General features: G+C 42.8%; 2 protein-coding genes and 1 long non-coding RNA gene across 6 annotated transcripts; 2 read left to right on the top strand and 1 right to left on the bottom strand.

Annotated features, from left to right (window-relative positions):
- Window positions 1-7,390: 7,390 nt before the first annotated feature.
- LOC310709293 lies at window positions 7,391-8,738 on the bottom strand. Its single transcript, XR_014527448.1, has 2 exons — window positions 8,651-8,738; window positions 7,391-7,589 (listed from the first exon to the last, which is right to left on the bottom strand). It is a non-coding gene; the product is annotated as an uncharacterized lncRNA (long non-coding RNA).
- Window positions 8,739-8,805: 67 nt separating this feature from the next.
- Window positions 8,806-27,101, top strand: FAM83D (family with sequence similarity 83 member D). Its single transcript, XM_083508671.1, has 5 exons — window positions 8,806-9,451; window positions 23,538-23,705; window positions 24,072-24,196; window positions 25,352-26,840; window positions 26,915-27,101. The coding sequence occupies exons 1-4, from the start codon at window positions 8,987-8,989 to the stop codon at window positions 26,385-26,387; spliced, it is 1,794 nt and encodes a 597-aa protein (XP_083364797.1). The 5' UTR covers window positions 8,806-8,986; the 3' UTR covers window positions 26,388-26,840; window positions 26,915-27,101.
- Window positions 27,102-32,123: 5,022 nt separating this feature from the next.
- On the top strand, window positions 32,124-73,648 carry DHX35 (DEAH-box helicase 35). 4 transcript variants are annotated; one of them, XM_083508668.1, is made up of 23 exons: window positions 32,124-32,257; window positions 39,429-39,562; window positions 39,932-40,024; window positions 40,748-40,825; window positions 45,477-45,581; window positions 46,109-46,170; window positions 47,535-47,604; window positions 48,229-48,288; window positions 50,104-50,216; window positions 50,438-50,665; window positions 51,948-52,044; window positions 53,907-54,065; window positions 54,918-55,128; window positions 55,649-55,773; window positions 57,971-58,025; window positions 60,256-60,351; window positions 61,409-61,503; window positions 62,339-62,416; window positions 63,729-63,858; window positions 65,843-65,924; window positions 66,479-66,550; window positions 68,278-68,389; window positions 71,218-73,648. In XM_083508668.1, the coding sequence occupies exons 1-23, from the start codon at window positions 32,218-32,220 to the stop codon at window positions 71,260-71,262; spliced, it is 2,340 nt and encodes a 779-aa protein (XP_083364794.1). In that variant the 5' UTR covers window positions 32,124-32,217; the 3' UTR covers window positions 71,263-73,648. The 4 variants fall into 4 exon arrangements, with proteins under 4 accessions (XP_083364794.1, XP_083364793.1, XP_083364795.1 ...); XM_083508667.1 differs by having other exon boundaries at window positions 68,278-68,416; XM_083508669.1 differs by lacking the exon at window positions 50,438-50,665 and having other exon boundaries at window positions 32,125-32,257; window positions 68,278-68,416.
- Window positions 73,649-121,896: the final 48,248 nt, after the last annotated feature.

Here is a 121,896-nt window from a genome sequence, read left to right as displayed (position 1 = left end):
TGCAAGAAGCCAAGTTGCAGGGAACCAGGCAGAGGGCCTTCTCGGTAGTGGCACCCACCCTATGGAACGCCCTCCCACCAGATGTCAAAGAGAAGAACAATTACCAGACTTTTAGAAGACATCTGAAGGCAGCCCTATTTGGGAAAGCTTTTAATGTTTGACAGACTATTGTATTTTAATATTTTGTTGGAAGCCACCCAGAGTGGCTGGGGAAACCCAGCCAGATGGGCAGGGTATAAATAAATTATTATTATTATTATTATTATTATTATTATTATTATTATTATTATTTATTTCCAGGGCTTGTCCCACCATACCAGTGTGACAGAGAGCTGAAGGAAGAGGCAAGATCACCGTCATATATGTGTTTTGTATTACAGCTTACATTTCCAACCTTTTTCCCCAAAAAATTTAAAATGATTCATTTTTTTAAAAAGTTGTACATAGGCTTTGACCAGTAGGCTACTTCTTCTGTCAGCCCCCACTTCTTGTACCTTTTCCTGACACTTGAGGATTTCCTACATGTTGTCTGAAGTGCAGCATGGAATGTATTCCTCTCAGGTGCCCAACCTGTGTACTTTGTTGTTGTTTTAAAGAAAGCAACCCTCACACCCGTTCCCTCCTTAGAGATCACACCTTCCTATGCTGCAGCGAAAATGTGTGTTACCACTAGGTAGCTCTGAGAACCACTAGGGGAAACCAAATCCCATAGCTTATCACCCTTCCAGGGTATTCATTCCAAATCCAGACTTTGCAAGCATCTGCTGAAAACTCACCCTGGTGGTCATTTGTTTATTAATCACAACTGCATAATTACATGCAACAGGAAACTTTATTATTTGCCGTAAGCTGAAAGCACATATGAAGTTCACAACCCTGAGAGGTTGTGGTCGACTATGCAACATCCTCCCAGACATCTTCCAATGTATGAAAGCTGTTGTGATGTTGCACAATTTTCACAGGAGCAAATCACTTGCAGGCACTGTGACCTGTAAGATGTAAATCCTAGTTGTATATGGAGATGTGAAGGATACGTAAACTTATTCATTGAGAAGGAAGGGAACTTGTCAATAGGAGAGTACTAGTATGAGGCCTTCCTAATGGGCATCAAAGAACTTTATGGCTCTGCTCCATCTCTAGTCATAGCTCTGGATGTGGATTCCTACACAGTCATCATAGTGGGTCTCACATTAAGAATCCACATCAGGTCACCCAAGGAATTCATTTGCTTCATTGGGGTGTGTGTCTGAAGAGTGTTATGGTTATGCTCTTCTTGTTTAAGGTTTTCAGTAGATGGAAATGTTGAAGCTGTAAGCGGCTTCCAGTCTTACGAAGAACCGCTCTGCTTAGTGTTTGGCAACAGTTCCATGAAACTTAAAGTTGCTTTTGAACTCCTGACAAGACAAACGTTCCCATGAGTTATTCTTGTAATGCAGCTTCTAGTCATCTTATGCTTCTCTCCCCCTTTCTCAGGGTTTTTCAGATTTGCACCTAACATTTCCAAAATCCTGGTCTTGGGTAAAACAACAGATAAAGTCTATAACAGTATCCTTACTTTAGAGCAGTGTTGCTTCATAATGGAGAGTTAAGAAAATCAGTCCATTATGTTACATAGCTGTGGGATTTTCTTGATGGTTTTCCTACAGAGTATTAACAAGATATGCTTTTGGTGCATCTGGAAAGTATAGATCTCTTTTCATTCATTTGAGTTTATTTGCATAATGGTGGCTTGCACAGGTTGAGTCTTGGGTTACAACCCTTAAATTCTTCTCTAGAGCAATCCAGTGAATGTTAATTGAGGCTATTCTGGAAGAAGTAGGTATGAGGATTACAGTCTTGATTTCTACACACATTTTTTTGTGCTCACCTGAAGATGATACTGTCCTTCAAGGCCTACACTCAAGGGCAATATACAAAATGTTTCTACTGGAGAATTGCACTCCTTCAAGATAGTGACAGAGTTAGATGTTAACACATCTCACGTCTAAAAATTCAACTTTTCCAGGTTTTGACTGGAAAGGAAGGAAGGAAGCTGATTACAGAGTAAGTCCTGTAAATGTTATCCAGGGAAGATAAGCTACTGCACATTCAGGAAATAACAGTTTGATCAGCCCTTTGCAATAACTTGACTCTGTGGATCTCCATAAATGATGTACAAACAAAGAATGAGATTGTTTATGTGGTGGGGCCACGGGGCGTGGGCGGTCTTGGCAGGGGAAAGACACCTGTATATTACATTAGCAGCATTGTGTACAAAAATGTCATTTTGGCACACAGAATCTAATATAACTTTTAAAATAAGGATGATTTGATATTTTATGGAATCAACTTCATATTGCTGTAATGTATGTATGAAAAGATGGTGGTTCCTTAACTGTTGAAACAAGTATATAAAATCTAAAACTGTCTGCGAGTATGATGACAAAACAGTATATGTGTGACAGTATTAGTTTCTGACTTTGGTGTCTTAACAGAACAATTTTTAATTTAAAAACTATTAAATTACTTTTAAGAACAAGATAGAAGTTGAGTGTTGAGTCCTTGTGCCGAGTTAAAACACTATATAAGAAAGACTTGCCCTCTCAGATTGGCTTTTCATTATGCTGAAAGATGCCTACATATATACAGCTGTTCCTGAAGGTTGGGGAGCATCTGGCAACAGGTGTAGGCCAAAACTGGTCCAGAGCCTAAAGATGCTTTCCGAGACAGCAGTCACTTGCAGTGCAGGGGTTTCTCATGATGGACAACTGCACGTCACAGCTCTTGACAGTGGGTTACATCAGGTAGTGATTATTGGCATTGGAACAAGTATATCCCTGCTCTCCTCTGTGAAATTTTGGAGCTTGTGGTTTAAGGCCAAGCTGGACATGGGATTAAGTGCATCTTTGCATTTAACATGCATGTTATTTTAAAATGTAAATTGATAGTTAACAGATATGCAGGGGGCAAGGAGGAAGACTTTAACCCTCTTGCTCTTCTGCCAAGATCCTAATTAAAATTGGGGCCTGCTCCAGTCTGACTTGCCCCCACCCCAAGCCAATGGACACACAGTTTGTGCTGTGGGGAGGAAGAAGCAGTATTAGAAACAAATATATAAAATGCATAGTGCTGCTCTGCATGACAAGGAACAGCTAGTGCGTACTAATGTTGGAATGGTGCTTGTGCTGAATATTGGATATCCACAGGGGACAGGGCGAATATGTGTGGAAGCGGGGAGGACAGTAATGCAGGTTGCCAATGCCCATCCTGGCTTCAAAATAGTCAGGAAGTGGTCCTCTGATAGCATAGAGGCTTGTGGAAGGAGGAGCAGGGCAGAGTTCTCCCGTGAACTATTTGCAAGGCTGGTTTCTGCAACGGAGCAATCCAAATGAGTGAGCTAATTCCACGGGCGAAGCTGACGCACCCTGCAAAAGAATGTTCGCAGCATCCATTGCAAAATGCACTTCCTATTATTCATTGCCATCTGAACTTTCCCATCCGAATCACAAAACCTGTGTTCACAGCTTGCTGCATAACAGCCCCATCTCTGAGAAGGATCGCTCAGATTTGCTCATGCTAGCAAAGAGGTGCAGCCTAGTTCTGCAAAAAGACCATGTCTGACCAGGGACCTAGGTGAGCAAAAGCATGTTATACTACATAACTGGATGGGGAACTGCACATAGAAATAATGCTGGTTGTGTGTGGTTCCTCATTTTCCAGTGGCTGAGGCTGCATGCGTTGAGAACCTTCAGAAAGCTGCAGTTACACCTACATGTGTTCATGAAAGAAACTGCCCTACCAGTCACAGCACAAAGCATGCTTTGGCGCTAGCCACATCAATGCCCAGAGAATGAAAGCACATGCCCCACTTCTACTGCAGAAGCTAAGGAGGTTTGTTGATAGGAGACCACCCGGGAACCATTTGGAAGCTGCTGTGAGCTCCTTGGTGATAGGACAGGGTATAACAAGAATGTTGTTGCTTAGTCGTGTCCGACTCTTTGTGACCCCATGGACCAGAGCACGCCAGGCACTCCTGTCTTCTACTGCCTCCCACAGTACATGGTCAAACTCATGTAGGTAGCTTCGAGAACACTGTCCAACCATGCCTCTCTTCCCATCGGAGCTGCCCCAATCCCATTCCTACTTGCGTGCAAGCAGGAGGGGGTGAGGATCCCTCAGCTAGGAAGGGAGGCTTCCCAATGCCTAACTGAGAGATCCCTTGCCCCCTCCTGCTTGCATGCAAGCTCTGATAGGCAGCGTGAAGCCTCCCTTCACAGCTGAGAGATCCCCGCCCCACTCCTGCTTTCATGTAAGTAGGAGTTGGGAGGCTGCTCCAATAGGCAACATGAAGCCTCCCTTCACAGTTTAGTTGCCGGGGTCAGGGAAGGTGGAGGCAGCCCAGAAGTTGCATCTTAGAGTCTCTGCACCACCATCATATGGGGACTTCCCAGCAGCTCCTGGGAGCCAACTGCTCCAGGCTGCTGAGACTGCCGCTGCTGCATTTCCCAGGGACATTAGGTGAAATCCGGGGACATTCCGAGGATGGAATTTGTCCGGGGACTTATTTTCAAATCCAGGGACTGTCCCTGGGAAACGGGACATCTGTTAACCCTAAACTATACAGCATTTGCTTTTGTGTGACTTTGCTTGTCATTTACCTCTACCCGGTGGTAAATTTGGTGTATTGCATTTATTTGAAGCAACTGAATATCATGCTGAAGCATATCCAACACCTTGGCAGATCTGCTTGCCTTCACTTCCTGCCCTGCTGGTATGTGAACAGCAGTGTTAAATCTATTGCTGGGGGGCAGTGTGCTGTCATGCATAGTTCACATACAAGTCACTGAGGCACATGTTCCCGCTTCCCCTGCGTAGCAGCTTTTTGCGAACCTGGTCAGGGATGTAGATTAGCATTTAATCTGGCTTCTACTCCTATTTAAATAGCCGTGCTTGGATTGAGATCCAAGCAATCTTAAAGACTGCTGCATGGTTTACTTATTAAACACCCTACAATGAAATATTATACTGGAAGAGAATGTAATTGGGGAGGTCCATAGCTCAGGGGTCAAGGTTTGCACGCAAGGGTCTCTAGGTAGGACTGGCCTGAAAGCGTCCCAACCATTTAGTGTCAACAATACTGAAGTAGGTGGACCAGTGGTGTGGCTTGAAGCAGCTTCCTATGTAATTTTTTTTTTTAAAGTCATTTTTGTCTTCCTTGTGTTAGACAGATCCATTTTGGGGGAAATGCACCTGAAGAACAAAGTTACATGGAGATGACAAGAGATGATATTCTAGAGTGGGGTTGGATATTTTAGTGTCCCCGTCCCCCCAAGTAATTGCTGGACTAAAGCTGCCATCATTCCTGACCATTGGCTATGTTGGCTGATGGGAGGTTGGAGTTCAGCTACATCTCAAGACCAGCTCATTGGTTATCTATGGGGTACATCTAAGAATTCTTAAATGGCTCAAAGGTGAACTCTTTAAAAAATATGTAGCTGGTCATCACCCATTAGTGAAAGTAGGCAATATAATGCCTTATTTTATTTTTAAAAAGAAACGCAGAGGGGAGCTGGGAAATAAGCCTTGGCTATGCTGGTGAAAAGCGTAATATAGAGAAACAAGTCTGGCTGAGCAAGAACCAGCTTCTCCTCTGAAAAGGGAAGTCCTTTTAAACTTCTTTCAGAGTGTCATTCAAACACATGGAAAGGGCTTTGTGGTAAGTATTAGATATCAGGACTTTTCCCACAACAGAGGGAAGTAAGCAACATGGGCCTCAAGGCTCTCTGTTTGGATGGGTGCTGTTTATCTTGCTCATAAAATTATTTGCAGTCAGGGATGACAGAATATGACCATGTTTTCAGGCAACACTAGATGATTCAGGATGGTGAAAAGCAAGGTGGAATGCAAGTGCCCCAAAGGCAATCTTGCCACACTGGGGAAATGAGAAACGAAGTGGCACATGTGGTATAAGTACCGTATTTTTCGCTCTATAAGACGCACCAGACCACAAGACGCACCTAGTTTTTGGAGGAGGAAAACAAGAAAAAAAATATTCTGAATCCCAGAAGCCAGAACAGCAAGAGGGATCGCTGAGCAGTGAAAGCAGCAATCCCTCTTGCTGTTCTGGCTTCTGGGATAGCTGCGCAGCCTGCATTCACTCCATAAGACGCACACACATTTCCCCTTACTTTTTAGGAGGGAAAAAGTGAGTCTTATAGAGCAAAAATATGGTAACTGCCCAACAGCCTTTGTTCCTGGTGCCCTCCAGATGTTTTGGACCAAAACTCCCATCAGCCCCAGCGAGGATGGACTAAGACTTGGGTTCAAACCCTTTGGCTGATCACCATTCCTAGGTCCAACCTACCTCACAGGGTTGTTGTGAAGATAAAATAGAATGGGGGAGAGAGAGCCTTGAACTCCTTACAGGAAAGGTGGGGTACAACTGTATAGATAAATATGAGAGGTACACAAGAATTTGGGCCTCTTACAGCCCACAAGCTCTCTAATTCCTATCCAACTGTACCACCCATGCTCTGTCCAAGGCCACCCCAGTCCTAAAAGAAGATCTTCCACATCTGTGATCTCTCCTTCCAGATCAATCATGTAGCAAGGCATTATGCATGCTAATCAGTGTGCGCTACAAGCAAAGACCAGAAAAAACAAGTTGTGCCATGCCAAAGATGCCCACAGAACAGCTGTGGATGACTGTAGCAAGCATACCATGGAGAGCAAAGAAAGCATTCTTTCATCGCCCGCTATTTTTCTTCGTGCTCTCTGAGCATTCCTGTACACACACATGCTGAAACGCATAACCTTCCATGGCTTTGGGAAAGACAGGAAAAACTCAGAGCCTTAGCCCTTCTCTTGATTAGAATTTGCTTTCTGCCTAGTGCATAAGTACTCAGAAGTGGCTTGTGCAAGTGTGCATCCATCCTGTGCTTCCAGATTGCCATCAGTAGGCTGGAGCTGAAGAGGCTGCTTCGTTTGCCAGCAATCACTGCTCTGTGGGATGGCTAAAAATAACCAGATGGGCCTGTGTGTGCAATGCAGACTCTATGGTTGCAGGGCAAAGGTCTCAGGGTCCTGCAAAGGGCAGTGATACTGTCAGATCATGCTTGCCCAAGCTGTCCAATAATGGTATTGGAAGTGCTTCACCACCAGCTTCTTTTCTGTCCACCATGGACAGCTTTTTTAGATCTCCACAAACACAAGATAATCCCCAAGCGTCCTGCTGGAGCTGCCCCGAGACCTCCGGGTATAGGGTGGTATTTCAAGAAACAATAAAAAATAATGTGTATAGCAATGAAAACTGACCCACCCACCCATCATCAGCATCCTGGTACACAAGGAGAAGCTCAAGCCAATTCCTAGTTCCTTCTCAGGGGTTCCTACCATATTCATTCACAGAGGCAGTTTTTAAAGAGATTTATTCCATCAATGAATAAATGAATGTAACTGGGGTTTGAATGGTGGATCACCATAAAGCAGAGGCCCAGAGCACCAGTAATTGTAGCCTGTCAGCTGCTATAGATTGATGCCCCATCCAGAAGTCAACTTGTGTGCAACATACATCCATGTGATGTGCCGGTCCCTATCAGCCAGACTGGAAACTAGAACAGACAATATACTTCAGAAATAAAAAGAAAAATTTGACAATCTTGCATGCAAAAAGAATTAAGGCAGAGCAAAGTTGTAGAGCATTTGCTTTGCATGCAAAAGCCCGCCAGGATCAATCCCTGTTTTCTCCTGGTATTGCTGGAAGAGAACCCTGGAGAACCCAGCTGTCAGTCAGTGTAGGCCAGGTGTGGGGGAACCTTTGCCCCTCCAAAGGACTATGCTTGCTAGGACTGATAGGAGTTGTAGTTCAGCAAAGGTTCTCCTCTGCTGGACTGAGCTAGATGGACAAATGGCCTGACTACTGTATGAAGTAGCCTCCTGTTTCTAAAGCTGGGGGAAGTAAATCAGAACCTCCAGATTAAAACACATAAATACATAATAACCATCACATCTTGAAAGGGATAGGGGGTAGGGTTGTGGCACCTTAAAGATATATTGTGGCATAATGCCACAAAAGTAAGTCCTGCTACCTTCAGAGGTCTTTAAAAGGTAAAGGTACCCCAGACCATTAGGTCCAGACGTGGCCAACTCTGGGGTTGCAGTGCTCATCTCACTTTATTGGCCGGGGGAACCGGAGTACAGCTTCCGGGTCATGTGGCCAGCATGACCAAGCCGCTTCTGGCAAACCAGAGCAGCGTACGGAAACGCCGTTTACCTTCCCGTTGGAGCGGTACCTATTTATCTACTTGCACTTTGATGTGCTTTCGAACTGCTAGGTTGCCAGGAGCAGGGACGGAGCAACGGGAGCTCTTTAGTCCCTGGTAAATTCATTGCCGGCCAAGGTAGAAATCCTACACATACTTACCAGGCGGTAAACCACACCGAAAGCAGGGGGGCTTACTTGTGAGAAAACATATACAGGATTGCGCTGTAATATGTTTGTCTCCAAGTTGTCCAAAACCTCTTTCAGCTGCAACTCGGCTGGCGGTCTACTTGCTTTGCCGATAGAGAAAAGCGCTAAAGCAAAGGACGCAGCCTCAAAGGTTGAGATTATTATTATCAGCTTCCATCTCCGGCGGGATCCAGGTGACGCCGCAGTTTGCCTTATACCTACCTGATCGCAGCGCAGGAGCGGTTACCCGTCTAAGCTCAGTTCCCACCGCGCCCAAGCTCCGGGCGAAATGAATGGATACATGTTGCGCCTAAGAACTTACGAGAGGCAGAAACTGCTACAGCCGCCGAAATCCTCCCCCTCTTCGCCATGCGATTGGCGAAAGGTCTTCAAACGCAGCCAACCAGAGACTCGCTTTCGCACCTGCAGCCAATAGCAGAGGCGCGGGGACGAATTTAGTTTCAAACTCCCTATAAAAGGCGTCGTCGTGTTTGGTATCCTCTTAGTCCCCCGGGAGCGCGTCGTGTTTTTTTTTTTAAAGAGGCACCGGCTGCCCGCATGGCGAACCAGTCGCAGTGCCTGGACGATGCGCCCTTTCGGGGCTTCCGCACCCTGTGGGACCCCAGCCCGCCGCAGGTCTACAGCGAGGCGCAGCGCCTAGCGCTGGAGGAGCTCATCGCCGCTGGCCGGCCGGCCTTCCACGCCTTCCTGCGCCGGGAAAAGCTGCGCGCGTTCCTCTCCGAGCCCGAGATCCGAGCGGTGCTGCGCGCCGCCGTGCCTCCGCCGGGCGCGGACGAGAGTTCGGATCAGTCCCCCAACTCCTCTCTGGATTGCTCGTCTCTCACTTACTTCCCGGTGCAGTCCGACGTGGAGCCGCCTGTGCTGGAGCTGGGCTGGCCGGCCTTCGTCGGCGGCTCTTTCCGGGGGCTCACCCGGGTCGAGGCGCACTTCCAGCCCAGCTTTGGCGAGACCATTTACCCCTGCAAGGAGGCGGTGCGCAAGCAGATCCGGTCGGCCAGGGAGGTGAGTCAGAGCCGTCCAGGGGAAGCAGCGGCAGCTCCGTTTCGGGGCTTGACTGGATTAGCCGCGGCTGCATGGGAATCCAGTTTTTTATCTGATTCCTATTGCCCCCGATCCTATTCCCTCGGAGATTCTCCAACATTTCCCAGGTGTTCCTTAGACCATGTCAGGGCGCCGGAATGTGGATATGAAGCCTTCGCGCGGTATCTGGAAGCTTTAATCAGCCTTTCATCCAAGGAGCTCGGGCCTGACAAACCTGAGTTTCTTCCTCCCCATTCAGTTCTCACAAAAGCCTTTTGAAGTAGGATAGACTGAGACACAAGGCCTGCCTGAGTGGGGATTTGAACTTGGATCTTCCGAACGACAGAGCAGCGCTTTTAACCATTATACCACAGTGAGGCTCTCTATAACAGGGGACCCTTGCTTATGGTCCATCCAATGGGTTTCTCCCATTCAGGCTAGGGGCTGCCACATAAATTTCTCCCTCTGGAACTGTTTGTTCCCCCACAGTGGCATCTATTTTGAGTATTTAACGTTTTGTTACATTGGATTGCATATCTGCTGCTCCAAACACCCTTTGGAGGGGAGGTTGGGGCAAAATGTAGCTAATACAAATATTTTTTATATAGGCACCACACCTCTTTCATTGAGCAAAGTAAGTTTGTTTGATTTCTGTTTGGTTGCTTGATCTTTTGGGCTGAGGGGGTCTGTGATAACACAAAGACCCCTGCCCCAATGGATGGACCAAATACCCTAGAATGGTGGTTCTCAGTCTTCATTTGCTCTTGTCTATATATATGTGCTGTGTAGCCTGCATAAGAGATGGTCAGCAGCCTAGTTTGAATAGAACAGGTGTCTTGGAATGGTCCTTTTATGCAGCATGGGCAGAGGTAGTAGCTGAAAGGATTATATGTCACCTTTTTAATTGAGACTGCCATAGATGAATGAGTACCATAGAACTGCTGCAGAACTGACAGTTGAAGGCGCCTGTGCTGGCTGTTGAAACAGAATGGCTCTGATGCACTTGGATTTTTTTTCCACACTTTGTTCTAGTTTTAGTAATGCACATTAAAAAAAAATTACCAGCATGAGATGCACCGCCAGATAAAAGCTATGACAGAATGATGTTGCACCTTAATACCACCTCAGACTAGGTGTAACCATTATGCAGTGTTCTCTTTCATTCCTCATCCATGTGAATTTCAGTACTGTAGCTGAATTTAGGAGGAATAAGTTAGAAATCCAACAAAATTATTTGTAAAATACATGCTTTGGGACATATCTGATCAAGTCAATCATTATATGTCTCACATCCATTTTGTGAAATGGAATGAGGTGGAGTATTTGGCCAATACCAATTAGTGTACTGTGCTAGATGGAAGGCAAAGATGGAAGAGAGAAGTTATTTTGAATTGATGTATGATGTCCAGTCTTCCTTGGAGTTTTTCTGTCCATGCATGCACAACACTTCAGATGCATTGATATTTATTACCTTGACTACAACCCAGTAAGCTAGTCCGGTTATGAGTTGAGGTTGCTTGCCTTAAGGTGAGAGCTTATGCTTGAGCTGAGGCTTTAAGCTGGAAATTGGGAAGGCCAGCTTCAACTCCTTTATAACAGAGGTGTGGAACCTCTGACCTGCAGGCCATTCTTGGGGCACAATGCCATCAGCTGAAATCACTAGGTGATGGGTGCAACTCAGTCCTGCTGGGATCTGCTTTGCTTCCACATTTCCTATGGGGACCATGTTGTTGATGCAGACCCCTGCAACCAGCAGAATTCAACCCTCCACTCACCAGCTGATTCAGTCCTGCTCAGTTTGCTCTGCACACTTATTCCGCTCTTGAGAACAAACACAGGCAGCCAAAGCACAGTGTGGGGCTATTTGAAAGCCCTTTTGCAAAGAACCCTGTGCTGTTCTCTAAACTTTTTTTTAGAAAAAGGTTTGAAGAGCAGTGTGGAGTTTGTTTGCAAAGGGGCTTTCAAGCAGCCCTACCTTGTGCTTTAAAGCCCTTACCGTTGGAACTACAAAGCTCAGCATCACATGATTGACAGTAGTTGGCTCTGCCCACCAGTCAAATTTGGCCCTACAGGGTGAGGAAACAAGGATCTTGCCTGCTGGTTTCCCATCCCTCCCTCTTGTGATTCCCAGCAACTGGTATTACTACCTCCAACAGTGGAAATAAGAGCATAGACATTTGGTTAGTTGTCATTGAGATTCTTATCTTCCATAATAATAATTTCTCTGATCTTTTTACAGTCATCCAAGCTGGTGGCCATCAGTGCATCTTGTGGGAGCAAACTACATAGTTTGACTATGGAAGAAGTGCTTTATTTTTTCTGTTCTGAATCATCCAATATTCAGCTTCATTTAATGTCCTTGAGATCTAGTACTATGAGAAAGCGAGAAAACCTTCTCTCTATCAATTCTCTCCACCTTGTGCATAATTATATACACTTCTATCAGGTCCCCTCTTGACTTTAAACTAAAAAATCTGTTGCTGTAATCTTTCCTGAAGAGAGGAGTTGCTCCAACTCCTCATAGCAACTACTCTGGCTCCCCCCCTTCATCTTTCCATGATTTCCCTTTCAGCAACAATACATCACAATAGCTTTGCGATTTGAATGGGAGTCTTTTGTTGTTGTTTAGTCGTTTAGTTGTGTCCGACTCTTCGTGACCCCATGGACCAGAGCACGCCAGGCTCTTCCACTGCCTCCCGCAGTTTGGTCAAACTCATGTTGGTAGCTTCGAGAACACTGTCCAACCATCTCATCCTCTGTCGTCCCCTTCTCCTTGTGCCCTCAACCTTTCCCAACAGCAGGGAGTCTTTTAACCTATATTAACACAGGGTTCTGGATCAAGACTCTTTGCAAATAAGCGACACCTGGCAATGTTGTCCTGCATCATACAGCAAGGCTATATTTGACATGGGAGAGGTCTAGTGATCTAATTTTGAAGTACTGGGTGGCAATCCGAGCTAAGAATACTGAAGCAGAGGTACCTGTAGTATTGTGTAGAGCCAATAATTAGCAGTGAATTTTCTCGTGTTGGGTATGTTCCCATGATTTATGACTGCAGTGTGATGCAAACCAGCGAGCTGTTAGGTGGATGATTGCTTCTTTTCCTGCGCTCTGCTGACATACCTACTCTGAGAAAGAGCCGTATAGTAGGTGAGCAGAAATGGGGAAAGAGAGGTGGGACAAGCAGATGTTTTGAATATGTACTTACACTCTTAGAGACTAAGTCTGTATAAAAGGAGGATAAGCAAAAGTGAAGGGGTCTGAAGTCACTATGGAAGATGCCATCACTAGCTCCATCTTTGTACATGACCATTTTTATAAAGGGTAGTTATAGTGTAATTCAAATGCCATGGATATTTGCATGATTATAATTGTGGCAATTTGTAGCGGCAATAACTCACAACATTCTTGTAAGCAGATTGGCTAGATTTTCATTCCCCATGACACATTATGTCATCTTCCTTCTTGATTCTACCTGGTGGCATGTGCCATGGAAACCTGCCTGGCCACACTGCGTTTCCATCTAGCTACCATTGCTCAGTCTTGGGGCACTGCTAGACTGTCAGTATTTTGCAGGTGAGATTCAGTCGCATACTGGCCAGCTCCAGTTGAGCAATTAAAGTTGGGGTTGTTTTTTGAGCTCTTGTGCAAAGAAGCGACTTCCCACCCTACAAAAAAGGCACTGGGAAGTGTGGAATAACATTTGCTTGACCCAGCATGGGACGACCTCCCTGCAAAGAAATAGGAAAGAATGTTCAGTAAATAACAGATGTACAGTAGTCTAACCTCCCTGTTAGGGGTGGGCAATGTTAAGTTTTCAACATTGCGATAGATCGCCAGCAAAACATTGTGGTTTGGCAATAAACTGCTATGTTGAAACAAGCTACATTGGCCCCAGCTGGCGAGGCGTTGGGAGAAACTGCCTCAGCTCTCACGGTGGGAGCTGAGGTGCTGCTCAGCTGTGGGGAGGAAAGACTCCTGCAACCAACTGAGCGAGCCCTGATTCCCCGCTTCTTAGCTGAGAGATGTCGGAACCATGGGATGGAAAGCCAGCTGGCTTGGCCCAGCCGGAGCGGCTCCCTTCTCACCCTTGCTGCTGCAGAGATCCATCAGCCATCCTCCTCCGACGTACGTCTGCAACTCAAGCTGCTGTGCATGCAAGAGCACACATTACTCAGCAGAGTAAACACACAACAGATCAGGCTTGAGGCATGGATACTATACTAAACTACGCATTTATTATACATAAATCAGGACAAAGGAAAACATGGATTCTCTCCTTGTCATTCTTCTCAGAGAGAGAGAACAAAAGCAATACAGAGTGGATGTTCCGCTCATGGGACTCCAGCAATCTGTGCTGGACATGTGACATGTAACAATCCCACATATCTGCAGCAAGGGTGGAATGGAATTCCCAACATCAGATCCCTGACCCTGCTCTTGCTTGCGTACAAGTCTGAGCGGGATGGCTGCTTAGCTCGGGAGTGCAAGCCCCTCCTCTCCAGCTGGGAGAGCCAGGACCTCAGCTCCTGTTTGCATGGAGCTGGATTGGGGCTGCTCAGCTGGGGATGTGTAGGCTCCATCACACTTTTTCACTGAGGGGTTCGGGGCTGCACTCACCTCAAGGGAGAAGTTCAAAGGAGCCTCCTGCACCACCTGAAGGCAGCCAGGTGGAAACAGGGGACAGGGAAGGTGGAGGCAGCCTGGCAGCTGCATCTGAGACCCCTGCACTGCCTCTGAAGCTTCTGGTGGGCTGTCTCTGCCTTGCCAGGTGGTGCTCTGGCCTGGCTATCAGTTGTCTGCCAGTTAAGTTTGCTAACTTGTGTAGCGTGTTCTTCCCATCACTGTGGCCTTCTGCAGCACTGATGGCGGCTCCACCTAGAAATGGGTGGATTGAAATTGGTACATACCAGGATGTGCACACTTCACTAGTATTTCCAGCTGCTGGGCTCTGTGACATCATTGCCTTAAAGCTGACGGCCTGCCACTTTGAGAGGTACGCTAGCATTACAGATTTCAAGGCTCTAGTTGCTTTGCTAATTCTGTTCAGAATGAATCATTCAGAGAGGGTGACTGCTGAATTGCTTCTCACCAGGGTGTTCAGCTGAGATTGTTCCTTGTATAAGAAGCCTGAATAGGTGCTTGATGACATTTATAAGTTGTCCAATACTAGGTTTAGAAGAAATTAATTTTCTTGCTCAAGTCCAGCCATTGGAGATATCTTTGGCATTGTAAGATAAGGCTTCTAAGCTTCTCTTGAAACTTCTTTGGCTGTGATAGGTGTGATTCTACATCAATTACAGGTGATTTCTAACAGGTTTCTGCTTTTTGTGTGCAATTAAATATCCATAATACACAACTTGGTTTGTGGAAATGTATCCATTGTAACTGATAGTTATAGTATCTTGTGCAAGGCTATTTGGCCCTTAGGGGTTCTGAGAAAAAATTGGTTTAACCTCTGCTCTGCTAGCCTCTTAAATATGGTGGACTACACAGAATATGACCCAGGTTTCTAGAATCTCTGCCCATAAAGAGGGTGCTGTGGCAATGGCAACTTGTGAAGGCACGTGACATGGTTTAGCCATGAGAGAAACAACACCCACTAATTTGCCATGTAATGCACACTGTACTTTGGGAACTTTGTCCTAAATTGATCAGAAGTAGCACCCCGCTGTTTAAAAGTAGAAATAGTCTCTGTACTGCTTGATCGTTTGATCTCCTGTGTTCCTCTTGGTAAAGCCACGAAGTAGCATCACTTCTCCCTCTCTTGTAACTAGAACAGGCCTTCCCAGTCTTGGGTCTCCAGCTGTTTTCTTTAGACTACAATTCTCATCATCCCTGCCCACTGATCCTGCTAACTAGGGATGATGGGAGTTGTAGTCCAAAACCAGCTGGAGACCTAAGTTTGGGAAACCCTGCTGTAGAACATTTCGGAACCTACGACCCTCCAGATGTGGCTGACCTATAAATCCCATCAGCCCTAACAAGCGTGACCAACGACAACTTTTGGAGGGCCAGAAGTTCCTCACACCTGCTCTAGAACTTGGGCTCATCCAAAGAAACTGAATGGCAAGGAATTGGGAATTGACCAAAGGAAGTACAACTAGTGCATAGTTTAACTACAGAATTCGCTACCACAAGATGGTGATGGCTGCCAACTTGGGTGTCTTTAAAGAGGGACTTGACTAGTCAATGAAGGATAAGGCTGTTGATCACAATAGTGATATGCTGCCTCTGCAATTGGAGGCAGCGTGCCCCTGAATTCAGCCGCTAGAGAACAATGGTGACAGGGTGGTTCTTGCACTTGTCTCCTGCTTGTGGACTTCCTGTAGGTGTTTCACTTGTCACTGTGGGAAACAGGGTACTGGGCTAGAGAGGTCTCCGGTAAGAACAAGTGGGGTTGTTCTGTTAATTTCGCTGCTTGCAGTTGCATGGCTTGGAGGGTGGCCAGAGAATCAGGTGTTTAACACGTTTTCCCTGGAAAACCTCTGCTTTGTTCAAAACCCGATATACCTACAGCTAGGCAGAATGGCACCCCCATGCATGTACAAGAAGGTGGTATCAGCAGACTTTTGGGAATATTGGCAGAATCACGAAAACCTTAAGGAGACCCCCACCCACCCACCCAATAAGGACTAAACATGCTTAGCGGTCTTGCAGTGCTAAGTGATTTTTTTTTGGGGGGAGGGGTTGGAGGTGGGGTGGAGAACCTGGCCCTGTCTAACTGGAATTCTGAATAGCAGCATTCCATGCTGCAACTTTTAGTTGCATTCTACATTTGTGCACTGTTAAATATGAAATACAGTGGTGCCCCGCAGGACGAATGCCTTGCAAGACTGAAAACTCGCTAGACGAAAGAGTTTTCCGTTTTGGAGGTGCTTCGCAAAACGAATCTCCTATGGGCTTGCTTCGCAAGACGAAAATGTCTTGCGAGTTCCTGCGGGTTCCCCCCCCCTTTTTCTAAGCCGCTTATCAGCTGATCCGATAAGGTGATAAGCCGCTAATCCGCTAATCCATCAATGGGCTTGCTTTGCAAGACGAAAAAAACGCTAGACGAAGAGAATCACAGAACAGATTCTTTTCATCTTGCGAGGCACCACTGTATGTGGCTGCAGCTATCATACACTGAAGAGGCACAGTATAAACTGCTCTAGGGTTTTTTAATTCTTTTAAAATGTAAAATAAATGTCTAGTTCAGATGCTGGCTCCATGCCTGTTCTGCAGTGCCTCCAGGTGACCTTTTTAATCCAGCTGTCTTTAAACAGGATCAGATGCTGATCTTGTTTTCCTTTTTTCCTTTGCCATGAGAAGAGTGCAATGATTTTTCAAAAGGGTGATGCACCCTCAGATAAAGAGAAATAAACAAGTGATTAAAGTTCCTGAAATGCCAGGCAAGAAAGAGCTATTAAGTGACACTCTTGTGATGCATACACAGGAGATGGGAGGAAACTATAATTGCCATTTGATTTCTGCGTGTGTGCTCTCTCAGCCTTTTTGGGGGGGATGGGACATGTTGTCTACACAGAGTGGATGTGTGTTGAAGGATGGGATTATGCCTTTGAAATGCAGTAAATAAAGTACTTACCAAAATGCTATATAAATGAGTCAGAGAAATTGATTATCCATGTAATTCATTTATACTTGATCCCTATGGTTAATACATAGAGTGGTACTTCGGGTTAAGACCTTAATTCGTTCTGGAGGTCAGTTCTTAACTTGAAACTGTTCTTAACCTGAAGTACCACTTTAGCTAATGGGGCCTCCCCCTGCCGCCGTGTGATTTCTGTTCTCGTCCTGAAGCAAAGTTCTTAACCAGAAGTACTATTTCTGGGTTAGTGGAGTCTGTAACCTGAAGCATCTGTAACCCAAGGTACCACTGTAATTGGCTTTGGGGTATTGCCAGATCAAAGATCACAAGACTAAATCCCTTTTTAAGAATGTGGATCTGGCAATGACTGTTAGGTAAATAGAACCGCCATATTTGCAGGCAATATTAGTACATCCATGTTCTAATACCAAGTGAAGTCGTCTTCTGCTTGTTCTTACATACCCCAAAACCATACCATGCATGAGAGAGAGGTAGCAGTAGACTCTGCGTAGCTAGAAAAGTATGCATAACTAGAAAAAAAGATCTGCACGGAAAAATCTCTGAGGAGGAAACCCAAATCCAGTCCTACATTATTAACTCAGTGCAGAGTGACTGAAACCTTTGAGTGGAGGGAGATCAGAATGGATTAGCTGGAAGAGGAAGACAGAGAAACAGATATGTTAGGAGAACTGTAAGTTGAACGGATGATGTGCACAGCCATTGACCATTGTGCACATTCACCAGGCATCATGGAGAATGTGCACATCATCCATCCATGAAGAAGGAAGTATGCACATTCTCTGGCCATGATGCACAATTGCCAAACAGGCCTTGCAGAATGAATGCATATCTCAACGGCATTTTGTACATACTCCAGGCAATATACACATTATCTGATCAGTATGCATAGCCTCCCAGAAACGTGTATTCCCCCCCTGCGGTTCAGACATGTGCAATCTGCATCCCTGCGAGCTGCTTCTAGCACATTGCCTAATGTTATGTGGCCCACAACATTTCCCCCTATTGATTAGCAGAGCAATGGGAAGAAGGGACGGGGCTCCAGAAAAAAAAAAAGGTATCTTAGTCAGCTGAGCAACATAATGGGTATCACTGGATGAGGAAATATTTAAATCTTCCCCCCTTCTCTCACCATCCTAATGGAAATTCCACACACACTCTTTCTGCTATTAAGCTTAAAAAAAGCTCAATAGCAGCATGAGGCTTATCATAATTGAAATTACAGGGTTGGGAAGAGTTAACCAGCTGAGGAAGAGAAAACAGGAGAAAGAGCCCTGAGACTGAGGAGAGAGTGTTCGTGAAGGTCATATTTTTTCTGGACCTCCTCTGCTTCCCATTGTTCAGGTGATCAGTGAAGCTCCACCCCAAATTTGGCCTGGCACGTGTCTCAATGACACCAGGTGATTGACAGGTGAGTTGCCCCACCTGCTTGCCAAAATTGGCCCGTAGGGTGAGGACAGAGGATGATCTGGTCCACTGGGCCCAAACGATTCTCCACCCCTGCTGTAGAATGTTGGTATTTGATGCTTTGATTAGAACCTGACATGTAGTGGAGTGAAACTTGAGGTATTGAGAGTAGATTGAGCCACCTATTTTGTGTATCTTATAAACACCCCATTAACACGTGTCCTCATGGTGGGTCTTACAAAAATTCAAAGAAAGTAAAAAATTAGAATTATCTTGTTCCAAGTACTAAAACATGGTTCTAAAATGCGCGAGAAATGAAAAAGTTATTCCCCTCGTTCTGAAAATATCTTATGTACAGTAAGTACCACGTGAGCCTCTTGGGGAAGGGCATTCCATAATAGGGGTGCCACCACCAAGAAGGCATCTCTTTAGGCAGGGACACCTCAAGAAGAGCTTTTGACAAAGACCTTATGGTCCAGTCAGATGTAAGTGGGAGGAGGTGAACTTTCAAGTAGCTTGGTCACAAGTGTTTCAGATAGTAGGTGGGAGATAGCATTCCTGAATGTTTCCGGCACTTAAAACTAAACACAAATGAATCGATTTATTTCAGTCACTGACTAGAGTGGAAAACTAAACAACATTTCCCTGCAAGTAGAACACTTGCAGAACAGAAGATCCCTTCCCCTTTCAGCAGGGAGTTCTGTTTTTATTGTGGGATTTTTTTTAAAAAAAGGTTCTTCTGCTTGCAGTCTGCTTGTCTACCACCTCTGGACTTCATTCTGCTGTCTGTGCAGATCAGACATTTTTCTTTCTAGTACCTAACAGTGGAAAGTGGGCAGCCTTTCTCCTTTTAGAGCTCTGAATCTGGAATAACTCATTCCCATAAACAGAGACTTGGTATCCTTTCCTCAAGAAATGGGACAGCTTGTGGGTTTCCCCCCATAGTCCTGAAGTTGAGTTTTGTGGAAAATGACATGGCGAGGAGCAGTTTGGGGAGGATGAAACTGTGTAGTTTCGGTGACTGGAGGAGGGTGTGAGGTCTTTGCTGATCAAGAACACATTACAGGTCAGGCAACTAGTATGGCGGAAACTCTATAGAAGCTTCTGTTTGATGACATTAATTGAAAGGAGTGAGGTGTGTGGAATAGAGGACCATGCAATCTTAACTCATGTAGAGAGGCTTTTATCTTGAGGTCATTCACGGTCCAACCAGAGGGAAGGGTTTAAAGTAATCAAATGAAATATAATTAAAGAGTGAGGGAGATGACACTAATTAAATAGAAACAGTTTTATATTGCTTGGTGACAGGTGAGTCAACATTTGCGCTTTTGATTTAGCCTTGGGACTTCCATTCAGTGACTGCGCTGTCAGAAACACCCCAAAGCCACAAATTTCCTCCTGTCTTGGCAATGGACTTAGCTGCCACTAGTTCTTGAGTCAATGTGAACAGGAGATGGCTGTACAGAATGTACATTCCTGAGTAAGGCAAGAAGACAAGACTCCTGTGTCTTTTAATAGCTGCATAGATCTTGCCGCCCAAATAAAGTTTTCTGGTGTTGGGCATTTAAGGAAACGGAGGCAATAGTCAGACAGAATATTGTGCCATCCTTGCAACTGCAATTGTTGAACCTGTGGTCAGATGGCAACAAAGTTTTGAAAAATAAAGAATTAATCAGTCTTTTGCTGACAGCTGCAAGGCTCTGGAAAGACTTGTGTGAGGCTAACACAGAATATCAACATCATGTGGTCTGAGAAATAGCACTCCTAGGAAATACAAAACCAGAGTCACAAGAGGTCACAGTAAAAGAAATGTTAGTTGCAGTGTGGTTTGGTTCCATAGATTAAACCAACAAGACGGAACATGGGCAAGCGCCACCAGTAGCATTCAAGAGGATTTGGTTATGATACTAGGTTTTCTCATATGTTGTAATAGCTTTCTTTAGGAAGAGACAGATCCTTTCTCAACTCTGCAAGCACATAGGTTATTAAATGCTTTGTCCCTTGGCTTTTTTTTACTTGGTAACATCTTAAAGGTGTGGCATTGTATTAAGTTTCCCCTCACTGATAGTTTTGTTATAACCTGCATATTTTGTTTTTATATTGGGTTCATTTGTTTAGTTATTTTCTTTGTGTTGTGACTTGTACATGTTTTGGTATGTATGAGTTTAAACTTATGTGAAAATAAAAAAGTCAACTAACCAAAAATATGGCACATAAGTCTTGTTTCATGCCCAAAGGCTAACACTGAAAAACTGTCCTCTGATCATTCACCTGTGTTTGACCCTGAAGAGGCAGAACATCTAGAATTCATTAACTAATTTTGCCTATTTTTGTCTAGTAACCCAAAGAGTAAGGTCTTGTCTCACTGGCAAATTTGTCATATGGTTCCATAGATAAAGAAGCTTAATGAAGATGATCTTATTACAGTTTTTAGACTGAATGTGTGATTACTCAAAATCACACATGATTGTTATCTAACAGCCAGTCATATTTCAAAGCTAAACCCACACATTCATAGGAATCCTAGTTATCTCCATGTGTCATCAAATACTGTTTCTTTGTGAAAAAACAAGCAATGTGAAAATATATATATATACATTAGTTTGTGAGATGTATATACATTAGTTTGTGAGATGTATATACATTAGTTTGTGAGATGTATACGTATTTCAAAATTCATATCCATTACCCTTGAGCCATTTGGTGCCAGTGTTCAAAAATTGCCAGGTGTCAGGCACATTTTGCTCCCGGGTTATTAGGCACTTGTAACCAATGAAGATGCCTGGGCGACAGGGCATTCTTTGTGGTGGCCCCTAAGCTACTCCCTCCCTACAGAGGTATGTCTGGCACCATCACTGTACAGCTTCTGATGAATGCTGAATATGCACCTCTTACCCTGGCTTTTGACACAGGTGTACATTTTTTACTTTCCTTATTTCTGTGACTGTAGATTGTTTTAAACTGTGCTTAACATTGTGCTTTGATATTGTAACCCAGGCATGGGCAAACTTGGCCCTCCAGATGTTTTGGGACTACAACTCCCATCATCCCTGACCACTGGTCCTGTTAGCTAGGGATGTTGGGAGCTGTAGTCCCGAGTTTGCCTATTCCTGTTGTAACCCACCCTGAGACTTTGGGGTGAAGGGCGGGTTAATACAAAATAATGACAATAATTATTTTGGTAGGGTAGGGCTAGCATTGCGGGCTACAATTTAATAGGTTTCAATTAGAACTTTGAAAGTGTTGCCTCTTTGTCCTTGCAACACCCCTATAGGCAAGTCCTGATTTCTGTTTTACAAGTGGGCTCTCCAGTTCAAGAGGAAGAATGTTATTTTTCTTCCTTCCTAACGCAGTGCTTGAAAAATCTCTGGCACACTTCACTGTTTCCTCCCAGCACCTGACAATACCTGAGATTCCTATGCAATGCTAACACAAGGTTTTGCCTGTTTTTGGCCCTTCCTCAACGCTTATGAAGCGTTTAGAGAGAGAAAAAACATGGTAGAAGTCACGTGTACCTTGTAGACTTGGCTTTGCTATCTGAAACGCCAAATCCTTTTAATAAGCTGTGTTGGCCTTCCTAACAAACACCTGCAGCAAGCCAGTACATGGCCCAGCCTCTGCCTGGGAGGAAGGGAGGGGAGGAAAATGTTGACTGATAGTTGACTCTGCCACAGTTTCTCTTCAGGCCATGGCATGAGATTAACAGCAGAACCCCTTGATTCAGGGGAAACCACAGAAATGCAGGCTGCTCAGTAGACGTGCTGGTGGTGCTGGTGGTAGAGGGATCGTTGTATACCCCCTGGGTTATGAGAACAGATACCTATGCCAGGAGTGGTGCCCCTCCAGATGTTGCTTATTTCATCCCCCCAATTTGTTATAGTATTTCCATGCAGATTTTCACTCACACAAGTCACAAAGCAGCTTAAGTATCTCTAAAACCCTGATCCCGCCCCACCCCGCCGTGACATATACCGTATTTTTTGCTCTATAAGACTCACTTTTTCCCTCCTAAAAAGTAAGGGGAAATGTGTGTGCGTCTTATGGAGCGAATGCAGGCTGTGCAGCTATCCCAGAAGCCAGAACAGCAAGAGGGATTGCTGCGTTCACTGTGCTGCGATCCCTCCTGCTGTTCTGGCTTCTGAGATTCAGTTTTTTTGTTTTCCTCCTCCAAAAACTAGGTGCGTCTTGTGGTCTGGTGCGTCTTATAGAGCGAAAAATATGGTAATTCTTATTATTCAAAAAGTGAACTCCTATTCACGTGGAGGAAGCCTAAAAGGCCATTCACTGCTAATAACTCATTCTCAAATTGCCCACCTTAAAAATCAAATTGCCCCACATTGGGAACCACAGATATAAAATAATTAACAAATCCTCAGTAAAAGAATTACAAATCACCAGTAAAACAACCACCTTCTATAAAACACTATTAACAAAAAACTAAAAGGAAAAAGCTAAACAACAGAACCACAACGGAAGCCCTATTCTAAGATTCACAAAGCGTTATAGCACCCGTGATGCACAAAATAACATTAACAAACCAAAAACCAACTAAGCATGGTTGAATTCGCAGAAACACTCCCCCCCACCCCCATGACTCATAGTCTTCCACTCAGTTGATCAAAAGACACATGAACATAAGGCCCGTGGCAGCAACTCCATTCTGAAGGCTCCTAAGGCTGGATGGTGGGGCAAGGCAGGTGGAAAAAAACCATTGCATGATGAGTCCCTATAGCTCCTATGATGTCTGACATTGGCTAGAGCCAATGGGAGTTGGAATAGGAAAACACTGGGGGTGGGGTCACAGGTTTCCCACCCTTGTTTAATGCTATGCAAGAAAATTTAAATGTAACAAGTTGCTAGGTCTGTCTGGCATCCACTGGGGTGCCCTCCAGATGCTGTTAGACGACAATGCCCATCGACAGACCACACACTAGTTGGAGCTGATGGGAGTTGGAGTCCAACAACATCCCCTCCCTTGACCAAAAGCGTGTTACAAGATAAGTTTCTGCACATAACTTCTTATAATTCATTTTTTCTTACTTTAAATTCTTCCAGGTTATCGCTATAGTTATGGACTCCTTCACAGACATGGACATCTTCAGTGATCTCCGGGAAGCCTGTAGAAAGAGGCTGGTTCCTGTCTACATCCTCCTGGATCAGGCCTGCCTTTGTCATTTTATGGAGATGTGCAAAAACCTGGATTTTTCTCCTGAACAGGAGCCTGTAAGTTGTGGGGCGCTTCTGATTTTACAAGTGGAAAACAGATTGATCTTGGATTTACCTCAGCCCATTATTCAAAAGAGGGGGAAAGTCTCATGCTCAAAGCTGCTTTTCCCTTTCCTTGTCTAATACATTTGGATGCTAAACCCTTTACCCAGAAGTGAGGTTCCCTTGATACATCCCAGTTAAGAGACCAATCCAAACTGTGGCTGGAAACCTTGTGCCAGCCAGGATGGGAACTATGCATGGGGTGGTGGTAAATCTCAACTAGTTTGCTGCAGCAGCTCTTTCAGGCCCATCACTGGGATACAGTTCTGGCTTGAAGAGAGCTTGGCTTTTTGGCCTAAACTGTGTGCCATTTTTTAACAGCTGATGAGAGTCCGAACTATTACTGGAAACACTTATTATGCAAGATCAGGAGCCAAGATAATTGGGAGTGTCCATGAGAAGTTCATGTTGGTTGATGGTGTAAGAGTGACTACAGGCTCTTACAGGTAAGCTACCTGATACCTTTTGTATTTCTTTAACAAACCCGAGAGTCTTCTGTAGAGTGTAGTCTGATGGGAAGTCTGCGATAGCCTCAGCAGACAAATACCCATCGCCTGTGCTTGAAGCATCATTTCCCTGGTACAAACATGCCCCCTTGACTAGCAGACCCTTTAAGAAACTGACAAAGGCTTTATCTCATTTGAAGCGGGGCAGAAGGAAGGGCCAGGGGGAGATTGATTAGTCTTCTTGAGCTGCTTTCAGTTCCTTTCACTCCTGATTTGTATTTATATGCAGACACGGCAGTATAGAATGTAGTGTATGTATATTCATTATGCAGAAGTGACATATGGCCTTTCAGACTGTCCAAGCAGCAGCTGTTGAATTTCTGCTAGACAAGCTGTAAAAAGGCACTGAAGTTCTACTGAGGGGATGGGGGTTGTGGAGAAAAAGAAGAAGTAGCAAATGTGTATTTAAATGGGAATGAATTCTTGTTCTGTCTCACAAGGGGGAGCAGTTCAGTCTTACCTACTTCATACCAACAAGAAGAGGTCATGAAAAAATGTTTTAAATAATATCTCCAGTGCTTTTTTCCTGGGGGGGATGCAGGGGTATGCATACCCCTAAACATTTTGTGAATCTAGGTCTGGCCTAGTTGAGTATTTCTATATGAGTAGGAAAATGAGAGTACTGCTGAACATTTTTTTTAAGAAAAAAGCACTGAATATTTTTATTGGGATTTTATCAGAGAAAACCCAGAAACATGTAAATGCTACAGAATGTAAGTAAATAAAAAGGTTGAAACAAACAAACATAGAACATGTGTCCCATGTTGAAAGAACAAGCCCTCCCATAGGCAAAAGCACATGTACATTGCAAAAGGCTGGACTCAGAAGTAATCGCTAAGTAGGGACTGAGTACCAGAACAGATACCACAACCAGATTGATGCTGTGAGAGAATGTGAGGAGTAGGTGGTCTAGTTTCCCCTGGAGTTAATGAAGAAAAGGTAACCAGTCATCAGAGAACTTCACATTGGATTCCAACTCCCCAGCCAGTTTGCATTGCTATGTCCATTTGTCAGCCATAAAACATTTTTTTTAAAGGAATGGTTATGCATAGCATAATACTCTTCTTCTCTTCCTCCTCCCCCAACCCCTGGCAGCTTCACGTGGACTGATGGGAAACTAAACAGCAGCAATGTATTGCTACTCTCTGGCCAAGTGGTTGAACACTTTGATCTGGAGTTCCGCATCTTGTACGCACGATCAAAACCTCTTGACCCGAAGCAGCCATCCAGCTACAGGAACAGCGATGCCTTTGAGCACATGAGCAGTAAAGCAACACCGTGCAAAGACTTCACTGTGCATAACCTCCTGAGAGCGGAGTTCGCCAGGCTCTCAAGCAGCCCAAAGAAGCTTGAGAGAGAACTGGAGCTGGCGAGAGAACTCCAAAGTGGAAGGGTGACCGCGAAGCGCCCTCACCTGAGTGGTGGTGAGGAGTGGCACAATGGCCCTGAGGTCCTAGCGAACCCTAAGGGGACAAGTAGCCAGTCAACTCAGACCGAGCCATTGGAAGAGAAGCCCGCCACCGCCCTCTTTAACTGCGCCACACAAACCAGCATTTCAGTGGCAACAGCCACCACCCAGACCACTACTCGATCCAGGATGGTGGGCACTCAGACGACCGTTTTGTACAAGACCGCCACAACGCAGACTGAGCAGAGGGAGGCTGCAGAAGTGGTCCAGAATCAAAGGGTGCCTGATCAAAGGCTGCCCGAACAGAGAGTGGTCTTCAAAGAAGCATCTCCTGATCAGAGGGTGCCATCTAAAGAAGTATCTCCCATTACTAGGAAGGCCACTTCAACTTCATCCAGCGCTCGGTCGCTTTCTTCGCTTTCTTCCCAGTGCTCTCGGGCAAGCTCTACGGGCTCGCTGACATCCCTGAGGTCCATAGACTATGCCGCCAACCACAGGGCCGACTATTTCCGCAAGCTGAACAAGGAGAGGGAATTCCACTACTCCGTCATCCGGTCCAAGCTGAATCACATGGTTTCCATGCTGTCTAGGAGGGGCAACGTGGCAGAAAACTACATAGGCTGCCGCCCAATGAGGTGCAACTTAAAGCCTAGGCAGCGGATCAGCACGAGCCTCATAAACCTCAGAGACTTTGCACTGTACTCATCAAATGACTGCTTCTGAGAAATGGGATCGTGAGAGCTGGCACACATAATTGCTGTACGGGACATACTGCTGGGTTGGTTGTTTTTGTTTTAACTTGGCTGCCCAGCCATCTTTGTGATACTGCAAGCCTTTCTCAGGCTTTGCCGTGCCATGGAGAAAAACGGTTTGGAATGCCAAGCCAATATACACATTATACCTAGCGGCACGATGGTAGCTATCACGTGGAAACTACTTCACGTTGCTCTTTGTGGCTTACTTCTAAGTGCTCCTGCCTTCACACTTGGTCAATTCTATACTGCCCTTAGAAATGTCGCTTTTTACTGCTTTTTTGGTCTAAGAAATCATGGGGTAACTTGGTTTTATCAAGGGACAAAAATATTAGCTGTTTTGATTGTTTAAAAAAACCACAGTAGTGCCTTTTTTTTTGTCCCAATATAGGAGCATGTAAAAATATTTTAAGTGTATGACCCTGTATCATAGAATCATAGAATCATAGAGTTGGAAGAGACCACAAGGACCATCGAGTCCAACCCCCTGCCAAGCAGGAGTTGATGGCCTGATAACCGATGGCTAACAAAAGACAATGTTCAGTGACTCATAACTTTTCCAACAACTGTGGCCATATCTTAGGGCAAATTTCCCAGTTGTTGTTCGCTATTTTCATTGTCTTCTACTTTTCTGTATATAACTCTTATTTGACTCTGAAAAATAAAACATTTCCAAAAAAGAAAACACATCTTTCCCAAGTTAGAGGATTTTTTAAAGGTAATATAGTGTCAAACCAAACATCAGTTTATATTCTACTTGAACGCAAGTGTGCTTAAGGATTGCAACTTTGACTTCAAAATGTCTTCATGTTTCATTTTTCCCCTAACAGCCATTTGAGGTGGGTCAGTTCAGGACCAAGTGACTTGAACAACTTAAATGCAGATCCAAGCTTATTATTCAGTCTACAAGGGTAATTAATTCAGAATAAAGAAGAAAGCAAAGTCTGATGTGGCTCAGTTTAATATTACTTTGTGCAGATTTTACTTTGTTCAAAAATGCACTGAACAAGGCCATCCAGATAATGCAAAGAGACAACTTTGAAATCTATATGTCCTTTGTTTCTAAGGGGATCTGCTCACATCTGTATTCTCTCCAGTACACCCAGCTTCTTTGATGAGTAAGTATAACATCTGTTCTGCACTTGTCAGAAATCGATCTTTTTGTGTGGCAGCACCTGCACTTTGGGAGAGAACAGCTACGGGCAGTAGAGGCTTGAAAGCTATCTCTGGTGAACGAGGCTTTTGGGTCTCTTGACAGTTTTGCCTTCCTTACAATATAGGTCACAATGGGGACTGTTTACACTCTATATTTCCAAAAGAATAAGGCTGCAATCCTAAACTTGCTTACCTGGTGGTAAGTTCCACTGCATTCAGTGAGATTTCCTTCTGTGTAAACATGATTGGGATTGCAGACTCAGTCACCAAAATAACCCCCAACATAATTTCTGCCAAGAGACTACAAATTCTCAGCTCAGAATTTAGTGTTCCTTTTATTTAAAGTATGCCAATTGACACATTTTCTTACTGTGTTTTCTCACATGCTGGCCTGGGCTTCTTTGGAGAAAGGGTGGGATATATGTTTTATTAATAATAACAATAAATTGGGCACTGCTTGTTAAGGAGAAGACCTTAAACTCTTATGGGACACTGATCCCCTGGAAATCTTATTCTTCTATATAACAACAACAACAATTTATTATTATTATTATTTATTACTTATACTCTGCCCATCTGGCCAGGCCTTCCCAGCCACCTTGGGCGGCTTCCAACAGGATATTAAAAACACAATAAAACATCGAACCTTAAAAACTTCCCTAAACGGGGCTGCCTTCAGATGTCTTCTGAAAGTCAGATAGTTGTTTATTTCCTTGACATCTGATGGGAGGGTGTTCCACAGGGCAGGTGCCACTACCGAAAAGGCCCTCTTGCCTGGTTCTTTAAGCCTTTAGTTTTGAGATCTCAGCAGGCAATTTACGTATGATGCAAACATATTTCTGCATGCACAAGGGCTAGAAGCTTGCAATTCTCAACAAGCTGAATTATTCAGTGCCCCCAACACATTCTACAGGATTCTGTACTGCTGTGGAATTGCAGCACACAGAATGCAGTTTCTCTCTCAAAAGTGGTGCCTATTCTACTGCAATAGTATTCCTCCACTAGATCTAGGGCCATCTTTCCCAGCTCTTACAAGCAACACATAACAAACAGAAAATTAAGACTGCTGGATAGTACTGTGGTAACTAGTTCTGAGAGACATGATACATCTTGTTTGCCTTTCAAATGCCAATAACTTAGAACATTCTTTTCCATTAGCCTTCAGCTGTAATCCTATTGATGCCTGCAATCCTATGCATACATAAACGCTTGAGACGAAGTCTCATTGACCTAGTATGACTTCTGAGTCACGAGCATAGGATTGCACTGTTTTATTTCTTGTCTATAAGTGAACACCATTGATTGATGACAGTGCATTTCCTAAATGGAGCCCAATGCAATTGACTGAATGAACAACCAGCTGAACATTGCAACACATTTATTTGACTGGAATGGAATGCAGAGGGTTTGGCAGCAAAATTCTAGCTTTTAGATAATAAATAAGGAAAAGTGAATTGCATTTTTAGCAACAGGAGTTGTTGCAAACTAAGCACATTCTGGTTTATTATTAGTGTGAAGTGTTGCTTGGGAATTCTAAGAAAGCAAAAAAACTAGTTCAGGTTTGAAAGGTTGTCTGCTATCTTGATTCAAAATGGCATTCAACTGTAGCTAAACATAGATAAATCTCCTTGATCTCAGGAAGCATTATGCAAAATTTGGCTATGATATCTTCATGGCACCAAATTCTTAGAGAACAGGCAACCCCAAAATATGGAAAGTTGTTATTAAAGATGAATGGAGGCTAGATTTATGCTGGTTCCAAATCTGCATGTCATATTCTGGTTGCTCTTTCTATCTGCTCTTCTCAAATGAAATTTCAGTGTTGAAAGCTGCAGAGCTGAGTGGACGTTGGTCAATGCCCTTTTTAACTACCCTCTCATTTGCAGTGAGTTTATGCCTGATTCACAGCGGAAGTAACCAGAGGTGTGGTTGCTTGCAATGTAAGAACCTGGGAAACTGTTTGAAACCACGCCCCCATATACATAGTTGGAGCAATCCTGTTGCACTTTATTTTTTTATGAAGCCCTACTTTAGTTTGGTGAGAACAGAATGCTGAATTTAATGGCCCTTTGACCTGATGCAGTAAGGCTGTTATGTTATTAAGCCTAGATATTACGGTGAACAATTCTAGAGTGGCCTCTGCTATGTTTGCTTGCTTTACACATGCTGGGAGATGTTCTCTTATGAGAAAAGTACAGTTATCCCCTTTGTGTTGTGTAAATTGCTGCATCCAGGAACAAGTTGCACCCAGTGGGGTTTTTTCCTAGAAAAAGAGGTGCTGGAGCTGAGTTCCAGCTGAAAAAAAGAAGCCCTGATTGAACCTCACCTTGTGAGAACTTGGCCACACAGGCCCAGTTGTAGCAGCACCATTTCGGATTCCAACAACCGCAAGAAGGACCTCTTATTGAGCACATCTGCCTGGGGAAAGGGCCATACTGCAGTAGCATCCACCATTCTGGCAGAAAGCCCCAGGTTCGAATCTTGGCATCTTCTGGTAGGGCAAGACATGTCCCTGGCTGAAACCCCAGAGTAAGGTTACCAGACGTCCCCAGATTTACACACTGGTCCCCATACAAAATCCATTGAAGTTGAAAAGTGTCCGCAGATTCACTGAAAAAAATCTGGTAACCTTACCCTAGAGGGCTGCTGCCAGCCAGGGTCGGTGATACTAATCTCGATGGATCAATGGACTTGACTGCAGATAAAGCACTTTCCCCGAACAATGAGCTTGTGTTGCCCACCCCTCTGTCTTGCCCAGTGCCATATTTACATATAAGCTAAACAAGCTGTAGCTTAGGGCCCTACTCTCTTGCCCCCCCCAAAAAAAAATTAAAGGAAAAAAAATACAGTGGTGCCCCGCAAGACGAATGCCTCGCAAGACAAAAAACTCGCTAGACGAAAGGTTTTTCCGTTCGCGATTTGCCTCGCAAGACGAATTTCCCCTATGGGCTTGCTTCGCAAGACGAAAACGTCTCGCGACTTTTTTTCTTTGACTAAAAACAAAGACATGTTTTGTTTATAAAGTTAATTTATTTTCCCTTAAATTTTTGAACTGCTCTTTACAGTATGTGTGACTTTAAAGAGCAGTTAATAAACTGTTGTTGTACCAAATTTGGCTTTGTTTGGACTTTTTTTGACCATAGGAACGCATTAATTGATTTTCAATGCATTCCTATGGGATTTCGTGCTTCGCAAGACGAAAAATTCGTTAGACAACAAAAATTGCGGAACGAATTAATTTCGTCTTGCGGGGCACCACTGTACTGGATGTACATTTCCAAAATGTAAGATAAAAAGCTAACTTTGATAAAATACATATTTTGTTACAATAAAAAAAATCCTTCCAGTAGCACCTTAAAGACCAACTAAGTTAGTTCTTGGTATGAGCTTTCGTGTGCATGCACACTCCTTCAGATACACTGAAACAGAAGTTGCCAGATCCTTCTATATAGTGAGAAGGTGGGGAGGGGTATTACTCAGAAGGGTGGTGGGAATGGGTGATTGGCAGATATTTTGTTACGTGCAAATGGCTTTAGACACCTATTAGGTCCATAAATTACCATATAGCATATATTCAACACAAAAAAAACAGCAACAATTTGTTGTTGACAAAGGACAGATGGACATATAAAGCGCCCCATTACCTTCAGTAGCTTAGGGCCTCATCAAACCTAAATCCCGCCCTGGTCTTGTCTGAAGCTGGTGGCGTCGCTCGGCCAGCACAGCCTGACTCAGTTCCTCTCCACCTCCGGGTGCCAGCGAGGGAAGGCGCCTCGGGCTGCGACCCAAGGGACCTGTCAAACGGGACGCAGCTTCCAGTTCAGACGTGCCGGGTGAGGAGCGCGTGGGTTGCAGGTAGGATGAGGAGCAGCGACTTGAACTCAGCGCTCCCAGATTGATGCAGAGGACGCCCGTCCACCCCTCCATCCTTAGCCAACGTGGGAAACTTGGAAGAAGCCTCCAGCGAGGGAAGCGGGTTCAGGGCTCTAAAAATCCCGTTTAGGGCAGTTTTTAATGTTTGATCGCGCTTTGAATATTCTGTTGGGAGCCGCCCAAGGTGGCTGGGCAAACCCAGCCAGATGGGCGGGGTACAAATAATAAAATTATTATTAAAATTATAAATAAGAAGGGCAAGCTTCTTGGGTGCCTCGCTCATGGCGTGCCAGTCTCACTGCCTGCCACGGGACTCCTGCGCCGCAAATGGTGGTGAAAAGGACAAAATAAAGCGACTCCTGCTCCTTATGGGATGCAGAGAGCCCGTTTGGAATTCGCCAGGTTTCCCAACGGAGTAAAAGACAAAATGCAACCAAGTCCAAGTGAAGCAAAGCGGCAGAGACGCTTGAGCCATTATTTTGGATACAGAACTGCACAACAGGACAGGGCTTTTATTAGGGCCGACTGCAAATACCACGCAAAGCTTTGCATTTGTTTATGAGGCACCACCGTACAAAAAAGCAAAGCTCCCGCTCTCCCTCGCAGCCAGCCTGACTGGGAAGGAGGCGGCGGTGGCTCGAGCCTGAGAGTTAAAGCAACCATGGCAACCCCGCACCCAATAGCAACGCCCTCCCCGGGCACGTGACGCGCACTCCGGGGCCGCGCTGTTGCGGAGCGGGCTCCTTCGCTTCCTTTTGACCTTTCACCCCAAGATGGCGGCGCCCGTCGGTCCGCTGAAGTTTTGGAAGCCGGGTAAGGGCTGAACCTCTTGGGGAAAGGGGGGTGGGAGTGCAAGAAGCTGAGGGGGGTGGGGCGCCGGGGGAAGTTTTGGAGGAAGCGCCTTTTCGCGCGGCTGAAGGGCTCGAGGGCTCGGTGGGCGGGGTCCGGGATGTTGCGAAGCGCTTTCCTTGCGGAGGACGGAGAGGAGGAGAAGCCTATTTCTCTTTCCCCCGGCGCTGCAGCAAACGTCTGGGGGGTGGATAACCATCTCCCCACCGCCACCCCAGGCCGTGTATTCGTGGGACAAACCAAAATAAAAACACTGCAGGCGTGTGAGGCTCCTTGGACTTAGCGGTCCTTCCTTGGGAACGTGGCGGCGTGAGAGGGGGTACTCTGCACGTGCTCGAGAGCACCTTCACCCGCGCCATCCTTACGCTGTTGCTGCTGGTTTGAAAAAACGGGTGCTCGAGTGAGCTGTGCTGTAAACGGAGCTTATAGCGCTACTCCCAGCTTCCTGGTGGGATAGAGATAGATAGATACAATGCTTTTTTCTAGGGGGACGCATACCCCTAAACATTTTGTGAATCTAAGTTTGGCCTCATTGAGGGGCATTATTTCAATATGAGTAAGAAAATGAGAGTACCCCATTTATTTATTTTAGAAGAAAAAAAGCACTGGATAGATAACTAGATAGGTATAGTATATTGCAGTGAGGGGGAGGGTCTGTGTTGGAGTCCTCTTTCAGTTTCACTGCTACCTGTTAATAGGTACTCAAAACCGCTTTGAACCCCTGCCCCCCATCGTATGTTATAATAAGGCAAAAACATTCCTCTTCTCCCTAGCTAATTAAACAATCTGGCCTTTTAAACTCGGGGGGGGGGGTAGATATCGTGTTTATTACTATGTAGCATATTTTTGTGATCCTCAGATGAAGCATGGTATAGAAATTTAATATGAATGAATGAAGCATAATGAGCCTACACTCAGCTTCATAGGCAAATAACCTTATTCTGGGTTCCCATTCCGAACCAGGCTCATTAGGAACTCTGTTCTGCTCAGTGGAATTTACCTTGGGGTAAATGTACATATGGCAAGACTGCAATCCTTATATTTAATTGTCATTCTTCTACCCTGCCACTTGGAATAAAGCTGTATTATAAACCATGGGAGTTTTTCAGTTTAAACCTAGCAGTGATTGGATTTGCATCTTTTCTGCCTGCAGTTTATCAAACGAAAGAATGCTTGTTTCAACAGATGTTATCTAGTGCTAACGCAGTGGTTCAAACAAATGGGAGAAGTTTAAACCATATATGTAATTTGTTGCACAGAGCTGTAATAATATGGAATGTTTCCATATTGATCTCTGTACATTACTAAAAGGGCAAAATTTGAAAATAAGGGACATCTGTGAAATATTAGGAAAAGCTTGTGTGTGACTGAAAAAGCAACAAGGTCAACATTTTCATCTGGTGAAATTAGATCCCGTCCTCATTGGCTCATGGCTTATAAAACAATACAAACTTAGCAGTAAAGGGTTTCTGCAGTGCTAAGCAATCTGCATGCTACCTCTTTGATATATGCATGATGCTCTTGAGATGATTGTCCTAGCGTGAAGGATAATTAGCAGACAGTGTTTCACTGCGTGGATGAAATTTTATAGGCCTATTAATATTTATTTAAATTAGAGTATTGCTCACTTTGGGGTCTGGAGCTAACCTGCCCAAAAATTCAAGAACAGTGTTTGTAGTAATAGTTTCTTTTAGTGTATATTTCTTTGTGCCTAGTCAGAAGTTAGTACATGTTTTTGTTTGGACTGTTTCTATCATAAAGAAAGGGCTGCACAGGAGTGTAAGTAACTGGGAGTGTTATGCTTCCACTTTGGTAGAACAAATATAAATAATAGCCTTTAGGCTGCAATCCTATACACACTTACATGGGAGTAAGGCCAACTGAACACATTTAAATTTACTGCTGAGTAAAAATGCATATGATTGCACTGTTATGTAAATGTTTGTTTTGGGTATATGTGAAATTGTTGAAGTCAAGTCATTGCAATCTTATTTATACTCACCTGAGAGGGAGCTCAATTGAACTTAGTAAAGGTATCCCTGCCCGTATGGGCCAGTCGTGCCCGACTCTAGGGTTGTGCGCCCATCTCACTTAAGAGGCTGGGGGCTAGCGCTGTCCGGAGACACTTCCGGGTCACGTGGCTAGTGTGACGAAGCTGCTCTGGTGAGCCAGCACCAGCGCAGCACATGGAAACACCGTTTACCTTCCCGCTATAAAGCGGTACCTATTTATCTACTTGCATTTAGGGGTGCTTTCGAACTACTAGGTGGGCAGGAGCTGGGACCGAAAGACGGGAGCTCACCACGCCGCGGGGATTCGAACCGCCGACCATACGATCGGCAAGTCCTAGGCACTGAGGTTTTACCCACAGCGCCACCCGCGTCCCTACTTTCTGAATCAACATGCAGAGGATCAGTGGGCTCTCAAATTTCAGCGGTGCCCTCTGTGATGGTGAAATTTGGTGCCCTCACTTGCGCTCCGTTCTGCAGCATTGTTGTGACGACGACGCACCCTAAAACTGCCTCTGATAGGATTGATCTTCGAGCTAGGCTAGGAAACTTAATGAGGCAACTACTGTCCTATGACTGTCCTAAATCAACATTCAGCTTCATTGGATGTCCCCAAATTCTAGTATTATGGAAGAGGGAGAAAACCTTCACCAGACCTTGCCTAATTTTATCGTGACCTATACTCACCTTCTGTCTAACCTTTTTGGGCATAGCAACCGGAACTGTAAATACAGTGGTACCTCGGGTTACAGACACTTCAGGTTACCGACGCTTCAGGTTACAGACTCCGCTAACCCAGAAATAGTACCTGGGGTTAAGAACTTTGCTTCAGGATAAGAACAGAAATTGTGTGTCGGCGGCGCGGCTGCAGTGGGAGGCCCCATTAGCTAAAGTGGTGCTTCAGGTTAAGAACAGTTTCAGGTTAAGAACAGACCTCCAGAACAAATTAAGTTCTTAACCCGAGGTACCACTGTAATATTTCTAGGGTAGTCAGCCATATATCTATATGAAGGCAGTGTGATACTAACAGATTTATTTTCAGTTCCTTTCCTAAAGATCCCTAGCATAAGAATTGGATGTTTCTTCCTATTCTTGTTTTCTGTTCTCTAACCTGTTGCTGATTCATAAAGCGGATTTCTTGCCTCATATTACGTGATTGCAAATTTATTCAGGAGTCATTGGTGAGGGACTTCACCAAAAACTTTTTGAAAGTTCAAGTACACAATATTTTTCCAGATTTCCCCTATCTACATGCTCACTGACACACTCAAAAAGGTTAGTCAGATGCTAGTCAGTCTTGCTCCAGCAAGACCTGCTCTTCTATATGCTTGGTAATTTTATCTACATATATTGATTGGCATTGAGGAAATTACTGCTGCTTTTTGAAACTGGTTCTTTTGAGCATACTGGATGGTAAATTTAATCTGAAACTATTTTTTGTTAAGTATTATACTGCCGTTTATTTACCACAGGCAATGTTGCAAATTAAACCTTATAACTCTTATGACCTTGACTGCCATAGAAACTATAATTTGATTGGATTTTAGGTTCTACCAATTCTTTTGTTAGCTACTGACAAGAACATTGCATTTGCAGAAGTGACGTACATGATTCATGCCATATATATTTATGATACATCTTTGGACATTGTGTTGCTTCTATTGATCACCAGCATGAGCCAAGTTTTAACAAAGATTGTGCTTGAACTCTCAGATATTTTTAATTGGAACTGACTAGAAACAGGCCGGGATGTAATGGCTCTTATTGCCTCTGCAGGAATAATTTGGAAGTGACCAATTACTTCGTTATTGCCTGAATTCATTTTTTGTGTACCTGTAGAATATGGTGGCAGATGTATAATGAATGTGAAACATTAGCCATCAATTATGAGTTGTATACAATTAAGCCCTCCTCAGCGACCCATTGAAATTGATAAAACCAAAGGTAGTCACGTTTATTAACTTCAGTGGGTCTATTAGCAGGACAAGTATTGAATTCTGCATTATGCCTGTATTGTCCCCATGTTGATACCTTTCTCAAGTTTGTTTGAGGAGTGCTGGTTTCTTTGGGACCATTTAGTGCTGCACAGTTGAGTCAAAAACAAGCCATGGCAATGATTTGTCCTTGAATAAGAAATCACCCGGAGATGATCTTCAGTTTGTCCAAAACATCACAAAGAACAGCCAATTGAAGCATATTGGCTACCAAATGTGTTGGGATGCTGATGCATAGTGAGGAAAGTTTCATGCTAGTCATTATGGCTATGCAGTTCTGAACTACTTTTGACAAATGGACGAAATCTTTGAAGTTTCCTAGAACTAAAAGTCACCATCACATCTGAGCTTAATGAAGTAGAAGGTTGGGCTGTAAACTAACCAACTACTGAGAAGCCCGTGAATGATAAACAGTGCTACTCTACAAAATAACAACTTGACCATCATGACATATATAACCACACATATGTATGCAACCAGACATACATGTTTATACTAACAGAAAACACTTTTACTCAGAGAAGACCCACTGAAATTAATTGACCTAATTTAGTCACGTTATGCGGGAGGCAATGGAAGACAGGAGTGCCTGGCGTGTTCTGGTCCATGGGGTCACGAAGAGTCGGACACAACTAAACAACAAGAAGTCATGTTCATTAACTCAGTAGGAGTACTGTGAATAAACCTAGTCAAATACCACCCCATGCATATGGACAAATATGTCAGGAAAACCATGTAATGGAAAAACTTGGTGCATGGGGATCTTCAAAATTGTGATTGCAAATATATATACACACACATGCTACTTGAGTGCTGCTCATACCATCCTGGAAATGTATCCTGACTGGGCCTAAGTCAGCCTGGCATAATTAGAGGTTTTCATTTATTGTGTTCTGCAACCATATGGCATAGCTCCTACAAACTGAAGGGCATCTCAATGAACTTGCGTAGGGAAAACTGCAAATTATGCATAACCATAATGATGGGGGTGTTGTTTTCTCCTTGGAACATCAGTTGCATGATTCAGCACTTAAAGCTGTCAGTAGCTCTTTAGTAATCTGCAGCAAATCCACAAGGATTAATGATATGGTTTTGAAAGGTAAATTTATTTCTGACTAAATGTTTGTTTGTAGTTTGTAGTTGTTGCGGGCATTATTAAGGGAGCCTTCGAAAAGATAAAACATCTTGAAACATGCATCCTATATGCGTAATAAGTCCTTCTGAGTTGAGCAGGCTCTGTCATCCTCGGCACACTTCTTAAGGAGCTAAGCCATACAGGATTCAGTGAACTTATTTCTTAATAAACGTACATAGAATTGCTGTCTTCAGGTCCCTATTCAATGAATGCATTTAGGATTGGGCCTTGCAGTTGGCTTCTGTGCATGCCTACTCAAAAGTAATCATTAGTGATATCAGTAGGGCTTACTCATAAATAAATGCACAATTTGTTAGAGTGTGGTGAACTGCATTCCATCATTAATAAAGAGAAATGAGGGAGTGGGGAAGTTTTGCTTGCCAACTTACCTAGAAAACCCCAGTCACTCCTGCTTCTGAGATTTTAACAGCCATAGAAATTAGCTGGGGTGATTGTACGCTATGAGAACCAGCATGACCCCCTGCTAATGTCACTGAATACACTAGTTGTTACAGACAAACAGTGGCAGCCCCATTAAAGACACAGGAGCATGATTAGGAAAATGTTGGAACACGTTTTTCTAACCTTATTTCAATTATTAAATTGGTCCCAATAGGCAATCCTGCTGTTCTAAATGGTGTCTCGCTTCTTTTTAATGTGGGTATTTCTTCCCTTTTTTTCACCAGTTTCTCATTTTCAATTTTAAGTTTGCCTGATGAGAGAGTTGTAGGAAAAGCCTTCACAGAATGCACCCAAATTCAAATAACTAAAACCTTTTGGTTTAACATGTCATCTTTAAGAGCTCTCCATGTTCACTCAGTCTCCAAAATGTCAGGAAATTACAGCTGTTAAGGGCCTTAACTGACACGTTACTTGGCAATATTAAATGGTGTGATATCCTTTCCTGTGGATTGTTCCAGCTTCATAACTACCTTGAAGCTGGATGGCTGCCAGCGGCAGACTCCCAGACCTAAGTTCTAGATTTTTCTGTTCAATGGAGTAGACACCTGGATCCTTTGCAACAGAAGTTATGATTCTACATTCTTCTTCTTTGGCGATCACTCGTAGCCGAGTAAGATTGTCTTCCATAAACACGGTTTTAACACTGAGTCCGTAAGTGACTGTGGAGGCCAATTCTGGATCCACACGTCCTTCCACAGTGGGGACATTGGTTTCCGGACAGGAGTTGATCACACTGTGGGTTTGCCAAGTGTGCCTTCCTCCTAGCACGTTTCTCCCTTGCGTCCTGAGTTTGAGTGTCTTCAAAGCCCATGACACCTTTGGTAAAGGCTGTTCTCCAACTGGAGCGCTCACAGGCCAGTGTTTCCTAGTTGTCAGTGTTTATACTACATTTTTTTAGATTTGCCTTGAGACAGTCTTTCAACCTTTTTTGTTGACCAACAGCATTACGCTTTCCATTTTTAAGTTCAGAATAGAGTAGTTGCTTTGGAAGACGATCATCAGGCATCCTCACAACATGACCAGTCCAGTGAAGTTTTCGACAGAAAAATAAATTTAAAACTTCATGGAGGATTCTATATCACAAGTACCCAGCTGACAGCCAATACCATCCACATAGAGTGACAGTTTTGGAAGGCTCTATTTAACTCGGTAAAACCTGTTTACATAAAAATGGGGACAAGGTTTTATAGACCTTGCATTGCCCACACAGACACACACTGGTTATGTATAGATAATCAATCCTCCCCATGGAAGATCAGCTGGACAGTGGGGAAAGGTGGGTGGGACTTCCTGGGGCTTGGTGTGCTGTACTGAGACTGGCTAAGGGCCACATGCAAGCTATGTCTAGTGGTTTAAACAAATTTTGAATATCTTAGAATTCACACTGGTTTGTAATTCTCCCTTGCATGATAGCCTTGGATGTTACAAAAGCTACAGAGGTTAATTCTGATAAACTTAATTTTCCACTTTCTTTGCATTTGTCTAAAAGTCTTGTCATCCTATTAGTAGTGACATTTATTTATTTGGTCATACAGGGACAGAAGGGCCTGGTGTCAGCCTTTCAGAGGAGAGACAGAGCGCTGGTGAAAGCTCTAGTGTTTCAGTGATCTATAATCCGTATGTTTCCCTTTCTATTGAACAACAGAGGCAAAAACTACCAGTTTTTAAGGTATCAATTTCTTTGAAGTACTTTGCATTGAATTATTGTGCACATTATCTTCTGGGCATTTTACCATTTCTTCTACATTTGTTTTGCAGTATGAAAACTGATAGTGCATTTGCAACATAGAATGTGCATTTCCTCTGACAAAATAATTTTTTAGAACATTCAGTTATTTTGTACAGTAACTCTGAGTGGATGAAAATGCACACGTCCCATTATCAGTTTAGGCACATGTTGGATTCAGTGGGTTTTAAGGAGTTTGTGCTAGGTTGTAATCTATGCTGTTTTTGCGCAAACACTTCTCTCAGTTGATGTTTTGAACTTGTTTTCTTCAGCCATTCTAAATCATATTTGAATATCTTATGTTTCTTTCAGCTTAGAAATCACATCCTTTATCTGGTAGAAAATTATCAGACATTGGTGATTGTTGGAGAAACAGGATGTGGGAAAAGCACTCAGATTCCTCAAGTGAGTATGAAATGATTCATTTTTCTTCATCTGTAGGAATTTATACTCTTACCCTTCAGCCCAGTACAGAGGGTAGTTTGCAAGTACAATAAAAGCAGAAGAATATAAAAAAGCAGCATAAATGCAAAGAACAGAGTCCAACATTGTATAAATGGACTTCTGCTCTAACAATGGGACTTCACCTTTCTTTCTCCTGCATGCAGTCCATATTTTCTCTGGAGGGTTCCCTAGTGCTACAGCAGATTTTGAGGGCACCTAGAAGGCTGCAGAGGAGAGATGAAGAAGTTGGAAGTCCTGTTGCATGAGCATCTTAGCATGGACAGCGTTGGGTGCAATACAGCATCTGCAAAATGGATCAAATTAAATAAAAAAGTTATGAGATAATATGATGTCTTCATTATGTGCCTGAAAAGTCTCTCTGAGGAAGGCATTCCAAAACTGGGGCACCACCACTGACCGCCCCCCCCCTTAAAACCCCTCACAATGCCCTAGATAGTAGGAGAACTTGTGAAACTCTTATGAGGATCATAGTGAACAACAGGAACATGTGGAGACAGGTGATCCTTCAGGTACCCTGGCCCCAGGCTGTGAACTTAGATAGAAAGGAGAGGCAGGAAGGTTCCTTGTGCTAACAGGAATTGTTGCACCGGCTTCCGCTAGTGCAACTATTTAACTTAGAATTTTTATACCATCTATGTTAATAACTTTGTTTCCTCATTACAGTATCTAACAGAAGCTGGCTGGACTGCCGAAGGGAGAGTGGTGGGAGTAACACAACCCCGGAGAGTTGCTTGTGTTTCAGTAAGTGCCTCCAGTTCAGACAATTTGTCTACATATTATTCTTCTGGGGAATGATAATATAAAGGTAAAGGTAAAGGGACCCTTGACCATTAGGTCCAGTCATGACTGACTCTGGGGTTGCGGCGCTCATCTTGCTTTATTGGCCGAGGGAGCCATTGTACAGCTTCCGGGTCATGTGGCCAGCATGACTGAGTCACTTCTGGCGAACCAGAGCAGTGCACGGAAACGCCGTTTACCTTCCCGCCAGAGCGGTACCTATTTATCTACTTGCACTTTGACGTGCTTTCGAACTGCTAGGTTGGCAGGAGCTGGGGCCAAGCAACGGGAGCTCACCCCGTCACAGGGAACTGCCGACCTTCTGATCGGCAAGTCCTAGGCTCTGTGGTTTAACCCACAGCGCCACCTGCGTCCCAACCTTTTGTATAGCACCGTTTATATCAACTTTTGACACAACCCAGTGCATAGCTAAGCATTCCTGAATCTCATTAAAATCCATGTGGTAATGGGACCTTAACTGGGCTCCATAACTGTCTTCTGACACAGAGTCTGACAGATGCTGACTTGCTTAAGGCCCTATGTTTTCAGTGAAAATCTTTGCAATAGGGTGTTAGCCCTGTTTCCCCTCCTTCCTAATGATGTGTGTAGTAAGAACAAAGTAATTTCTTTCTTTCCCCATCACAATTGAGCATGAATTCTGGTGAAGAATTCTTTCTTGTTTTGACTGAAACACTGAGCAAGTATTGGTGAAAGCTTCTTTCTCAGGGTTTGCTGTCCTGCTTCCAGTTTTTTGTCAATGGGTTTAAACTGCCACATCCTGTGGTTCTCTCAATGGAAGCCATTTGCTGGAATAACATCATGGTCAAGCAAAAGATTTTACTTCGAGGAGATGCAGTGCATAGCAGTTTAAAGCTCATCAGCTTGATAGTAGGAACAAAATAAAAAATATTCCTTCCAGTAGCACCTTAGAGACCAGCTAAGTTTGTTATTGGTATGATCTGAGTATCTGAAGAAGTGTGCATGCACTCAGAAGCTCATACCAATTACAATCTTAGTTGGTCTCTAAGGTGCTACCGGAAGGAATTTTTAAATTTTGTTTCGACTATGGCAGACCAACACGGCTATCTACCTGTAATTAAAAGTAGGAAGTTAGGGTGGTGAGAACAGCTTTGTACAGGATCCAAAGAAGCATGTAACCATTAAAACATGGTTCATATATTTTTTTATTACAAGGGCTTGAAGTAGGGTGCAGAAAATATTTAACATATTTGCAGCCGTTGTTCATTTATTGTGTGATTGTTCTTTCCCAGAAGGGTAGTTGTCATTGTTATTTTACAAAATATTGAACTAGCAGTTATGATGTGCAGGGATTTTATAAATATATATATATAGATAGAAAGAGAGAGAGAGAATGCTATATTACAGGCATTCTGTTTAGAGAGAATTTTTGCCTCTTCTAAAATGTGCTCCAGGCTGTGTATTTACACACAATTTGGATTTGCATTTTTATGCTTATTTTTAGTTTGTTTCAAGGCTGCAAATCTAAATAATACACCAATCCCGGTCCTTTTGTACGCAGATGATGCGGCACTTATTTCCTTCTCTTGTGTGGGTCTAAGAAAACTTTTACGAGCTCTTACAGAGTATTGCGAAGCTGAACACCTAATAATAAATTACATTAAATCAAAAATTATGGTGTTCTCCAAGAGAAAACTCCGACATAAATGGAAAATTAATAACCAACCTATTGAGCAAGTAACATCTTTTAGATATCTTGGAATAATTTTTGATGAGAAGGGATCTTGGTGCCATCAGATTAAGAATTCCATTGTAAATGCGCAAAGATCTTTCAGAGCTATCATAAGATTCTTTTACAGAAAAGGAGGTCAATATGTTCCTGCTGCCTCCCAGGTCTTTGTTGCAAAAATACTTCCACAATTGATATATGGCACCCAGATATTTAATTGTCAAAAACTCAAGTCCCTGGAATCTGTACAAACTAAATTTTATCGTTCCCTACTAGGGTTACCTACCTGTGTCTCTAACACTGCCATTAGGCTGGAGGTAGGCCAACTCCCTATTAATGCCAGGATATGGATCCTGAAGATTCACTTCTGGCTAAAACTCATATTTTTCCCAGTGGGAGTGGCTCCATTGACTCTACTAGACCCGTTCCAGTCTAAATGGAGATTGTCGCTTTATGAAAAATTGAGGGGCCTGGGGCTTTCCCCACAAGAACTCATAGCCTCAGGCTTTGAAAAGGCTAAAATGATGGTGAGCCAGCGAATAGGAGATGTAGAGCTTCAGGACCATATGAGCAAGATAGATAAATATCCAGCTATCCAAGATTATGGAAAAGGGTTTAATCTAACCCCATATTTGCTGGACCTACAAATCGCAAAATATAGGCGGGCGTTTACCCTTACCAGATTTGATGTATTGCCATCTGCCTTACTAAAGGGCAGATACGAGGGCACACCCTATGCTGAACGAGTTTGCCCATGTGGTCTGAAGGAGGTGGAAACGGCTTCACATGTGCTGTTACACTGCGACCTTTACGGGGATATCAGGTTACTGTTTATCTCCCCTATTGTTCAGAAATTTCCAGGTCGATCTGAATCTCAGCGGCTGAAAATCCTACTAGGAGATAAAAACCCAGAAGTAACACTGAAAGTGGCCAAGTTTTCTGCGGCCGCGATCAAGCGGAGGGCATTAGCTGTAAAAAAGTAAAAGATCTGACCCCTGGATAAGCCCCCCCCCTTTTTTTTAAGCCCATACATATACTGTAGTGCATATATGAGTATGTATATGTGTGTGTGTGTGGGTGTGTGTGTATATGTGTATTGTTTTTATGTATAATTTTACAACTTTTAATTGACACCATCATTCCCTTGTAAATTATTGCTGCCTTTTATGTTTTTCTCTTTTCTTCTGGTCTATGACCGTAATAAATTTATTCATTCATTCATATGGCCCATTTTGATGAACAAATGTGAAACGTGCCTGGATATTTCAGCCTTTGGCACAAGAGCCTTTCATGGATCCAGTTTGTGCTTTCATTTGTAGCACTATAACTAATTGAAATTGATTTTTAGAGTGGGCTGCTTATTGCTGATAAGAACATTGTTAGAGAAAGCAGTCTTGAAGAAACATAAGTATGACATGGGGAGGAAGCCTAGTTCAGTTTTTGAGTGGCTGCAGAGAATTCAATTTTCAGTTTCGAGTGGCTACTTCAGATTCAATTTTCAGCCTGCCATCTCCAGTTAAGGGAGTTCAGGTAGCTGAGCTAGGAATTTCCTCTGTAGGAAAGCTGTTGCCAAACAGAGCAGACAGCACTGGGCTAGTGGACAAGTGGTTTGGCTTTGTACAATGCAGTTTTTCTATTCATATGAAGTGTGAGGGGTTTTAAGCTTGTTAGTCTCTCTCTCTCTTCAATAAGCTGGAAATATTGGGGTGCAGGAGATGAAAATATATTGCCTGAAAACATGGAGTCAAGAAGAAAGGGACAATGGGAAGATAGTGTACACAGAAAAGGCTTCAGTGCTTTTGTGCAACTTATGCTTTGGAAATAGCCAAGCATTCTAAAGATAGGTCTGTAGAAGTAGTTATATTAGTCTCCCGTTCCAAAACAGGAAAGTTCTGCAACACTAAAAAAATGGCAGGAATGTATTGTGGCATAAAATTTGGTGGGTAGACCCCACTCTTTTGGGTGCTAGAAACTGGTGGTGTGTTTTAGACCCTTATCCTTGAGCAGTGGCCTTCTGGGTTGAAAACCCTAGTTGTATATGTTCAGGCATTTTAATGTTGAGACTTCTGCCATTCAAAATTTTCTCTTTTGAATTAGGAAAGTATGAAAATTGAGAGGGCGGAAAGCTAGCTGTTAATCCATATATCCAGGAATTAAGCTGACTGTGTGATTCCACCTTCCTATTTCTAACCATTCATCAATCCTATTTTTTAATTCACATAGGCTGACAGTAAGCCAACACTGTATAGGTGGTTCCTGAGAGGAGATGTTTTTATCTGTGACCATTTGAGAAATATTGCAATGCATGCAAGGCACTGAGGGATACTAGGGAAAGTGTTAATACATCATGAAGTGCCAGCCTAACTGCTAATACAATTGTAGGCCGTTATATCCTGGGGCTACATCTGGCACAACTAGAATTCATCCAGAGTCAAGTGGTTGATTGTAATTGAGGGAATACATGCATTATAAATAGCCTGCCTGCTGTATAAATGGATTCTAGCTACATTGATGTTCCAGTGTCAGCTTTCTGAGTTTGATGGTGTTTATAAATAATAAAAAATATTATTTATTTGTTACTATTACTGTTTGGGCAATCAAAACCTTGTGTTGAGTCACTAATATGAGTAGAGTTTTCAAATATAGGTTGTGCTAAACCTGTAGGTTGTGCAGTCCCTGTAGAAGCACAGTAATTGCAACTCCACTGATCCTAAAAGATCCCTGTCATACGAGGGATGCTTGTGCAGAAGTTATATAATTGTCCAACAGGATTAGCTCAGTTTAGCCAAATTAGCTGAATTCAGTTTCTAACTACAGACACATGTCAATTATTATTAATGAGGCCTAGTTCAAGAATTAAGTTTTGTTTGATGTCTACAGTTTTAAACCTCCTCCTCCTTCTATTAGATCGCAGGCCGGGTAGCTGAGGAAAGGGGTGCCTTGCTGGGTCATGAAGTTGGGTACTGCATACGATTTGATGATTGTACTGATCCACAAGCTACAAGGATTAAGGTAACATCTTTGAACAAATGCCTGTGACCCATAGGTGCAGAAATTTGTGTCCCTTGCTTTATCTTCCTAATCCAGTGAAATGTATACCCATTTCTTTATTCCATACATAGCACTAAAACACTATTCCATACTCAGCACTATACATAGCACCACACATAGCCAGTAGAGATTCATAGGCTGAGAAAACGCAGTAGACGCAAGAGAAACCTGCAAAAATGTACATGTTGCAGCACCTGTTCAGTATTCCAGACAGCTAGCCGTGCCCTTCTCCAGGAGACTCCATTTCCCCTCACCCCCACCTAGCTTTCTGTTGTTAGATAAAGTTGCTTGGCACTTCTACACAATTTGGAGTTCCCACAATCAGGCTGGTACCTTCTTGTATGTGGATACTGCTTTCCTGGCTTCATAAAGTTGCATTCTTGGCTCTGAACTTCGGAAAGGCAGGATATTGTGTATCTGTTGCCTAGAGTTTTGTGCTGCTGAAGTTGCTGAACAAGTCGTCGATTGTTCTTGTATCTGTGTTTTAGTTCCTGACTGATGGGATGCTGGTGAGAGAAATGATGGCTGATCCATTGCTAACAAGATACAGGTTAGGCTAACAACCCTTTTAACTGCTGTATACATTAATGATGTAAGGCTTCCCCCACCTTTTCCTTTTCCTCCCATTTATCTTTCGTTTGGCAGCAGTGATTAACTTTTTTCATTTTGCTTATTGTTCTGTAATTTGCCATGGATACTTATGGAACTTAATAAAGCAATAAATTCTGAGCAATTACACCTTCTGTAATTGTGCATTGAATTAGGAGCAGCACCAATGAAGTACAGTGCCCTTGATCCCAGAGAAATACCACAATTTGTCAGGGTTGAAGAACCTCTGCCCCAGGGGCTGAATGCAACTGTCTAGGCTTCTGCATCCAGCTCTTGAGCCTCTTCTCAGGCCACACACCCTTGCCCCAGCTGTACCCTTCACCAGTCCTGTGCTGTCCTTGACTACATTTGCCAGGCGCAGATGTTATCATTGAACTGTGTTAATGCCTTCTTCTTGTCCGGGTGGAAGATGGAGGGGTGTCTGTGTAGAAACCCCTGACTTTTGTGTGGTTGGAATGTACAGTGGTACCTTGGGCTAAGAACTTAATTTGTTCTGGAGGTCCGTTCTTAACCTGAAACTGTTCTTAACCTGAGGTACCACTTTAGCTAATGGGTCACGATTTCTGTTCTGTTCTCAGTAATGCGCTGAACTGAGGAAAGAGTCACATTTGTTGCTCCACCCACTGTTATTACCCAGTACTGTAGTGACACCCAGTTTTACCTCTGTCCCCACATGTACTGACTGTTGGGCTATTGCCGGAAAGATGGGGGCATCAGGCAGGCATGTCTGCTTCCCTTCGTCTCCAGCAAAACAGCAGTAATGCAAAAGCTATATACAAACGGAAGTTCCCAGCAAGTGCTGGAAGTAAACAGGCATGCGACATAAAATAGTCATGCCTGCTCCCTTTTAAGGAGGAACGGAACTATATCCTAACACTGACGTGCGGCCTCCCAAAGGTTTCTCATAAGGAAATGTGGCCCTTAAGCTGAAACTGGTTCCCTGTCCCTGGTATAAATGAACTTGCACGCACAATCTTCAGGCCTCACATTTTGTACTTTTACCGTAAGGAGTCATTGGCTTAAGAAAAACTATCCCTAGTGTTTCATTACCCATTCCATTCCCCCCCCCCTCCCCACAGTCGTGTTTAATTTATGGTTATTGCAGCTCTGCTGGAGTTTTAAATTCAGCTGAGTCATAAATGTGTGACTTTCAAGATCAGCTTGCATACTACTTCCATAATTATTTGAATTGTGCGTATTATATAATGTGTTACACTTGGTAAATTGGAATTTTTCAGGTGGACTTAATTTCAGCTTTCATTGATCTCTCATAATTGGAACTCTGCTCTTTTCTCTTTGATTCAGTGTCATCATGTTGGATGAAGCCCACGAGAGGACCTTATATACAGATATTGCCATTGGCTTATTAAAAAAGGTCAGAGCTCTCTTTGTGCATCCTACCTCCATTCCCCCACAGTTATTTAATTTCTGAATTGAACAAAAAGTTATAATGTTTCTGGAATTATCACCTGCTCAGGGCGTCTATTCAGTTCCCTGTGTTTGTGAGCTGATTACCTTGGTCCTACTGTCGAAGAGTTTGCTGCTCTGTTAAGCTTGCAATGGTGCTAATTCTGAGTTGATTTTCATAATGGCTTCTATTCTAGAAGGAACAGTTCTGATGGAAACAGCAACATGAATCCCACCATACTTGTTAATAGTTTACAGGGCTTTAAGACAAACAGTGCTACATCATTTCATAAAACATTTCCCTAAGGTTTGTAAGCATGATACACTGGTGGTGAGGATTATTTTAGTGGTAGCATATTACTTAAGCTCATACACCTACATGATTTTCAAACGTGGGAATATCTGGCTTGGTTTGCAATGCATGGACTCTGAATAGGATAAGTCATTTCCTGAAAAATAGAGATACTTGATTTTGCTATTGTTTTTGTATGCATATCAGACCAATGTCTTTCATAAATTAGACAAACAATTCTGGGATTCTGTGGTTATTAACCATAATTGAGCATTAAAAAACCCCTGCTGTGTCTCACAGGTTCAAAAGAAACGAGGAGACCTTCGCCTGATTGTTGCATCAGCTACATTGGATGCAGAGGTAGAACTAACATATTAGATTTGAATAATTTTCCTGTTTAATTTCTGATAGAAAATGAAACAATTATCATCTTGTATTTCATTCTATAGAAGAACATTGGGGAGCCTGTGCCCCCCCCCCAGATGTTGGCATCTCCCATCATCTTTTATCACTGGCTATACTGACTGGGGCTGATGAGAGTTAGAGGCTAACAACATCTGGAGGTTCTCTTCAGTAGAGTATGGGACATGGTAGCCTAATCAACACATTCATGCAGAGGCAGACCAAACCCCATCAGAATAGTTGGCAGTTGAACAAAATCACTGTTAAGTTTTTATGTTAACTCACATTAACTTACTGGGTCTCTCCCCCTACCCCCTATCAGTTTGGGCAGGGAACTAATTTCTTAACAATGAAAATTTTGGAGGTGGTGGAAGGGGGAAAGGGTTTTCAGCTTTCATTTTAATCTCACCCAGATAACTTTCACAGCTGAAATGCTTGCCTTCCATTGAGTTGAACATTTATGAAGCCACTAAGATTTGTATTTCCAATCCAAGTAAAAGAAAATTTGGATTGTATTGCCTACACTTAATCTGCTGGTACTAATAAGCATAAAGTTTAAGCTTAATTGCTGTTAGTTTTGGGTTACACTACATGCTATTTCCCTGAACTCTGTGAAATGAATCCTTTTTAGAAGGTTCTAGAGCAGATAATACCTAATTTGTGAAATTGTGTGATCAGTTTATTTTAAAAGTCATTAGATTTGTTCATATATATGAAATAGTTATTGCAGAAATTGCAACTTTTGCATTCTTTCAGTTTGATCTGTTTTTTTCTGTTTTTGATTAAAAATCAAAAGGCTGCACCATTTACATTGGTAACACAACTTAAAACTTCTGATGTCAGCCATATTTTCTCCAAAACATCTGATAATTACTAGATTAAGCAAATTAGGAAGAAATTACAAAACCAAGGATACCTAGGCTGGTTGCTACTTTGAAAAATATTTCAGCACTAGTTATGGGGAAATGTACTTGTTAATGTTATTAGGTATTATATATTATATATTGAAGTGTAGCAGCATAAAATATCAGAAGTTCACAGAGATGGGTTAAATTATTGCTGGACCTCCATATGTTCTGAGCTGGGGTGGCAAATCTGAGCCTGCAAGCTGGGTCAGACCTGCCCAATTCATTCTAAGTGGCCTAGCAGGAACTAACTTTAAATTACCACCACCAGCAAAATCTATGTCAGAAGTCTTCTCCCTCTTTGCGCATCCTGTCACCAGCTGTTTGCAGTGATACATGAGGGATTATAGGTGTCTTTGCCAGGTTACCTGGGATGTTTTTTCCTCCCAATCACAACACAGCACTAGGAGGAAAAGTTCTTCTTAAATCCCAGGACCTATGTATGCTCTTCCATACATATGTAGATAAGTAAATGAAGTCACCTGGAACATAAGTTGCTCACTGTAATGTCTTGCTTTCCAGAAAATAACAGGTGATATCCAACTAATCTGCTCTGTCAGTGCAAGGATTTCCACTTGCGCAGTAGAACTCGCCATGTGTCTCTTAAATTTGATCTGGGGGTTTCCCCAGTCCTCCAGAGCAGATGTGAGGAGGGAAAGGAACACCCTCAGGGAGATGAATGGGGGAAGGTCCTTTGCTCAAGTAGAAATCCTTGCTAGTGACAGAACGAGTTAGTTAGCTCCCTCCCTATGCTTATATTTTGAAAGAGGATAGTAGCAACACCCTACCTTTGGCTCCTGAGTTAGGAACTGGACTCTCTTAAATAACGCACTGATTTTCAAAAAATTGTTTGCTATCTTTGCCCTAGAAATTTAGGGATTTCTTTAACCAAAATGAGACCAGTGACCCAAGCAAAGATACCAGCATGATCCTTACAGTGGAAGGGCGAACATTTCCCGTGGATGTCTTCTACATTCAGAGGTCTGTTCCTGTTTAATACTCGTAAGTGGTGACTAGAGGAGCGTGCATCTTGTGACACCCGCTTGTCGACCAAAAGTCTGGGCGGGAAAGGGAAGCATTAAACGGACCTTAGGTATTATTTTAAAGAGTTGTCTTTACATGGGTGCCGGCACGTTGAGGATGTAAACCTGAAATCTTGCTTTCCAATTGAATGTGTCTTTCTCCTATTTTGTGAGCAACAGGCGCAGACTTCAGTGGAGGAGGGCTTCGGGAACCTTCCCCCGTCCCCTTCTGCACCGGCCAGCTGGAGCAGACTTCAGACGAGTGCTACGGGGACTCGGTGGAATCTTCATGCTTTTCCTCCCCTGGAATCTTAGTCCTTCCCTTCCCCCTCCACAGAAGGGATATGGGCAAACCTGGCAGCACCTTCATGCCCTCTCTCCTCCTCCTCCACAGAAGGAGATGGACAGGTCCGGTGGCAGAAGTGGGCTCGTTTTTTTACCCCTGCACACACAGTGCTTGCTTTTGTGCTTGCGCTGGGCAAGGAAATGTGGGTGTCATAGGCGGATAATCGTGTGCTTTGTGAATCGTGTCCCTTTTATGTTCTTGCGACCTTACTATGTTTGTGTCAGGCATCTTTGAGGAATGCTCACGTAACAGTGGCAAAGCATTCTGGGAGAGTAGCCATGTTAGTCTAGGGTAGCTGAACCAGCAGACAGTCTTCAGGGCTTATTATATCATTAGATGCATGAAGCAGTGCGTATATATGGGTGTAGTAATTTAGTCCTTTGTTTTTCATTCCTTAAACACTGTATGAGGTGATGGCGTATTATGCAAATATTAGAGGCTTGAGTTTCCAATCTCTCCAATTTTTATTTTAATATTTTTAAATATACAAATTTCCATTCTTTTCTGAGGAAAACTAGGACAGCTATTTGATTTAAAACAACAACAACACGTGGCTACTTACTAGTGCATATAGGGCTGCCTCATATGTGCATGTACATAACTTGATTCCTATATGCTTGGTCCTACCAGCTGAATGGGTGCACTGATTTCAATGGAAAGCTTTTGTATGATGTGGTATGGAAATTCTGTGGATGGCGTTGTATCTGTGATGACCCTCTTGCATATGTAAGATCACATGATGCAGGCATTGAGTATTAAGCTTCCATGTGTGATCCAGTCCATAGTTAGATGTAAATTTTCATATAGGGCAATGAACTCCTTCTCTGCATGTTGGAGGCTCTTGCAAAATTTGCTTGTTGTGTTAAATTGGATATTGCAAGCCCTTATAATAGATACATAGAATTTATTCAGGTAATAAGCAATTTTGTGTCTTTGTACAATGCTGAGTGCTTTGTAGGCAAATATTAGTACAGCTGAACTGTTTAAAAAAGTAACTTGTTTAGATGTCAAAGCAACATATTGATTGAACTGTTTTTCTGCAATTGTGAAATAAATTCTTGTGCGTGTATGTGATATAGAGATGGAGGACTCTCTAGATACAGACATTCAGGATTTCTGATAATGTCAAAGAAACTAGTGAAGTTATTTTAAGTGACTTGTGAAGAATTCAGAAAGGTCCAGCTAGCGCCAGGATTAATTTTTAGGTCATGTATCAAGTATACTTCAAGTATGTGAGCTGTCTGTATTACTTATGAAAATCTAACTATACCCTTTTTTATCCTGTTGATAAGAGCAAGTTTTGCCTTCCTTACTTGAAACTCATGTCTGTGCTTTTTCCAACAGTCCTGTTCCAGATTATGTGAAATCAACTGTGGAAACTGTTATGAAAATTCATCAGACAGAAGGTGATGGGGATATACTGGCATTTTTAACTGGCCAGGTAGACACAAAAGAAATGTTTGTCCTGTTGAAATTGTTACTTTGGTATAAGATATGTTCACTTTGTGCTGTGCAATAATTCTGAAAACATTTTTTTTATGCAGAATGTGTGTGAGAGGGAGCAAGGATGTAAAATGATAGTTTCAATAATTCTAGAATTTAGGGTTGCTGCATACACCTGTTTGGGGTTATACTAAACTGTGAAATACCACTGTGGTTCTAATCTGATTTGGGAATCTTCTAAGTCGCCTGCTTCCACCTGCTTACTATGGTTTTGCTTCATCAGCCATATTTCAGTACAGCTTGAGCTTCCCACTTACTCCGCCGGGACCATACAACACCGGTCCTGAGAGATCTGCATTGGCTCCCAGTACGTTTCCGAACACAATTCAAAGTGTTGGTGCTGACCTTTAAAGCCCTAAATGGCCTTGGTCCTGTATACCTGAAGGAACGTCTCCACCCCCATCGTTCTACCTGGACATTGAGATCCAGCGCCAAGGGCCTTCTGGCAGTTCCCTCATTGCGAGAAGTTAAGTTACAGGGAACCAGACAGAGGGCCTTCTCGGTAGTGGCGCCCGCCCTGTGGAACGCCCTCCCATCAAATGTCAAGGAAATAAGCAGCTATCCTATTTTTAAACGACATCTGAAGGCAGCCTTGTTTAGGGAAGTTTTTACTATTTAATGCTGTATTGTTTTTAACACTTGATTGGGAGCTGCCCAGAGTGGCTGGGGAAACTCAGCCAGATTGGGGGGGGGGGGTATAAATAATAAATTATTATTATTACTCCGCAAGCTACTCCTATTGTACAACAATATAGAGGGAATTTGGCCTGTGTGTTTCAGATGTTTGGAAGCTGAAATCTCAAATGGAGATGTCATTAAACCATGTAGATTCTGAAGACTGTCACTTGTACTGCTAGTATGAACTGTTCTACTACCCAGGGAGAAAGAAAATTTATTACAGTACCTCTAAATTAATCAAAACAACTGTATTACCTGTATGGAATAATTATGTGCAAATACCTTTTTGGAGTTCCAGAAATGGAGATAGCATAGCTATTTGGGTCAATTGAAAGGCTGAGCTTTTTCTTACAGCACTTAAACGAAAGTATTTGCAGCTCAGAAGTTTTCTTTCCCTACTACAGCTTGTAATGTGGAACCGGGGTTTCCTGGAACTATCCCACTGTGTGGTCCAGCTAGCTGCTGAAGCTTGCAGTTCTCATCACAAGAAAATCTTAGTTCAGTCAAGAGAGAGAGAAAAAGCAGAAATCTCTTGTGCATCCTCTTGTCATTGTTTGTTGTATACAAAGCAGACCTCTTGATAGCTTATGATTCGGAAGTTGGATGTTATGCAGTCCTTAAGCATGAACTGCAAAGTCGGATTCTCATTGTTGTGTGTCTGCTGGAATGGAATGATAAGACACAGTAATTGCAGGGGTCAGCAGACTTTTCCAGCAGGGGGCCGGTCCACTGTCCCTCAGACCTTGTGGGGGGTCGGTCTAGATTTTGAAAAAAAATAATGAATGAATTCCTATGCCCCACAAATAACCCAGGGAAGCATTTTAAATAAAAGGACACATTCTACTCATGTAAAACCACGCTGATTCCCAGACCGTCCACGGACCGGATTTAGAAAGTGATTGGGCCGGATCCGGCCCCCTGGGCCTTAGTTTGCCTATCCATGGAGTCTTGGATAAAGATTGCCGGTCATCTGGCAACTTTTAAATAACACGTGAGAAGAAATTCTAGCAAGACACTACAGTATTTTGTTTTTTAAGTTCTCTAAATCTGTTTCAGTCTCCATGATATGATATTGGAGCTTAAATGCATTTTGATCTGTCGCTTATATTGATGCTTTTCTAGGAGGAAGTGGAAACAGTTTCTTCTATGCTGATAGAACAGGCCCGTGTCCTTGCTCGCACAGGGATGAAAAGACACCTGCGAGTTCTTCCAATGTATGCAGGATTACCTGCTACTGAGCAGATGAAAGTGTTTGAGAGGGTATCTCCCAACGTTAGAAAGGTAAAGTTGCTTCCGTTGTCATAAATGAATAGGGCACTGTGCTTACGAATTGGTGGCATTGCCCACCATCGATTAATGTTTCGCCACATTGCGTTTGGTAACCGCATGGTAACAATATGTTTCCCCATGTTGCATTTGGTAACAGATGCTGTAGGGTTTTCTGTAAGTCTCCCTCTTGGGATCAACTCCATGTACCCTTCTTGTTAAACAAGAATTTTTACTCATTTTTATATTGCTTAGAGTAGCCTTTCTCAACCTTGGGCTCCCTGATCTTGTTGGACAACTCTCTCATCATCTCTGACTGCTGCCCCTGCTAGTTATGGATGATGGGGGTTGTAGTCCAATAGCATACGGTGGTCCAAGGTTGAGAAGGGCTGGCTTAGAGGTTAATCATCTCTATGCTTTGCCACTGCAGTTCATAGTAGGTTGTTTACTTCCCTCAAAATGCTGAATGCAAGACTACAACCCCTGCCCTGCAACAATGCCCACCCAGGTTGTTTGTAGTGAATATGTTGCTTTATTTTATCTTATTTAATTCTTTGAAGACTTTGTGTTTTTCTTCTCAGCTGCAGGGTACATATCTGCCCTTATACAAATCAATGGCTCTCTTTTTTGCAGCACCATCAGAGTTTTTTGTGTGTGTGCTTAGTTCTTTTATTTAATGCAGCTTTTCAGGCAAGCATTATTGCTGCTAGCCTAACCACTCCTAGAAAACTTTTTGAATTAGAGTCCCATTATTGTGATTCCCCCTTTATATCAAACATTTTCTGCTTTTATTTTCTTAAACTTAGCTAGTCAGGAATCAGCAAGCACAATAAATCCCAAACAAACTGGCTTTCTTTATTCTTTCAGGTGATAGTGGCCACTAATATTGCAGAAACGTCCATCACAATCAATGGAATTTCATTTGTGATTGACTGTGGCTTTGTGAAACTCCGTGCGTATAATCCAAAAACAGCTATTGAATGCCTTGTGGTTGTCCCAGTATCAAAGGCCTCTGCCAATCAGAGAGCAGGTCGTGCAGGCCGGAACCGCTCAGGAAAATGCTACAGACTTTACACAGGTGAAGTGTGTGTAACACTAAAACTTTGCTCTTTTGTTTGTGGCTTGGGTGGCACTGTACTTTAAAATCTTTCCTCTCCTCTTCAGTGGGGTCCCCTGACCCACCAGCTTGCTGTATTTGGGGTGGGGGGGGCACCAGGGATTGCCCAGGTGAGAAGGGATGGGAAAATCCCTTTCCATCAGTTTCCCTCTGTTTACATTTCTCAGAAACATTCACTTTGCAGGCCTGTTTCACCTGATTCAAACCCTTCCACCTCTGATTCTACATGCTTGACATGTTCAATACTCACTTTTGCATTTAAATAAAAATTCTCAGGCACCAGATACTGCAAAATTACCTTCTTCAAACACCTTTTGCCAACATCGTCTTGTTTAGTTAAGTTGTTGTGTTTATCTCAATTCCTTACTAAGCATAATTGTTAATATTAGGAATGTCTTGTGTGTTTTTGTTTTTTCGTGAATGTTGTAGAGGTTTTTTGACTTAAAAGATTTACATTTTAAAATGTGTGCTCTCTTCACAGAGGAAGACTTTGAGAAGTTGCCACAGTCCACCATTCCCGAGATGCAGCGCAGTAACCTGGCACCAGTCATCTTGCAGCTCAAGGCTTTAGGAATTGACAATGTGCTTAGATTTCCTTTCCTCTCCGTAAGTATGGGATTCTTGCTTAATTTTTCCATGCTCCATGGTTTGTCAACTTTGTCTACATGGTGTAAGCCATTTTACAAGGACTGCAAGGTCTGTTGTCCTGTTGTGTTCACGTGGACCATATGCATATCTTCCTGTTAAATGCCAGATTAAGAAGTGTTCCTTCGCTTTTATGTTCCCTTTTGTCTTCATGTCTCATGGCTCTTTTGAAATAAAAGTTCTAAATGCCTGCAGGCTATAAGGAGAGAAGTTAAAAAGAGCTTGTAAGTCTTGAATGTTCTCTGAACATTACTAGTAGGTAGCAGACCATCAGAGGTCAATGGTTCATAGCCTAGTAACAGCTCTGACACCCAGGAAGTAGGATAGGGTGGACCTAACACCAAGGTCGAGTGTTTGCCCAACTGCTTCTGAAGAGCCCTGTGTTTTTAGTAAAGAAAGCAAGAAGCTCAGGAACCTCCACAGAAAAAAAATAAAATAAAGCATCCATTTTCAGATGGCTTTCCAATCCAATGCTGCTGTTTTGTTAATTTACCCAGTGGAACTAACCTACCTTTCCTCATCCCTGCAGCCCCTCTGGTGAAGACACTGTTGGTGTTATTGGCAATAGACTGCTTGGTGGTTGTGGTTTTAATTGTAAACTACTTTGAGATGTTGAATAGCCGAGAAAGTGGTATATAACGATAAATATATAGATCTGTTAACTAGAATTCGCAATCTCTTCCCATGTTTAGCTTGTGATTGAACGTTATTTGCTGAGTGGGGACATCTAGGGGTCTTCATGGCTACCAACATGCTACAGCATGCAGAATATAGAGTAACCTGGGACTGAATAGCTTTTGGTCACAGCAGCTCTGTTCAGGTTCCACATGCCCAGAGCACTCTGTCTTGGAGCAGCACAGCACCCTGGACTTGTTCTGACCAGGAGCCATTGAAATTGCACTGAACAAATATAGTCAGTTCCAACAGAGTGGTTTTTTTTTGTGTGATGTTGCATGGAAAGATGTTGCATCCGTCTAGCACAGTTGAGTTGTGCATTGTGCCCTTGCGGGCAGCTTTGGCAGATGATTCACTAAAATTTAATTTTGCTCTGATTCCGTCTCATACAAGTCCAGTGTCTATTTGTTTCCTGATTCTTTTCATCCCAGCCTTCAATACCAGTCTCTGTTCAAAGTATTGGAGCACATGGTTCTAGGTTTTGCAGTGTTCCCCCTGTCATCCCTTCAACACACTCCAGCTGCCATGAGCAATTTAACAAAACATATATATTAAATGTAAGCATACTTGTACTGTTCAAATAATTTCCCCCACTAGCAGATGTTTTAGTTGCAGCTTTCTAAATCTTTGGATTTATTAGATCCTATATATAACTTCCTTTTTCCAGTGCCACCTTACCCTTTGCAGTTCTGGAATATTTAAAGTTTCTGGTTTTGTACTTAATATTTGGACTTCAGTGCTTTATGTGCCTCCGCAAGGCAGTTCTGAAACTCTGTTCATGTTAATCAGGGGTCACCAGCTTTTTTTTTAATGTAGTGGGCAACGGTCACAAAATGTGGGCATGGCATAATGCAAAACGGCTGCCACATCTAAAAGAGCAAAAAAGAAAGAAAAAGGACCACAAAATGGTGCAGCCATTCTTCCTCCTATCAGCTGCCCCATCAATAGTGGGAAAAGGAACCCACATCAGAGAGAAGCTGTTTGTTTCTTGCATTGAATAAAATGTAGACATGTTTAAGAGGCTCAGGCACTGTGGATAAGAACTAAGCAGGAACGCCAAACAGTCTATTGTGGATTTTTACTGAGATCGTTTATGGGTGCCATGAAAGGTACTGGCACCTGCAGGCACCAAGTTGAAGACACCTGAGCTAACCATTTGAGTGCAAGGCTCTAGTTTGCTGAGATGTTATCCAGCATGACTGCTAGAGAAATTTTCTCAAGTAGCTAGCAAAACCAGAGGATTTTGAAGTCTTGATGTTCACAGCCTGTACAAGGCTATGAAGCAGTGTTCACCTGCATGGCTCACGGCGTTTTTCAGGAAATATCTAGAAAAGTTTTCGACCGTGAAATACCTGCAGGCGTAAGCGGGACCTGGGTGAGCGATCACATGGGAGCCCTTATCTGTGTCCCTTGAGTTCATTGTAATGTAATAAATGTCTCTACAGTAGGCAGAACAAATGGTATGTATGTGTTTTTTCCCCAGCCTCCACCTGCTCAGTCAATGGTGCAAGCTTTGGAGCTCCTCTATGCATTAGGAGGTAAGGTTCCTCTGCTGATTGCCGTCATATTTTTCAGCTGAATTGTGCACCGTTGCCAGCAATGCTGTTAAGTTCATTAAGGCCCTGCACCTTTAGACGTAACTCCAAAATGTTAAAAGCAAAACTGAACTGTAATAGTAGACTTTTATTAGCATCTCATGAAGAGCATGTCAGGCTTTTGAGATGCTGGGAGATAATTTTGTTTTCTTTAAACAAGGTATTGTGGTTTCAAGATAAAATAAAAAAATTCCTTCCTGTAGCACCTTAAAGACCAACTAAGTTAGTTCTTGGTATAAGCTTTCGTGTGCATGCACTTTCTCAAGCTCTGGGAGGAAGACCTTTCATTGCCTACAGACAGCCACCCAATCTTAAACAACTCCTAACCCACAATAATACTACAACCAGACTTAACACGGACACTGGCACCAGAGCCTGCAATAAACCCAGATGCCAACTTTGCTGCCACATACACCCGGACAACACCATTACTGGCCCCAACAACATCACACATACCATCTCGGGACTATTTAATTGCTCATCGTCTAACATTGTGTATGCCATCAAATGCCAACAGTGTCTTTCAGCTCTCTATATTGGACAAACAGGCCAAACCTTACGCCAAAGAATAAACGGACATAAATCTGACATCAAGAATCACAAAACAGAGAAACTAGTAGGAGAACACTTCAATCTCCCAGGACATTCTATACAAGATCTCAAAGTAGCTGTTTTACTACAAAGGAATTTCAGAAATAGACTGGAAAGAGAAGCTGCTGAATTGCAACTCATTACCAAACTTAAAACAATGGAGAGACCTGGTCTGAACAGAGACATTGGATTCTTATCTCATTATACATGACTAAGCCATTTCTCACCTTCTCACCCCTTGCCTTTTCCTGTAAGACCTATTACAGTCGTTAAGAGTCGTCAACAGGCTCATCTCAGCTATCTGCCAATCTCCGATTCCCACCACCCTTCTGAGTAATACCCCTCCCCACCTTCTCACTATATAGAAGGATCTGGCAACTTCTGTTTCAGTGTATCTGAAGAAGTGTGCATGCACACGAAAGCTCATACCAAGAACTAACTTAGTTGGTCTTTAAGGTGCTACAGGAAGGAATTTTTTTATTTTGACTATGGCAGACCAACACGGCTACCTATCTGTAACTGGTTTCAAGATAGTCATTTATCTCTACAATCACTGTCTGAGTCGGGTTTCCATGCTTAGATTTTCTGCAGTTGCTTTCACATTGTGTTCCCATAATAATAATTCTGTTTGGTTCGTATGGAGACACATGTGCAAGGCAAGCCGCTGATGGATTTTCATGGGTGGTTTGCAAGTACAGACATGTGAACAAGCCTTTCTCATTATATAGTCCGTTGGAGTAATTGAGAATTATAATAAGTAAAGCAGTCCTTCAAGGTGTGGGGTTTTCATTAGAACCCTCTCTCTTTCCTATTCTCAGCCTGTATGGACATTGACTATGTAGTTTTTATATAAAAGAAGGCTCTAACTTATATAGCCAAGCTGGGAGTGACAGCTAGGCCCCAGTCTGCTAATAGCAGCTTTGGCTAGATGCTCCAGGAGCCCTCTTTGTCCTCTGTGATAATACCTATAATCTGAGTTTGCTATCAAATCTATTTGCAAAGCATGCATAATTAAATCCTACAGTAAAAGAAGTAAGGGTGTGTTATATATGTGCCGCTACAAGATCAGAGACCATGTGAGGCAGCTACCTTGCGGCAGCTGGGAAGATACGGGTCTGGTCAGTAGCTGAATGGGAGCCATCATGGGAATACCGTGTTTACCACCTTTAGCTCCAAGGTAGAAGAAGGGTGGGCTTAAATGTAGTAAAATAAAAATGCTTCTGCTTTGCCTCATGGATGAAGTCAGTACTGCAGTGGTATTCAGGCTGCTGCTTTTGGCTTACTGGTGGAGCTGATAAACAGCAGCTTGTCTATCATCCGATGGAGTGCCCAAGAAACCCATCTTGCATGCTGCAGAACGGCTCGTCTCTGATTCTCCCAGTAGTTCACAGTTTCTGCTTTTTAGGCTCAGGAATAAATTTTAGCTAGAATTTTAGTTCCGCAGAATAGTACATGCAGTATCGCAATACCTCTCTGTGGAGAGAGTCATGCCTATAATTAATTTGTTTTGAAATACTTTATAACCCTGTGTTGAGTCATCAGTATGTATTTGCATTTTATATTGCTGCTGTTTTTCCTGCAGGGCTTGATAAATATTGCCGCCTCACGGAACCTCTTGGAATCAGGATAGCTGAGTTTCCTTTGAACCCCATGTTTGCAAAGATGCTCCTAGAATCAGGTAATGCCAGTGTCATGCAACTGTAAATCAGCTTGTGTATCGTTAGTCCAGCTTAATTAATTTGCTGTAAGTCTCTCAGTGACTTCTATGTTGTATTATGGCATACAAGTGCCATAAATAAATCCACCTCTATTGTGTTTGTTTTTGTTGCTGTAAACTTATTATTTGTTGTTCGAGCTGGATACCATAATGTGAACAAATGAGTCTTTGAATGCCGGATGCAACAGAGAATAGTGAAGAAAGTAGTTTGCATACCTAGGTTTTACATTGAGCTGGAAGCCTTTAATCCACTGCATGGCTCTGGAGCAACAACAGGCAACGCCACAGTAGATGGTATTAGATTGCTGCCAGAATCTCAAGCAATATGGGATTTTAGTTGGATTATCTTCTGTGTGGTTGCTAGTGATGAGCAGACGTCCTGCGCTCCCTGCCTCAACTTGATTGAGAACTGAACATGTGTGTTAAATAAATGTAGTCCATCAACAGCTGCTGTTCTGGTATTTGGCCTGCTATCACTATGTTATTGTTATTATTATTTAATTAAATTTATATACTGCCAGGGCTGTTTACCGCATGTTCTAACCTAGAAAATAGCTGCTTCAACAAGCATTTTGAAATGACATTTAGAGTTTCTGTTCTCCACTACATAGCAGAAGCAAAATATTAGGATTGTATCCAAGGATAGCATCTGGCTAGCAAAAGTTTTCCCACTTGCACAAAGTGAGGCACCCCGTTTCCACCAATCTCTCGAACCCATTGCGGCCCTCTATGCTATATCCCATACAGTTCCAGGGGGTCACCTAGGCTTTAGAGAAGCCTTTTTGTTGTTGTTGGGAAGAGGGATTGGTGAAAACTGGGTGCCCTGCCCTGCAGAAGCACTTCTCTTAGATGGAACCACCACTTTATATAACCCATAGTGTTTCCTCTCATATAGTTCTGTGAGAGCTGTTACAGCTATTTTTTATCCAGCATGTGTGAGGAAGACAATTTTTTCTCAATGTGCTTTGTGTTGTCAGTGTAAAAGTAAAGTTCCTTCTCCCCTAAACTCATTTTGCAGGGAATTTTGGCTGCTCCCAGGAGATCCTGAGCATTGCAGCCATGATGCAGATCCAGAATATCTTTATGATTCCTCCAAACCAAAAGACACAAGCTGTAAGTGCCCTTTCTGAACTCAGCTGTCTTACATTGGTGCTCAGCCACTGGAACTCACTGCCCAGGAAATCTGTTTGCCCTCGCTGCTTAACTGGTGTTGCAATGCAAACTGAAAAAATGTTGTTCCAGCAGTTCTGTTGCCTTGGCTCTCATTATTTCTGGCTTTTTCTGTTCTGTTCTGTTTTGTTGTTTTCCTATGATGCTTCTTGCTTTGCATTTTAATTGTGATTGATATTTAATCTTTGTTGCTGTTAACCACCTTGGGCATATTTTGCAAGAAGTGGAAAGCTGCAATATAATATTTTTTTGAGTGAGCTGCTTACTTTCAGGGTGTGGGGAAAGGAATGAAATACTCATTTCAACTTTTTCTGAGAGGTTGGAAAATGAATGATTGAATAGCTAAAGAGATTATTCCACTGAAAAAAATGTTGGACAGACATACAAATTATGTCGAAGTTGAAAACATTGCATTACATTTATTTGTGCGTACCTTCTAGTGGCAAGTGGTGAGCATGAGAATCTTACAGTATGTTTAACTTTTCTCCAAAGATTTATTAGAAATACATAGTAGTTTTAAATACTGGGTATGTGTGCTATTTCCCTTAAAAATGCTTTTAACAAAATAATGTTATTCATAGAAGAAATTGTAAGTACTAAATGCGGAAAGGAATAAGCAGTGACGGTAGATGCACTGAAAATGGTAAAGGTTGAGGCTTCTGTTCTCAAATTTGTTCACAAATGGAGTCCTATTGATATTGCTGAATGTGGTTTTTGTCTAAAGGATGTCTGTGGGGTTTTGATGTTGCCACTTTTCCAAAATGTTCCTCCTTTTCAGATCAGAGAACACAGAAAATTTGCTGTGGAGGAAGGCGACCATCTCACTATGCTTAATGCATATGAAGCCTTTATAAAAGTAAGTAAGCTCAAAAGGAGGTACGAGATTTTTGCCGGCCTTGAATCCAGTTGTTGTGGATGTTAGAAGTTTGGGGACGTCCAACATAGTAATTAACAGGATCAGATGTGTGTTGTGAGCTAAGCAAAGTCAGTTCTGGTTTTGATGTAGGCAGGGAGTTGTACAGAGCCCTAAAGCTCCACTTAGTTTGATCGGAGAATATATTCATCTAAATCGAGCTAGGTTTGTCCTGGGGTGTAAAATCACAGCCCCACTGGTATTAGATATATTTAAAGCATTGGAGTACATTACCAAAAGCTCCATTCATCCATTCTTTGAATTCAGAGATCCACAGCATGCCCTGCATATTATGACAATACATTCTGAAGTTTATTTTGCAGTGAAGACTAGGAACTTGTGTGTATGTTGTGATATTTAAAACAAATGCTGAGGCTCTCAAGTTTCACACAGACCATGTCCTCTGCCAACCCATGACCTTGTAGAATATTTGTTTACCATCATGTTTGCTTACACTTGGAGTGTAAAAAAAATTATGAAAATGCTTTGACTGCAGAATTCCCTCATCTATAATGGCTTTGTCAACTAAAATTTAGATTCAGAATGCAAAGAAATTTGATAGTGGCACACATAATTCCTCACAACATTGGAACACGGGGTCATCCAATGAAACTGAATATTAGTTAACTTTTGTCTGTCCTGAATCTTCTATGCCCACACAGAACATATTTAAACTCTGGGATTTGCTACCACCAGATGTGGTAATGGCCACTAAATTGGACGACTTTAAATGCTGTTAAGACAAATTCACAGAGGACAAGGCTATCAATGGCTACTAGCCATTATGATGGTGCTGCCTCTGATATTTGAGGCAGTTTCCTCCTGAATACCAGTTGTTGCAGATCATAAGTGGAAGAGTTCTGTTCAGCTCATGTCCTATTTCTGGCCTTCCTGTAGGCATCTTGTTGGTCACAGTGAGAATAACCTACTGGCCTAGATGTGTCTTTTATCTGATTCAGCCAGGCTCTTCTTAACATTCCTAACATGAGATTTTCCTGGGATTAACTGATGTGTTTGAACTGCAGGAGTAGCTAAGTACCAGAGTCTCCTTTCCAGATTCCGGCCTTCAGCATGACCTGTTCTTGCCAGGAGAGTTGTAGGATTTTAGACTGATCTGTTGCAAACTGATTTTTGACTGGTGCATGCATCCCCACTCCCATAATATTAGGAAAAGAAACCTGGAGATAAAGTCAGAGCTAACACCTTTATAAAGCAAGCTTTTTAAGGCGGTTCAGCTGTTCCTTTTTCTTTGCAGCACAACAAGAGTTCCCAGTGGTGTCAAGATCACTTTCTGAATTATAAAGGCCTTGTCCGAGCCACAACTGTGAGAGAGCAGCTGAAAAAACTTCTTGTCAAGTTCAAAGTACCAAAAAAGTCCAGTGAAGGTACGACCAAGAGAGAAGAGATCTTAGCAATTTCTTATTTATTGCCTATACTCTGTTTAGTACAAAAAAACACCAGAATTGCCAACTGTGAGCTGCATGGGAGCTTCACAACATTTGTAGCATTGGTTTCTTTCCATTGTGCGTTAATCCAGTGGTGGCTGTCTGCTGATGGAAGAGAATCCATTAACAGAATGTGGCAATTTGTGGTGGTCTCCCAATCTTCCTTTAGCCCATGCCCACTCTAAATCTGCTCCAGACAGTTGAGGGACCTTCCAGAGCAGATTTAGTGTGGCATAAGGGACTGCAGTAATAGGTGGGGGTGCCACCAAAAATTACCGCCTCCCGTTTTGCTGAATGAAAGCCTTCCATCAGTGGACAGTCACCATTGGATTCCACTCTTGCTTTTTTTAGCATGATCTTCTATTATCCGTTTGCTTTACACTGCTTCAGTGATGTATATTGTGTTTTTACTACTGTAAAAGCTTTCTAATGTACTAAGTGTAGAGGACCTCTTCCTCACTTTTACATTCATTTCAGTCTTAGTATAACAAGCTAGAATATTTATTTAAACCCATGGGTTCTGGAAACTGGAATAGACTTTATTAGCTTTGCAGACAGCCCTTTTGGCATCTGAGACTTCCTTCTTTCCTGCAAAGTCTATTTATGTTTGACTAGATTATATTTTGCATTGGGGGCGGGGGGAGCCAGGCAACAGCATAGTGTATTGTGGAAACAGAAGTGAACACACCTAACCAGAAAAATTGCTTAAGTACCTTAAGCAGGAAGGTGCTTATTAAAGAGAACACAATAATCAGAAGCATGCTCGGCATAAGTTAAATGCGTACATACCTTGGTTCCAGGTGTGTGTGATTGTAAACATAAAGGGCATACATGATAAATGTAATCACAGGGAAATTGTTATTAACATTTATTCTTCACCCTTCAATTAAGTTCTGTAGTACAATACAATAAAATGTAACCCGCCATAGTACTTGAAGTTCAGTGTATGTTAAAACTACTGAAATTGTAGGTGATATTCAACTGAGTTTTACTCAGAGGAAACTCATTGAAATTAATTAACACGACTTAGGGTGCTCTGAGTAAAACTTGCATACCGCCCTATGTATGTAAAAACAAAAAACCCTGAAACAGGTCTGGAGGAATGCTTCCCTCCTCTTTTTGTTAAACAGTTTCCACAGTAAGGAAAAGCTTAGGGCAGATGCATGTAGTGATTTTTGTTGTTTTAATGGAAAGCAGATGTCGATTTCAGCAGATGAATTGTGTGTGTGTGTGTGCGCACGCACGCTCATAAGAAGGGATGGGAGCTTAGCCACTTTTCAATTGGCTCTCCCCCCCCCTTCACTCCCTCAGCTCCTTTTTCACCTAGGTAGAAAAGGATATGTGCCTATATTATTTCCTTTTGCAAGTGGAAGAGCAGCTGGGGGGAGGGAGTGGTGTTGAACAGAAAACCAGCAGTAGAGAAAGGTTAAGCATCCCCTCCCATTCTATTTGCAGAATGTCAGCCTCCTATAGCTGGTTTTTGTTTAACCTTTTTTAAAAAAACCCAGACAACGTGTTACATGTGTTTGCCATGTAAAATTTAGTTTGGTCCTTCCAGAAGACGCGCGAGATCTGTCACATCTCAGAAAGTGATTTCCACAGATAAATGATCAGCTCCACCTATTTTATCTGTATGTGATAACAATTCAAACATCTATTGAGCTTGAAAGGAGATAAAACAGCTATGTTATGCTTAACATCCCAAATAATGAGCACTAAACTAAGTGAAATTTTAAAAATTCCTTCAGAGTTCCACTTTCCCCCCTGCTCGTTTGCGATCATTTGACTAGGCAGTTAATTTGCTCTTTACCATTGGCCACACAAGTTGATGTGAGTTGTAGTTCAAAATATTTGAAGCACACAATGTCGGAGAAAGCTGGTCTGATGAACTTTGTGGAATGACTGGTCCATTTCCTCCTTTTAGGAGATCCAGACCCCGTTCTAAGGTGTATAGTTTCTGGATTCTTTGCTAATGCAGCCAGATTTCACTCTACCGGAGCATACAGGTAAATGTGAGGTTTGTTGTGATAAACATCCCAAAATGAACAAAAACACTGTCCTGGCTTTACTAGTGATAATTACTGTAGTTCAGGCCTCTGAGAGTAAGGGGAAGATGAAAGGGAACATAGTGGGGCCATATAGATCAGAATTGTCTTTAAATCCTTAACAAAGGGCTCATTGGAAAGCCAGTAGCCATAAAAAAATAATGATGCTTCCTTGTCAGTACCATCAGCTGGTAATACGTCAGGTTGAAACAAATTGGCATTCTGTCTCCTGGCTTAGTTGAGCTTCAACAGCTTAGAAGAGGCTGGAAAAAACATGAAGCAGTCCACTAAGTGGACTGAGCAATATTTCAGGCGTATAAGAGGTAAAGAAAGGTATTTCAAAGGCACCAATAAATAAACAAGCTTCCAGGTCAGTTTTCAGCATCCTTTGATAGTTTTGCATATCTATGATCAGGCTTATAATTGAGGGGGAAAGGGTGTATTTTTGAGGCACAGCCCCGTTGCTGCGTAATGAATATATATTGTAAGTCTAAAATAATTGTTGTTCTTTCAAGGACTATTCGCGATGACCATGAACTTTATATACACCCCACCTCAGTGCTGTATGCAGAGAAGCCTCCTCGTTGGTACGTTGAAAAGGTTTTCATTAGTGTGCTGGTTAAGCTTGACATTCTACATGGTTGAGAGTTGCTTCTTTCACAGAACACAGCCTATCTGGTAGATTGTGGCTTCAGAATGCATGCTGTACTCTTCATTCCACACTACACTTACATCAAGAAAAAGCGATAAAGGTAGATGGAGCACTACCAGCAACAAGTTGTAGAAGTTTTATGACTGGGAAGCCAAGTAGCTGTTTTCTCCCTCCCAAACTGCAGGATCAAGAAGCTTGTGATCTGAGAGGATGTAAACATTTGCTTCCATGAGAGTGGGGAGGTTTGTAATGCCTTTACGAAGGCATGCATGTGAAATTCAGCATATATTATGCATATCCTCCACTTTTGAAGGATGATGCAATGAGCAATAACCGGTAGTGCTGCTTTTGTGTTTTGATTGTGGTACAAAAACGTACACTTGCATTAGATGGTTTTCCAACCATTGGGAATGACATTCCAGGCTGGCTAGTAACCCAGTCCACATCAAGTCATAAGGAGAAGGTAGGCAACATAGAGAGGGATCTTTTATATAGGGAATTCAGGTGGGAACATGCATAAAGATAGTGGGTGGTATTCATATTTTATACAGTGGTGCCTCGCAAGACGAAATTAATTCGTTCCGCAAGTTTTTTCTTCTTGCGGGTTTTTCGTCTTGCGAAGCACGGTTTCCCATAGGAATGCATTGAAAATCAATTAATGCGTTCCTAGGGAAACCGCTTGCCAGGCTGGCGGTGCGGAGAAGGGCTTTTCTCCCCACCGCAAGCCTTCAGGACAGGTACGGGAACAGAGGGGAAGGGGCGCAGCGCTTTCCCTCTGTTCCCGGGGCTTGCGTGGGAGGAGGGTTTTTCCTCCCCACCGCCAACATTCAGAACAGCATTCTGAATGTTGGCGGTGGGAAGGAAAACCCTCCTCCCACCCCAAGTCTTCAGGAAAGCCATCCGATGCCGGGAGGCGGGAGAAGGCTTTCCCCCTCCCCCTCCCTGCATCGGAGCTTCGTCCCGATGCCGCGCGGCGGGGGGAGACGTTCCCCCTCCGCCGCCCGGCACCGGGGCTTCGTCCCGATGCCGCGCGGCGGCGGGAGGCTTTCCCCCTCCGCCGCCCGGCACCGGGGCTTCGTCCCGATGCCGCGTGGCGGCGGGAGGCTTTCCCCCTCCGCCGCCCGGCACCGGGGCTTCGTCCCGATGCCGCGCGGCGGCGGGAGACGTTCCCCCTCCGCCGCCCGGCACCGGGGCTTCGTCCCGATGCCGCGCGGCGGCGGGAGGCTTTCCCCCTCCGCCGCCCGGCATCGGGGCTTCGTTCCGAAGCCGGCGGCGGGAGGAGGTCCGAGGACAGTGGGGAAGACGCGCTGCGCTTCCCCGCTGTCCCTGAGATTTCCCTATGGGCTGTCGTCTTGCGAAGCAAGCCCATAGGGAAATTCGTTTTGCGAAGCGCCTCCAAAACAGAAAACCCTTTCGTCTAGCGGGTTTTCCGTCTTGCGAGGCGTTCGTCTTGCGGGGTACCACTGTACATAGTAAACCCATTGAAATTAATGGAAATGGCTAAGTCAGGTCTGTTCTCGGTGAAACTTAGTTGAATACCACCCAGTGACTTTTGAATTAAGGCTTGGTGTCTAGATGTTGAAACCTTTCCGATGCAATATTAAGTGGGAATGTATCCAAATGTTCTCTTAGTGGATGTGCCTTTTCTTGCTATATTTTTAGGGTTGTCTACAATGAAGTCATGCAGACCTCCAAGTATTACATGCGAGACGTTACAGCAATTGAATCTGCTTGGCTATTGGAACTGGCCCCTCACTTTTACCAGCAAGGAACGGTACGGACTCGGCATAGCCTCCAAACGGTACCATTGCCGTATTGGCAGCTCTTGTTATTCTATGCTTTTACCTGTGCTTGCAAAATGGGTTTGCATAAGTATATCCCCTCTCCCCACCACCCCAGCTTTTGCTTGTCTTTATTTGTTTGACAGTTACCAATAATTAATAAAACTCTGTTCCAGATAAAGATTATTTTATATCACAATATTATGCAGATAAATTAACTTAAGAAGCACAATATTTCTTCTAGCAGTGCCTCATGGGGTAAGTAGTCCAAGTTGTAGTGTAGCTTGTTGCCCAAAGCTCCGACCAGTTTGTGCACCACAACTATCGCAATACAGTGCCTCCAACTGGTCTGGAAGAGTTTGATGATCAATTGTATCAAAGGCTTTGAGAGGTCTAGCAGTATGAAAAGGATTGTGCTCCCTCAATTGAGTTCTTGGTACAAATAAGCCACCAGAGCAGTTTCTGTTCAGAACAGTTGTCTGAAAGCTAAGTGATAATGGATCTAGAAAAATCAGTTTCACATGAATATCTACTCCTTGCATTTTCAATGTTATACAGCACTACGGTAACCATATGCAACCCGGTACACAAAATCTGTATGCTTGGGCAGTGTGTGAACCCATCCTGAAATTATTGATATTGTCTGCTTTGTTTCCTGTAATGCATTCAAATCGATTGTGCTGCAGAACATAAAAAAGTTCTGGAAGTGGTTTTGGCCACTTAGCAAAAGTGTTTCAGGTATGGTTTGAGAAGGAAATGAGCCAACACCACAATTATATTAAATCCTCTAGGAATCCGGTATCTGTAATTAAGTGAGTTGATAGCACTAAAATATTCCAATATTGTGCCTCCCTGTGTCACATATAAAGTGGTGCCTTTAACTACACAGCAGTTATGCAAATCATTATTCCATTACTTAATCAAAAGTAACTGGCAATTGCTATAGTAATTGCTCATAATTATCATAGCTTCATATTATATGACTCCATAGGCATGTTGTACCTCCTTGTATGACTAGAAATTCTGGCAGAGACTTCTCAGTGAAAAGGCTGGCACAATTAAAAAATAATATCAGTTATGTGTGATTGGTCAGAATTACACAAATATACGGAAATTTGTTAAATTGAGAATTTGTTCAATGTTAGTTACTGTATTTTTTGCACCATAACACTCACTTTTTTCCTCCTAGAAAGTAAGGGGAAATGTCTGTGCGTGTTATGGAGGAAATGCCTACGGGTGGCATGCCTATGGATTTTCCTCCTCTAAAAACTATGTGCGTATTATGGTCGGGTGCGTGTTATAGAGCGAAAAATACGGTATATACAGAGTAGATTCATTTAAGTTAATGGAAATTGTTAACTTAAGTCCGTTGTTTTCACTGTGTCTACTCTAAATATCACTTGATGGATGCAACCCAGTGTTTTGGGAGATGGGGGCTATTTTTGACTGTTTTTGTCCAGAATGGAAAATAATAGTCGTATCAGCAGGACAACTTCTTCTTCTTCTTTTTTTTAAAGAAAAACTTACGTCTTTGAACATAACGCAGTCAACAGCAGAAACTAGGAGGCTGTTCTACAATGCAGGAACTAAGGATACCTGGCTCTGTGAACCATTTGATGCAAAGTCTTTAAATTGTGAGACTTAGTGGCATCTCCAGATACGAGAGCTTAGGTAGAAATTGTTGCGTGGAGGTGTTCCCTAAGGTATCCTGAGTTCCTGCCATATTGGGATGCAACTTCCTATTTTGAAGCTTGAAAAGTAGAAATGTGAGTAACTCACATACCTACTTTTTACCACTTCTAAGAATGCGCAAAGTGACTTTAAAGCTGTCTCTACCTGTTACCTGTAGCAGTGTGATTGGTGCCACAATGTTGTTGTATCCCACGCTACTCTACTAGTATCAGGGGTTTTTTTGCAGAAGTGATTTGGGCACAATATCAAGGCAGTTACTGCTGCCATGTTGTGTAAATGCACTCAGATCTGTGTAACAGGCCTGATCCAGCATTTTATACCTTATGGAATAGTGTTGGAGCAGCCATAAGATGGCAGAAGTCACATTTCTCCATGTAAAATTCAAAGTAGCCCTAAGGCGTACCTGCTAGTGCTAAATGCTGGAGGTTGGGTAATAGTATGCTTCTGGAGACAAAGAGAGAAGAGAAGAAATAAGACAGGCATAGGCAAACTCAGCCCTCCAGATGTTTTGGGACTACACTTCCCATCATCTTTGACCACTGGTCCTGTTAACTAGGGATGATGGGAGTTGTAGTCCCAAAACATCTGGAGGGCCGAGTTTGCCTATGCCATGAATAAGAGAACTCCCATAAATAGCTTGATCCCACACCACAAGCATGCACTGGAAGGCAGAAACCTTTTTCTTGGAAAGACTGGTTGGGTGCCTCTGTAATGCTAGAGTTGCTGTTGGTGTGATAACCTATTGTCTTTGCAATAAATAAAGGCATTATCCTGACAGCATTAATACTGTTATGGTAGATAACAATATAGCAGATGTTTTCCTTAAGACAAGTTATTACAAAACTCAGCAATGTTGCAGGTGAGCAGGGGTGTTTTTGTTTAAGCACCAGGCAGCGAAGTCGTCTATGGCTTTTTAAATAGCACTGATTCCTATACTGGCAATGCTGGCAGGCTTGATACGTTTTCTCGGCTATTGCAAAATGACATTTTAGTTGGCGTAGAGTTCCTAATGCAGGACGGAATTTGTTGCTAACATGGAGACTGATGTAATTTGGAATAGAAAAGTATGTCGCTTGGAGCATTTATGAATTTTACAAAAAACAAAAATGATGCTTTCATTTCGTTGCAGCACCTTTCCCTGAAAGCCAAAAGAACTAAAGTGGACGATCACTGACTTGCCGCGGCTGTCGAACTTTTCAGCGCGAGACGCAGAACCTGCCGCCAATTTGAAACTGTGCTACTGTCCATCCAACAATTAGTTGATTAGCAACCTGACCCCACATCAACTATAACTGTTGAAATGCCTGCCTGCCAGGATCCTGTAGGGATTTTTGCATGACCAATACATTGTAACACTTAAGTAGAGCTTGCATTGTGGATATTTTTTTATCCTACAGTCTTAAATGTGATGACCGCTCCTGTTCCCCAGGGCAATTTTGCTCCTTTTAAACTAGGTAGTTTGAAACTAACAGTACAAAAGAAGACATAACAAAATTGTAGGGAATTTTGCAATATGTGGATAGCAACACTTGAACCCCTTGGGGAGGAAGGGGGAGGGTGGGGGGGGACGACACCCTCAGAATGAGGAGGTGGCGCTCAGGATCCTTTAGACCACTGTGAAAGCTGTTGGTCATCCTAGACCTGCCTGCAAATTGTAGGCAGATTTGGGACCACAAGCAAAGCCTTGAAATACCTTAATGGGTTGCAATGAAAACCTTGAAACTGTGATTGTGCCTAACTGCTGTGATTTTCCTTTTTTTGCTGTCAAGCAATAGGTTTCTAATACTTTATTGACTTTCCCTTCTTTTCTCCTTCACATTTTTTTTCATGACTTGCTTTCAAGCCGAACCTGTTTCCATAAACATGATATGTTAACGTGCACCAAAGTTTCCCACCCACCTCAAAGTTTAAGCACTTTTAGAGAGGAGTTTAATTGGGCAGGATGTACATTACGTTCGCAAGCAAGGTTGGATGCAAGTTGCTTGCCTTTTTGTTTCAGAATGAGAAATAACTTGAGGGGCCGCCTCTTGCAGAAATAATCTGGTTGCATTACTAACTTTTTTTGATCCTGTGGATGTTGAAAAACTGCCGTGCTGGATCCGTGGTCTTGCAAATCTTGCTTCAGAGTGAGAGTCATGATTGCCACCACCAATCAGACAGTTGGCAGTTATATCTTTTGCAAAAGTATAAACCTCTTTGCAGCCTGGAAGCCATCTAAGTAACATATAACAAGATAAATGGGGTGGTGGGTGGGGGAGCCTGCAGGAAAAAAGTGTTGACTGTACACAAGTGAGGAGTTCCATCATTAGATAGACACAGGAGGACCATCTTGAGAGGAAGTTCTCTTTTGTTCTCCAGACTGCGGAGGAGGAAGTTGAAGAGGTGCCTTTCACCAGGAAGTGGGACAGAGGCAGGGCCACTTAGACCTCCGCTGAGTGTCCTGAAGATACTTCCTGTTATTTCCAGACAAAAAACCCACACCATTCCTTATTCTGCTTCTGATGTCACTACAGTATAAGATTGAAAGATGATCTATGAGGAGAAGTTGGGTCTTCTCATCTCCTTATGCTTCTTAATCCCATTCCTTGCGTGCAAATTTTCCTTGCTTCCATCCTGAATAGAGGTAATATCTGATTAGAATGAGTGCAATAAGTTTTAAGTTCCCAGCTTGCAATTTGTAGAACTGACCCGTTTTCAGGAAAAGTTCCTGTTGCTGAGTGAGCTAGTGAAATCTATCTGGTGGTGCTGCCTTTAGGTCAGTGAACGCCATTGTGCTTCCATGAACCCTGGGGAAAAAAGCGTATGGGATACATGGTGAACTTAGCAGCTGTTATGACTACCTTCCTCAAGGGTGAAGCGTGGTCTTTGTAGCATGCACTGGTTAAACTGCAGTTGCTGCCTTTCCACACAAAAACCTTTTGTTGCATCAGCAATATAGTTTCAGATAAGTAAATATTTATTTTCACAAAACATTTAATTTACAGTGATGTGGTTTCAATGTGTGGGTTTGGTTTTAGAACATTGGATTGTTATTGTTGTTTTTTGAATACCTTGTTCCTTCGCCTCTTTTTAAAACATATGTAAATGACAGCATTTTATTTTTTTTACACAGAATAAGGGTCTTCCTTGCCCTGGATGTGCATTAAGAGCCACTTTTTTCAGATCTTCCCTCCTATTCTGCTCCCCACAAACCTGCAAAGAAGCTTGTTCTGTCAGAATGTGGTCCACTCAGTGTCTTTGTGCTGTATATATTAGCTTAACAAAATTTCATTCCCACCCCTGGAATTCTGATGCAACTGGGTTTGTCCCTCTCTTTCTCTCTCTCTGTATGTGAACTCTGTAGAGCCGGGGTTGTCTTTTTATTTTTATGTACTGTGTGGTATCCAGAATATTGTTGACGCTCCGTTACGGGCATCTGAACTTGTATCTAAAAGCTGTTTTCCCTTTCAAGGAGCTTACAAAGACCCGGATACAAAGTGTGTAAATTTCCATGTTGCTTTGTCCTCTGGTATCATACTTTATAGAGAAAAAAATAAATAAAGCTGTGGAATTAAGAAATATTGGATTGTTGTGCCTATTAATGCTTGCTAAGTTGTGGAACCTCTTAAGTTAATTATCTGCATCACTTATTAAGACTTTGTTTTATTATGGACCGGTGGGAAGCTGTTTTGGAGAATGAATTTGTTGTAAATACATCCACTGGCATCGTCATGTATACTCTGCAACTTAATCAAAATCATCTGTCAAGAAAAGCTGTGAAGTAAATACATTTATTTATTAGACTTACTTATTAAACTACTTTAACTTTGCCATTGTGTTGCCCCCCCCCCCCACATGCAGCTGTAATTTCTTTAAAAACAAATTAAAAAACCACACACACACGAACACACAGGCTCCACAAGCAAAAATAAACATATAATTACCAACAGTTCAACAGCCACAAAGTCACTGAGTCACCAAGAGATGAGGCCCAAAGTTTTGTCGAAAGAAGCCAAATACAGTCATACCTCGGGTTACAGCTGCTTCAGATTGCCTTTTTTTGGGTTACGGACTGCTGAAACCCAGAAGTACCGGAACGGGTTACTTCCGGGTTTCGGCGGTCGCACATGCACAGATGCGCCAAATTGCAACCCGTGCATGCACAGACACACCGCTGCGGGTTGCGAACGTACATCCCGCACGGATCACATTCACAACCTGAGCGTCCACTGTACTCGTTGGAAAATGGGTTGGTGAAGTTGCAAAGCAGGATACTTTGTGAACCACCTTTCTTGGTACAAGCCAAGCCTTATAAGATTTGGGGAGATATTGCTGGTCATTCCACGACTAGCAAGTTTGTCACTTAGTGGACCTTGACATAAGGTTACCAGACGTCCCTGTTTCCTGGGGACAGTCCCCGGATTTACACATCAGTCCCCATACAAAATCCATTGAAGTTGAAAAGTGTCCCCAGATTCATTGAAAAAAATCTGGTAGCTTTACCTTAACAGCATGTACTCTCTGGAATGCCTTCCCTCAGGTCGTTCATGAGGTGGAGACAGTTATTCTCTGTAAATGCCTTTTAAAAGCTCTTTCACTTAACTTTCTTTATTTTTATACATTGCTCAGTTTCATTTTTATTTGAGATATGCACTTCTGTTTTCTTTTTATCCAGTTGTTAGATAATTTTTTGAATGTTGGGATTTTTTTATTATAAAATACTTGAGAGGTTTTATTGTTTTAATAATATGTTTATATTTTTTTTACATTTAAAAAAAAGAATTAATGAAGCAGGCCTCCCAAAGGAGACTGTTCCAAATTATGTACTTCAAGATTTGTACATTTTTCTTTCCTTTGTGCAATTCTTTCATTGGTAATACAAAGGGGAGAAATCGTATAAATCAAATAAATAATAATACACCCCATCAAGCTTATCACTTCCCTCTTTTAATAAGAGGTGAGAGATTATTTTTCTAAAGGCTACGTACTCAGAAAGCTGGGTGCTGTGCCCATTAGCCTCATTATGTGCTTTTTTTGTACTTAATGTTGAATCATGGGAAGACAATCAATAGTTCTGAATATTGTCTGCTTTGAACTTCTGAAAGATCCAGGCACTCAAGCAGAATTATACAGATAAGCAGAAAGACAAAAGGGTAACAAGCGTGGGGCACATTCTGAAGTTGGATATATTATTTAACATTGTCACCTTGTTCTCTACTCATTGATTAAATTTAAGCTTGCAGAGGGATGAATGGGTTCCTGAATTGGATTACAAGACTGAATACTTTACTGGGAGAATCTTCAGAAGTTGCTAGTTTTGGTTGACATGTCAGTGGAAATACCTGTGGTTATCTTCTAAAAAACCCTCACTATCTGAAAGGGCCTCTTGTACACTATAACTTCCAAAATCCCTTCACAAGCTCCAGCTCTCTGCAGTTCAGACCCAAGCAACAACATTTTACTCAAGAGTAGACCCATTGAAATTAATGAACCTAAGTCATGTTCAGTAATAGAAATGGCTCTACTCTGAGCAGGACTAGTGTTTCAGTCTTCAAGGTTTATCTCGCCTGGGCCGGTTCACTCCCGTGGAGATCGCTCTGTGGGCCGGATTGCGTCTGCACAGACGCGATTTCAGGTGCCGTGGAAGCGAGTCCCCGCTCCGTGCTGTGCTGGTTTAGAACAGCGTGCAGGGATTCACTGAGCGGGTGGCTCGGTTCAGGGGCGGCCTGTGGACCGTTTAAACGACCCCCGTGGGCTGCTTGTGGCTTATGGGCTGCAGGTTGCTGACCCCTGGTTTAAAGCAACTTGTGGTCCTGTTCTATTGCAGCTTAGGTGACAGGTCCATCACTACAGAAAGCACAAGGCCAAAATGGCCTGTAGTCAACCTCTCCTGCCCCTATATTGACAAACCTGAGGCTAAATGGCACTTCTTGATGTGCTAGAATGAGCCTTGGGGCACCCACATTTCGTGAATCCTCTCTTGAATTAGCTGTTCTGTGTAATGCAAAGAATTAATCTTCAAGTGCTGCAGAAACCAGGGGTGTGTACCAAGCACAAGATTCAGTTCAGGCCCTGATTCAGCACTTCAGAAAACAGCCCGATTGGGTCCAAGGCACTTCAGAGGCTGCTGATTCAGGTCAGTCCAGAAGTGCATTTTGGGGGGAAAATGAAACTTTGTGTCTCATTTGCTATTATGAGGCAATTCTTAAAATGTTTACAGCTTCTTGGCAGAAGCAGATGAATTTTGCAGGCATAGTAGGCCGTCTTGAGTGGACATGTCATGCCAAATTACAGACGTATTAAGCCTAGGGTTTTTGTTGTTATGATGCCGGCCACCTTTTAAAAAAGGAAGGGTTATGCACATTTTTTTGGCAGAATTGAATGAAATTTGCAAGCAAGATGTATCCTTTCACATTTCACAAGGATAGTTACAGTAGTTTTCATGTAACTGCAGTTTTGGAGTGGGTAAAAACGGATTTGCTTAATCTCTATTATTTTGTGGACCATTTGTATGAAAATAGCATGTCAGAGAGGCACCCCCAGCTAAGAAAGCAGTTTTTGTTCTAGGTGCCTCTAAGACTGATTTGGTAGGGAGAACTTCCCTCCCTCTGGTTTTGGGGACAAATTCGTTAAAAATAAAAATGACCTACATTGTAGAGGGGACACATTTGGCGCTGTGGTCTAAACCACTGAGCCACTTGGGCTTGTCGATCAGAAGGTCTGGTTTCGGTGTTCCATTGCACCAGAAGTGGTTTAGTCATGCTGGCCACATGACCCAGAAAAACTGTCTGCGGACAAACGCCGGCTCCCTCGGCTTGTAAAGTGAGATGAGCACCGCTACCCCAGAGTTGTGTGTGACTGGACTTAACTGTCAGAGATCCTTTACATTGTATTTTTTAAAAATAAATATTTATTAAAGTTTTCACAATATTACAAAATGAAAAAGAAAAAGGAAAAAATACAAAATAAAAAGCAGTTAAAAACAATTCCAACTTTTTGTCACTTATCTTTCATTTACTTGTTTCCCAGAACTCATACTTCCCTTTTTTGTATTCCAGTTCAATTTATTAGATCAGCAATTCCTTTCCCTCCTTATTTTATCCCGATCTTTAATCTAGATATATTGTAGCATTAAATGTTTACCTGTTAAAAATCCATTTTTTTTTCATATTCTTTTATACCATTACAGCTAGAAACCACTTAACCTCAATCCGACATCATTCTAGCATTCATTAATTTTGCAATATTTCTGTAAATAGTCTTTAAATTTCTTCCAATCTTCTTTCACCGTCTCTTCCCCCTGGTCTCGAATTCTGCCAGTCATTTCTGCCAATTCCATGTAGTCAATCACTTTCATCTGCCATTCTTCCAAGGTGGGTAGATCTTGTGTTTTCCAATACTTTGCGATGAGTATTCTTGCTGCTGCTGTAGCATACATGAAGAAAGTTCTATCCTTCTTTTGCACCAATTGGCCAACAATGCCCAAGAGAAAGGCCTCTGGTTTCTTCAGGAAAGTGTATTTAAATACCTTTTTCAGTTCATTATATATCATTTCCCAGAAAGCCTTAATCTTTGGGCACGTCCACCATTGGTGAAAGAATGTACCTTCAACTTCTTTACATTTCCAACGATCCTTTACATTGTAAAGATACTCCAAAATTTCAAAAGATTTGGTGCATGGGCTACAGGGTTGTGAGAAATAAAATGAAAACAGCGGTGGTCAGCAAACTTTTCCAGCAGGGGGTCAGTCCACTGTCCCTCAGACCTTGTGAGGGGCCAGACTATATTTTGAAGGGAAAAAAATGAAGGAATTCCTATGCCCCACAAATAACCCAGAGGTGCATTTTGAATAAAAGCACACATTCTACTCATGTAAAAACACCAGGCAGGCCCCACAAATAACCCAGAGATGCATTTTAAATAAAAGGACACATTCTACTCATGTAAAAACACACTGAATCCCGGACCGTCTACAGGCCGGATTTAGAAGGTGATTAGGCCAGATCCAGCCCCCGGGGCTTAGTTTGCCTACCCATGGAAAACAGCTTCAGGTTTGTGTTCGGCTCAGCTCGCACCAGAAGTCACAGAAACAATGCAGTACTAAAGCTAAGGTTCCATCATTAGTGCAAGAATTTCTCCTTGCTGGGTGGAATGTACTCTCCTCCTTGTCCCATGTGTCCTCTACATTTGTTTTGTGGCTCCCTCCAACCCTGTGGAGCAGGTTTGGGGATAGAGTGGGGTTTGCTGGTGGAGGAGAAGGAGAGGGAGGGAATCCCCTTGCACTAGCACTAACCCTTGCATTTATGCAAAAATTTAGTTGAATATTGCCTTAAGTTCATAGCTGATTTGACAGAAGTGGAAATGTAGCCATGCCCAACGTTTTCCAAGCAAGCACCACTAGCAGAAGTAGCAAAGTGGATGGAACAGAGAAGTGCTTTGATTGGAGAGGCCTGGTAAAGCCATCCCCAATGATGAGAAGCTAGACTTGTCAGACAAAAAAGAGTTCTCCTCCCCCCTGGAATTTTCCTTATACGGCAAGGAACCTTTCAATTTTTGCAGACATGCTGTTTGTTGTTTCTTAACATCTGATTTGATTTGGAGGTCCCTGCTTCAGTTCAGAGCTCTCAGTTTCAACTTTCAACAAGCCCTGCTTTGGTTCTTTGATATGGGATTCATCCAGACCCAACACACACCCCAAACAGAAATGCAGACAGGTTGCTGAAGGCCTCTGTCTACTGAGAAGAGCCTCATCATTGTCTCTGGTGATGACAGTACAGTGATACCTCAGGTTAAGAACGTAATTCATTCTGGAGGTCCGTTCTTAACCTGAAACTGTTCTTAACCTGAAGCACCACTTTAGTTAATGGGGCCTCCCGCTGCCGCCACAGCGCCACGGCGCGATTTCTGTTCTCATCCTGAAGCAAAGTTCTTAACCCGAGGTACTATTTCTGGGTTAGCGGAGTCTGTAACCTGAAGCGTATGTAACCTGAAGCGTCTGTAACCCAAGGCACCACTGTATTTTTTTTAGGGGGGGGGCACAAATAATTAAAATGAAATATGGCCATACACTTTCAAAGGTAAAGGAGGGAGTCTGGGAAATCCAGTAGGGTGTAGTGGTTAGGGTGTGGAAATAGGACCTGGGAGATCAGGGTTCAAATCCTCCCTCGGCCATGAAGCTCGATGAGTAACGCTGGACCAATTACTCACTCTCAAACTTAATCTACCTCACAAGGTGGTTGTGGAGATAAAATGGGGAGGGAGAGAACTATGCATGCCACCTCAAATTCTTTGGGGAAAAGACAGTATATAAATGTAAAAAAAGGGATGAAGAATGGTAACATTCCCCTTTTAGCCACCTGTCCAAATTTCAGAGCCGAAATTTCTTTGGGCAGAAATCTTGGCTCAGTTCCAATCTGTTTCCAGATCCAGTTCAAGGTGCTCATGTTGGTGTTTAAAGCCCTGAATGACTTAGGTTCCAAATACAGTGGTACCTCGGGTTAAGAATTTGTTCTGGAGGTCTGTTCTTAACCTGAAACTGTTCTTAACCTGAAGCACCACTTTAACTAATGGGGCCTCCTGCTGCCGCTGTGCCGCTGCTGCACGATTTCTGTTCTCATCCTGAAGCAAAGTTCTTAAGCTGAGGTAATATTTCTAGGTTAGCGGAGTCTGTAACCTGAAGCGTATGTAACCTGAAGTGTATGTAACCCGAGGTACCACTGTAGCTGAAAGTCTGCCTCCTTCCCTATGAACCCTTTCAGGTGTTAGATGAGCACAGGGGACTCTCTTAGTAGTTCCACCACCCTCTGAATCTTGAGGAGCTGGTGGCTTGGGATCTCCTTGTGGAAGCCCCTAAAATGTGGAGTTCCCTCCCTGCAGAGTTTCCTCTTGCACCTTCTCCATGCAGTTTTTGCTGTGTGTCGGAGAGACTGGTCTTTGGCACTTGAGATGTATGTTTTGGGACCCACCCTATTCTTGTGATTGCAATTTATTTTAAACTTTTAAAATCTTTTATTGATGTGTTGCTGTATAAAGTTTTAATGTTGTAGCCAACCTTAGAGTGAAAGGTAGACTGATGGTGGTGATATACTTTGGGATAATTTGGGTTGGGGCTCCAGGTTCTTGTTTTTATATCTTTGGTGGCCTTGTCGGACCATCTCTGAGGATGGCTCCAGCCCTTTGTCTTGCCAAACCAAGTGAGAATCCAGGCTAGCTTGGCGAAAGTGGAAATTGGACGCTGGGATTCTGACGGGAGACAGCCGAGCTTGCAGGCACTCAAGTAACAAATTGAACAGTGAATATCTTAAGACGGCTCTGGTTTATTGTCCAGATCAGGTCAGCGGAAAAAAATATTGGGAGGCTGAACAAAGAGATGGGCTCCTTTAGCAGATAAATGGGCTGATCATTTCATATTGAGGAACAATCTCTAAAACATAGTTTACTGTGCAGCTGAGGGCTGAAACATTTGCTGATGCCAAGAGCTCCTGCTCTGACCCTAGGCGCGAGCGGAATTAAATGGTGCGCTGTTTTTTGATGGTTAAACTCCCTGAAGAAGACACACCATTTGTTACCGGGGCTCTGATGAAGTAAAGTGTGGTTTATATGTACAAGGCCGGCCTTCAGCTCATCTCAGAATGAATGGAGAGGTAAAATTGAATTTTACACTCCTGCTGCTATGATTAATGTTCGGGCTGTCAGGTGCCGCTTTGGACCACAAGGGGGCGCTGTGGTCTCACGGTCTCGGATCTTTTCCCCTCTTATGCAGAGAGACGCCAAATGGAAGGGAGTCTGCATAAATGAATAAAAGGTTGCAAGAATAAACCTGTTACAGCAATAAATTCCCTGCACGCCCACCTCGGTAAAAATCCTTTGATACGAGGCAGTACCTGACAAAGGAATAAACTTGTTAGATGAATAAAAGAGACTGTGTATGTTAAATCACAGCTTTTAACACCACAGCCCACAGCGACAGAGCTGTGGGCCAAAAGCAGAATCTCCACAACAATCACATTGCATCTGGTGAGGGAAGATGAAACCCAATAAAACTGGGCAGGATAAAATATTAAATATTATTAGCCCAGTGTATGTTGCACTGTCTGGTAATTTCACACACAAACACACGTATTCAAATTTATATCACAATATATTAACTCATCCAATTACAACCTATCATAAATATACCCCCTACAAGATTCCTAATAATTTATTATCTTACCCTTCCTCGAACTACCTCAGGGTGGTATATCTACCTTCCCGGTTCATCATCATAAGGCTCCTGTGAGGTGTGTTAGAGGACGCGGGTGGCGCTGTGGTCTAAACCACTGAGCCTCTTGGGCTTGCCGATCAGAAGGTCGGTGGTTCGAATCCCCGCATTGGGGTGAGCTCCCATTGCTCTGTCCCAGCTCCTGCCAACCTAGCAGTTGGAAAGCACGCCAGCGCAAGTAGATAAATTGGTACTGCTGTAGCGGGAAGGTAAATAGCATTTCCATGCTCTCTGGTTTCCATCATGGTGTTCCATTGCACCAGAAGCAGTTTATTCATGCTGGCCACATGACCCGGAAAGCTGTCTGTGGACAAACGCCGGCTCCCTCGGCCTGAAAGTGAGATGAGTGCCGCAACCCCATAGTCGCCTTTGACTGGACTTAACTATCAGGGGTCCTTTACCTTTACCTTTACCATTAGAGGGAGAAATCATGACTGGCCCATAGTTACTGAGTGCGCTTCATTGTTGAAAGAGGGCAGGGGGGATTTCAATTCAGTTTCTAGACACTATACCACACTGTGTCTCTTATGTACTCCTTCTTGCATGGTAGCTGAGTAAATTCAGTATTTGCCTACTGGAAGACTTCATCTCTGCACTTGCAACGATTTTGCTATCTGAGTTGAAGGACAAGATGTAGCCCCGCTCCCCAGAAGCTCGCTGGGGACAGGGCACGACACCCAAGGTCAATAGGCGGCATAGGGCAAGCTGTGTTTTCTAACACCTTGCCGCCATTGTCTGCTCCACCCGAGGCAGCTTCTTCCCTCTGCCTAATGGTAGGGCTTGTTTCATCATAGCTTCAGTTTCTTTCCAACTTGCAGAATAGAACAGAATCATTTGTTTTGGGAGCTGCTTCCTTCTGTCAGAGAAGCGCGGGGAAATGCTTGCTGTGCTTCTGGCTAACATAATGGAACAGCAGGGGTCGGCAACCTAAGGTCGATGGGCCACAAGTGGCCCATGGGTCATTTAACCAGCCCCTGAGCCACCAGCTCGGCAAGTCCCCACGTGCTGTGCTAAAGCAGTGCAGCGCGGTGCGGGGACTCGCTTTTGCGGTGCCAGAAATCGCTTCTGCGCATGCGCCGGAAATCGCATCTGCGCAGATGCATGTGCAAACTGGCCCACAGAGGGATCTCCGCTGGAGTGAACCAGCCCAGGTGAGGTAAACCTTGCCAACCCCTGTGGAAGAGGGTTTGCACATCTCCCCGGGGGCAAGATGTGAGAATCCTCCCCTCATATGTAATTAATTAATTAATCAATTAACGACGCTCCCTTCACCCTCAGGTCCCAGGGCAGGTTACAGCATTAAAAACAATATTACACTGACTGTGTACACAACTATAGCATTAAAGCACATTCGAAGCACACATTTCCCTCAAAGAATTCTGAGATGTAATGATTCTTTTCAATTTAGTTATATTTTATTGAAATTTTTCTGTGGAGAAAGAAAGCGAAGGAAAGGAAAAGAAGGCAAAACAAAAAGAAAAAAATTGCTTGAACCAGTGATATCAATACGATATATGGGTATATAAGTAGGTAGTATGATTGTTCCGACAAGTATAAAATTATTCACTAGTCATTGTTGCTTTTCATACATGCATTCCATTCTGATCTTCTATAATGTTAAGTGTTGAAGATACTTTTGGGAAATGTCTGTGCAGCAATAGGGCTGATAGGCTAAGTGGAACTGTAGTCGGAAGCATCTGTAGGGCAGAATTTGGGGGAAGCTAATATAGGCTAAAGTAAAGGTAAAGGGACACCTGACAATTAAGTCCAGTCGCAAACGACTCTGGGGTTCCAGCGCTCACCTCGCTTTACAGGCTGAGGGAGCTGGCGTTTATCTGCTTCTGCAGACAGTTTTTCCAGGTCATGTGGCCAGCGTGACTAAGTCACTTCTGGTGAAACCAGAGCAGCGCACGGAAACACTGTTTACCTTCCTGCCGGAAGGTATCTACTTGTACTTTTTGCCGTGCTTTCGAACTGCTAGGGTGGCAGTTCTGTGGAGAAAGAAAGCGAAGGAAAGGAAAACAAGGCAAAACAAAAAGAAAAAAATTGCTTGAAACAGTGATAACAATACGCTATATGGGTATATAAGTAGGTAGTATGATTGTTCCGACAAGTATAAATTTATTCACTAGTCATTGTTGCTTTTCATACATGCATTCCATTCTGATCTTTTTGCCATGCTTTCGAACTGCTAGGGTGGCAGGAGCTGGGACCGAAAAACGGTAGCTCTCCCCGTCACAGGGATTCGAACCGCGACCTTTCGTTCGGCAAGCCCAAGCGGCACAGTGGTTTAACCCACAACGCCACCTGCATCCCATTAATATAAGGCTACCTTGTTTTATATCAGGGATTTGAAGCAAAGATCACATTGTAGACATTGAAATGCCTGGCTTTCCCTGCTCACTGTACTGTATTGACCTAAATGACTACCCAATAAGTTCCCAGACAACTAAAGCACAGTGCAGTACATATCTAACCCCTTCTGTCCCCAGGGACAACTTTTTTTCTTTTTGCAAGTTAATAGAATTGTGCATAATTGGATCAAAGAAATTGAAAGATGTAGTCCAGTTTAGGTCACAGGGCTCCTTCCTCTTCATCCAGGCCTATCAAGATCTCTTTGCATCTCTGGCGTTTTTAATCAATATCTCTTTTTCACACTTTGAATAATGATGGTGCGCTACTCCCTCTGCAAAGACAAATGTGTATTTCCAAACCTCTCCATTTAACCCTGCCCCCAGCTTCTCATTTATAAATATTGCATCCGAGGCTGAGCTGTATTCTTGTACACAAAGTTTAGTTTGCTAGTTTCTGAGTTGAGAGTGAGCTATCTCTAGGTATCTCCTGATTTCTCTAGGCTCAACCAGTCCATGAAACAGTTTAGCCCTGATAGGAGGAAGATGTGGCCTGAGAAATCAGTAATTAAGTATGGTGTGGGGAAAGTAGATGGAGAATTTTTGTCTCCCTCTCTCATAAAATTGGAACTTGAGGCCATACAATGAAGCGGATTGCTGGAAGATTCAAGATAGACAAAAGAAAGTACTCGTCCAGCTCATGCCCGATTGGCTCAGAAATTACATTGATTTGACTCATTTCCAAATCACTCTGAATTTTTTCACAAACAGATTGAGATGACATCAGTGGCGTAGCGTGGATTGTCAGCACCCGGGGCAAGGCAAGTAATTTGCGCCCCCTAACCCGAGTGAGCCAGGTAGGGGCAGAGAGCTGCGAGTGCGAGCGCCCCCTCAGATGTTGCGCCCGGTGAGGCCGGCCCCCCCTGCACCCCCCACGCTACGCCACTGGATGACATTGCACAATGCCATCAGTTGTACTGGGGTTGTTTGGAAGGGCTGCACACAGGAAACCATTTTTTTCTGGGGGGGGGCAAAGGTAAAGCCCACCATCTAAGACAATAATACAGTGGTACCTCGGGTTACAGATGCTTCAGGTTACAGACTCCGCTAACCCAGAAATAGTGCCTCGGGTTAAGAACTTTGCTTCAGGATGAGAACAGAAATCGTGCTCTGGCAGTGCAGCGGCAGCGGGAGGCCTCATTAGCTAAAGTGGTACCTCAGGTTAAGAACAGTTTCAGGTTAAGAACGGACCTCCAGAACGAATGAAGTTCTTAACCCGAGGTACCACTGTATTTGGAAGAATATTTCCAGTGGCTTCTGCCGCAACAATTATTATACAGGCCTCAAAAACAACTGGTGGGAGAGAAACAGTGACTTGCTGCTAAATAATCTCTTGCTCCAGTGGATCTCAGTGGTGGGTCCTGACATGGGCGTAGCCAAGGGGGGCAGCTGTCCCCCCATCAAGTAAAACAATAGAAATACTTAACTAACTGACCAATCATGTCGGGTCTGCCCCCCCCCCCCAGTCCATGGGTCCTGAATGGATGTGTGGTAAACTAGGAAGTCTTCTATGACTGAACTGTAGAAGAATTTGAGGGGTTCTAATGCTCTCCTCTCCACTGAGGCAGGCATGGCCGAGTCCTCAAAGCTAGTTTCCAGGGCTGAACTAGGGAGTTTGAGCAAGATGTCATCAGTATGCTTACGAAGGAGCAGTATGACCCAACTGTATTCTTCCTGGGGACTTCAAATCCATCAGCAACACAATTTATTACACAGTATTAATATTAATAGGGACGTGGGTGGCATTGTGGGTTAAACCACAGAGCCTAGGGCTTGCCGATCAGAAGGTCGGCGGTTTGAATCCCCGCGATGAGGTGAGCTCCCGTTGTTCGGTCCCAGCTCCTGCCAACCTTGCAGTTCGAAAGCACGTCAAAGTGCAAGTAGATAAATAGGTACTGCTCCGGCGGGAAGGTAAACGGCGTTTCCGTGCGCTGCTGGCCACATGACCCGGAAGCTGTACGCCAGCTCCCTTGGCCAATGAAGCGAGATGAGCGCCGCAACCCCAGAGTCGGTCACAACTGGACCTAATGGTCAGGGGTCCCTTTACCTTTACCTTTATTAATATTAATATTTCAATATCACAAATATTTAAAGCAACTTAAAATGAAGTCCATCAGCTACTTCCAGCTCCATCAGCTTCCATCTGGAATTACCCAGTTGGGGAAAGTTGTCTTAGTCAATCTCCCTGAATGACTGATGTGTGTGTCGGTGAGTGCCTGAGCACGTGTGTGTGTGCATACATACATACATACATACACACATACACAACCACACACACAATCTCTTTTTATTCCATGGGTGGCTAATCTGTGAACCTCCTAAAATTGTTGAACTGCAGTTCCCACCAACCCTGCCCATTGCCCATATTTGATGGAGATGATGGGATTTGAAGCTCAACTTCGGGAGATCCACATAGGTGAGTTGCCCCTGTTTCATTCTGATTTCATCCATTTTATATTATTGTACTTCCCCTGCCCTGTCTCTGCTGCTGTAAGCTCCTTTGAACAAGAGCTGGCAAAGTGGGCTATATATATTTTGAATAAATATGTCTGAGGATGGGCTCCATCTGCTCTTCCACCCTGGCACAAGGCCCCTTTAATCAAGTGGCTTATCAGGGGATGGAGCAACGAAAATACAGAACAGAAACTTCAATTTACAGTGTTCCTCTCCCTTTTGAAATTGCAGTGATCATCATCATGGGGGCAAAGAGAGAAAGCAAGAATCCCTGTGACAGACAATAAATGGCTGAAGGCTATCAATGAGTCAGTTCCCCTCCAAAAGGAGGAAATTGTTTTTTTGACAATCTGCTGTTGTGGTGGAGGGAGGGGAAAAAAAAAAGGATCCCTGCAAGAACAAGGAGTTTGTGTAGAAGGGGATAAGTTAACATTAAATGGGCATCCGGTGACAGGAGAGGAAATGGTGAGACAGTTGGAAATGCAGAAAGAGAGCTGAGAAAATCGATACAAGATAAGCGTTCAAGGGGTAGCGCTGTTCATCAGGTGACAAAGTTAAAGGCAGCAAGACACTAAAAGGGAGAAAATATCACTGACCCCCTGCAATATTGATCAAACAGCTGAGACACCCAAGGCCAAACTCACCAATAAAGTGAGACGTATCAGCAAGAAGGCTATGAGATCAGATTGAGCTGGTTTGCGAAGGTCTTAAAAAATAAGGGGAGGGGAAAAAAAAAGGCTTAGCTGTGAGAGTTCTTGTTAACCGTCTCCTTTGTCTTGCGAAGTGCAAGGGCTGGGCAAGGTGGAGGCTTAATCATTCCTTGCACATCAAAACTAAAAGTGAGCAGGTACCTACGTTGAAAAGGAGCCCCATTACCTATCGGAGCTCTTAAGTGGGCAGAGTGGGCATGCAATGCAAGCGTATGGCTTGTGAATTGGGTGAGAGAGTAGCATTTCCCTTTTGTGATCACATCCAGAGAGATGCTCGAGGCGTAAGAAAATTAACAACATAGTTGATGATAGGAAGTGCACAACTTGGGTGGAAACAGGTTTCTAGTTCCAATCTCACTAACTAATTTAGAGACGACAAAGACATGCTTGTGCCTTTCCCCCCTCAGAAGATAGAGTCAAGGTGACCTCTCATTTTGAGGTCCAAAAGAGAAGTGTCAGGAGGTTGTAAACAGGATGCAACCTAAGATGTATCAGTCTAGACTTCAAGGGGATAGGGAGGTCAGCAAATAGGTCAAAGGCACAGGGATAGCTTGGGAATCTGGAGGTCTCTTATTCTATCTGTTTTAATCCCATGCAACCCCCTCTCAGCAAACTGAGTTGCACCCAAACTTCCAACTATTGTACAGTGGTACCTCTAGTTGTGGACTGATTCCGTTTCAGGGTGCCGTTCGCACCCCGAAAAGTCTGCAACTAGAGCTCCTCTTCTGCGCATGTGAGCGGCGCCATCGAGTGCTTCTGTGCATGTGCGAAGTGCGCAGATCGCTTCTGCGCATGCATGGGTGGCGAACCCTTCTGGGTTTGCAGCGTTCGTAACTTGAAAGTCTGTAATGAGCGGAACACAACACGAGGTATGACTGTTTATGGATGATACCTGCACTAACAACAAAGACTCTTGCAGCATCTTAAATATGAAAGCGTTGGTTGCAGTAAATATTTTTGTAGGCTAGAGAGCTCTTGCTCCACTTGCTGTTGACCAGTGCTCTGCCCTACCTGTCCCAAGAGGCACCTGCTACCTCTGTTTCGCATGCTGCATCTTCTCTTGATTTCTGTGGTCCAGTTTCCAGCATCTCCCTTTCAAGCCCATTAACTGAAAGCAAGTCGGTCTTATCACTCACGTTTTTTGGGCTGGGCTGCCTTACAGCTGGCCTTTTACATAGTCATTATAAATAGAGGCAAGTGTCTCTGTGTGAGAGCTATTTCTCTCTCTTTATCACAGTTGAGATTGCCTGACTCGACAGACAGGAAGAGTAGAAACGCAATCCGCAAGCTCAGGCTTAATCTTCTATTAATAGTGCAATTGTATCCTCTGCCAAAGCTGCTTGAGTGAATAGGATAGAATAGCACTGCATTTAAGTACCGGTGTACCATTTTGCACTCGCACGGTTACACTGGACGCTGCATCCTGCCATTTGTGATGCAGAGAAAGGACAGTGTAAGTGCAGCTGCAACACACCAGACATGAGCAGAGCGGAGAGGATTTATTTATTTATGTATTTATAACCCACACCTTCAGAAAAATATGCATTCAGGTGGTATGCAACATATCAGAATAAAATCAGCAAAACAACAACAACCCCATAAGCACCCTTATTATAAACATCAACAAAACCAATATTGTTTGGTTAAAATGAGAAAAATTATATTGCAAAGGCCTGTCTGAACAATATCGCTTTCAAAATATGCCTGGGGAAAAAAAAGGAAAATGGAAGGTTCCTTCCAAATCTCTCCTGGCAGGGAGTTCCACAGGAGCCACATCAAACTTCAGGGGCACCAGAAGTGCTCCCTGAGAAGGCGTCAGCATCCTTAAGGTTGTTTGGGCCTGAGGAGTTTCGGGCTTCGGCCTAGTAGCAAATCGGCAGCCAGTGCACCTCCCTCAGCAGCAGACTATCCTGTGTTTTTATGAAAAGAATTTGTATATAGTAAGAGGCATGCTTGAATTTGTATATAGTAAGAGGCGTGCTCCTGATGTCAAGTGTGGAGACTAAGAGATGATGACCTGGCCAATGTTGTGTTCAGGAGTCAGAACATGAGGGGATTATAAATAGGATGGCCTTAGTGGGATCGAACCTTTTTGAAGGGTGTTGGTGCTATGACCTGTGGGGAGGAAATGGTTGCAGAATGAGCAGCTTTAGAACCTAAGGTAGAGATGGAAATAGTACAACAAGAATCAGATTATGAGCATGGAGTGGCCTCAAGGTTATGGTAAAAGGTTACTGTGGGAGGGGAGAACATTTGACCTGCCAGATGTTGCTGAACTACAAATCCCATCAGCCCCAGCATTAGGGTCCCAAGAGCCAATTGCCAAAATGAGGTGATTAAAAACTCTGAACTGCCTCACTTCAGATGGTGGGAAAGAGTAATTCTGACTGCTCCCACTTTTTTTAAAAAATTGACTGCATGTAAAAGTAACATATAAGGCTACTATTTTCTCTTTCTCTGTATTGGTTTGCTACATGCAGGAAATTGCTCGAGCTTGTTTATGTGGGAGACCATTAAAAATATGGTTTTCCTACCTGGAGTCTGAAATGGTTTAGTCCAGAATTCTACCTGCACCCCACACCATCGCAATAACAAAATCTACTGCTTCGTTTTGTGTAAAGTGTACATTGATTCTTACTGATCTGTGTTGGGTTGAATACTGCCTACATGTTTCCTGTTATATCTCCAAAGACAAACAGGTGTTTTGTTTTAAGATTCAAAAGATGCACAGTGGCATTGCTGTCTTTTTGCTCACTCATATTATACAGAGCATTCGGATGACACCATTTCCAAATAGTTGGCTTTCAACTCCTTGTCTTTTCTGTATACCCCTCCTGTCCCCCCCCCTTCCCAGGTGTAAATTTTTGATTGATTGATATTGAGCTTACTTATATGCACCTTTTCCACAACGAGTTGTGCTCAAGGCAGCTTACAGCAAACACTCAAAACATCAAAACACAATAAACAAAATACAGAGCTCATCGATAATTTTTTTAAAAAATGATGAATCAACAATTTAACAAACACAGAATAAATTCAATGTTACAAATAACCCATCTCATCTAGGTTTACCGGTAAGTACATAAATATAAAGCAAAACAAGAGTTAAGTGACAACAAAGTTTATGGTACTAGTCTTCCAGTCTGTCTTAATTCCAGTACAGAAGGGAGGGGGGGTCTCTCACCAGGCTAGATGACATACAGCTGGCTACCATATCCTTATTGCAGGGGAGGCTTATAAGCAGCAAAAGGCTCCCCCCCCCCAGTTTTTGCTCTACATTGTAAGCTGCTTAGTGAACCTTTATCATGAATTGATCTAAACATAACCTATATAAATACTTTTTAAAAAGTATTTAATTTTGTTACTATGGCCTGTATCTAACATAGCTCTAAGCTGGTGCAATGGAAGCTTCACCATCTTCCCCCCCTCCCGCAATGTCCCCTAAATCTGTTCTGGGATTTTCCCCAAGTCCCTGGAGCAGGTTTGGGGCAATGTGATGGGAGCCATGCCATTGCAGAACCATATAACCTTGCACTAGCAGAACAAGTGTGTTGGATACCACCCAATCTATTGAACAATTAACTTTTACATCTGACTGCTCTTTAGCTTCTTTGTGTCTCCCCCCCCCCCCATGGACAGTAAGAGGGCATCCTTAACTCGAATCAACTCTTCCTTGCTGCAAATCTCTGAACTAGACAGACCTTGCAGTTGATCCAGGAGGGCTGTTCCTGTGCTGCCGCTGCTACCAACAATATTTATTTATTTAGCACTTAATGAAAAGCAGTAGTTTCCCTTGACTTACACTGAAGGGGCACATAGTCCCGGGCAACGTTTTGTGTTTTTGAGAGGCCAGACCCAAGTTGTCGGATAACGGATGATGTGCCACTGCTTGAGCGCCTCCAAGCACTGTTAGATCAGCACTCTGCCCGCCTGTTGGTATGGTAACGGCCCTTTATTTAGTGGGACACGCCATCCATATCGCTGTCTGGCTATTTGTACTTGTCTAATTATTATTACTCTTTGCATTTTCTTCCAGTGGATGAGTAATGGAGGAGGGTTAGAAGGAAGGGAAGGTGCGGAGGGAAGGGAGCAGTGATTTGTGGAATAGGTATCTTGTCTCTGAGAGAGGAACATTTATCTTGTTGAGCTTCAGCTACGAGCAGAAAGCTGCAGATAGGAATATGTTGTGTACACACACACACACACACACACACACGCTGCATGTGTGTACTGTACTTGCATGCATGCACCTTGCAACTCTATGGTTGACAACCTGTTGGGATTAAGGGATTACTTTTTTCTGATAGTACAGCTCATGCTCTGATACAAGTCCTGTTCATTTCAAATGTCTTGTACAAAACAACATCCCAGTTCAAGCTGATAGTTCAAGCTGTAGATGTGGATCTAAAGAAGACTATGGCTAGTTCAGTTTCAACAAGTGTTTTTCAGACAGAAGCCCTGTCCATGTCACATGGAAAACATCTTTTGAAATTGAGGCTGTGATGTGGTGCATGATCCACTTTATGTTTTGGGAAGTTGGTTGTTCACTATGCATTTGGATACCCAACCAAATTTTGCACTCCTGAATCAAGAGCAGGTTTTTGTCTATGTTCACTTACAATTAGACACCATTTGTCATGGGGCCAGGAGTTGGCTTCGTCTGTTGAACAGCAACCTGAAAGGGGAGAAAGCAGAGTGACTCCACCAGCAACTGATCAGTCTTCAAGGACACAGAGGAGAAGGCACTGATGAGAACCAGCTGGCTTCAGCCTTCCTAAGCAGAGCTTCCAGCAGCAGTCAGATGCTGGTAACAATGCTTGTCATTCCTGGTCCTTCCTTGCTGCTTCCTGCTTGTCTTGACTGTTGACCCCATGACATAGCTGTCAACGTTTCCCTTTTTTAAGGGAAATTCCCTTATTCCAAATAGGATTCCTCGCAAGAAAAGGGAAAAGTTGACAGCTATGCTCCATGATAATTGGATTCCCTGATCCCTGGACCATCTGACCACACAGATTGCTGTTCTCTTGACTCTAGGAGTGGACCTGACTTTGGATACTTACTCTGCCTCAGAGACTCTTCTGGTTAGCTGGCCTCCCCCTCCACTGAGCTCTTCTTGTTGTTGCTCAGCAACGAGACTAGGACACCATTTTGATTCAAGATGGCCAACTGTGAACCTTTCAAAGCTGTACTGGTTTTAATCAACTTTTGTATGATGGTTCCTGAGATCAAGGAGTAAAAAGGTAAAGGGACCCCTGACCGTTAGGTCCAGTTGCGGACGACTCTGGGGTTGCGACACTCATCTCACTTTATTGGCTGAGGGAGCCAGTGTACAGCTTCCGGGTCATGTGACCAGCAAAACTAAGCTGCTTCTGGCGAACCAGAGCAGCGCACGGAAACACCATTTACCTTCCTGCCAGAGTGGTACCTATTTATCTACTTGCACTTTGACTTGCTTTCAAACTGCTAGTTTGGCAGGAGCAGGGACCGAGCAATGGGAGCTCACCCCGTCGTGGGGATTCGAACCACCAACCTTCTGATCGGCAAGCCCTAGGCTCTGTAGTTTACCCTAAAGTGCCACCCGTGTCAAGGAGTAGGGTTTTGGTTATATTTGGATATAACTAAACATAATTTTGAATCAAAGTTATTTGTGGAAGCTTTCAAAACTGCACTGATTTTTTTTTTTTGGGGGGGTTCCTTACAATTCCTGAGCAACAGGAATGATATGATAGCCATCTTCAAAGATCTTAAGAGCTGTCACATGGAAGATGCAGCAAGTTTATTTTCTCCTGCTCTGGAGGGTAGGACATGAACCAATGGTTTCAAATTACAAGAAAGGAGATTCCGACTAAACATGAGGAAGAACTTTCTGATAGTAAGAGCTATTCGACAGCAGAACGAACTCACACAAAAGGTAGTGGACTCTCCTTCGCTGGAGATCTTTAAGCAGAGGTTGTTGGCCATCTGCCATGGATACTTTAGTTATTATTGTTATTTTATTGCCCACCCTTCAACAGCAAGTCCTAGCATGGACCACAATTGAAAATTCAGAATTATAAACAGTAAAACAGATTACAGTCAAAGGAATAGGGTGAACCCTATCTCTCTATCTCTGCTCTTTTCCTGACTCAGATCAGTATTTAAATGTGACAACAGCCTTGTGAGGTGGTCAGGCTCGGAGATAAGAGCGATCTTCATCGCAGAGCCAGGGCCAAAACTGTAGTCACTGTCTCACAATGAATCTCCTCAGCTACATAGGTACAGTTTTAGCTTTAAACTGCTGTGGCTGCTTCCAAGTAGTAAAAAAAAGGTTTGACTGGCTGTATTAGTGGAATCCAGAGACTATGGAATTCCCTTCCCATATGGGAGATCTGCTTGCCTCCGTTGCTTGCGGCTTATTGCAGGACAGTTAATGACTTGCCAAGAAATATAATCCCCAACATATTGTTGTTGTTGTTGTTGTTGTTGTTGTTGTTTAGTCGTGTCTGACTCTTCATGACCCCGTGGACCAGAGCACACCAGGCACTCCTGTCTTCCACTGCCCCCCACAGTTTGATCAAACATTATTATTATTAATTAATTAAAATTGGTATACTGCTCTTCATCTGAAGATCGCAGGGTGGTGCAAAACATAAAAATACAAAACGAAAACACAAAATACATAATAAAACAAAAGCTATTTGCTTAATACTCCTGGTGTGTGTGTGTGTGTTGGTTATGTGTTGTTTATAAAACAGTACATTCAGACAGTTAAAAAACAACAATGCTTTTTTTTTAATGCTGTTTAATGAATTAAACACATCATCTGCTTTGATTATTCCCAATAGGAAAATGGATAAAAATGCTTTGAAATGAATTAACTAAGCCACACTTCTACAAGTGATGTGGTGACAAGTGATGATGTGACGTTCTCCTGCGTAGTGAGCCGCTCCAGATGATTGACTCATCCCATGGAAGCAGCCACCATGGAGAAGGTGGAGAGAGAGAGATTGAGATTTAGGAATGACCAGCAGAAGCAGCTCTCCTGAACCAAGGTAGCCATTTCCATAGCCTTCCTTATAAGTGTCCCATCCGCTATGTGCATGTTTGTTTTTGCTTTTTTAAGAAGGAAGTTCCAGTAAATATATTTAGAAGGAAAATAATACAGATTAGTGGCCTTTGCAAAGCAGCTTTCGGCTAAAATAATTCTGTAGGCTGCATGTTTTGGCACCGAGCAGAGGATGCTTGCCAAGGAAGTGGGAATGGTTTCTGCTATTGCGAGTTGGCTTTGGTCAAGCTTGTAAGTTCATCTGTTCAGGATGCAGGGGGAGGAATTGCACTGGCCCATCTCTTTCTGCACAAATGAAATGATGGATGATGCATGGCTACTTGACTCTTAGCCTGCTTTTATATGCCTGGAAAAACAGACTGCAGTATGTTTTGCATCTTATTGATTCTGGAGGGCCATTATTTCCTATTATGTAAGTGTGACAATTATTGAGTGAGAGAGAACTGGATGTGTGGAAGAAGGAAGGCTTGTGCTGACGTGTGTGTATTTTCGTCATGCCACAATTACACCAAACAGACCTAGAAGTCAGGGCCTGTCCAGTACCAGAAACTGGTATTAGGCACATTACACAGCAGTCGTGGGTGCTGTATATTTGTATGAACTGGTGTAGAATAATGCCAAAAGACCGAGTTGTGATTTAGCACCCCTCTGGTTTGGGTTTGAATAGCAGCAGCCAAGTTAATCTCACAAGTTAAAGGCTTTGGCAGTCCCACTTGCTATTGAACACAATGTGTTTCGACTAGACTCAATTTTGGCTTTAGGCATGAGCCCTGGAATGGTAACCCCTGGACTCAACCACATTACAGGGTGGTCAAAATACAGGGTTATAAATGTGTTATAACACAGTGACACCAGATGGCGCTGTATGGCTGAAATCACATCTCAATGATATTTTCAATTGTGAGCTTTACAACGGTTTTTTTTTTGCAGAGCGTTTTCAGAGCGGTTTTTTATAGCTGTGTAGATTTAGCCTCTATATGCAGAAACTGATTGCGTGGGTTTAGATAGCCAGATAGCTTTCCAATCATTATCACCTATAGATGGCTCCATATCAGATACCTTTGTGATCTTTAAACCAGCCATGGTACCTGTTCTGCTCTTAATTAGTTCAACATATAGTTTAAATTCTAGAGCAGACCCTGTTCAGAGATATTGGTTGCTTGTAACAAATTTTCAGAATGTGGTGTGCATTCATATTTCACTGTATGGATGCCAAGTACTTATTCTGCTATGATAAAGTTCTGCAAGGTCTGCTAGTAAAATGGGAATGGGAGAGATAATTTCCATGGAATTCTGTTTTAAGCCAGCAGTTCCAGTTCTGCAAGATGTGTACTAATGAAGTGGTGGAAGAGCCTGTTTTAGTGTTTGGTGTGCTTTAGTAAACTCACAATTTACAAAGCTTAGCTTGACAATTATCTTGCTTAGGAGGAAACAGCACTGAAGATGAAATGGGGTAAGTCGCTGAATATCAGAAGAGGGAGCTAGGAGATCAGCTTGACCTAGGTGTTTCCCATTCAGAGCTGGTGAGTCTGCAGTGAAGTTGCCCCATTGCCCTAGTGGACCATGGTTGTAGACAAAGTATCCATAGATATATATTCCACTTCTGGGAATCCCAGTAGCAAAGACAGGTAGTGGGTAAAAGGTTGCAAATCTATATCTAGGCTGTACCACTTGCAGGCAGGTGCTCAAATTTTTAAATATTCCACCACAGGAAAAAAAAATCTCTTCACATACAAAATGAAATCTCAAGGGGAAAGATTCCAACATAGCCCTCACACTGACATGCTAATTGTCTATATGAATGTGTTCTTTATATTGGAAGAATATTCAAACACGTGAACCTCAACGTTCAGTCTGAAGTGCCATAGTCTAGATTGGCTCCTTCACTGAAAACTAAGCTATTAAGTTGGACTAAAAGACTTCTGTGTTTTTTATTCCTCTAGCTTTTTTATTTTTCAGTCACAGTCCACTCCGACCAACAGAATTCTTTTCTTATTACGAAATCTGTTTTAACAGTACAGTGGTACCTTGGGTTACAGACGCTTCAGGTTACAGACTCTTCAGGTTACAGACTCCACTAACCCAGAAATAGTACCTTGGGTTAAGAAGGAGCAGCAGGAGGCCCCATTAGCTAAAGTGGTACCTCAGGTTAAGAACAGTTTCAGGTTAAGAACAGACCTCCAGAATGAATTACGTTCTTAACCTGAGGTACCACTGTATCCAGTCCCTGTGTGAAGAAACCTCTTGTTTTTAGCTGGGCCAGGAGGAATATTCTATATAGCAAACTGATACTGCTTTTTGCAACAACAAAAATTACCAATGCATTGGATCATCATATATGCTTATACATGTATATCATTTGGTAAATGAATCAGAGTGCACTTGTTGGCTGAGTTAGACAGCAATTGCAACTTATGTAACTCTGGGCAGAGAGTGTGGAGTGTTTAGAAAGATATAGGATGCATTTAATTTTGTCTCCTCTTAATACTCTGTGCCCCCAGCAAACTTCTGAATAGTATGAGGAAGGGTATGTGATGAGGACAAAAGACCTGAAACGAAAAGGCCTTAGTATAAGTTCATTGTAGGGCAAAGTGTGTGAACAGCCAATTATGATGTTATTATGAAAGATGGCATTACAGCACTGAGAATATTGATTGGGCCTATGGCTATGGTGAAGCACTGAAAGAGATAAAGAATGAGGGCGAGATCAATATATGCATCTTTAGACCTATTTATTGCTGGGTGATTTCTCCATTCCCCTTTCCTGTTCAATCTGGCATAATTTACCTTCATAAAGTGTTCAGCGTCAGGGGTCCATTATCAGAGTAATCAGTTTTGATTAGTAGAGAAAAGGGTACAAAATTGTTTAGCCTCTAGATAGAACTGTGAAAAGTGAGTAAACTATGCTTGACAGCACCTAATGCAGTTAGAATGTAGACTTAATTTGATTCCAATTCTTTATGGCTTTCCGTGATTTCAAGCATCTATTGGTTTGTTAGGGGGGAAAATATAATAGGAAATGGGCCATGGCAGGTGGGAGGAGAGAGATAATTTAGATTTGCAGGATGCAATTTTCCTCAATATAAACATTCTAATGCAATTTGATGCCCGCTGTGTTTTGGTGTGCTCGGGCAGGAGCATTTAGCCTTCAGATTTATTTTTAGAGAAGCTGAAATGTGTACACAGGATGACCAAGGAAGCAGTCTTTGGCTCCACATTCTCACACTCCTTGCCAAGCTTTTAGGAATTCTCTCCTTTAAAAACAATATTTATGCACAGATGGAGCCAAAGGGTTCCGAGATCCAATGTGATGTGGCAGAAGGAGAATTGGCTTTGGATGTGGGAAAAAGAGAAGAGGTGGAGGCAGCATCAAAAGGCAAAGCAGAAGAGAAGGCAGAGCCTGGAGAGGGTGCTGAAAAATCCATCTTGGATGTTGCCTTGATAGGAGAACCTCAGTGTTGTTGTGCCCTTGAGGAAGGTAGTTTCAGCACTCCTTGCTGCTGCTTTTGCTTCGGTACAATGTAGGAAACTCAGATTCCCAGCTATAGAAAGGGAGTGGGAATGGCAGACTTGGGTTGTTTTGCATTCTTGTTTGGATATAAAGCTCTTGGGACGCGGGTGGCGCTGTGGTCTAAACCACTGAGCCTCTTGGGCTTGCTGATCAGAAGGTTGGTGGTTCAAATCCCCATGACGGGGTGAGCTTCCGTTGCTCTGTCCCTGCTCCTGCCAACCTAGCAGTTTGAAAGCATGCCAGTGCAAGTAGATAAATAGGTACTGTTGTGGCGGGAAGGTAAACAGTGTATTTGTGCGCTCTGGTTTCAATTGCGGTGTCCTGCTGCAGCAGAAATGGTTTAGTCATGCTGGCCACATGACCCGGAAAGCTGTCTTTGGACAAACGCAGGCTCCCTTGGCATCAAAGCGAGATGAGCGCTGCAACTCCATAGTCACCTTTGACTTAACCATCCAGGGGTCCTTTACCTTTACAAAGCTCTAGTCCAGAGGATGGTGACTTCTCCATCCTTCTCTTGGTATTGTTCAGTTAGGAAGACCTGTTCCAAATGGCAGCCTCTGAAGCTCTTACAGTCACTGGATTTATGCTTCCGTAATCATAATGTGGCTCATACTACTAGAACTTGGGGCTTCCAATGCAGCTGAAAGTTGGGAGTTTCAGGACAGACAAAAGAAAGTACTTCTACACATGGCACATAAAATTCATTCCCATAAGAGCTGGTGATGACTACTAACTTGGTTGCCTTAAAAAGATCAGTCAAATTCATGGAAGGTATCAATGGAAAACAGCTATTCTGGACATCTTCCACCTCCTCTGTTGATGATAGGATGCCTCTCAATTCTAGTTGCTGGGAATCACAAGTGGCCGTACATTTAGGTCCTGCTCCTACAGGAATCTGGATGGCTCTTCTTTTTTTATGCTCCTTTATATGGTAGTCTCCAGTGCTTATAAATGAGCAGACCCACCAATCCTAGTGATGTCTGTGCAGTGTGATCTGAAGCACATTAAATATGATATATCCCAGAGCAAATATACTTAGCACCTCAGCCATAATAAAGAACTCACTTTCCCATGATCCAACCCAGAAGTGCTGCACCAATCAATAACCTGATGTGAGATAGGGAGTACATAAGTTATACCAACTTTTCCCAGGGGGGAAAAACTTGCTGTGAATATGCCACCCACTATGAACGCTTGGGACAGGGTGTGGAGACAACCGAATGTATACACCTCAGCATAAATGTTTGGAGTAAGAATTCCTGTAACCTATTCTGAACTTCTCCACTGAGTAAAGCATATGATCCTCTGTGGTGCTTTTATCCATCTGTAAACTGCTGGGCTACTAAACGGAAGTCAGCAACACAGCTTAAAGTACAGAATTTCAACGTGGGTTATTGGCAGGATAGCATTTTGGAACAGAGAATTTCTGTACCAACAAACTGCACACCCCTTTGCAAAATTTTCTCTTTATTTTTATAGTCAGCCAATGTTTGCAAGGAATTCATACTGACTGATCAAATGTATTTATTACACCCTGTCTCTTGAGTCCTCAGAAATCGCCAATTGCATTGGTGTAGTAAAGGCTGATCCAAAGAACTGAGCTTCCTGTTTCTTCACTTAATTTACAGTGAACGACTGATTTACACATATGCATATAGAATCTTCCCTGTAACATACTTGACATATGATAAACAGCAAAATGTAATCAGTATAATGGAATGACTAGCCTATAATTGTCAGAGGAAGCTGCAAGATGGGTTGATGGGGACTATTAAAAGAGCTTTCATATTATCAACTGTATTGTGAGTGTGGTGGGGGAAGGTTGGGAGCAGAATCGCCTTTTGGTGTTTTGCCTCTTCTGATACCATCTTCCCCTTAAATAGGAGGAATTTCCAGTGAATGGAATTGGAAGTCAAGAGCTGGTTAGTTGATTGCCTTTGTGTGCAGAATCTTTTCCTTCTGTGGCTTTGGATTCTTGGTACAACTTGATGCAAAGCAGGGCAGGCAGTAACATTTTCTGATAAGGGTGTAATAGCATTGCTAGTTCTTGGGCTGACCATTCCATCTGCTCTAATGCTTAGCTGAGGAGAGGCGCTTTCTTTGCTGAAATTGATAAGACGTGTAGCTATCATTTCAGGATTCAAAGATTAGGTCTATAAAGCTGTACAGTGGCTCAGGAAATCCATACCTTATTAGATGAGTTCCAGCCTCATCCATCCCGTTCCCTCCTTCTTACTGTAATCTGACATGAGGATTTAATTTCAGCCTTGCTTTAGATAAATAATCAATTATGGAGAGAGGTAGCGAGGAACGCCAGAGCAGCTGGCAGGTCAGTTTGAACATGCTTGCTGTGTGAGCAGTGGCAATGTTCTCAGAGGTGTACAGGGTCACCTGCAGCTGTAAAGTTTTATGCCATTATAAAATTGACAGTAAAATCTGGGCACACAGGACTTTCCCTATATTTAATCAAAGCTTTAAAGCACTGGTTCCTGACACCCACACCCTCTTCCCTTAAAAGCATTCGGCAGCCCAGTGCTAGGGACAAATGCAAGCTGTCAAGGTACAAATGGCAGTTTTAAACATGATCTGTTATTTGGTGGATGGAGCTGAGACACCCAGCTTTGTGGCAGCCGCCATTAAAATCTACCACTGCACCCTTCATCTTGGCTCTTGGGTAAATAAATAGCCAAGATAGAGGCATATCAACAGAGCAACCCACTTCTTCTCTATGTGCCCCCCCTGAAAATTATCCTTGTAGATGGGGCTAGATGACCATTTGGGTCCCTTCCAACTCTACAATTCTATGATTCTATGCACAAGTCTGCAGTTTTCAGCCCCCCACCCCACCACTCAAGAAAGGATTGTGTTCAGTGTGGTGATTTGTGACCATCCCAGATTTTTCCTCAGCTGTGCTTTCTAGAGAGAAGCAAGCCCTTCGCTTATGGTAGGCATGCGGCCTCTACACACCACAAACAATGTAACAGCTTGTTCACACCTGTTTCGTGTTGTTACAAAGGCTGTCTATATTTCCCAAGGGTTGCCAATGTCTTCTCTAACTGGTCTCAGCACTTGCACCCTTATTAGCAACTTGCCATTAGACATGTGGACATCAGTAGATAATGGTACTTACTTCCCTGCTTTCCTTGCTAATTTCTACAAATCCACTAGGCCACATCCAAACCATACATTTAAAGCCCTCTTACACTTCTTTAACAGTCATAGATTCCCAAGAACTACAATTTCTTCAGGGTGCTGGGAATGGTATGTCTGTGAAGTCAGCACCCTTAGCAAACAGCTTTTCATTGGATTCTCCATGACTGTTAACACAGTATAAGATTGCTTTAAAGGTGTTGGTGTGGCTGTGACCTTAAGAACCAAAGTAATATGTAATGATTGGCAAGTTGTTGATACTGATAGCTGATACATATGGGGAAACTGGATCAGGACCCTGGCATGAAGGGAGTAGGGTGTCTCCTTGCCATGGTCCCAATTCAGATCAGTCCTCCCCTATGGCTATTTGCAATAGGAGGAAACTGGTGTCAATAGGAATTTTCTTTCCTTTGCAAATAGGAGGTGTGTGTGTATAGGGATTCAGATCAGGACCACGAGAAGGGAAAGGAATTAACGCATCCTTCCCTCATACCATGGTCCTGAACAGCACCCCATACAATGGCTAGTTTTTTAAAAGGTCAGCTTTATGAGTGCAAACAACATGGCAACCATCATGCCTAGTCTGGACCCAAAAGGAACATCTCTGGTCTGTTGGCAATCCTATTATCAATCCAGATACATTGTGGAAAAAGACAGGGTGGGTACACCCTATGGAGTACACCAGCAGTACTCCATAACTCTAATTTTTGCTGAACCAATGAAAGCACGGCAAAGAGCTCTGAATAACAAGGGCCTCATAGTTTGCTTCTACATAATCTCATAATAAATGGTCATGCAAACAATAGTGTTGCTTTTAGCTCAGGAATGAATTGTGTGGGTGCAGGCCAGAAGAAATTGCAAACAGGCGTTGATGTGATTTACTGTGTTTATCTTTTACGAAATTATACCCCATTTATACTGCAGAATGGTGTTGCTCAAAGCAGCTCAGGAACAAAAAGCAAACCTAGGAGAAGCAACACAAGTGCAATACAACAAACTCAAAACAAGAGAAAAAGCAAAAACACAAGTTTTGTTAGAGCAGTGCTAACAACCCACATATAGATATCAAGTTCTAATGGTCCAATTGCAGCACAGCTTTTAATCAGATGACTTTCCGGTGACCTCATTCCCATTGCTTGCCCCTTCTTCCCCCCAAAATGAGTTATGAGCTCCAACTTTATGCGGATATTACACTCTACACAAAGAGTACAAGCAAGGAAATGTATTTTTTATATAAAAAATAAAGAAATAAAAAATACCAGAAGACCATATGCATCTTTCATTAGTTTGTCCAACTTTTATAATAAGACTTGTGGCATTTGGATAATAAATCCATGATCTTAAAGACCTTGTAATCAAGTTCAAGAATTCAAGGGAAAGCACTAATGATGTAAATACAACAACCTTGGGGAAGAAAAACATTTTTCATGCAACATTTTTCATATACAAAAGAGCAGCCATCTGCAAGGGCAAAATGACTTAAAATTAATTACCCTGAGCTCTTCTGGATTGAACAGACATATAAACCCTCCACTAGTTAGAACTCAAAAGAGTTTTTGCTGGAGGCAGCCAATCTTCAGAACCCGCCTGCCCTGGTTTATGAGTCCAGAGGAACTGAGGTCATTGAATACTGGAGAGGAAGAATGGAGGCTTCATGTGCACGTATGTGCAAGGTGGAGAGGGAATGCAACTTTGAATTCTTCAAAGGTAAAATCACTGCCTGTGTCTAGAAAAGCAACACAGCAGGAAAGAAGGTCCCTGGGTAGCTCAGTTGATTAGAGTGTACTGCTGATAACGCCCAGGTTGCAGGTTTGATCCTTATATGGAACAGCTGCAAATTCTTGTATTACAGGGGGCTGGACTCTTCCAGCTCTACAGTTCTATATTCTTAGGCAGGTATAGGCAACGTTCGGCCCTCCAGATGTTTTGGGCTACAATTCCCATCATCCCTGACAACTGGTCCTGTTAGCTAGGGATAATGGGAGTTGTAGGCCAAAATATCTGGCGGGCCGAAGTTTGCTTATGCCAGTTCTAAGGGCCTGTGTGTTGTTGTTTTTAACGCACAAATGGAGCATTCTCAATAATGGCATTCTCCACCTGCAGGCTAAAACCAACAGTTCTACCACCTCATTTTACTACAGCACTGTCCCTACATTCTGCAAAATAAATTTAAAAAATTGTCTAGTAGCACCTTAGAGACCAACTAAGTTTGTTCTGGGTATAAGCTTTCCGGAACAAACTTAGTTGGTCTCTAAGATGCTACTGGACAATTTTTTAATTTATTTTGACTGTGTCAGACTAACATGGCTACCTACCTCAACCTACATTCTGCAGTTGGCAGATACATTTTTAAAAAAATGCCTGGGATAGCTTGACTGTGGTAATGCAGGCACTGGAAGTTTCAATGTTGGGTTACTGCAACACTCTATGTTGGGCTCCCCTTGTATTTTGGTTCAGAAGTGCAGAATGCTGCAGGACAATTGAACACCCCTGCTGGGAGATCTTCATTGGCTCCTGATTTGTTACTGGGCCAGATTCAAGGTGGTGTTGTAAGCATTTAAAGGCCTCAACAGCTCAGTCCCAGTTTATTCCCAGGATCAACTACCCCGTATGTGTCCACTTGACTGCTTAAATTTTTTTGGAGCCCTTTGATCTTAGGCAGGCTCCTTCACTGTTTTGTTTTAAGCACCTGCTAAAAGATTCCCCCCCCCAACTGGAACAGCTTAACAAGAAAGTGGATGCTGCAACTAATAAAATTGTTTTAAATACAGAAAGTATAAATGACTTGGGACAAAAGGTGAACACCAATACAGAATCCATCCAGAAATTGATACAGGAATCTACTTTGACATGGCAGACTGTGGAGAAGGCAGCTGCAGCTGAATGCAAAGTAACTCAATTGGAGAAAGAGATAGTTCCAACCCTACAGAGGCAACTTGATGAACATAAGTTGATGCTTGCTATGATTGAACTTAAAGAAAAACAGACAAATTTGAGGATTAGAGCCATACCTGAATTGGAGAAGGAAAGCTTGATAGATTTTCTTACACAGGAATTTGCTGATTTTTGGGACTTGGACTTGGGTCAAGAAGAGTTTAGAATTGTGAGGGCATTTAGACTTGGAAGAGGAGGGAAAAAAGAGAAGAATAGAATAAGAGACTGTTTGATTTCCCTCCGGACCAAAGAAGAGAGAGACAAAATCTTGGGTTGGCACTACCAGAAGAACCTAGAAATACAACAGTCAAGAGTGGAAATTTTTAAAGACATTCCGAAATACCTTTTGGATCTTAGACCTAACTACGGAGATAGTGTTGCTCTGCTGAGAAGGAATAAAATCATCTTCAGGTGGGAGTTTCCCCAAGGTCTATCTTTTAGTTTCAAAGGAAGGAAAATAAAAATAAGATCAGTAGAAGATAAAGTAATGTTTTTGTTTAAATACGAAGAAGATCTGCAGAAGGAAAAGAGCCAACAGCATTGGATAGAAGATCACCAGATAGAGGACCAGAGCAAAGAGCATCGGACAAAAGATCACCAAACAGGGGAATACTGGATATATCGACATTATCCTTTAGATTGGACCTCCCAGTGAACGTGTCATCACCACCACCAACAGAAGAAGAGCAAGCATTGGGTGCAGTTGGGGGGATACCAGAGTAATTACATGATGGCATTGCAGGTTTTGAGCTGGAATGTGAATCGACTTAACTCCCCCGAAAAAAGGCGGAGAGTATTTCATTTATTGAAAAAAGAGCATTTGGACTTGATTTGTTTACAAGAAACACATGTGATAAGGCTACACAGGAAGATATTGAGTAATAAAAGATTAGGCCAAGAATTTATCTCATCAGATAAAGTTTAAAAAAAGAGGAGTGGTCCTCTATGCAAAGGAGAGCCTATCACCAAAATTCATATTCAAAGATGATCAAGGAAGATTTGTTGCAATTGAAATTCAATTACAAGGAGAGAAATTCCTGATTGTAGGTATTTATGCACCAAATGAAGGAAAATCGGAGTTCTTTAAGAAGCTACATGAGACTCTGATGGACTATATGGACTACAATATGATCTTGATGGGAGATATGAATGGAGTGGTGTCCACAAATATGGATAAGGCACAGAGACAGGTAGTCACCAAAGATGGTAGACTACCAAAAACCTTTTTTGACATGACTGAAAGTATGGACTTAGTTGACATTTGGAGAATGAAGAACCCTCTGGGAAGAGAGGGAACTTTTTTCTCTGAGGCTAAAATGACTTGGACAAGAATTGACCAAATCTGGGTAACCAGGGGACTGGTTCCGAAGATCTGCAAAACGGAGATTTGCCCTAAAACTTGTTCTGACCATAATGCTGTGAAGATGGAAATGAAATTGACGTCAATTGGTTCCTTTAGATGGAGGATGAATGATACTCTGTTCAGGAATGAAGAGGTGACTAAGAAGGCCCCAAAAACTCTAAGAGATAAAATCCTGGGGAAAATAAAGGAAGGAGAGAAAAAAACTGAGAGCAAAACCAAAGTCACAGGAGATCCTGAAAGAGATAAAGTTATACCAAACACAATATATGAAGCTGATGAATCAGGAAATAGAATGGAAGATCAAACAGATGAGGCAAAATACATTTGAATCGGCAAATAAGTGTGGAAAATTGTTGGCCTGGCAGATGAAAAAAAGACAAAAACTCAATACTATTACGAACTTGGAAGTGGAAGGAAAGAATATACAGAACCCAGTGGAGATCAGGAAGTGTTTTCAGAGATACTTCAAACAACTTTATACACAGGAGAAGCAAAAAGAAATGGATATTGATCAATTTTTAAAAATGAATGGACTACGTAAAATCTCTCAGGAAAAACAGCTAATGTTGAATTATAACATAACGGATCAGGAGGTGGAAGGGGCCATCCAGAACATGCAATTAGGCAAATCTCCAGGACCAGATGGTTTGACTTCAAGATATTATAGATCTTTGAAAGAATGGTTAATACAACCATTGAAGGAAGTCTGCAATGAAATATTGGAAGGAAGACAGGCACCAGAGTCGTGCCTGTTACATTACACTTATATTGAAAACAGAGACCGAAAAGACACAGCTTAAGAACTACCACCCTATATCACTGCTTAATGTGGATTACAATTTTTTTGCAGATATTTTGGCTAAAAGATTAAAAAAGGTGTTAGCAGAAGAAATTCATATAGACCAAGCGGGCTTTCTCCCGGGCAGACATTTGTCTGACAATACGAGGAATATAATTAATATTCTAGAAAAACTACAAGTGAATATCAATACTAAAGCAGTCTTGATATTCGTGGATGCAGAGAAAGCCTTTGACAATATTTCTTGGAGTTTTATAAAGAAGAATCTACAGGGGATAGAGGTAGGACAAGATTTTGAAAATGGTATAGGTGCAATTTATTCAGAACAAAAGGCAAAATTAATTGTGAACAATGTGATGACAGAAGAGTTTAAGATTGAAAAAGGGACATAACAAGGTTGCCCAATTTCTCCATTGCTTTTTATATCGGTCCTCGAGGTTTTGTTAAACATGATTAGAAAGGACCAAGAGGTTAAAGGTATACAAGTGGGAGCTAAACAGTACAAACTGAAAGCATTTGCTGATGATTTAGTATTGACTCTACAGGAGCCAGAACCTAGTACTAAAAGGGTATTGGAACTGATTCAAGAATTTGGACAGGTTGCAGGTTTCAAGTTGAATAAGATGAAAACCAAGGTTTTAGAGAAAAATTTAACTATGAATGAGAGAGAGAAGTTTCAGGAGGAGACAGGACTAACATTGGTTAAAAAAGTGAAATACTCAGGGGTTAACATGACTGCTAAAAATGTGAATTTATTTAAGGATAATTATGAAAAATGTTGGATTGAAGTGAAAAAGGATTTAGAAGTATGGACAAATTTGAAGTTATCATTGTTAGGCCGAATTGCTGTGATAAAAATGAATGTGCTGCCAAGGATGTTATTTTTGTTTCAAACATTGCAAATTTTGGATAAGATGGATTGTTTCAAGAAGTGGCAGAAGGATATTTCTAGATTTGTTTGGCAGGGCAAGAATCCTCGAATAAAATTTAAGATACTAACTGATGCTAAAGAAAGAGGTGGATTTGCCCTGCCAGACCTTAAACTTTACTATGAATCAGCTGCTTTTTGCTGGCTGAGAGAATGGCTGCTTCTTGAAAACACTGAAGTGTTAGATTTAGAAGGTTTTAACAATGTATTTGGTTGACATGCATATTTGTGGTACGATAAAGTACATAAAGCGTTTAAAAATCATATTGTTAGAAAAGCATTGTTTAATGTTTGGATAAGATATAAGGATTTGTTAGAAAAGAAAACCCCAAGATGGTTGTCACCAATGGAAGCGAAGGCACAGAAAAAACTCAATATGGAGGCCAAATGGCTGAAATATTGGGAAATTCTGGTGCAAGATGGAGACAGAATAAAATTGCAGAGCTTAGAAAAATTGAAAAACTAAGTGCGAGATTGGCTCCATTATTATCAAATAATGGAGGTATACAAATTGGACAAAAAAGTTGGTTTCCAGGTGGAAAAATTAAAATTGGAAACAGAATTGTTAGATCCAAAAACCAAGAATTTGTCAAGAATGTATAACTTGCTGTTGAAATGGAACACTCAGGATGAAACGGTGAAATCAGCTATGATTAAATGGGCACAAGATGTTGGACATAACATAATGATGGCTGACTGGGAACAGTTATGGACCACAGGTATGAAATTTACGGCATGTAATGCCCTAAGAGAAAATTTAATGAAAATGATTTATAGGTGGTACATGACACCAGTTAAGCTTGAAAAAATTTAGCATTTGCCCGATAATAAATGTTGGAAATGTAATGAGACTGAAGGTACATTCTTTCACCTTTGGTGGACGTGCCCAAGGATTAAGACATTCGGGGAGATGATTTATAATGAAATGAAAAAGGTATTTAAATATACCTTCCTTAAGAAACCAGAGGCCTTTCTCCTGGGCATGGTCGGCCAATTGGTGCTAAAGAAGGATAGAACTTTTTTATGTATGCAACAACAGCAGCAAGAATACTCATCACGAAGTATTGGAAGACACAAGATTTACCCACCAGGGAAGAATGGCAGATGAAGTTGATGGACTACATGGAACTGGCAGAAATGACTGGCAGAATCCGAGACCAGGGAGAAGAGTCGGTGGAAGAAGACTGGAAAAAGTTTAAAGACTATTTACAGAAATATTGTAAAATTAAGGAATGCTAGAAGAATGTTGGAACGAAGTGATATGGCTTTAGTAGAAAGGTTATAAGGAATTAAGTACAAATAGATTAATAGAGTATTAAAGGAAAAATAAGGTTGAAATGTGTTAAGATAATTATAGGATGGGAAACAGGGGAAGATGGAAAGGAATTGCTGAAATAATTAATAGAAGTGGAATACAAAAAGGGAGGTGTGAGGAGGTTGTGGAAATATGTGAAAGAAAGATAAGATATTGAAATTTATTCTTTTCTTTTCTTTTCTTTTCTTCGTTGATGTGTTTTTAAATTGTTTTTGTTTTGTCTTGTTAGTTTAATATTTTAGTGTAAGGTAGTGTCTTTGTATTGTAATGTATTGTTTTTTCTTTGTTTTTTTTGTAGTGTTTAAATTGTTGTAAAAGCAATAAATATTATCCCCCCCCCAAAAAAAAAGATTTCCCCCCCTCTAAGGAACCCTACCTAGGCATGTAAAGTTATCGTGCAATTTTAGCATGTGATTCTAGTTAGTATAATTGTTTTAAAATAACTGATTTCGTTCGTATTTTACTTTTCATGTCACTTGTTTTTAATTAGTATTTTTATGAAGGTTTCAGATTGCCTTTTGTAAACGGCTTAGAGGTATCTTTGAGTCAGTAGCATAGATATATATTGCTAAATAATACAAAGAATCACACAAAGAAATTCCTTGCCTAGTGACAAGAATTAGGGCTGCCATATGTCTGGATTTTCCCAGACCTTACTGGGAGTTCAAAGGCGGAATTGATGTCAGGGGGGAATTTCTGAAAGGCGGCACTTTGTCCTGGATCTTAGGCAAGTGAAGCAAAAAATTGTAGGGTTTTTTTTTTGCGTTTTTGTAAAAAATAAAATAAAAAAGGCTTAACAACTTGGGGGGTTGTCTTAAAAAAGCTTAACAATTTTGGGGGTTTCCTTAAAAAAGCTGCCAACTTCCAGGGTGTCCTGGTTTCTACTTTTTGAAATATGGCAACCCTACAAGAATGGACCCTGCCAAATCAAAATTCTATCTCAGAGTCCTCTTGGCTTTGCTCGTTTTTCAGCTGCAGTAGTTTTGTGTGTGTGCATGTGTGATTTTTTCAGGGAAGCATTTTAAAACTCAGCTGCACTCTGATCTACTCTATCATAGAATTGTGGGGTTGGTAGGGATCATCTAAGGGACATGGGTAGTGCTGTGGGTTAAAAGACAGAGCCTAGGACTTGCCAATCAGAAGGTCGGCGGTTTGAATCCCCGCGACGGGGTGAGCTCCCGTTGCTCGGTCCCTGCTCCTGCCAACCTAGCAGTTCGAAAGCACGTCAACTGCAAGTAGATAAATAGGTACCGCTCCGGTGAGAAGGTAAATGGCATGTCCGTGCACTGCTCTGGTTCGCCAGAAGTGGCTTAGTCATGCTGGCCACATGACCCGGAAGCTGTACGCTGGCTCCCTCGGCCAATAAAACGAGATGAGCGCCGCAACCCCAGAGTCGGCCACGACTGGACCTAATGGTCGGGGCCCCTTTACTTAGGGATCATCTAGTAGTCCAACCCCCTGCAATGCTGGAATCACAACCAAAGAACCCCTGATGGATGGCCATCAAACATAAGTATAAAAACCTTCAACGAAGGAGAGTCTGCTGCCTTTCAGGGGAACCCATTTTGAACTCTGTCATCTCTTTTCTGCTACATGTACAACTCCTGCTAGGTTTCACTGCTCTTCCTGGAAGCAGCAGTCCTGCCTGAGGTTGGCCAGGGATTGCAAGGCTGTACCTGCCAGATTGTACACAGTGACTCCAAAGGGAACAGGATGCTTCCTTTCCAACTGGAGCATTGCTGGACGGGGCTGGAAGTGAGAGGGCATCCTCTGTTAAGCTCTTCGAGTGAACAGGTAGTACTTAAGGTATTCTGGGGGGTGATTGTAAGCAATTAAGATGTCTTTTATCTGATCAGTGACCAGTTGGCATTTCATGCTGCCCCTTTATAGTTCTTATGCCAGTTTAATGTTGGTTTATTGTGTTTTAGTGTTTTATAACTCACGTTGAATGCCCGTCTGAAAGCAGAAGGTATAAACTATGCAAATAAAATTGTAATGCAGAAACTATTTTTTCCTGTATGCTAGGGGAGCTTGCGTGGCACGTTCCCCTCCCCCCTTGTGAAATAAAGACACAAGACACGTTATTTAAGGTTAATGGGCATAAAAGGCCACAACTTTATTGATTGCAGGAATTGACCAGTATTGGTTTAGGCATTGGTTCCTATCAACTAACCGGCTTCAGCCCAATTGCATGAAGACCGGTAAGGGTTAACCACTAGTGCGGGGAGTCTTGCTGAAGTACGTCAACCAGGATCCCCCTGGGGTCACCGCTCGGGGGCATGCCTTAGGCCCACACCTCCATAGGTTTCAGACAGGGAAACGCCCCCCAGAATCCTTTACTGGACCACGCTTCCACGCAGCTGGAATGGGAAAGATCCCTCACTCTTGCAGGGGCTGTGAGCCAGCCCCCGCATGCGTGGGGAGGGTGTGGGCCCGCAACCCCACCTCCTCACCAGCTCGGAAGTGGCTTTACTAAAAATATGTGACATGTAGATTGCCAAATATTGCCAGCTATTAGGGATGGATGACTCAGTCAGTTCTGGTTTCTCTCCATTTGTCTTTCCCCCAATATTAACTTCATGTTAACCACATTTCTGTATCGGCTTACAATTTAAAAAATAAAATAAAAAAGTCCTTGCTAAAATTTACCAGTATTTAACTGTGCCGTTCTTCTTATATAGACTTGTTTGTCTGCCATTTTGCCTCATATTCACATTTTTGCCAGTAGTTTCCCCAAATATAATGCATTTTTTAATATGTCATTTTCATGAATTGGTGCATATTTGTGCACACTTTGCTCTAATATGCACATAATTTGCACACATTATTTGGTTAAATTGATCTGTTAGGCAGTTCTTTATCTCAGCAGGCATTGCAGCTGTTACCCTGCTGTGGTTTTTTCTTCTTCTAAGGGTGTGAGTCTTGGCACAGATCGTCTTCTCGAACAGATCCTGGGAGCTGTGATAGTGTTGGCCCTCAGAGTAGCATTGCCCATCTGCTTGGGCGGCAGGAAGAAATATCTGCTTCTTTTTCCCTTCCACTTGACGCTGTATATTGGAATTGCAGTAATTCTCCAGGGCCATCACATGAGAGCGGTGATGACCTGCTCTCTCCGGAAGAGGATCCTATTATCAATACAGCACAAAGGCCTCCTTGCAATGATGAAATTTCAGAGCTGTGGGTAATCCAGGAATGTGCCTTGTTAATTTTGGAGTGGAAGGGAATGGCTATTTTCTAATATCTCATTCACTGTTTGCACAGCAGCTGAAAGGCCATTAGCTTCACTTGGCTAAATTTCCTGATGGTAATATGCAGTTTCCTGACTCCTTATGGACGATAGGAGGCGATGAACTGATAAAATCAAGGGTTTTCCTCTCAAGATTTCAAGACAGGTTTTAATTAGCCATGGGAAGTTAAACCTTATGTGGTAATAATAAACACACTCTGCTTATCATCTCTAGAGCTCAATGCTGCCACGAAGAATAGACTTCTCAGCCCCAGAATATGAGTGTAGGGAGAAGGGAATGAAAGAAGGAACTATAAACTTATGATGGGTGCATTAAATTGGAATTCAGAAACTTATTTAAAGCTGAAATGAGTTTGCCTTCATAATTCTTATTCAAAAGTCTCCTCTGTGACTTTTAAAAAACCATTTTAAGATTTGCAGATATGGTATATGATGATGGCCTCAGTTCAGCTAAATTTAATCTTGACAGTCCCATTGAAAGCAACACCACAGAAAATAATCACAACTAACTTGTTCTGTTGGTTTCAATGGATCTTGGTTTCTCAGTGGCCTTCGATTCCACCATTTATTTATTTTATTTGTATGCTGCTTTTCCACACAAAAAACAAAAACAAAAAAATCAAACAAACACTACAAAAACAATTTCACGATGGACCAGACTTGTTTTCTCCTACTCCAGTAAGCAAGACCGGAACCAATAGCTTCTAACTACAAAGAAAGAGATTCCGACTAAATATCAGGAAGAACTTTCTGACTGTCATTGCTGTTTGGCAGTGGAACGGGCTCCCTTGGGAAGTTGTGGACTCTCCTTGCTTGGAGGTTTTCAAGCAGAGGGTGGAGGGCCATCTGTCATGGATGTTTTGCTGAGATTCCCGCATTGCAGGAGGTTGGGCTAGATGACCCTCAGGGTCCCTTCCAACTCTACAATTCTGTGATTCTAGGCAAGAAGTGGAAATGATCCTGTTACACATCTTCCTCATGTTTCTGGTTTGTGGATGTGGCAAGTAGTAAAAATAGGGTTGCTAACTTTTTTGTTCCTGTCAAAATTTATTTGCTGTTTACTTTTTGGTGTGCCCAGAAATGCAGCGGGTGAAACTCCACTTGCTATCTCTTTATGGCATTCTTTGGAAAAGCTTCCTGCTAAATTTCTGCCAGTTTTTGCAGAATATTGAAAGGACAGAAGCCCAACCAGAAAAAACAAAACCCAATAACCCTGATAAGGACCCTATGAGTAGGATTCAGCTAACGAACCCCACCAGTCGAAAACCTCCACTAGGGCTTCTGCTGGCACAGCAGGCAGTAGCATAGCGTGGGGGGTGCAGGGGGGGCCGGCCGCACCAGCCGCAACATCTGGGGGTTAGGGTTAGGGGGCGCAAATCCACGGGTTAGGGGACGCAAATCCACGGGTTAGGGGGCACAAATTATGTGCCTTGCCCCGGGTGCTGACAACCCACGCTACGCCACTGACAGCAGGGCGTCCTCCCTCTCCTCTCCCTCTGTGCCCTCTGTGTCCTCAGATGTAATGAACACTGTGAGGGTTTGCAGGGACCAGGCTTTGGCCATGCTTGCCTTGGGGGAATTAGGTGCAGGCCGGCAGGCATGCTCAGATGATGTGATGAGCTGCAGCTGGGGGCAAGCTCAGGAGGACTCATATAAGGCCTGCATTTCACCCTTGGTTTGTGTCACAACAATGTGGCCTTATGCAAAGCTCTAGCCTGCTTCAGTTCCTGTGTTCCAGTTATCCTGCATCCTGGCCTCCTCTGGTCCCTGACCTCTGTTGGACTTGCGTCTGACTGTGGACCTGCCAGTTTGACTGCTACCAGCGCTACTGCTCATACACTGGTTCCGGCGTGCTGGTCCTGGACTCTTGCCACCCATGCCCCGGATCATGACACCAAAATTGTCCCAGGGTGGTTTGGAAAACCCCCAGAATAGCAGAGGGAACATTTGTGGTTGTTTTTTAAATTTAAATTTAATTGTTATTATTAAAATAATTCAACATGAATACATACATATATATAACATACATATTACAAATATACAAACAAACATACATGTCATACAATCCTTAAAAATATTCATACATACCCACACTCAATCCTACAGATACTTCCTTTTCCCACCTCCATCCCTCACCCCTCACCCCACCCTTGTGTTAGACTTCCAATCTACTCAATTGCAATTTCTTTCCACTTCTATTACTTTCTTTCACACACTTTTAAACCAACGTTTCTACTTCTTTTTCTGTTACACATTGTTATCCATCTTATTTAGTATTTCAGTATTTATAACGGAACTTGTTTATTCTAATAGGAGTTCTGATTTTTCAGTCTGATTTTGCAAGTATTCTTTAAACACCTTCCAGTCGTTGTTTATCTTCTCTTTTGAGATCCTTCCAATTTCTCCCATTGTTTTGGATATATTGTAATACTCCAATAATTTGGCAAGCCACTCTGTTTTTGTCGGTATTACTTACCTGGCAGGGGAGATACCATGATCACAGCAAATGGAACATTTGTAATAGCACAGTGTTTAACGTCACCATATTTTGTTGTTGTTTAGTCATTTAGTCGTGTCCGACTCTTCGTGACCACGTGGACCAGAGCACGCCAGGCACTCCTGTCTTATAAGTTCTGCTTAATGTAGGCTAACAGGTCCTTCAAGAAGTCTATAATCAAACTCTTTCTGCATTGATTTGTCTGCTGAGAACTCTGGTGAGGACCCTGGGGTCATGTTTCTAGGATGCCTACTCAGCTTACACAGGGCTGTGACCTAGCTTGTTGGGATTGCCTATATCCCTGTGTGACTTGAGTGTGCAGCCTAAAACAGGTGTCAGCAGACTTCAGGCTTGTGGGATTTTTACTAGAACCTGATGTCAACCAACCAGAGCCAGATGCAAAACGGTGGCTCACAGGGTGGAGTCAATGACCTAACTACACGTCACATACTAGAATGACCTGCATGTACAAGCGCAATTCTACATCTGAGTTATTTTTATGGAGGCTTTTTGTGGAGCTACAAGAAGTCAACCTGCAATCTACCAGTAGATTTTAATCTACCTTCTGTCAACCACTGCCTTGAAACATACACAACACTCCCCGGCAGCTGCAAAATGCAGAGACAGAGCAGTCCTGGGTAGGCAAACTGTTTTTCAGGAGAGCTTGTCCACCTTTCCGATAAAAGGACTTCTGAGGTGCCCAGAAACAGTGTTTGCAAACTTCTGATTTAGTGTAAAATATGAAGACACCATTACTGGTTCTAGTACTATGCTTTGGAACAGTGCGATCACTGCACTGTTCTCTTGCTCTGAAGGAAATGCATTGCCAGGGAGCAACAAACCTTAAGAAAAGAGGACCTGCAACTTCTCAAGCCACACTATGCCTCAGCTGAGGCAAAGGGGGGGGGGAAATCGGAATTCTATCCCTGTCTGAAAAGTAAAAGGGACAAATTAGTTTCTTGTCACTGCGCTGCAATAAATACATTGTCATTTTTATACCCCAGTGAATCATATTCTCCATTTCCCCCGTAACTATTATACAGTCTGCTGGCAGTACATCATTTTTTGGTAATTTTATTTTCGCCAATTGTTTTATGAAATTTTTGAGTTTTATGGACACTAAAACAAATCTAGCCTGCAAGTGTTATAGCCCCTTAAATCACCAGCAGGAAATCTCAAGGTTCCTCCAGACTGTGAGGGAAGGAAGCTTTAAGAAAGAAAGATTGCCCCTAGCTTATAAACTGAGCAAAAACCCAGAGATAAGTTTGTAAAAGGGACATACATCACTGGTGGCAAAAAACTGGAACATAAAACAACATCGCTCCACTCAGCTCCCTTAAGAATAAAAATGGATTTTTATTTAGCAGAAGCACTAAAGGAGTTAGGAGAAAGGAACACACAAGCTTCTCCATGCTTTCTTAGCCATAACAATCCTTATTTCCTGCTGAGCAAAATTGTCAGGCAGTATTATGGGGCGACTTTGGAAGGTAATAGCCCCAGCACCAAGAAAATAGACTAGCGGAAAACATTCTTTTGCTCATAAATATAATGGTTCAGCTTGGTTCTTCAGAAAGTGAATTGATGCTACATTCATGAAATGGACAATGTGTGCCCTTATTCCTCAATTCTCCTGGTATGTTTTAAGTTTTAAAAGCAACTTTTAGGATTTCAGATTATCTTTTTCAATTCACGTATATACTTTCAAGATCTTGGCTGATCTCTTCTCTTATTTACTAAGACCTATTATTTGCTAAGACCTATTGCTATTAGAGTTAATTAGTGGCATTACCTGTTAATATGTAGTTTGATAGTTATGATCATGTAACTTAATAGACAGGGCTGCTTTTTCAGACGTACTTCAATTCCAGAATGATTTTCTGAAACCATGTTTTCTGTAGATTTTGATGGTGAAAACTGTTTTAAGAAAGTGTTCTTTTTTTTACTTTCTACGCATTTCCTTCTGTTAGTGTTTTTTTTGGTTTTTTTTAATGCCCTTTGATTCCTCTCCAGCTCTTAGTTCTTAGAAGGTATTTGGGTATAATTTGCCAGCATTTTTTGCAAACTTTGCACCCAAACTACAGCATCTAAGGTGAGACAGCAAATACTTGGTTATTTGTTTTAAAGTCCAACTTTTGTTATTCTTTTCACATTAAAAATACTTGGAACATCAGCCTGTTTAGAAGCTCTTAGGTATGCATCAGAACATTATGTATCAAAGGGTTTCCACTTCTTCTCTACCAGGCTCTGCACCCAGAATTCTTAGTGATGTGCAAATATTAGTGCAAGAAATTGTGTTGCATAAAACTGTTAAGCCAAATGACTTAATTTCTACAAGAGGAGGATCCAGGGCATAAGTTAAGTTTGGGAATCTGGCACATATTCTTGTGAGTTGCGATATAGGGTCACTCATGATAACTGAAAAATTGATTTGTTATATTCAAATAAACCATCACAAATACAGCACTGCAGGTGAAGTTGTCACACTTTCTTTTTCTTTTTTAGTGGTGTATTATCTACCCACCAGCTAGCCACTGCGTATAGGAGAAAACCACCCAAGTGATATACATGGCAAACATGTATGTGTGAGTCATAGCTGGTTATATCCTAGTTAAGGTATGAAACTGGAACCTTGGAATTGGACTGCAAGATTGCATATATCCTCTCATGTGCAAATTCTGCCCTGCTCAGGTAAAAGGTGGACTTTTGCTAACCTAGTATAATGTCCAAGGTATGTTTCCCTAAACTTACTTTGAAAATCTTGATTAAAATTCAACCCTATGCATGGAAATTTGGGTATGAAGAGGATGAGATGGTTGTATCTACAGTCCTTGCCCACAACTTCCATGCATCTATCATTCTTGTGTTTGGAGAGGTTCCACATGTACAAATATATTCTCTGTGTGCATGGTGCATTTGCAAGGAAGTAAACTATGTATGCAGAATGCATGTGAGCAAGGCTAGGTGCATGTAGGAACAATTAATGTATAGAAGTTGCTGGCAAGACAGCAGGAATAATCCCACTTCTTCCTCCATGTGTTCATTGCACACACTTTGTGAATGTGTGAAAAAAGCTTGTCTTGCTCGCCATGAAAAAATGTAAAAGACCCTAGTAGTTCACCTCCAGTACCAAAGAAGTTGGGATGAAGAAGTCTCTCTTCCATATCTAAGTGAGTCTTCTCTTCTTCTCAGAGGTGGATTTAGGGAGCATGACTAGTTCAGTCATACTGGGCACACAGCCTTGGGGACACCACATAGACACCACAACTATGATGTAGACTGGAAGGTGAGAGGTGGGGAAGGGGCACTGAAATTTGTGACCCCAAGGTCCGTCACTGCTCCTCTTCATTCAACTTCTGTGCGACTGTGTTGTATTTTGAGCTATTCTTTTCTAGAACTAGGGATCCAACAGAGACATGTACAACAGTGAGAGGAATACCATGGATGCAAATGTTAAGATTCTCCACTGGGAATGTCTCTTGTACAAGCCCCATAGAAATGAATGGGAGCTGTGCAAGAGCAGTGCCATGCTCTCGTTCAAGTTCTATTTGTTTAAATGTGGCAGAGAATATTTCCACTGAAAAGTAACCATTAATTGTGCCTACCTTAGGCTGTCCCAACCTGGTGCTCTGTAGAACTTCCACCATACCTGACCTTTGGTCAAGCTGGCTGAGGCTGATGGATGTTGCAGTCCAAGCTAATGGGAGGCTCCAGGTTGGGGAGGGATAGCTTAGCTTGATCACCACAACATTGAGTACACAAGCCTTTAGAGCTGGGATGGGGAACATGTGAGTCTGCAGATGTTCTTGAACTACAGCTCCTATCATCCATGATCATTGGCCATGCAGGCTGGAGCTGATGGTATCCAACAGTATCTGGTGGGCCACAGTTTATCCATCTCTTCTTTGAAGGATCTTTACACATTGCATTTTCAGATGTACCCCTAAATTACTTTGGTAGTAAAACCAATTTGGGAGACAGATAGACAGCATGCATTATACAGGTGCATTTGTCAGATGGCAGACTGGCACACCAAGGTTTGTTGTGGAGTCACGTGTAAAACCACCTTTGGGGTCATTTAGCTGAGCCAATCTACTAGCTGCTCTGCAACACAGAACTTATTCAGTTTCAATGCCATTTTTCTTTATTGTAAGCCAATGCAAACTTTTAAAGGGTTTCTGCAAATGCTAATTGCCCATCGTGCTGAAGACCTGGAAGGTTTTATGTCTTCCCAAGCACTATTACGTACATCTTTACTCTTCTTGTCGCTGTTGCCTGCCAGCCCCGTGTAACATTTAATCTCTAACTTGGAGCCCCAGAGCTGGTGTGGTTTTACAACAGTTTTGTCATGTTTGCTGTCACACTCCTGACAGCTTCGTGACAGGTGGCAGATGTGCTGATGATGGATGGTTTCTCCCCTGTGCAAGGACGATGGGATAAAAGGGCAAACAAACTGGGTAATAGATGGGAAAAGCAGAGCGGTGTTGATAAGGCCCGGTCCAGACTCAGTGATGTATGGGAAAGCAAGCTGTGGGCAATTTGTTTTGGTGGAATGAGAGAATTTCAGCTGAAAGAGAGGAAAGGGAAGCAAGCAAAATCAAGAGAGACTGTAAAGGAATTGCACAAGAAAGCAAGACACTGGCCTTCTCAATATATCAGGAGTTGAGCTGAAGTCAAGCTCACTGTAAGAGCACCCCAGCTCTTGAACGGGTCTTGTGTCTAGAGCTGAGCGTGTAACTCAACTTCCATGCCCACTGGCTTCATTGGTTACAGACTTTGGGGGCGAAGTCCAGGATTTGGGGGGAAGAGCCAGAGCCCAAAATGATGCTAGAGTGTGTGTGGCAACAAGCTGCGGCATGCACAATGAAGTAAAATACAGTCATACCTCGGAAGTCGAATGGAATCTGTTCTGGGAGTCCATTCGACTTCCAAAACGTTTGGAAACCAAGGCGTGGCTTCTGATTGGCTGCAGGAAGCTCCTGCAGCCAATCAGAAGCCACAGAACCCACGCCAGATGTTCAGGTTCCAAAAGAACGTTTGCAAACCGGAACACTCCCGGGTTTGCGGTGTTCAGGAGCCAAAATGTTCAACTCGCAAGGTATTCGACGTTCGAGGTACAACTGTACTGTGCCAGCCAGGCTCCAGCCATCTACCATCTTCATCTCCTGAGAAACAGCTTTGGGATTGTGTGGGAAACCAACATGGTGGGTAGTTGGGAGTTTTGGTTCATTTCACAAAACATGTCACTTAAGCAAGCAGAGAAGCAGCATTGTCGGAGGCAGGGAGAGCAGCCCAGCTGTGCAAAAAGTTACAAAGTTGAGAACAAAGATTTTAAGAAGAAAAGAAAAAGAAATCTTGGGGCAGTGGTAGGTAGGAGAAGAACAGAACAGCCAGAGCAGTAGGGGCAGGAGAAAATGGGGGCAGACAGGTTGAATCAGGAGCAGGTAGAAGGGCACAGCTTGGAGCTGGTGGTGGAGGGGAAAAGGTACTTTGTTTGCAGCTCTTGCAAACCTGGTGCGGACCTCTGTCCATGAGAATATACAGAATTTGGCATTGTACTAGTACAGATGCAGTCTATAGCCCTCCACTGGTAGTCAGTTTGAATGCATGAAGGGAGGAGTGGGAGTGTGTGCAGTGAGCCTGGCCTCCTCGATGACCTTGCACATGCTGGAGAACTCTCTGGCCAGTCTGAATTGATCTGAAGTGGGCTGCCTCACTCAATTAAATTCAGGTCGAACTCAAAGGCAAACATACCTAATTTGCACTTTCGAAAACAATATGCTTACTGAAATGTAGCGATCTCTTGAAGTTTGCACTTATCTGAATTTTGCAATGCAGTTCTTGTGCCAAATAATGCATACTAGGGTAATATGTGCATATAGTGCATTTTATTGCAAACTTCTCCTGTGCACATTTTTGTATCTGATTTTGCCTAATGTATACATTTTTGCAATTTCCCTCAATTCCATACAATTTTGTATGTTATTTTCACTGATGTATGCATTGGATCTGGCCACATGACTCGGAAGCTGTCTGCGGACAAACACCGGCTCCCTTGGCCTATAGAACGAGATGAGCGCCGCAACCCCAGAGTCGTCCACAACTGGACCTAACGGTCAGGGTTCCCTATACCTTTACCTTTTATGGGTGTAGGGAACTTTTGACCAGAGGTGGCTGGACTACCAACTTCCATCAGCCCCAGCAAGCATGCCAAATGGCCAGGGATGATGATGATGATAAATTATTTATACCCCGCTCATCCAGCTGAGTTTCCCCAGCCACTCTTGGTGGCTCCCAATCAAGTGTTAAAAACAATACAGCATTAAATATTAAAAACTTCTTGTAGTTCAGCAACATCTGGAGGCCCGAAGATTCACCAAACCTACTCTACCAAGTGCCTTTTCATACACATTACTTGGCTGCAGAACGGCATTCTGAAGAAATGCGGATTTTGCAAAAGGATAGCTGTGTTTCGGGTCGCATACTGCTTTGGAATGTGCAAATTACGTAGATTCACCTTTAAATGTGCATCGAAGCAAATTACTCCTCCATCTTTATTATGCTGAGATTCTCAGATTTCTTTCCTGGGTGGTGCCAGCCAATTTAAATCACCAATGTAGATGCGACTTTGTGTGTATTTCATCAGGGCCAGAGTGGTTGGTGGGAGGGGAAAGTGTAGAGCTAAAATTACATGCTCTGTCACTTTTCCCTTTAGAAATGCTTCAGCCCTAAGTGGCCATCATTTTGAAATGCAGAAAATGTCTTACAGGTAGTGTGGATGGACACCTTGGTGTTCCTCTTATCAACACACAGAGATACATGAGCTCAACTACCCATTTACTGGCATGTAAGTTTCCAGGACTTCGTCTTCCTTCCCAGCCTGTTCTGTCGATGTCAGGGACTTATTTAGGCCCATAATAGTGATAATTTATTGCAGCACACTTCCTACTGTGAGTAAATAAGTCTGTCTCCTTTAAATTCCCTGGGCAATTAGAAGAATGAAAGACTGGTGGTGGTGCATATTAGCATTCATTTCCTCCTGGCGTTTTATACAAGGCCATTTTCCCGCTGACAAATTGTGGGGCAAATTGTTCTCGAAAAAGTCTGTCAGATGAAAAGGTGTTATGATTAAACTGCTGGTGTAAATTTGGGCGACAATAAATCCTTTTATTGCATTAGCTGGATTTATTTGCTCGCAACTGCCATTAAGGAGGCAAGGAAATAATAATAAACAGAATGGGGAGGGAGCCATGTGGTGAAATTTGCACCTGCTTAGGGGTAATTAATATGCCTTCTAAAAATAGACGAGGTTTCTTAAAACTAAATCAGCAGTTCAGGAAGCTGGTGATGTAGCAAAAGATTCCAAGGTCTGATTTGCCAATAGTACAACAAACAATTTAATACATTATGAATAAACCTCTGAGCAGTGGGGCAAGTGAATTCAGGGAAGAGAGAGTATCGTGTGCATGTCAATCTCTGGTCTAGGCACATGAGGCCAGTCCTCAGACCACCACCCTTGCTGGCCCCACTTTGTACCCTGAATATTTTTGCCAGGCTGGAATGTATCCATGAGCTCTGATAATTCCTCGTGCTAGCCTAGATGGAGGCTAGAAGTGTGTGTGTGTGTGTAGATACTAGTTTACTGTAGAAGGTAAAATTTATACATGTTGCTCCACCTATTTCATACCCTCCAACATTTCTCTGACAAAAACAGGGACATCCTATTCCATAATAACAGTTTTATTATTTATACCCTGCCCATCTGACTTCGTTGCCCCAGACACTTTGGGCGGCTTCCAACATATATAAAAACACAATAAAACATTAAACATTTAAAAAACTTCCCTATACAGGGCTGCCTTCAGATATCTTCTAAAGGTTGCACAGTTACTTATCTCCTTGGCTCGCTGGTCGCATAACTCCATACCACCCAACATTTCTCCGATGAAAATAGGGATGTCCTAAGGAAAACCAGGACATTCTGGGATCAAATCAGAAACTGGGATGGCTTCTGTAAATCTGGGACTGTCCCTGGAAAACAGGGACATTTGGAGGGTTTGTCAATTTTGGTCTCTGGCCCTGTCTACCACTAACACATGGCCTAGAAGGGGCCTTGGACTGAAAAAGGTTCCCCACAACCAATTAATGATGCAAATATGGTGGGGTTTTTTGGGTTCTTTACTTCCCAAATGATCGTGCTTGTTCCTT

This window comes from Podarcis liolepis, assembly GCF_965112155.1.
Source record: "Podarcis liolepis genome assembly, chromosome: 6".
Classification (NCBI taxonomy): Eukaryota; Metazoa; Chordata; class Lepidosauria; order Squamata; family Lacertidae; genus Podarcis; species Podarcis liolepis.
This window is presented reverse-complemented; position numbering and strand designations above follow the sequence as displayed.

What these genes read in the sequence shown, in the direction of transcription:
- DHX35 (XM_083508667.1), top strand. Translation starts at nt 32,218, where the DNA reads ATGGCGGCGCCCGTCGGTCCGCTGAAGTTTTGGAAGCCGG. An exon ending in AAAAACTACCAGTTTTTAAG is followed by an intron (nt 39,563 to 39,931) that starts GTATCAATTTCT and finishes TGTTTCTTTCAG; the next exon opens with CTTAGAAATCACATCCTTTA. An exon ending in AAAGATGCTCCTAGAATCAG is followed by an intron (nt 60,352 to 61,408) that starts GTAATGCCAGTG and finishes CTCATTTTGCAG; the next exon opens with GGAATTTTGGCTGCTCCCAG.
- FAM83D (XM_083508671.1), top strand. Translation starts at nt 8,987, where the DNA reads ATGGCGAACCAGTCGCAGTGCCTGGACGATGCGCCCTTTCGGGGCTTC. An exon ending in AGATCCGGTCGGCCAGGGAG is followed by an intron (nt 9,452 to 23,537) that starts GTGAGTCAGAGC and finishes AAATTCTTCCAG; the next exon opens with GTTATCGCTATAGTTATGGA. An exon ending in GTGACTACAGGCTCTTACAG is followed by an intron (nt 24,197 to 25,351) that starts GTAAGCTACCTG and finishes AACCCCTGGCAG; the next exon opens with CTTCACGTGGACTGATGGGA.